This window comes from Triticum aestivum, chromosome 5A, assembly GCF_018294505.1.
Source record: "Triticum aestivum cultivar Chinese Spring chromosome 5A, IWGSC CS RefSeq v2.1, whole genome shotgun sequence".
In the NCBI taxonomy this organism is placed as follows: Eukaryota; Viridiplantae; Streptophyta; class Magnoliopsida; order Poales; family Poaceae; genus Triticum; species Triticum aestivum.
The window spans coordinates 626,526,566-626,669,673 of record NC_057806.1 but is presented as its reverse complement, the minus strand read 5'-3'; the positions used below and the strand labels follow the sequence as shown (position 1 = coordinate 626,669,673).

At 45.8% G+C, this 143,108-nt stretch overlaps 8 protein-coding genes across 17 annotated transcripts; all 8 read left to right on the top strand.

Moving 5' to 3' along the window:
* The first annotated feature begins 29,415 nt into the window (after positions 1-29,415).
* LOC123105450 (protein RTE1-HOMOLOG) lies at positions 29,416-31,908 on the top strand. Of its 2 annotated transcripts, none has more exons than XM_044527525.1 (3): positions 29,416-29,598; positions 30,932-31,209; positions 31,306-31,908. In XM_044527525.1, the coding sequence occupies exons 2-3, from the start codon at positions 30,976-30,978 to the stop codon at positions 31,684-31,686; spliced, it is 615 nt and encodes a 204-aa protein (XP_044383460.1). In that variant the 5' UTR covers positions 29,416-29,598; positions 30,932-30,975; the 3' UTR covers positions 31,687-31,908. The 2 variants fall into 2 exon arrangements, with proteins under 2 accessions (XP_044383460.1, XP_044383461.1); XM_044527526.1 differs by having other exon boundaries at positions 29,434-29,598; positions 30,875-31,209.
* A 2,223-nt stretch (positions 31,909-34,131) lies between these two features.
* Positions 34,132-38,346, top strand: LOC123105449 (chromatin remodeling protein EBS). 5 transcript variants are annotated; one of them, XR_006450843.1, is made up of 6 exons: positions 34,132-34,372; positions 35,111-35,459; positions 36,175-36,243; positions 36,965-37,112; positions 37,673-37,761; positions 38,129-38,346. XR_006450843.1 is itself a non-coding variant. In XM_044527522.1 (5 exons), the coding sequence occupies exons 1-5, from the start codon at positions 34,285-34,287 to the stop codon at positions 38,064-38,066; spliced, it is 681 nt and encodes a 226-aa protein (XP_044383457.1). In that variant the 5' UTR covers positions 34,132-34,284; the 3' UTR covers positions 38,067-38,346. The 5 variants fall into 5 exon arrangements, 3 of the variants coding, with proteins under 3 accessions (XP_044383457.1, XP_044383456.1, XP_044383458.1); XR_006450842.1 differs by having other exon boundaries at positions 37,670-37,761; XM_044527522.1 differs by lacking the exon at positions 37,673-37,761 and having other exon boundaries at positions 38,040-38,346.
* Positions 38,347-38,647: 301 nt separating this feature from the next.
* Positions 38,648-44,103, top strand: LOC123105445 (probable GTP-binding protein OBGC2). Its single transcript, XM_044527515.1, has 9 exons — positions 38,648-39,302; positions 39,407-39,498; positions 40,355-40,438; positions 41,644-41,721; positions 41,969-42,169; positions 42,279-42,386; positions 42,843-42,917; positions 43,033-43,217; positions 43,616-44,103. The coding sequence occupies exons 1-9, from the start codon at positions 38,684-38,686 to the stop codon at positions 43,698-43,700; spliced, it is 1,527 nt and encodes a 508-aa protein (XP_044383450.1). The 5' UTR covers positions 38,648-38,683; the 3' UTR covers positions 43,701-44,103.
* Positions 44,104-44,296: 193 nt separating this feature from the next.
* LOC123105446 (mannose/glucose-specific lectin-like) lies at positions 44,297-86,085 on the top strand. Of its 2 annotated transcripts, none has more exons than XM_044527517.1 (11): positions 44,297-44,481; positions 70,299-70,389; positions 71,611-71,780; positions 71,930-72,193; positions 72,324-72,533; positions 73,396-73,644; positions 76,193-76,255; positions 76,766-76,975; positions 85,064-85,330; positions 85,423-85,632; positions 85,702-85,928. In XM_044527517.1, the coding sequence occupies exons 4-11, from the start codon at positions 72,092-72,094 to the stop codon at positions 85,711-85,713; spliced, it is 1,323 nt and encodes a 440-aa protein (XP_044383452.1). In that variant the 5' UTR covers positions 44,297-44,481; positions 70,299-70,389; positions 71,611-71,780; positions 71,930-72,091; the 3' UTR covers positions 85,714-85,928. The 2 variants fall into 2 exon arrangements, with proteins under 2 accessions (XP_044383452.1, XP_044383451.1); XM_044527516.1 differs by having other exon boundaries at positions 44,300-44,481; positions 85,836-86,085.
* LOC123105447 (cysteine-rich receptor-like protein kinase 29) lies at positions 85,837-90,781 on the top strand. Of its 3 annotated transcripts, none has more exons than XM_044527519.1 (8): positions 85,837-86,095; positions 86,222-86,286; positions 86,719-86,875; positions 86,978-87,248; positions 87,340-87,562; positions 87,666-87,789; positions 90,018-90,230; positions 90,314-90,781. In XM_044527519.1, the coding sequence occupies exons 2-8, from the start codon at positions 86,252-86,254 to the stop codon at positions 90,719-90,721; spliced, it is 1,431 nt and encodes a 476-aa protein (XP_044383454.1). In that variant the 5' UTR covers positions 85,837-86,095; positions 86,222-86,251; the 3' UTR covers positions 90,722-90,781. The 3 variants fall into 3 exon arrangements, with proteins under 3 accessions (XP_044383454.1, XP_044383455.1, XP_044383453.1); XM_044527520.1 differs by having other exon boundaries at positions 85,955-86,126; XM_044527518.1 differs by lacking the exon at positions 85,837-86,095 and adding an exon at positions 86,136-86,154.
* Positions 90,782-102,977: 12,196 nt separating this feature from the next.
* Positions 102,978-108,002, top strand: LOC123105444 (wall-associated receptor kinase 5). Its single transcript, XM_044527514.1, has 5 exons — positions 102,978-103,625; positions 103,720-105,155; positions 105,247-105,711; positions 106,385-106,534; positions 106,609-108,002. Exons 2-5 carry the CDS (start codon positions 104,252-104,254, stop codon positions 107,844-107,846), a joined length of 2,757 nt encoding a protein of 918 aa, XP_044383449.1. The 5' UTR covers positions 102,978-103,625; positions 103,720-104,251; the 3' UTR covers positions 107,847-108,002.
* A 7,127-nt stretch (positions 108,003-115,129) lies between these two features.
* On the top strand, positions 115,130-119,578 carry LOC123105442 (wall-associated receptor kinase 3). Of its 2 annotated transcripts, XM_044527511.1 has the most exons (5): positions 115,130-115,439; positions 115,570-116,964; positions 117,059-117,541; positions 117,866-118,015; positions 118,088-119,578. In XM_044527511.1, exons 2-5 carry the CDS (start codon positions 116,076-116,078, stop codon positions 119,347-119,349), a joined length of 2,784 nt encoding a protein of 927 aa, XP_044383446.1. In that variant the 5' UTR covers positions 115,130-115,439; positions 115,570-116,075; the 3' UTR covers positions 119,350-119,578. The 2 variants fall into 2 exon arrangements, with proteins under 2 accessions (XP_044383446.1, XP_044383445.1); XM_044527510.1 differs by having other exon boundaries at positions 115,130-116,964.
* Positions 119,579-121,630: 2,052 nt separating this feature from the next.
* Positions 121,631-123,267, top strand: LOC123105443 (UDP-glycosyltransferase 73E1-like). The gene has a single exon (XM_044527513.1). The coding sequence runs from the start codon at positions 121,751-121,753 to the stop codon at positions 123,224-123,226; it is 1,476 nt and encodes a 491-aa protein (XP_044383448.1). The 5' UTR covers positions 121,631-121,750; the 3' UTR covers positions 123,227-123,267.
* The last annotated feature ends 19,841 nt before the right edge of the window (positions 123,268-143,108 follow it).

Genomic DNA, 143,108 nt, shown 5'->3' with positions numbered 1-143,108 from the left:
GTTTCTTGCAAGTTCTGATAGACGGAGGCAGCAACATCAACATCCTGTACAAGGACACCATGGAGAAATTAGGAATCAAGCAAAGACAGCTTCAGAACAGCCGGACTGTGTTCCACGGCATTGTTCCTGGGCTTTCCTGCTCACCAATCGGCAAGATTGTGATGGACGTCCTCTTTGGAGACAAAGATCACTTCCGCCGAGAGTCAGTTTGGTTCGAGGTGGTGGACCTCGAGAGCCCATACCATGCACTACTTGGCCGACCCGCCCTGGCCAAGTTCATGGCGGTCCCCCACTACGCCTACCTCAAAATGAAGATGCCCAGTTCTAGGGGGATTCTGACCGTAGCCGACGACTACCGGAAGTCGTCTGCCTATGCGGCTGAGAGTAGTCGGCTGGCCGAGTCCATGGTGATCGCGGCCGAGAAGCGGCTCCTTGACCGGGTTGTGGCGATGGCCGGCAAGCAGCTAGAGGTGTCGCCTAACCGAAAGGAGTCGGAGGCTGAGGGTTCGTTCAAGCTGGCCAAGGAGACAAAGAAGATACCCTTGGATCCGGAGCACCCAGAGAGGTACGCTGTCGTAGGCGCAAACCTCGACAGCAAATAGGAAGGCGAGCTCGTCGATTTCCTCCGTGAGAATCGGGACATCTTCGCATGGTCCCCCAAAGACATGCCGGGTGTACCGACGGAATTCGCTGAGCACAAGTTACATGTCCGATATGATGCAAAGCCGGTCAGGCAGCCCTTGCGCCGCCTGTCAGAAGAAAAGAGAAGAGTTGTCGGAGAAGAGATAGCCCAACTCCTAGCAGTCGGCTTCATTATGGAAGTATTCTTTCCAGAATGGCTAGCCAACCCGGTCCTGGTACTGAAGAAGAACAAGCAGTGGCGAATGTGTATTGACTACACAAGCCTCAACAAGGCCTGCCCCAAGGACCCGTTTGCTCTACCAAGAATTGATCAGGTGATAGACTCCACTGCCGAATGCGAGTTGTTGAGCTTTTTAGACGCATATTCAGGATATCACCAGATCAAGCTGAACCTGGCTGACAGACTGAAGACCGCCTTCATCATGCCGTTTGGAGCCTTCTGCTACCTCATCATGACGTTCGGCTTGAGGAATGCCGGCGCCACCTTTTAGCGTTGCATGCAGAAGTGCCTCCTCAAGCAACTCGGCAGAAACGCCCATGTCTACATGGACGATGTGGTGGTGAAGACGGAAAAGCGTGGAACACTGCTGGAAGACCTCAAGGAGACCTTTGAGAACCTGCGCCAATTCCAGATCAAGCTCAACCCTTTGAAGTGCGTCTTCGGAGTACCAGCCGGCCAACTCCTTGGCTTCCTGGTCTCCGAACACGACATAGAGTGCAACCCTATAAAGATCAAGGCCATTGAGAGGATGGAGATACCCAGCCGACTGCTGGACGTGCAAAAGTTCACCGGCTGCTTGGCGTCCATCAGCCGATTCATCAGTCGGCTGGGCGAGAAAGCTCTCCCCTTATACCAGCTCATGAAGAAGACCACTTTTTTCGAGTGGAACCACAAGGCGGACGAAGCTTTTCTCCAGTTGAAGAAGATGCTGACTACTCCACCCATTCTAGCGGCTCCAACTCCTACGAAACCTATGCTCCTGTACATCGCCGCCACCAACCGAGTAGTCAGCACAGTCATTGTAGTGGAACGCAAGGAGGAAGGCAAGGCACTACCTGTCCAGAGACCGGTATATTACCTGAGCGAAGTACTGTCGGCCTCCAAGAAGAACTACCCCCACTACCAGAAGATGTGCTATGGCGTTCACTTTGCCGCCAAGAAATTGAAGCCTTACTTCCAAGAGCATCCAATCACTGTGGTCTACGTGGCCCCACTTGCCAAGATCATCGGAAGCCGAGATGCTTCTGGCCGAGTGGCCAAGTAGGCCATAGAGCTAGCTCCCTACACCATCCACTACCAGCCCCGCACCACCATCAAGTCACAAGCACTGGCCGACTTTCTCGTCGACTGGGCCGAGACCCAGTACCTACCTCCAGTGCCCGACTCCACCCATTGGCAGATGCATTTCGACGGCTCCAAGATGCGCACCGGCTTGGGAGCCGGCATTGTCCTCACTTCTCCTAAAGGCGACAAGCTCAAATATGCACTGCAAATCCATTTTGCCGCCTCCAACAACGTCGCCGAGTACGAGGTGCTCATTCACGGGCTCCGGCTTGCCAAAGAACTTGGCATTCGCCGGATCCTGTGTTATGGCGACTCGGACTTAGTAGTCCAGCAGTCGTTTGGCAATTGGGACGCCAAAGATGCAAACATGGCGAGTTACCGTTTCCTCGTGCAGCAACTCAGTGGGTATTTCGAGGGGTGCGAGTTCCTCCATGTGCCAAGAAATGACAACGACCAAGCAGACGCCTTGGCATGAATCGGCTCTACCCGCCAAGCAATACCATCTGGCGTCGCCCTTCAACGCCTCCTCAAGTCGTCTGTCAAGCCTTCACCAGAATCAGACTCCATTTTTGTGCCAGCTCCTCCCGAAGAAGTCGGATCCGACTCCAGAGCCCCGGCAGATGGTACGGAGATTTTGGCAGATGGCTCCAAAGCCACCACGATCGGGGCCGGCCCAGGGACTGCAAAACCCGGCCTGGGGACTGTGGCGGCCGGCCCGAAGACTCCAGAACTCATCCCAAGAGCTGAGCCAGTTGGCTCGGGGACTTCATTAACCCAGCAAGCGGTTGTTGACTCCAACCCGCCGCCTCCCAGCCCAGCCGCCCTCGTCCAAGTCGCAGTTCTGGCAGTCGAAGAACTAGCAGCACCCTCATGGGCTCAGCCCATCCTCAAATTTCTAGTGAGCAAAGAGCTGCCGACTGATGAGACCTTAGCTCGGCAAGTACAATGCCGAGCGGCTGCCTACACCATAGTCAACAGAGAGCTGGTCAGGCGCAGCTTCACTGGTGTCTATCAGCGCTGCATAGAGCCAGAGCAAGGCCAAGCAATTCTCAAAGACATCCATCAAGGCGAGTGCGGCCACCATGCGGTTTCAAGAGCACTCGTCGCCAAAGCTTTCCGACACGGTCTCTTTTGGCCAACGGCCTTAGAAGAGGCCAAGGAATTGGTCCAAAAATGCAAAGGGTGCCAGAAGTTCCGCTCCAAGCCGCATCAGCCGGCTTCTGCACTCAAGACCATCCCCATTGCCTGGCCTTTCGCAGTTTGGGGTCTAGACATGGTGGGACCATTCAAGACGGCACGAGGCGGCTTAACTCACTTAATTGTCGCGGTGGACAAGTTCACCAAGTGGATAGAAGCGAAGCCAATGAAGAAACTGAATGGTCCGACTGCCGTGACTTTCATCTCCGACATCACAATTCGGTACGGCATACCACACAGCATCATCACCGACAACAGCACGAATTTTTCCAAAGGCGCCTTGGCCCGTTTCTGTGCGACACAGGGCATCCGACTGGACCTAGCATCCGTCGCCCATCCACAGTCAAACGGCTAGGTGGAGCGAGCAAACGGCCTCATCCTGTCCGGCATCAAGCCCTGACTGATCGAGCCTTTGGAGCGCTCGGCTGGCTGCTAGCTCGACGAGTTGCCAGCCGCCCTCTGGAGTCTACGCACGACTCCAAACAAGTCAACCGGGTTCACGCCTTTCTTCCTCGTCTACGGTGCTGAAGCCGTCATCCCAGCGGACATAGAGTTCGATTCCCCGCGAGTCACCATGTATACCGAGGAAGAAGCAGAAGAAGCACGGCAAGACAGCGTCGACCTGCTGGAAGAGGTCCGACTGTTGGCACTCAGCCGGTCCAGCATCTACCAGCAGAGCCTGCGCAGATACTACAACAGGAAGGTCAGGCCGAGATCTTTCCAGGAGGGCGACCTCGTGCTCCGATTAATCCAGCGAACAGCCGGCCAGCACAAGCTGTCGGCACCTTGGGAAGGCCCCTTCATCATCAGCAAAGTGCTGGGCAACGACTCCTACTACCTGATCGACGCTCAGAAGCCCTGAGCACGCAAGAGGGACGACTCCGGCAAAGAGACAGAGCGGCCATGGAATGCAAATCTCCTCCGAAAATTTTACAGTTAAACGCAGTATGTATCACGCTACCTTTTGTATTAAAAGTACCAAGACTTCGGGCCCCCCGAGAAGAGCTCGGGGACTGCCCTCTTTTATCTATATGATAAGAAATATGCCTTCGAGTATATTACTCTTTGTTATGCCGTTTGGCACCGGGTTCGACTAGTCGGCTCGGGGACTTGCCGACCTGCGCTATGAAATGCTTCCTGCAGCCGGACAAGTAGTGTGTGGCGTCTAAACCGTCTCCTGCCAGAAGCCGCAGCTCGCAGAGCGACTGTCTGGTGGGCAGGAGTGAGGAAGAATGGGCGTCCACATGAAAAATGCCTAAGGACTCAAAGCACAAACATAGCTTAAAGCCGGCTTCCAGCCTTTTTTCGCAAACCGACTCTTGAATAGTCGGCTTGCCGCCTTCTATCCGACTTGTTGAAACAACCCTAAAAACGGCTAAGAACTTGCCTTCCCAAAGTGACCAAGAATTTGATCCAGCAGCAGTCCGCGAAGCGGCTGTCTGACTGACAAAGACGACAACTGAGGGAAGGCGGCAAAGGAAAAAGCCAAAAGAACAATGAGCAAGAAGGATAGAAGTCGGATGAATATTTACATAACAAAGGCCCTTGGCCGAATCTTCGAGCAGAATTTCGAAATACACCCCATGGGTGGAATTGTGCAAATTAACAAGTTCTTCAAAAACTATTAGAACAGGTAAAACAAAGACAAGGTGGCAGCCTAGGGGGCGGCAGACGGGTTTGGAGGATCGAAGGAGACGGCGGTGTTGGACGTTGGGGCGGCCGGCTGGGCGGTCTCGGCTTGATCACCTCCGGCGGTAGTCGGCTCGGGCGGGCACGGCTCGTTGCTGGAGGCGCGGTCGAGCTGAGGCTGGCCGTCCGCTCCGTCTTCCGGTGCCTCCGTCTCGCTCCCGTCCTCCGCCTCGTCTTCCTCCTCGACGCTGGAGTCGATCACCTCTGCCGAGTCCTCGCCGTAGTCGGGGTTCAGCCCAAACCACTCCGGCGGCACCTCCTCGCCGTCTTCAGCCCGCTCGGGGACAAAGATGCTGGTGTCGGTGTACTCGGCGATCGCCGCCGCACGCTTGACAAGGGCATCTTCCGCGGCTGCCAGCTCCGGCTAGGCCTCTGACCGGAGTGTGGCCAGCCGGTCTAGGTCCAGCCCCGGGTACCACGCCTTGATGAATTCCAAGGCTCGGCGCGCTCAGGCCCGGGCCGAGGAACCCTTCCAGGCCTCAAGACGGCCAGCCGCGACCTCCAGCCAGTCGGCAGTCCGACTGGGGGTGCATGGAGCCTGCACGTCTGGCCACAGGGCGGCGATCGCTTGGGCGCCGACACGTTGAAGCCGGCGCAGCATCTGGTGGGCCGGCCGCAGGCGAGCCCCAATGCTCAGAATATGCTCGTCAAGAGTCCGAGGGGCATCAGCGGCGATCTCCGTGCCACCCGCCCTCCGCTCCTCGCGGTCGGCCTCGATAGCTTGAATGGCGGCCTGCGAGTGGCCGGGGAAGAAGTCTGCCAAGACGGAAAGAACGAAGAGCAAGTCAAAAAAAACCAGAAGTCGGCTCGACCTATAGTCAGCGGTTCGAAGAAGGAAAGCAAAGAAGCTCACCGTCGACAAGGTCCTCGATCTCGTGGAAGCCGGAGACCAGCATTGCCTCCTTGTCGGTCCAGGAGGAGCGCTCGCTCGCGAACTCGGCCAGGACGGCGGCTTCCGCCTCTTCCGCCTCCTTCTGCGTCTTCGTAAGCAGCTCCTTCTGCTCCGCCAATTGTGCAGCCAGCAGATCGCGCTCGGCGGCGAGTTTGCTGCACTCCTCCCCCTTGGCGCGCAACGCGGAGTTGGCTTCGCTCAGCTGCTGTTGAAGAGCGGCGTTGGCCTCTGAAGATAAATAAGAAAGAAGGCGTTAAGTCATCAACGAAGAAGGTCGCCGGGGAGATCCGGCCCGACTGCTCAGCAGTCGGCCCGAATCTCGGGGACTACAGCCCGCGGGTGCGCCAGCGCGCCCCCGCAAAGAATAAAAAGGACTCACTCCGGCTCTCCGACAAGTCGGCAGTCCGCTTCCCCAGCTCTTCAACGTTGCAGTTGAAGGCGGTTACACGGAGGTTGTGATAGTCCTGCAACAAGTATTTCAGAACAAAGGTTAGTACCCGGAACTTACCAATTGGAGTTCCGGGCCGCCTGCTCTGCAGCCGGCCCAGAACTCGGGGACTACACCCAGTGGGTGCGCTGGCACGCCCCCACGGAGAGAAACAAGAAAACAGGGACAAAGGAGAAAGCATACCCTGATGGCTGCCCGCGACGCCAGGTGCGCCTTGGTGCAGTTCTGGATGGCGTCGCTCTCGGCTCGCAGCTTCGTCTAGACATCCAGAAGCGCCTGGTTCAGCGGGCCCGTGCCGCCTCCTCGCACCCACCCAATGGGCGCGGCACTCGTCGCCTCGGCGTCTGGAATCATCGAGCTGGCGGTACCGGTCTCCAAGGGGCGTGGCGCCGAAGTCGCCTTCCCAAGACGGCTGCGCGTTGGTGAGCCGATTGGAAGGAGTAGCCTTGCCACGGCCTCGTCTTCAGTCGGCGGCAAGGGCAGATCCGCCAGCTATTTTCCTGGCGCGCTTCTAGACCGCGGTAGGGGCGGCTGTGGCGGCGCGACCATGTCCGGCACGGGGGCGTCGCCGCCGCCTCTCTCCATGATCAGGAACTCGCCACCGGCTTCCCCCGACTGCCCCCTGAACTCCGGGGGCGGCGGCGCGGAGTTCAAAGAGGTGACGAACACCGCCGACCGCCGGGGCGCGACTTCCTTAGCCGGCTGCTTTGCCGCAACGGCGGCCTCGGCTGCCTCCAGCTTCTTCAGGGCGGAGGCCTCCGCCTTCTCGGCCTCCGCTTTCTCCCGGCGGGCGGCCTCGTCCTCCTCGCGCTTCTCCCGCGCGTTCCGCTCCGTCGCCTCCCGAAGGTCGGCGGCGGGGTCAATCCGCCGAGTGGTGGCAGACGTCTCCACCGACCCCATGACGGAGGCGGCGGCAACCCTCTCAAGAGTGAGGGGATCCTTGAGGCGAGAAAAGCATATGAAAAACTCAGGCAAGATTAACAAAGAGAAAATAAAGATAAGGGACGGAGGTGTTGGGTTTCGTAGTAATTTCAAAAAAATTCCTACGCGCACGCAAGATCATGTGATGCATAGCAACGAGAAGGGGGAGTGTGATCTACATACCTAGTAGATCGACAACGGAAGCGTTTGGTTGATGTAGTCGTATGTCTTCACGGCCCGACCGATCAAGCACCGAAACTACGGCACCTCCGAGTTTTAGCACACGTTCAGCTCGATAACGATCCCCGGACTCCGATCCAGCAAAGTGTCGGGGAAGAGTTCCGTCAGCACGACGGCGTGGTGACGATCTTGATGTACTACTGCAGCAGGGCTTCGCCTAAACTCCGCTACAATATTATCGAGGACTATGGTGGCTGGGCGCGCCGCACACGGCTAAGGAAAATATCACGTGGATCAACTTGTGTGTCTCTAGGGTGCCTCTGCCTCAGTATATAAAGGACCAAAGGGGGGAGGCCGGCCGGCCACATAGGGTGCGCCAGGAGAGTCCTACTCCCTCCGGGAGTAGGATCCCCCCCCCCCAATCCTAGTTGGAATAGGACTCGCGGAGGGGGGAAAAGAGAGAGAGGGGCCGGCCCCTCTCCTTGTCCAATTCAGACCAAGGGAGGGGAGGGGCGCGCGGCGCACTATGGGCTGCCTCTTCTCTTTTCCACCAAGGCCCATAAAGGCCCATCTAGCTCCCCGGGGGGTTCCGGTAACCTCCCGGTACTCCGGTAAAATCCTGATTTCACCCGGAACACTTCCGATATCCAAACATAGGCTTCCAATATATCAATCTTTATGTCTCGACCATTTCGAGACTCCTCGTCATGTCCGTGATCACATCCGGGACTCTGAACAACCTTCGGTACATCAAAATGCATAAACTCATAATATAACTGTCATCGTAACCTTAAGCGTGCGGACCCTATGGGTTCGAGAACAATGTAGACATGACTGAAACATGTCTCCGGTCAATAACCAACAGCCGGACCTGGATGCCCATATTGGCTCCTACATATTCTACGAAGATCTTTATCGGTCAGACCGCATAACAACATACGTTGTTCCCTTTGTCATCGGTATGTTACTTGTCCGAGATTCAATCGTCGGTATTCCAAATACCTAGTTCAATCTCGTTACTGGCAAGTCTCTTTACTTGTTCTATAGTACATCATCCCGCAACTAACTCATTAGTTGCAATGCTTGCAAGGCTTAAGGGTTTGGAGGATCGAAGGAGATGGCGGTGTTGGACGTTGGGGCGGCCGGCTGGGCGGTCTCGGCTTGATCACCTCCGGTAGTAGTCGGCTCGGGCGGGCACGGCTCGTTGCTGGAGGCGCGGTCGAGCTGAGGCTGGCCGTCCGCTCCGTCTTCCGGTGCCTCCGTCTCGCTCCCGTCCTCCGCCTCGTCTTCCTCCTCGACGCTGGAGTCGATCACCTCTGCCGAGTCCTCGCCGTAGTCGGGGTTCAGCCCAAACCACTCCGGCGGCACCTCCTCGCCGTCTTCAGCCCGCTCGGGGACAAACATGCTGGTGTCGGTGTACTCGGCGATCACCGCCGCACGCTTGACAAGGGCATCTTCCGCGGCTGCCAGCTCCGGCTAGGCCTCTAACCGGAGTGTGGCCAGCCGGTCTAGGTCCAGCCCTGGGTACCATGCCTTGATGAATTCCAAGGCTCGGCGCGCTCAGGCCCGGGCCGGGGAACCGTTCCAGGCCTCAAGACGGCCAGCCGCGACCTCCAGCCAGTTGGTAGTCCGACTGGGGGTGCATGGAGCCTGCACGTCTGGCCACAGGGCGGCGATCGCTTGGGCGCCGACACGTTGAAGCCGGCGCAGCATCTGGTGGGCCGGCCGCAGGCGAGCCCCAAGGCTCAGAATATGCTCGTCAAGAGTCCGAGGGGCATCCGCGGCGATCTTCGTGCCACCCGCCCTCCGCTCCTCGCGGTCGGCCTCGATAGCTTGAATGGCGGCCTGCGAGTGGCCGGGGAAGAAGTCTGCCAAGACGGAAAGAACAAAGAGCAAGTCAAAAAAAACCAGAAGTCGGCTCAACCTATAGTCAGCGGTTCGAAGAAGGAAAGCAAAGAAGCTCACCGTCGACAAGGTCCTCGATCTCGTGGAAGCCGGAGACCAGCATTGCCTCCTTGTCGGTCCAGGAGGAGCGCTTGCTCGCGAACTCGGCCAGGAGGGTGGCTTCCGCCTCTTCCGCCTCCTTCTGCGTCTTCATAAGCAGCTCCTTCTGCTCCGCCAATTGTGCGGCCAGCAGATCGCACTCGGCGGCGAGTTTGCTGCACTCCTCCCCCTTGGCGCGCAACACGGAGTTGGCTTCGCTCAGCTGCTGTTGAAGAGTGGCGTTGGCCTCTGAAGAGAAAGAAGAAAGAAGGCGTTAAGTCATCAACGAAGAAGGTCACCGGGGAGATCCGGCCCGACTGCTCAGCAGTCGGCCCGAATCTCGGGGACTACAGCCCACGGGTGTGCCAGCGCGCCCCCGCAAAGAAGAAAAAGGACACACTCCGGCTCTCCGACAAGTCGGCAGTCCGCTTCCCCAGCTCTTCAACGTTGCGGTTGAAGGCGGTGACACGGAGGTTGTGATAGTCCTGCAACAAGTATTTCAGAACAAAGGTTAGTACCCGGAACTTACCAATTGGAGTTCCGAGCCGCCTGCTCTGCAGCCGGCCCAGAACTCGGGGACTACACCCAGTGGGTGCGCTGGCACGCCCCCACGGAGAGAAACAAGAAAACAGGGACAAAGGAGAAAGCATACCCTGATGGCTGCCCGCGACGCCAGGTGCGCCTTGGTGCAGTTCTGGATGGCGTCGCTCTTGGCTCGCAGCTTCGTCTGGACATCCAGAAGCGCCTGGTTTAGCGGGTCCGTGCCGCCTCCTCGCACCCACCCAATGGGCGCGGCACTCATCGCATCGGCGTCTGGAATCATCGAGCTGGCGGTACCGGTCTCCAAGGGGCGTGGCGCCGAAGTCGCCATCCCAAGATGGCGGCGCGTTGGCGAGCCGACTGGAAGGAGTAGCCTCGCCACGGCCTCGTCTTCAGTCGGCGGCAAGGGCGGATCCGCCAGCTGTTTGCCTGGCGCGCTTCTAGACGATGGTAGGGACGGCTGTGGCGGCGCGACCACGTCCGGCACGAGGGCGTCGCCGCCGCCTCTCTCCATGATCAGGAACTCGCCACCGGCTTCCCCCGACTGCCCCCTGAACTCCGGGGGCGGCGGCGCGGAGTTCAAAGGGGTGACGAACACCGCCGACCGCCGGGGCGCGACTTCCTTAGCCGGCTGCTTTGCCGCAACGGCGGCCTCGGCTGCCTCCAGCTTCTTCAGGGCGGAGGCCTCCGCCTTCTCGGCCTCCGCTTTCTCCCGGCGGGCGGCCTCGTCCTCCTCCCGCTTCTCCCAGGCGTTCCGCTCCGTGGCCTCCCGAAGGTCGGTGGCGGGGTCAATCCGCCGAGTGGTGGCAGACGTCTCCACCGACCCCATGACGGAGGCGGCGGCAACCCTCTCAAGAGTGAGGGGATCCCTGAGGCGAGAAAAGCATATGAAAAACTCAGACAAGATTAACAAAGAGAAAATAAAGATAAGGGACGGAGGTGTTGGGTTTCGTAGTAATTTCAAAAAATTTCCTACGCACACGCAAGATCATGTGATGCATATCAATGAGAAGGGGGAGTGTGATCTACATACCTAGTAGATCGACAACGGAAGCGTTTGGTTGATGTAGTCGTACGTCTTCACGGCCCGACCGATCAAGCACCGAAACTACGGCACCTCCGAGTTTTAGCACACGTTCAGCTCGATGACGATCCCCGGACTCCGATCCAGCAAAGTGTTGGGGAAGAGTTCTGTCAGCACGACAGCGTGGTGACGATCTTGATGTACTACTGCAGTAGGGCTTCGCGTAAACTCCGCTACAATATTATCGAGGACTATGGTGGCTGGGGGCGCCGCACACGGCTAAGGAAAAGATCACGTGGATCAACTTGTGTGTCTCTAGGGTGCCTATGCCTCAGTATATAAAGGACCAAAGGGGGGAGGCCGGCCGGCCACATAGGGTGCGCCAGGAGAGTCCTACTCCCTCTGGGAGTAGGATTCCCCCCCCCCCCAATCCTAGTTGGAATAGGACTCGCGGAGGGGGGAAAAGAGAGAGAGGGGCCGGCCCCCTCTCCTTGTCCAATTCGGACCAAGGGAGGGGAGGGGCGCGCGGCCCACTATGGGCTGCCTCTTCTCTTTTCCACCAAGGCCCATAAAGGCCCATCTAGCTCCCCGGGGGATTCCGGTAACCTCCCGGTACTCCGGTAAAATCCCGATTTCACCCGGAACACTTCCGATATCCAAACATAGGCTTCCAATATATCAATCTTTATGTCTCGACCATTTCGAGACTCCTCGTCATGTCCGTGATCACATCCGGGACTCCGAACAACCTTCGGTACATCAAAATGCATAAACTCATAATATAACTGTCATCATAACCTTAAGCGTGCGGACCCTACGGGTTCGAGAACAATGTAGACATGACCGAAACATGTCTCCGGTCAATAACCAACAACGGGACCTGGATGCCCATATTGGCTCCTACATATTCTACGAAGATCTTTACCGGTCAGACCGCATAACAACATACGTTGTTCCCTTTGTCATCGGTATGTTACTTGTCCGAGATTCGATCGTCGGTATTCCAAATACCTAGTTCAATCTCGTTACTGGCAAGTCTCTTTACTCGTTCTGTAATACATCGTCCCGCAACTAACTCATTAGTTGCAATGCTTGCAAGGCTTAAGTGATGTGCATTACCGAGAGGGCCCAGAGATACCTCTCCGACAATCGGAGTGACAAATCCTAATCTCGAAATACGCCAACCCAACATTTACCTTTGGAGACACCTGTAGAGCTCCTTTATAATCACCCAGTTACGTTGTGACGTTTGGTAGCACACAAAGTGTTCCTCCGGCAAACGGGAGTTGCATAATCTCATAGTTATAGGAACATGTATAAGTCATGAAGAAAGCAATAGCAACATACTAAACGATCGGGTGCTAAGCTAATGGAATGGGTCATGTCAATCAGATCATTCACTTAATGATGTGATCCCGTTAATCAAATAACAACCACTTGTTCATGGTTAGGAAACATAACCATCTTTGATTAACGAGCTAGTCAAGTAGAGGCATACTAGTGACACTTTGTTTGTCTATGTATTCACACATGTATTATGTTTCCGGTTAATACAATTCTAGCATGAATAATAAACATTTATCATGATTATAAGGAAATAAATAATAACTTTATTATTGCCTCTAGGGCATATTTCCTTCAGTCTCCCACTTGCACTAGAGTCAATAATCTAGATTACACAGTAATGATTCTAACACCCATGGAGCCTTGGTGCTGATCATGTTTTGCTCATGGAAGAGGCTTAGTCAATGGGTCTGCAATATTCAGATCCGTATGTATCTTGCAAATCTCTATGTCTCCCACCTGGACTAGATCCCGGATGGAATTGAAGCGTCTCTTGATGTGCTTGGTTCTCTTGTGAAATCTGGATTCCTTTGCCAAGGCAATTGCACCAGTATTGTCACAAAAGATTTTCAATGGACCCGATGCACTAGGTATGACACCTAGATCGGATATGAACTCCTTCATCCAGACTCCTTCGTTTGCTGCTTCCGAAGCAGCTATGTATTCCGCCTCACATGTAGATCCCGCCACAACGCTTTGTTTAGAACTGCACCAACTTACAGCCCCACCGTTTAATGTAAACACGTATCCGGTTTGCGATTTAGAATCGTCCGGATCAGTGTCAAAGCTTGCATCAACGTAACCTTTTACGATGAGCTCTTTGTCACCTCCATATACGAGAAACATATCCTTAGTCCTTTTCAGGTATTTCAGGATGTTCTTGACCGCTGTTCAGTGATCCACTCCTGGATTACTTTGGTACCTCCCTGCTAGACTTATAGCAAGGCACATATCAGGTCTGGTACACAGCATTGCATACATGATAGATCCTATGGCTAATGCATAGGGAACATCTTTCATATTCTCTCTATCTTCTGCAGTGGTCGGGCATTGAGTCTTACTCAACTTCACACCATGTAACACAGGCAAGAACCCTTTCTTTGCTTGATCCATTTTGAACTTCTTCAAAACTTTGTCAAGGTATGTGGTTTGTGAAAGTCCAATTAAGCGTCTTGATCTATCTCTATAGATCTTAATGCCTAATATGTAAGCAGCTTCACCGAGGTCTTTCATTGAAAAACTCTTATTCAAGTATCCCTTTATGCTATCCAGAAATTCTACATCATTTCCAATTAGTAATATGTCATCCACATATAATATCAGAAATGCTACAGAGCTCCCACTCACTTTCTTGTAAATACAGGCTTCTCCAAAAGTCTGTATAAAACCAAATGCTTTGATCACACTATCAAAAGGTTTATTCCAACTCCGAGAGGCTTGCACCAGTCCATAAATGGATCGCTGGAGCTTGCACACTTTGTTAGCTCCCTTTGGATCGACAAAACCTTCTGGTTGCATCATATACAACTCTTCTTCCAGAAATCCATTCAGGAATGCAGTTTTGACATCCATCTGCCAAATTTCATAATCATAAAATGCGGCAATTGCTAACATGATTCGGACAGACTTAAGCATCGCTACGGGTGAGAAGGTCTCATCGTAGTCAATCCCTTGAACTTGCCGAAAACCTTTTGCGACAAGTCGAGCTTTGTAGACAGTAATATTACCGTCGGCGTCAGTCTTCTTCTTGAAGATCCATTTATTCTGAATTGCTTTCCGATCATCAGGCAAGTCAACCAAAGTCCAGACTTTGTTCTCATACATGGATCCCATCTCAGATTTCATGGCTTCAAGCCATTTTGTGGAATCTTGGCTCACCATCGCTTCTTCATAGTTCGTAGGTTCATCATGATCTAGTAGCATGACTTCCAGAACAGGATTACCGTACCACTCTGGTGTGGATCTTACTCTGGTTGATCTACGAGGTTCAGTAGTATCTTGTTCTGAAGTTTCATGATCATTATCATTAGCTTCCTCACTAATCGGTGTAGATGTCGCAGAAATAGGTTTCTGTGATGTACTACTTTCCAATAAGGGAGCAGGTACAGTTACCTCGTCAAGTTCTACTTTCCTCCCACTCACTTCTTTTGAGAGAAACTCCTTCTCTAGAAAGGATCCATTCTTAGTAATGAATGTCTTGCCTTCAGATCTGTGATAGAAGGTGTACCCAACAGTCTCCTTTGGGTATACTATGAAGACACATTTCTCCGATTTGGGTTCGAGCTTATTAGGTTGAAGTTTTTTCACATAAGCATCGCAGCCCCAAACTTTAAGAAACGACAACTTTGGTTTCTTGCCAAACCATAGTTCATAAGGCGTCGTCTCAATGGATTTTGATGGTGCCCTATTTAACGTGAATGCGGCCGTCTCTAAAGCATAACCCCAAAACGATAGCGGTAAATAATAAGAGACATCATAGATCGCACCATATCCAGTAAAGATACGATTACGACGTTCGGACACACCATTACACTGTGGTGTTCCGGGTGGTGTGAGTTTTGAAACTATTCCGCATTGTTTCAAATGTACACCAAACTCGTAACTCAAATATTCTCCTCCACGATCAGATCGTAGAAACTTTATTTTCTTGTTACGATGATTTTCAACTTCACTCTGAAATTCTTTGAACTTTTCAAATGTTTCAGACTTGTGTTTCATTAAGTAGATATACCCATATCTGCTTAAGTCATCCGTGAAGGTGAGAAAATAACGATATCCGCCACGAGCCTCAATATTCATCGGACCACATACATCTGTATGTATGATTTCCAACAAATCTGTTGCTCTCTCCATAGTACCGGAGAACGGTGTTTTAGTCATCTTGCCCAAGAGGCACGGTTCGCAAGTACCAAGTGATTCATAATCAAGTAGTTCCAAAAGTCCATCAGTATGGAGTTTCTTCATGCGCTTTATACCGATGTGACCTAAACGGCAGTGCCACAAATAAGTTGCACTATCATTATCAACTCTGCATCTTTTGGCTTCAACATTATGAATATGTGTGTTACTACTATCGGGATTCATCAAAAATAGACCACTCTTCAAAGGTGCATGACCATAAAAGATATTACTCATATAAATAGAACAACCATTATTCTCTGATTTAAATGAATAACCATCTCGCATCAAACAAGATCCAGATATAATGTTCATGCTCAACGCTGGCACCAAATAACAATTATTTAGGTCTAATACTAATCCCGAAGTTAGATGTAGAGGTAGCGTGCCGACCGCGATCACATCGACTTTGGAACCATTTCCCACGCACATCGTCATCTCGTCCTTTGCTAGTGTTCACTTAATCTGTAGTCCCTGTTTCGAGTTGCAAATATTACCAACAGAACCAGTATCAAATACCCAGGTGCTACTGCAAGCTCTAGTAAGGTATACATCAATAACATGTATATCACATATACCTTTGTTCACCTTGCCATCCTTCTTATCCGCCAAATACTTGGGGCAGTTCCGCTTCCAGTGACCAGTCTGCTTGCAGTAGAAGCACTCAGTTTCAGGCTTAGGTCCAGACTTGGGTTTCTTCTCTTGAGTAGCAACTTGCTTGCCGTTCTTTTTGAAGTTCCCCTTCTTCTTCCCTTTGCCCTTTTTCTTGAAACTAGTGGTCTTGTTGACCATCAACACTTGATGCTCCTTCTTGATTTCTACCTCCGCGGCTTTCAGCATTGCGAAGAGCTCGGGAATAGTCTTATTCATCCCTTGCATATTATAGTTCATCACGAAGCTCTTATAGCTTGGTGGAAGTGATTGGAGAATTCTGTCAATGACGCAATCATCTAGAAGATTAACTCCCAATTGAATCAAGTGATTATTATACCCAGACATTTTGAGTATATGCTCACTGACAGAACTGTTCTCCTCCATCTTGCAGCTATAGAACTTATTGGAGACTTCATATCTCTCAATCCGGGCATTTGCTTGAAATATTAACTTCAACTCCTGGAACATCTCATATGCTCCATGACGTTCAAAACGTCGTTGAAGTCCCGATTCTAAGCCGTAAAGCATGGCACACTGAACTATCGAGTAGTCATCAGCTTTGCTCTGCCAGACGTTCATAACATCCGGTGTTGCTCCAGCAGCAGGCCTGGCACCCAGCGGTGCTTCTAGGACGTAATTCTTCTGTGCAGCAATGAGGATAATCCTCAAGTTACGGACCCAGTCCATGTAATTGCTACCATCATCTTTCAACTTTGCTTTCTCAAGGAACGCATTAAAATTCAACGGAACAACAGCACGGGCCATCTATCTACAATCAAACATACATAAGCAAGATACTATCAGGTACTAAGTTTCTGATAAATTTAAGTTCAATTAGTCAAATTACTTAAAGAACTCCCACTTAGACAGACATCCCTCTAATCCTCTAAGTGATCACGTGATCCAAATCAACTAAACCATAACCGATCATCACGTGATATGGAGTAGTTTTCAATGGTGAACATCGTTATGTTGATCATATCTACTATATGATTGACGCTCGACCTTTCGGTCTCCGTGTTCCGAGGCCATATCTGCATATGCTAGGCTCGTCAAGTATAACCCGAGTATTCTGCGTGTGCAAAACTGGCTTGCACCCGTTGTAGATGGACGTAGAGCTTATCACACCCGATCATCACGTGGTGTCTGGGCACGACGAACTTTGGCAACGGTGCATACTCAGGGAGAACACTTCTTGATAATTTAGTGAGAGATCATCTTATAATGCTACCGTCAATCAAAGCAAGATAAGATGCATAAAAAGATAAACATCACATGCAATCAATATAAGTGATATGATATGGCCATCATCATCTTGTGCTTGTGATCTCCATCTCCGAAGCATCGTCGTGATCACCATCGTCACCGGCGTGACACCTTGATCTCCATCGTAGCATCATTATCATCTCGCCAAGCTTGTGCCTCCACGACTATCGCTACCGTTTAGTGATAAAGTAAAGCATTACATCGCGATTGCATTGCATACAATAAAGCGACAACCATATGGCTCCTGCCAGTTGCCGATAACTCGGTTACAAAACATGATCATCTCATACAATAAAAATCAGCATCATGTCTTGACCATATCACATCACAACATGCCCTGCAAAAACAAGTTAGACGTCCTCTACTTTGTTGTTACAAGTTTTACGTGGCTGCTACGGGCTTAAGCAAGAACCAATCTTACCTACGCATCAAAACCACAACGATAGTTTGTCAAGTTGGTGCTGTTTTAACCTTCGCAAGGACCGGGCATAGCCACACTCAGTTCAACTAAAGTTGGAGAAACTGTCACCCACAAGCCACCTCTATGCAAAGCACGTCGGGAGAACCGGTCTCGCGTAAGCGTACACGTAATGTCGATCTGGGCCGCTTCATCCAACAATACCGCCGAACCAAAGTATGACATGCTGGTAAGCGGTATGACTTATATCGCCCACAACTCACTTGTGTTCTACTCGTGCATATAACATCAACATATAAAACCTAGGCTCGGATGCCACTGTTGGGTTTTGTAGTAATTTCAAAAAAATTCCTACGCACACGCAAGATCATGTGATGCATAGAAACGAGAAGGGGGAGTGTGATCTACATACCTAGTAGATCGACAACGGAAGCGTTTGGTTGATGTAGTCGTATGTCTTCACGGCCCGACCGATCAAGCACCGAAACTATGGCACCTCCGAGTTTTAGCACACGTTCAGCTCGATGACGATCCCCGGACTCTGATCCAGCAAAGTGTCGGGGAAGAGTTCCGTCAGCACGACGGCGTGGTGACGATCTTGATGTACTACTGCAGTAGGGCTTCGCCTAAACTCCGCTACAATATTATCGAGGACTATGGTGGCTGGGGGCGCCGCACACGGCTAAGGAAAAGATCACGTGGATCAACTTGTGTGTCTCTAGGGTGCCTCTGCCTCAGTATATAAAGGACCAAAGGGGGGAGGCCGGCCGGCCACATAGGGCGCGCCAGGAGAGTCCTACTCCCTCTGGGAGTAGGATTCCCCCCCCCCCCAATCCTAGTTGGAATAGGACTCGCGGAGGGGGGAAAAGAGAGAGAGGGGCCGGCCCCCTCTCCTTGTCCAATTCGGACCAAGGGAGGGGAGGGGCGTGCGGCCCACTATGGGCTGCCTCTTCTCTTTTCCACCAAGGCCCATAAAGGCGCATCTAGCTCCCCGGGGGGTTCCGGTAACCTCTCAGTACTCCGGTAAAATCCCGATTTCACCCGGAACACTTCCGATATCCAAACATAGGCTTCCAATATATCAATCTTTATGTCTCGACCATTTCGAGACTCCTCGTCATGTCCGTGATCACATCCGGGACTCCGAACAACCTTCGGTACATCAAAATGCATAAACTCATAATATAACTATCATCATAACCTTAAGCGTGCGGACCCTACGGGTTCGAGAACAATGTAGACATGACCGAAACATGTCTCCGGTCAATAACCAACAGCGGGACCTGGATGCCCATATTGGCTCCTACATATTCTACGAAGATCTTTACCGGTCAGACCGCATAACAACATACGTTGTTCCCTTTGTCATCGGTATGTTACTTGTCCGAGATTCGATCGTCGGTATTCCAAATACCTAGTTCAATCTCGTTACTGGCAAGTCTCTTTACTCGTTCTGTAATACATCGTCCCGCAACTAACTCATTAGTTGCAATGCTTGCAAGGCTTAAGTGATGTGCATTACCGAGAGGGCCCAGAGATACCTCTCCGACAATCGGAGTGACAAATCCTAATCTCGAAATACGCCAACCCAACATTTACCTTTGGAGACACCTGTAGAGCTCCTTTATAATCACCCAGTTACGTTGTGACGTTTGGTAGCACACAAAGTGTTCCTCCGGCAAACGGGAGTTGCATAATCTCATAGTTATAGGAACATGTATAAGTCATGAAGAAAGCAATAGCAACATACTAAACGATCGGGTGCTAAGCTAATGGAATGGGTCATGTCAATCAGATCATTCACTTAATGATGTGATCCCGTTAATCAAATAACAACCACTTGTTCATGGTTAGGAAACATAACCATCTTTGATTAACGAGCTAGTCAAGTAGAGGCATACTAGTGACACTTTGTTTGTCTATGTATTCACACATGTATTATGTCTCCGGTTAATACAATTCTAGCATGAATAATAAACATTTATCATGATTATAAGGAAATAAATAATAACTTTATTATTGCCTCTAGGGCATATTTCCTTCAGGAGGCGCTTACGCAAAGACCAGCGGCGGCTTCTTCACCTCCTTGCGGAAGCAGTTGGCTTTCGCGGCCACCTCTTCCCGCTTGGTCGCGGCGGGCACTCCCTTGAACTTCTTCGACCGGCCACCAAGCGTACTCGGCCCGGCCCGGCGCTTCTTCGCACCGCCTTGAGTGTCCAAGCCAGCGGAGGAACTCGCGCTTGGCTGGCCGGCTTTTGGCTGGCGACGCGGGGCGACTTCTCCCTCGGCCTCGTCGTCAGGCCACTCGGCGAAAGTGGCCGAAGGCCTGGAGCCGCCTGCCTCTCCTCCTCCTCCCTCGGCGTCGGCTTCCATGGCTGCCGCCCCCAAGTCGGGATCATTGACATCGCTCTCCGCCCGATCGGGGACAAACTGATGAGCCGGCCCCGCGGTGCCGGCCGAGGGAGGGACGAGAGGATTCTGATTCAAAACAAAAACGATCAGACTTGACAAGTCGAACTCGGCAGCAAAAGAAACAGAAGAAGAAGGAAGACGACTTACAAGAGGCGGGGGGTTGGCGCGCGAATACGGCTCCTTGCCGAACCGCCAGTCCACCGAGAGACCGCAGTTCGCAATGTAGTTCACCGTGTTCGCCACCTCCGCGTGAGGCATGTCCTTGGAGCACATCTGACTCGGGTCCCGATGACCGCTCATCTGACAGATCAGGTGAGGTCGGCCTTGGAGTGGGAGGACTCGGTGCGCCACGAAGGTGGCCAGCAAGTCGGCCCCGGTCAGGCCCTCCGACTGTGTCAGCACTCGAAGTCGCGCGACGGCGGCGGCACCAGCGGGAGACAGCGTCCTGGCTCGGTGTGACCAGCTGGGGAGCCTTCCAGCCAGCGCTCCGGCTTCGTAAGCCGGTAGGTTGACCCAGTCGCCTTCTGGGGCGACGTTCTTCACATAAAAATATGACCGCTGCCACATCTTCATCGACTTAATCAGTGCGATGGTGGGAAATGGATTGTCGGCCACTGATCTCCGCATCGCGATGAATGCACCGCACTGGACCGGCACACCGGCAACGTGTGTGCCAAGCTTGGATTGGAAGAACTCCCCCCAGAGCTCGATGGTGGGAAGAATGCCGAGGAAGCCTTCGCACAGGGTGGCAAAGGCAGCCAGCAGCACCACCATGTTCGGAGTAAGGTGGTGCGGCTGGAGCCCGTGGAACTCCAAGAAGGAGCGGAAGAAGCTGCTCGCCGGCAGTCCCAGGCCGCGCATGAGGTGCGAGCGGAATATGACCTGCTCGCCCTCCTCCGGCGTCGGCGATATCTCTTCCTCCGGCGCGAGGCGGACCCGCACTAAGTCCCTGCCAGGCAGCCGCCGTGTCTGGCGGAGGATCTCAATGTCGTTGTCGTCAACCTTGGAGCCGTCCCACACTCCAGAGCGAACAGAAGGAGGCGCGATGGCGGAGGAGGAGCTCATCGTTGCGGGCTCGGCGTGGTTCGGAGCAGCAGCGGCAAGAAAAGAAGCAAGAAGGAGCGAAAGGAAGTGGGGAGAATGGGCGCGCGCGCTTCGCCGCCCCCCTCCCCCCGCCTACTTGTAGGCTCGCGGGCTGAGAAGTCGAAGGGGCGGACGTGGGATTAACTGCGCCCGGGAGCCACAACCCCCACGATTTACCACACAAAGTTACCATGCGCAATAACCGCGTGGGAACCCCAACCGTCCGCGCGGCCGCAATGGATCCGTTCGCATGCCGAGGCACTGTAGTGGTGGGCCCCGCCTATAGGCCTGTCATGTCGCGTGCATGGGCGATCAGACTAGCTCCGCCATGTGGCGCCTCGCGACAGGTCAACCGCGGGTGGCGGCCCGGAAGCTTGTCAGGCACGCCACCTGAACTCCGTCACAGCGTTCAAACTTTTTTAGGGGCGGGTCGGCCTTGAGCAAGTCCGACTCCGACTAGTCGGCTTGACAGAAGACGGCTAGCGAAGCCCAGATCCGACCGCCGGAAAGAAGAAACTGTTGAGGCTCCATGACATGTCGCCCTCGGAGCCTCACCAGCTTCGGGGACTACTGTCGGAGTAATGGGCCACGGGTAGGAAACCTAGGCCCAGAACCTTTCAAGACATCGGGGCAGACTGCGCCCCTCGAGGCCCCAGGACGAAGAGCCGCCTTCTGAGAGTCGGCGGCGAGGCGGCCGGCTGCTCACTCGCGGCCGAGTCCTAGGGACGACTTCAGGATAAGCCAACTCCTGACCGGCGACTTCCAGAGAAGCCAGTCTTGGGGAGTCGGCCCGCGACGCCAACAACCCCCATGCCCTCATAAAGAGGGATGGGACGGGGAGTGGCCACAGTGAGGACTACTCCCACCCCTTTTTCCAAGGGCAGGCGTGGCTACAGTACGTCGTACCCACGAAGATTTCCGCGCGGCGCGACACTGTTGCCATGTCGGCCCTGACATCAGCCCCAAGGGGTGGAGCCCTGTGCCCACGACGGCCTGCTGGTACGACCCAAGGATGATGGGTCCCACCAGTCGGCGGGCATACGAAAGACGGCGAAAGCACCACCAGTCGGCGCGGATGTTAGTCGGCCACCAGAAGTCGGCCGGCCCCTCCCACGGGCCCCACGCGCCATTAATCAGACACGACAAGTAGTGGCCACAGTGATTGCCCGCCAGACGGCGGGGCTGTCGCCACGACCTCATGCCCGAGCCTGCGTCATCAGAGGCACGGCTACAGTAATCTGCAGCCGGCAAAGACCCGCCCGCAGCAGACGCGGCCTGTCGGCCCCACACCAAGCCAGTCGGCGGGCCCCAGGAGTCGGCGGATAAGACGGCGGCCAGAGGGACTGACGGCTAGGCCCGCGCCTAGCCGGATTACCATTGTACCCCTGGGGGTAGGCCTATATAAACCCCCCAGGGCATCCATGCAAAGGGTTGGAATCCATTAGCACTAGACCAGATCATATAGGAAGGAGAGAGCTAGCCTTGCCTTCTCCTACCTCCAGGAAATAGCTCAAGGAGCAACTGTGTAAACACTTTACCATAGTGATCATGCGGAGACCCTGTAGAGCAACAGTAGGGGTATTATCTCCCAGGAGAGCCCTGAAGCTGGGTAAGATTCGCCGGCGTGCATGTCTTCGCCTTATCCCGTTTCCAGGCACCGGCAACGTTCTACTCGCCCCCACCGTGATAAGCCATCCTTTGGCATATGTCGCACCCAACCCCCGACAAAAGATCATGTTCTTTTCGTGCTTATCCATTTAAACGGAGTGTCATGCCCTCTTTTCAAGTTCTTCCCATTCTGTCAAGTTTTGGCTCCTTTCTCAACTGGAGTGCCATCTGAAATCGTTCTTACCCTTTGTGCCATTCTTTCAATAGTTCCGGAGGCAGTGTGTTGTTGATTTCATCAAGTATCCTCTCATCTTGTCAAGTTCTTGTTAATTCTTTCCATTTGCAGTCGGAGTGTTGTCCAAATTATATCATTCTTTTCCCTTCTCTATCTTGTTTCAACCGGAGCGTTATGTCTATCATTCCTCTTCTAACAGGACTCTCATCCAAGTGCTTTCATTTTGCCAAGTTCATATTCTTTGCCTTCCATTTCCAACCAGAGTGTTGTCGTAATTGATCTTTATCGTTCCTTGTACATCTCGTTTCAACCGGAGTGCTTGCATGTACTTATTTTCCATTGCAATCCTTGTCTTTTGTCTTTCAACCTCCAAGGTTCTCGTAATGTGCCTTGTTCCTCTTTTACAACGGAGTGTTTTCAACTTTGTTCATCTCCGTTGTATTCTTTTCTTGAAGTTGTTCAACCTCTCAAGGTTCTTTGGTTTCACTCGTTTGTCAAAGAAGCAACTTAGTTTTACCTCTCCTCTTCCTCTTCTGTTTTCCCTCCGGTGCCATTCTAGATCTCGGGACGAGATCCTCTCGTAGTGGTGGAGTGTTGTAACGCCCCAAGACTGTTGCGCCAAGTGTCTTCCAGTTATTCGCCGTCGTTGCCATGTCATTTGTCTGCGTGTTGCATTTCATCATGTCATCATGTGCATTGGATCATCTTGTTTTCAAAACTTGCATCTGTCCGGGTCTCCCAGTTCCTTCCGTTATCCGTTCTGAGCCCAGACACACTTGCACGCGCTAGCGGCATATCCGAAATAGTATTTTATCAGTGGCCAGAAAATGTTCTCGGAATGGGATGAAAGTTGGCGTGCGGTGTTGTTTTATTGTTAGTAAGCCGCCTGCCAAGTTTCATCACATTCGGAGTTCGTTTGATGCCCCAACGGATAACATAGCAACAATATAGTCGGTCTATCGTCGGACGTTTTCGGTCTCCGGAAACAGTCATCGGGCCTCTCTCTTTTCTCTTCTCTCAGCCTGAGGCCTTCTGCACAGCCCACTACCACTCACCGTCAGGCCCTACCTAAACTCTCTTGTCAGCCCGTGACCCTCCTCGCGCATGTCCGAAAGCTGTCCCGGACCCGACCCGGGTAGTTGTCACTGTTGGATCCGGATCATCCCCAAACGTCTACAAAACATCTCTGTTTTATTTTTTTGATCTCCCTAGCCTATTTATCTGGGACCGTGCGGTTAAGATCGGATGGACCTTTTACCCCTAAACCTAATCGGCTTGCTATATATACAGGGAAAACCCTAAAATCTAGGGACATTGTCCCATCCACCAAATCCCTCCTCATTCCGCCGCCGCCACCCACTCAAAATCTATCGGGATCCATCCCCCAATCCCATTGTCCCACCGATCCACCAGTCAACGCGCCTCTCCTGTCTCTCGCTCTCCATCACCGCAGGCCACCCAGTGCCCGAGCGCCACCTGCTCTGCTCCCGCACCCGAGTCCCCGACCTCGCTCGTCGGTGGCCAGCCCGACCAGCATCCGGCCACCTGTAGGCCGACCCTGTCGCCCCTCTCCTTCCCTTCCTTGCCTCATTTCTCCCTCACCCTGCTGCCATGGCTACTCCGTCAGATCCCAGCCATGGCCATCGGCTTGCCTCCGCCCGGAGCAGTCCGTCCCCGCGACACTCCTTCTCGCCAAGTCCCTCTGCCGGAGCCCCGCGCATCGCCCTGCTTCCATCTCCTCGACGTCGGCTGCATCGAGCAGCAGCAGCTACCAGCGCTACCGGGCCTCTGCCTCCCCTACCGCCTGGACAAGTCCGGCCTCCCGCAGCCCCTTTCTTCCCTGACCGTGGCCACGCTGCCGATCGCCAGCAAACCCAGCAGGGAGCCGCCGCCGTGGAGGTTCACTGGCGCTCGAGGATGCAAGCCGCCGCCGTTTGCCTTGTCGCCGGCCTGCCCCTTGTTCGGATCTGGTTGACCTCTCTATGCCTTGTTGCCTCCTCTGCATCGGTCGCTGCTTCTCCTGCTTCTAGGTGCGAGCCCGCGTGGACGAGGACGACCAGCGACCAGCGCCCGTGTTGACTTCCCGGTCGCTAGCCGCCAGCCCGCTAGCGCCTCCCCAAGGCCTAGTGCCAGGCCTCCTCTATATTTTTTTGAACGGGCCAAGCCCATGGTAAGCCAGATCCAGCGCCCCGCCTTGCACTAATGGGCCAACCAGTTTTGGCCCAGATCATTTTTTTCCTGCCTGTGATTTTAGCCTTTATTCCAGAGACGACTGTTTTATAGAAACCCCCCTGTTGTTCATGCATATTTTATCTCTCAAACGGTGCATCATATTAAAACAAGTTATATATGAAAAATGCTTAGAATTATGTGTAGATTAATAATATGCCACTTTCATCTATGTTTAAAATGCTTAAAATGTTGATTGTTTAAATTTTTCCCTTGCCATGCTAAAATGCTTTTCATAACTAAATAACCGTAACTCGGAATTTAATAAACTTTATATGTAAATGGGGTAGAAAAATGCCTAGTTTAACATGGTGGCTTTACTTTGCATGTTTAATAACTCTAAAATATGGTTTAGGGCAGAACAGTACCAAATCCATAAGTATGCTTATGAGGATTTTCCGGACTTGTTGCTTGTTGTTCCGGCCTCATTTAAACTTGCCTAGATAGGTAGTTTTACTTTGCTTCACCTCTTGCCATGCTAACCAACATTTAATATTGTTGAGTACATAAACGAGAGAGAACTAAATAAGTCACGTGGTGTTTCATCACTATGCAACGGAGTTGCATATTGAGCTCCACTTAATTTGTAGGATTGTTTGTGCACTTTGCCATGCCATGCTTCATTAAACCGGACATGCATCATACTTGGATGTGCATCATGCCATGTTTATGTGGTGGTTGTTTACTATGTTGTTTGCTTCTTTCCGGTGTTGCCTCTTCGGGTTAGTTCCGATAACGTCGCGTTTGTGAGGATCCGTTCGACTTCATCCGTTTGTCTTCTTCATGGACTCGTTCTTCTTTCTTGCGGGATTTCAAGCAAGATGACCATACCCTCGAAATCACTTCTATCTTTGCTTGCTAGTTGCTCGCTCTTTTGTTATGCCTATGCTGCGATACCTACCACATGCTTTATCATGCCTCCCATATTGCCATGTCAAACCTCTAACCCACCTTGTCCTAGCAAACCATTGTTTGGCTATGTTACTGCTTTGCTCAGCCCCTCTTATAGTGTGGTTAGTTGCAGGTGAAGATGGAGTTTGTTCCATGTGGGAACATGATTATTGTTGGGATATCACAATATCTCTTATTTAATTAATGCATCTATATACTTGGTAAAGGGTGGAAGGCTCGGCCTTATGCCTGGTGTTTTGTTCCACTCTTGCCGCCCTAGTTTCCGTCATACCGGTGTTATGTTCCTTGCGTTCCTTACGCGGTTGGGTTATAATGGGAACCCCTTGACAGTTCGCCTTGAATAAAACTCCTCCAGTAAGGCCCAACCTTGGTTTTACATTTGCACTAACAACCTAGCCTTTTTCCCTTGGGTTTCCGGAGCCCGAGGATCATCTTTATTTTACCCCCCCCCCCCCCCCGGGGCCAGTGCTCCTCTAAGTGTTGGTCCAAACTAGAGTCCTTTGCAGCGCCCCCTCGGGGAAACTCGAGGTTTGGTTTTAGCTATACGGAGCGCTCATCCGGTGTGCCCTGAGAACGAGATATGTGCAGCTCCTATCGGGATTTGTCGGCCCATCCGGGTGGCTTTGCTGGTCTTATTTTACCATTGTCGAAATGTCTTGTAACCGGGATTCTGAGCCTGATTGGGTCTTCCTAGGAGAAGGAATATCCTTCATTAACCGTGAGAGCTTGTGATGGGCTAAGTTGGGACACCCCTGCAGGGATTTGAACTTTCGAAAGTCGTGCCCGCGGTTATGGGCAGATGGGAATTTGTTAATGTCCGGTTGTAGAGAACTTGACACTTAACTTAATTAAAATGCATCAACCGCGTGTGTAGCCGTGATGGTCTCTTCTCGGCGGAGTCCGGGAGGTGAACACGGTGTTGGAGTTATGCTTGAATGTAAGTAGTTTCAGGATCACTTCTTGATCACTTCTAGTTCACGACCATGCTTTGCTTCTCTTCTCGCTCTCTTTTGCGTATGTTAGCCACCATATATGCTAGTGCTTGCTGCAGCTCCACCTCACTACCTTTTCCCTTCCCATAAGCTTAAATAGTCTTGATCTCGCAGGTGTGAGATTGTTGAGTCCCTGTGACTCACAGATTACTTCAAAAACCAGTTTGCAGGTGCCGATGATATCGTGCAGATGGCGCAACCGAGCTCAAGGAGGAGCTCGATGAAGATCGCATTCTTTGTGTTGTTTCGTTTCCAGTTGATCAGTAGTGGAGCCCAGTCGGGACGATCGGGGATCTGTTACATTAGGGGTTGTCTTTCTTTTTGGTTCCGTAGTCGGACCTTGGTTGTATTCTGGTTGTTGTAATGCTATTTATGTATTGTGTGAAGTGGCGATTGTAAGCCAACTCTGTACCTCTTTCTTATTCAGTACATGGGATGTGTAAAGATTACCCCTCTTGCGACATTGCCTACAATGTGGTTATGCCTCTAAGTCGTGCTCCGACACGTGAGAGATATAGCCGCATCGTGGGTGTTACAATGTGCCCGAGGGACATGATTGAACATCCACACAATCCACTGCCAAATATACAAAGCATACCTTATAACTTTTGGTAAATTGCCAGTTTGCAACTTTGCATTATGACATGTCAGTCTCGCATCTCTTTTTGCGTGCGGAGGGGGGTGGGCATTTCTCACTGGCATAGATGAATTTTACAAAGCTACATAACTAGAAAGAAACCATTCAATTGCAAAGAAAACTTGTCAGCTTTCAAGAAAAGTGAGTAGCGTAAAGAAATGATTACTTCTACTTGTAATTGTCGAGCAGCTGGTATGTGTCAAACCTTACCTCCCTATTTAAAACCCCCTCCGTTCTGAAATGGATATTTTGGAATGAAAGGTATTTCAGAATGAAAGGGAGTAACAAATATAATTACTACCTGCATGTGGTAATTAACCCATACATCATTATCTAACATGTGGTAATTAATCCATACATCATTATCCAATAATATACAATCACCTTTTGCTACCTCAAATGTCTTCCATTGGAGCTGTAAGGAACAGAAAGAAACTAACAAAGCTCCAGGCAATATTAACCTACATCATAAACAAATGTTTGCATCTGGATTGTCTATCATACATGTATGAGCAACATTGTATTGTGCACTCTTAGATGTTAGTGGGTAAATCCTCGTAGCGAGGCGGCCGGCTGCGAGTAGCGCTGGCGACTCGTTCGATTGTGGGTGATCGAACGCTCCTCTCTTTGCCCACGTTTCATGAAACCGCTCCGGCATGTGTCACACGGTTGGTGGGTCCCAGCGACCACTTTTTGTTGATTCCTCCTCTCCTTTATCTCTATTCTTGGTCTTACATTTTCATCTCTTCCCTTTCTTTCATCTCTCATTTATCTGAGAACGCCATGAACGCCCTTCCGTCTGAACGCGTACCTTTTACTCCCCATCCGCCCTCTTACCCCTCTCTCCATATCTGCGACCATGGCCGCAGTGAGTTGTAACGACGGTGCGATGAGCTGGAAAAGGAAAACATACCATAGGATGCTGCAACGGCGACCACAGCTTGCTGGACCAAACCCCGGCGAGTAGCGATGGTTGCCGCGGCGAGCTGAAACTACAGTCACAGTTTACAAGTTCTTTTAGATTGAAATAGAAAGTGAGTTGATCCTATGGTTCCCACACATCGGACGCACCACGTTGTCTAGGAGCACGGTAGCATGCCATGGGTGGTATCACACGATAGAGCGACTTTAGTAGACCCCGCAAAAACTTGACCTGTAAAACGCGTTTGCAGTTTCACGAAGATCGCGTTAGCGGGTCGAAAGCTAGCGTGGCCGAATAGATACTGTAAAACAAACTGTAAAACTGAAATAAAGAGCTCCTTCTTACAGTCCGGTCGTTGCCGCTCCTTCCTCCAGCCGGCCGCGCCCAACCCCGTCGGCCGCGCCCCACCGCCCGCAGGCCATGCCCCACCGCCCGTCGGCCGCGCCCCATCGCTCATCGGTCGCGCCCCATCCCTGCTGGTCGCGCCCCATCACCGCGCCGGTCGCGCCCAGCCTCGCCGGCCATGCCCCGTCGCCTCCGTCGTCTGCGCCCAGCCTTGCCGGCCACGCCCCGTCGCCTTCGTCGTCCGCGCCTTGCTCTATTGCCATGTGAGCCATGCCCCTTTGCCTACCGCGTCGGGAGGATTCCGGCGGCCAGGCTGAGATCATGGGAGGCCACGACGATGTCGAGCTCGTCCAATTCGAACCGACGGCGATCAATTGCGGCGTCTAGCGGCCTTTTTTGATGTGCGGTGATGAATTCCGACGAGTTTAGGGCGGATTCCGGCAAACTCCGCGACGGCGTGTTTGCTCCGACGAGGCTTGACCGGTATACGGGGCCCCTAAATTCGGCCTTCGAACCTCCAAAGATAAGGGTTTTGGATGTGCATTTGTGGTGGCCCTTAAAAATTTTACGGATTGGACCACTTTTACTGTTTTTGTTCTGAATATTTTATTTGCCTAAAACTGTAAAACGCAAAATTTTTACGGGTTTGACTTATGCATGGTTACTAGAGATGCTCTTATTTTCCCCACCGCACCCATCTCCAAGCACGAGCTCTCCCCAACCCCGACCGCTGCATCTCCTAGCACTAGCAGGCCCCATCGCCGTCGCCGCCGCCGCCGCCGCCGCTGGTCCTCGCCGAGGAGAAGGCGTCAGGTCGATCTCCGCGAGGACTCCCTCTCTCGGTAAGTCCAATCTGCAGAAGATAGCGGAACCGGAATCATACCTACCTTTTCTGCTCGTGTGCTTTTCCTGCCTGAACCGGACGGGCGAACCCTATCTATGACCCCCGCGTTAGGTTTCGTAAAATAATTTCCTCCAGCTTTCTTGAATCCCAGTAAGCGCCGTACGGGGAATGTTGTTGGTTGTCTCGAATGGACTGGTTCAGTTAGGGGATTTGGGATTTCCTCGGTGCTCTTGGATCGGTGAAACAGCCAATGGTCCAGGTCCTTTGTTGGTCTTGGATTTGGCGAATAGGCATTATCCTGTGTCCCGTCTCCTGTGGGACTGGATGTGCGGGAGCAGAATTGGCATTTAAATCAGATAGAAATTGTGTTGAGGTATGCTGGTTTTTTCTAGAATGTGCCTCCCAAACATGTTAAATCTCCTTAACCGCAGTGGATTTCCGGCTTCGTTGATTCCAAATATGAGAGTAGATTAGATATGTGGAAGAACGCTTCCTGAGGGATCACCCAGGTGGATCCGTGTGCAAAATGACATGATTTAAGGCTTAATATCATTTCTTGAGTGATTGACTGTTATAGTAATCTTGACAAAAACAAGTGTGTAAAAATAATAGTCTAATTAGAGAATTACACAGAATATCTGACCATATTACTGTGATAAAATTTGGTTCAATCATACAGAGGATTGTAGAAATCACTTTGGGATGACAATGCAGGGAGAAACATTATGACTGAACTCGCGCTTTCTCAGAGAACACGAGCATCCTTTTGACTTACACTGCATAGCGATAGGAAATAGTATGGTAATTTCCTTATGTGATTTAGTTGCATTTTTGGCACCAGCCTGTCAATAGCAGCAATCAAGTTAGTCCGCAACTTTTTTGCTTGGCAGTTCTCCTCAACTTAATAGATATCGAGAGTAGAATAGATTTACTGCGACTGTGCTGTATTCATGCTGTTTGTGTTATTATTTCAGCATCTTAAGTATTCCCTTCTATTTTATATTGGTACATCACACTTGCAGTAACCATTTGGTCTAAAGGTGCTATTATTCTTATGGTTCATTTGAGACAACATTTGACCATTAAAATACAAAGGTAGATTTATTTCTCAAAATAAGAACATCTGCCTGCCTAAATGCTGCTTGTGGATTTAAGTTCTTGCACTTGTTTTATGCTCCTTGTTGAATAGAACTTCTTCAATTCTGCATTGCATGCCATTATAAATGTCAAGTACTTGGCATCCATTTCATGTGTTTTTCTTGTTTTCCTGACAGCACGAATGTGCATTCTTCTTCTGATGCTATTTTTTCTGCAACATTCCTCTGGAGCAGTTCTCCCTTGAATCTGGATCAGCAGCTTGAACTAGAGTGAGCTCATGGAAGCTGAAAGAAGCCAGCTTAGTCCAATCGACCCAAGAAGAGCTCGGTTTCCTTGTTGCATAGTGTGGACTCCCATACCCTTCATCACATGGCTGATGCCATTTATCGGTCACATTGGCATTTGCAGAGAAGATGGTGTAATCTTGGACTTTGCCGGTCCAAATTTCGTGTCAGTTGACAACTTTGCCTTTGGAGCTGTTACACGCTATATCCAATTAAATGGTGATGAGGTCTGTACTTTGTGGTTTATATACTAATATTTACGCAGCATTCAAATCTCAAATCATACTATTACTCACAAGCCGTTAATCTCTTGTCACACGCAGTGCTATAAACTTCTCGACACCGGCGCAGAGACGACATGGGATGGTGCTCTGAGGAAAGGCGTGCAGGAGTTTCAGAACAGGAACTACAACCTGTTCACCTGCAACTGTCACTCCTTCGTCGCCAACAACCTGAACCGGCTCTTCTACGCCGGCCACGACAAGTGGAACGTGGTGAGCCTGGCCGCGGTGATGTTCCTACGGGGCCGCTGGGTGAGCGCGGGGGCCGCGGTGAAGACCCTGGCGCCATTCGTTGTGGTGCTTGCCCTTGGGGTTCTCCTCGGCGGCACGACGTTCTTGCTCGGCCTCCTCGCCTTCGCCGCCATCATGACCGGGTGGTTCCTCGTGGGCACCTACTGCATCAAGGGCCTTGTGGAGCTGTAGCTGCAGCACACCGGGCTTGAGTTTGGATTGGGGACTTGGGGGGTCTCCTTGTGATTCCTTGTGCCTTCTTGTAACCTTGTCTTTAACTTGTGCATCTTCTCATATAACCTTGTACATCTAACAGTAATCGTGCTGCAATTAATGTTGATTCCAAGATTAATTGCAATTAATGTAATTGATGTTGTTTCCAAATCAGGATTAATGTAATTAATGTTGTTTCCAGATTGTCGGTGGTGTGAGGAACATATCAGGTGCGGTGTGTGCTTTTTTATAAGCAAGTACTCCCTCCGTCCCACAATGAGCGGGAATGGTCTTTTTGTCTCCTACTGTTCTTCAAGTCTGTAAAACGTCGTATGTTTATGCTCCCTCCGTTTTTATTTACTTCACATATTAGCTTTGATTGAAGTCAAACTTTACAAAGTTTGACCAAGTTTGTAGAAAACAATAGGAACATTTATAGTAACAAATTTATATGATGTGAAAGTAGTTACAATGATGAATTCAATGATATATATTTGGTGGTGTACATGTTAATATATTTTTCTAAAAACTTGTTAAAAGTATATAAAGTTTGACTTTAGACAAACTTAATATACGGAGTAAATAAAAACGAAGAAAGTACTAGATAGACGAGCGATAATGGTCTTTTTGTCTGTCTTAAAAACTACTCTCTCCGTCCCATAATATAAGAGACGGAGGGAGTAGTTACCAAATCTAGACGGCCTCAGCGCGTTAATTGGGACCTGATCATATCCAAATTTATTTTAGTTATATATATTTTCTAGGTCATCATATATAGATAAATAGTTTTTTTGCTAATAGAATATAGATAAATAGTTGATCCTTACTATCTCTGACAACGTTGCGAGTTGCATGCAAAAGGCTCCTTCATATGTTTTGGTGGTTCTCGTTCCGGTCAGTTTGCCTTCAGCACCCCACATGCAATCCATGCTTTATGGATTTTGGTGGTTCTCACTCCAGTCAGTTTGCCTTTTGCGGACAAATGTCAATCCATGGACGATGGTTTGACATAGAGGAAATGATTGTGCTGCGACGATGGTGGGATTTCTAGCCCAGCGCATGTAATTACTGGGATCATGAAAAAGTGACGGCGACAATACATGTTGACTTCAATGTGGTGCTTCTCGAGTACCCTATCTTGAGCTCCGGGGTGAAAACCCTAGGTAAGTCCTGAGTTGATTCTACATGGCAATGATGAGGTTTGTGCGTCATTACCTTGTTGAAGGCATTGTTCAGATATGCTCGGACTTGTTTTTCAGGGCGAAAATCTAGAATTTGGCCCGTGATGATTGAATCCAATAATGATGGGTTGTTTACTTTCTGAAGGTGTTACTGATGAAGAACCGGCGTTGATGTTGAGGAACCTTTGTGGTTGGTGCAGATATGATCTTTGTAGTAGTTTGGTGATTGTTGTTTTGATCGCTTTATTTTTCTTCTTCTCTCGTTTAGGCATAGTTTTGGTTTTGTATGACTTTGGTTCTTGCCGACGTATTTTATCTGTGTGCATCCTAAGTAAGCAGAGGTCGGGTGTGTGCTCATTATGTTTGTATTCACTTGATGCTCATTTTGAGTAAATAAAATCCACCTTTTATCGAAAAATCTCGATTCTCTCTACATGCACACAAGTCACCTCATCAATCACACTAAATATCTCTTTCTTAACATGCATGAAAAACACAAACTCATGAAAACATCATTAAAACAAATATTCCAACCAATCCCACGGCAATGCGCTAGTTAGATTAATAGTAAACGGTCTTTCTTTATTTTTCTTCTAGCTTTCGTCCTCAAACCGCCGCCCCCCTCCCCCCCCCCCCCCCCCCACCCCCACACACATAATCAACTTAGCCAAATTGCAAATTCAGCCAACTTGCATATATTATCTCCAGCCCAAATTATCTGTCTTAGATTTTTGTAGACACGAATGTAGTATCTAACACTAAAACATGTCTAGATAGAGATGTTTCACAGCTGACTCTTCATACGCCCCTACTAAAAATGCGCCATATCCATCGCTAAAGGCCCTGTTCGGAACGCATGCAGCTTGTCCAAACCAGAGAAAACCGAATTCACGATGAAGTATATCCGTTCAAAAGTTGGATGTTTCGTTTTGTTCAAATGAAATAGACCGTTTAGTGATTTAAACGATCTTATATTAGTTTACAACGGGAGTATTTGATTTCAAACCTTTATGTATTCTCGGCACATGAAGAAACGACCCGTTTCTTGGTGTGCGATGTCTGCATTCCCAGCAGGCCACCATCGGTCACTGACCACCGTCCGATGGCGATAACGGTGGGCCCCACCCCCCGGATCGGACGGCGGAGGGGCCGCCCGCGCGGCGCCGGTGGGCGGGCGCGACGCGTGGTGGAGCCCTGTTGGAGTCCAGGGAGACCGAAAGAGGACGAGAGCGAGAGACACACACGCGCACAGTCACACCGAGCGAGAGAGAAAATAAAGGGGGCTCGTCGGGCTCGCGCAGGGCCGAGAGAGAAAAAAAACAGAGAGAGCTCGCTCATTCCCATTCCCATCCCCATCCCCTCCCCTCCCCTCGTCGGAGCCGCGCCGCCGCCGCCCATGTCAAAGACGCCGGGGAAGACGCCGCGGACGCCCAGGCGGATCCTGGAGTCCTACACCATCAAGGGATCCGACGGCGTCATCCGCCGTGAGCCCTCCCCTCCCCCCTCTCGCCCCCCGATTCCTCCGTTCGTGATTCCAGTCCAGTCCGGTCTAGTTTGTTTCCGATATTATTTCGGCGGATTTTCGGGTGCCCGGGCGGGATTGCTCCGATTTCGACGGGTTTGGGGGGCCGCGGTCATGCCAGATGTAGAATCTGCACTCGCGCCCCCTAAAGAAAAATCTGGTGTTAGCAAGTCGTGCATCCTGAAATGGTCCTAGCATGCTGTAAATCCTGGAGCGTTCTTTAATTTTACTGCTTTGGTTTCTTAATCTACTTACCTTTGAACATTCGGGGGAGACACTGTCAGTCAAGAACTGGGGTTAAGCTGGATTTGGGCTTTAGCAGGGTTAGTTAGTGTCTTCTTTATATCACTCGGATTAACACTTACTCCCCAGTATGCACATGGAGCTGAGGACTTGAGAGTAGCTCTGTCGGCCGAAACCCTAAAAGCTTATCTTTGGGTACAATGTAAGTCTTTTTGCTAACCCAGCCAAAAGGATTATGATGGGAGGTTATGTGGAGGCTTATCCTAGGCTGCACAACTTGCATTTCTTGTGCTGAAATTTCCTCAGTTCAGGATGTTGGCGGCAATAGTTCGTCGTAAAGTGTGATAACCTTCTGCCATATCAGTCCTGGGGCAATTAAACATCGCTATCCTAGTCTTGTTACTACTACTATCCAGTTTTAGCTTACCATTTAAGTCCATGGTCTGTTTTGTTTCAGCTGGGGACTCTGTGCTGATGAAGGCGCCCGACACATCAAAGCCTCCGTATGTGGCCAAGATTGAGGAAATCGAGGCAGCAGGACCTCGGGGCGCAAATGTCAAGGTTAAAGTGCGCTGGTACTACCGACCGGAGGAGTCCATTGGTGGGCGCAGGCCATTCCATGGCGAGAAGGAGGTGTTCCTCTCTGACCACCAAGATGTGCAGAGTGCTGATACCATAGAGTGCAAGTGCAACGTCTACAGCTTCCGGGACTACACCAAGCTTTCTGCTGTCAATCCTGAGGACTATTTTTGCCGCTTCGAGTACAAATCAATCACAGGCAGCTTTGTGCCTGACCGCATAGCTGTGTAAGAATTTAAACGAGCCTCTGTTTTTCTACGGCACATCTTACTACTCCCTCTGTAAACAAATATAAGACGTTTTAGGTCACTACGTTAGTGATCTAAAACATCTTACATTTGTTTACAGAGGGAGTACTTCATAATTTCATTATTTTGCTAGCATCTTTAGACAACTAGTTTGATGCTGAAGGCAGTTGAGCAAAGTGTGCATTTCATTTGATGGTGTTGAGTGAGTCATTGTTTCTTACTTTCTTACAGTTTCCTCCGTGGCTCTAACCTATGATTTTTTTCCCTCTAAAACCTCTGGCTTTGTGCCCCCATGGTTGATAATTGATAACTTGTTCTCTCGTTACCATGAGAGATGGGTTTATAAGAGATACTCTCTACTGTAACCCTATTACTACTCTCTACTGTAACCCTATTACTCCTTTTGGGACATAATTCACTTTGTTTTGGCTATGTTCTGTTGTGCCAGATTGAACTAGGTACATGGTTTACCGGTAATGTTACTGCAAAGTCTGAGTCAGGGGAGCCTTTATAAGACCTATCTTGCAGATTTTGGCGAAACTATATCTTTGCTCTCTTGTAGCGCTCTTTGATTAACATGCATATTACCTATTAGGATACATCGTATCTCTCTTTTATGAAAGACAAGACATGTTTAGTTTTTTATTTGTACTAATTAACTGCCTTTCCATCTCTTATTCTAACAACACAACAGGTTTTGTAAGTGTGAGATGCCATACAACCCTGACGATCTTATGATCCAGTGTGAGGAATGCTCTGATTGGTAAGTTTCAGTTGATGCATTCGTTTAGTTTCTCTATACCAGAATGGTTGTAACGTGGAGACTATCTTGCATTTGTGTCATTCAATGAAGTCAAGATGTTCAGCATCCTATTACCTTTGTAAAAGCATTTTTTCTCACTAGCAGCAAAGCAACTAAATTTCACAGGTGCAAACTACACAACCGATTAAGGGGCTCTAGCAGGCTAAAAAGTTAATCTACCACTGGTTACTGCAATTTGGTAGTCTGATACTGAACATCAGAGAAGATTAATTAGTAATAGTAGTTCATTTTGGGCCGAGTGTTGCATAGTCAAATTCCTGGCTTCATGCGTGATTGTTTGAGCTCATGCATGTTTATAAAAGTGTGGAGACAAGGTGATTTGGGCAAAAAGTACTTGGAATAGATAGCGATTCCGTTATGTGATATCCACCTTTGAGAGTTGCGCTTTCAAGTTCTTGACCTTTTCAAAGATTGTATGGTCTTTACATGCATTTAGTTTCTGCAATTAAAAATTGCATTACTCCTTTCAACAGAATATTTATAAATTCAAATAAGATAGCTAGTTGAGAACATTATAGTCTTTCTTCACATACATCATCCATTTTCATGTATCAGCCGCTCTGTAGCACTTTCAGCTTTTCTGACCATTTTGGCAAAACTAGTATATCTTTGAATAGTAGTTCCAGAATATCTTGTTGATGTCCTGAAACATTGTCCCCAGGTTTCACCCTGCTTGTATTGGAAAGACCATCAAAGAAGCAAAGAAACTTGAGAATTTTACATGTGAAGGTTGTGTTGCTGAAAATGGAAATGGAAATGGAGTCAAGAACGAAAATTCCCATGAATCTACAGGCGAATCAGATGAGAAGGTAAGTAATTTGATGCTTTAATTGATTAAATTGTTGCTGCATTGATTCTTAATTTGTATCACTAGCAAAACCAACGATGCATAGGATCTTCTAATTTAGTGGAAGTAGGCATAGATGATCTTGTATTTTCTTTCCTTTTGATATAGCTGTCATGTATTGTTGGAGGCGCAGTGGTGAAGCACTCCCCCACTTGTGCCAAGAGGTCCTGGGTTCGACGTGGCCTCTCTGCATTACATTGTGCAGGGGTAAGGCTTGCCTCGTATAATCCTTCCCCAGACCCCACCTGGTCCGTCCTTTTTTAGATAGCTGCCATGTTTTATTGTAGGTACAAATAATTGCTTAAAACCAGGGGCCCATCGGCCATTGGGACGCAAATGAATGGAAATGCATGAATGAATAGAAGAAACACCAAATGGAAATGCATGAATAGAAGAAACACATGAAGAACAGCAACGAAACCTAGCATAATTTATAACGAAACTTGACATAATAATTTTATAACGACTGGTGGCATGCTTTTATGAGTTGCGACTAATTCATCTCTGCCCTACATTCAGCAGGTGCAGTCGAAGCGGCGACGGCGGTGAAGGCGAAGGCGATCTGGACGGGAGTCCTCCATCTCTTCACGCATGTGATGCGGTGGATGTACATTGGTCCGTCCTTTTTTAGATAGCTGCCATGTTTTATTGTAGGTACAAATAATTGCTTAAAACCAGGGGCCCATCGGCCATTGGGACGCAAATGAATGGAAATGCATGAATGAATAGAAGAAACACCAAATGGAAATGCATGAATAGAAGAAACACATGAAGAACAGCAACGAAACCTAGCATAATTTATAACGAAACTTGACATAATAATTTTATAACGACTGGTGGCATGCTTTTATGAGTTGCGACTAATTCATCTCTGCCCTACATTCAGCAGGTGCAGTCGAAGCGGCGACGGCGGTGAAGGCGAAGGCGATCTGGACGGGAGTCCTCCATCTCTTCACGCATGTGATGCGGTGGATGTACATTGCTGTTTCCAGTTTGATGTAGAACGAACCTGTATTGAGAGTCTCTTCTAGAGTCTGGCAATCGGCCAGTTTGCAACTTTGCATATCCATGTGGACCTACCTGTTAGATGGAGTCATTTTTCTCTCTTCTTTTTTCCATCCCCCTTGTGTTGACATGGACAATGGTGTGCTTGAACGTCCTTTCTTCATTGACTAGAAAAGAGGATTTCAACTTTTTTTCTTCTTCTTTTTTGATTTGAGGGGCGAAAACAGGTATATCAACGACGCTGCGGGTAGGAAAAAGTTTTTACTTTTTTGAGGGAACAAAAAGCTCAAACTATGTTTTGTAGACAAAAAAAGTTCAAACTATCTCTCGCTTGAGTGAGGAAAAGGCACAAACTAAAGCCCCGGACGTCGAGCTTGAGGCGTGGCAAATTGGCCCAGTACGAGCGCACCATTATGGTCCGAGCCCACGGGCCGCGCCTCATCAACGGCCCATAACTAAACCCCGCGGCGGCTTATCCCCAACCCCGGCGCTGCACTGACTGACACCACCACCAGTGGCAGCACCCCAATGGCGACGCTCCTCCTCCCCTCCCACACGGCCAGCCACCACCGCGCCGTCTTCTCCGGGGGCGCGCACCACCACCTGCTTCTCCAGCGGGAACTTCTCAGGGACGCCCTGCTCGCGCCGAGGCGCAGGCCGATCGCGGTCGCGTGCCGGGCGGCGTCAGCGGCGGCCAGGGCCAAGGCTCCCCCGAGCGCATCCCCGCCGCCGCAGGCGCTAGCCAAGGAGGCGCACAAGTACTTCGACCACGCGGTCGTCAGCGTGCGCGCGGGGGACGGCGGCCACGGCGCCGTTCTCAACATGCCGCCGGGCTCCTCCGCGGACGCGGCCACCTCGAAGCCCCGCGGCGGCGGCAGGGCCGCGGACAAGGGAAAGGCCAAGAAGGGCAGCGGGAAGAAGGTGTCGTTCAAGCGGAACTACGACGGGTCCGTGTCGCTGCCCGTGGGCGGGCACGGCGGCGACGTGGTGCTGTACGCCGACGAGGCGGAGGAGTCGCTGCTGGGGTTCCACGCCAAGGCCCGGCACTGCGCCAAGAGGGGCGGCAACGTCGGGGCCACCGGCACCCTCAGCTCCCGGATGCACAACGGCTCCGCCGGGGAGACGCTCAGGATACCCGTGCCTGTAGGTTTGTAGGCCTGCTGCTGTGAACGCGGAGCAATTTTTGCTCTGTGGCTCTGTGAGGTTAGGCGTCTGACTCTGATGATGCCTCGCCTGCTCACTGAATTGCAGGTACCGTTGTGAGGCGCAAGAAAGGGTCTGTTCTTGCCGATTTGGCTCATCCTGGTGATGAGGTGCTCGTCGCTAGGGGTGGACAGGGCGGGGTGAGTTGGTAGATGTTAATCTGTATCGTCGTGTTAGAATGTTAAAACAGAGTGACTGAATTTCTGTCTGCAAATGCGTACGACACTTGGCAAACATTTCCACAACTATGCTAGGAGCCATGGGTTTTGCTTCAGCAATAGCAGACCCAAGTTATTCCTTATGGACAGCACAAATTCTATAGAGCTTAGTAACCATTTCACGATGATGCTCTGGTTTATGGCACTTGCAGGAAAACTGTGTAAACTGCTTGCGAAGTATCGGAGTTAACCAATTTTAACATGTCAAGACGCATTTGTGTACTTTCAACACACTTAAGTTGAATCGTTCTACCCCTGAAAACCTGTATCTGATAATATACCCAAAGTGCATTCTGAGGGCTGTATCAGTGTCTATAACTAGATTGTTACCGGGTACGATTGCGTTACCAACGGATGGCATTTAGAACAGTAAAATTGAGCCTAATCCCAGCCCTCGCACGCCTCCTTCATTTTTGGCCATCCGTTTTAGTGACTGAGGCGTTTCTGACCGTCGGATCTGCTGTTTCTTACGACCTCCACTGCACGTTAAAATTCCTGGCCCAGTTGTCCTAAAGGGCTGCTGCTCCGGGAGAAAATCTGAGTTTGTCTATAACCAGGTGGGTATGGAGACAATTGCAAATCTCACTGTGACTAGTTGAGATGGCGATAACCATGCCTATTCCTCTGAATACAGATTCCAGTGTAGCTGAGTATGTGAGTACCTCATGTAAAACAGTGTAGTGGACACTTTTCATTGTTTTCTGATATTCTTTTTCATGTATGATACATATGCTTGCTATCATTATTATGGTTTTACATATTTACTTCACTTTTGCAGATCAGCTTGATCGATGCGCCCGATTACAAAAGAGGGAAAGCCATGGCTTTATCTCCTAATGTCATGCGTGATGTTACTGATAAGGTAAGTTGTTACCTATGAAATAATCCTGGATTTGATGGTATATATTCGATGCCATTTTTACCAATAGGTTGTCTTATTAGGGTCATTAAATCAGGGAAGGATTGATCAGAACAAAATGCTCTGTGTTTCTTATAATGCACTGCTTGTTTAGTACTCCCTCCGTAAACTAATATAAGAGCATTTAGATCACTACTTTAGTAATCTAAACGCTCTTACATTAGTTTACGGAGGGAGTATTTATTTTTATTTTTGAAGAAAACGCAAAAGCTCTGCATCTCATTATATTGAAAAGGCAGGAACAAAGTTAATTACATGCCCAAGCAGGGCAGGTAGGAAACATTAAACACAACAAAGGCAAAGGCGCTGCCAGGATGAATCAGTGGACATCCCAGCCTTCAGGTTGACAGGCTGCCAACCCAGCTGCTCCCACGCGCAACCCTCATCAGCGATGTCCCTAAGAAGGACGTTGGAGTCCAGGCGCATGTTGTCAAAGGTGCACTTGTTCCTGTGCTTCCAGAGCATCCAGGACGTGGGGAGTATGGTGCTTGCAAGTTGCAAGGGCTTTGCGCCGTTCCTTCAGAGTCCTCTGCTTTGCAACGTCCCACCAGTCGATGAGGGCTTCGGGCCACAGGAGGGGGCATGGATCCAGGAGAGGTCTTTGTGCCAGACGATCCTGTAGAACAGTCAGTCCACAAGGAGGTGGTGCATTGTCTCCAGAGTTTGGCCGCAGAACATGCATGATGGGCTGTGCGGCATGTTCTGGTGAGCGAGGCGCTGAGCGGTCCTGCAGAGAGGTTCATGGTGCTGCATTGTTTAGTGTTTATGGTTACTCTAGTTCTACATAGATAATAATACCACTGGTCCATCAGAGAGCATAGTACAATCTAGTTCTCTGCCTCCACTCGAAGTTCTCGCACGTCTAGCAATACTGTTTACATGTCTCCAACTGATGCGATGCCCATCGCAAATTGGTAATGAGTGATAAACAAACAGATGCTCCGCCGCTAATGCCAATGAGTACATAAGAATTCTTTAACAGTACTGTACACCAAATGCGTGGTATTCGGTGTTATCTGATCCTATCAGTATAGTTTAGGATTATCCAAATATTTCAAATAACAACATCTTTATTTGCTGACTAGTTTTCTCCATTTTCACCTCTACTTTTTTTGGGTGTGATTTTGTCTCATCTCCTTTTTCTGTAGGTATTAACGCATGGCCAGCCTGGTGAGGAAATAAGCTTGGAGTTAATCTTAAGGGTGGTTGCAGATGTTGGCCTTGTGGTAAGAGTGTTGCACTGCTACATAATGGATTTTCTCTCTTTTTTATTAGGAAAAAGGTGTTCAGATCATTTTCTATATACAAGAGTCAAGAGATGACTCTGGGTTAGAAGGGTTGCAGTTGCTAAGAGTCCCTTCTGTTTCACTTTTAGGGTTCAGTGTTGGATTATCAGGTCTTCAAGGCTTGCTTCAGATCTATTTCTTTGGCATATCGCAATGTTGGCCTAATCGTCTTCATTTGCATTTTCAGGGACTTCCAAATGCTGGAAAATCAACACTTCTATCAGCTATAACGCTTGCACGACCAGACATTGCTGATTATCCATTCACTACATTAATGCCAAATCTTGGCCGGCTTGGTGGAGATCCCACTTTAGGGGCGTTGCAGTTTTCCTCTGGAGCAACATTGGCAGATTTGCCGGGTCTTATTGAGGGCGCTCATCTGGGCAAGGTGCCGTTTACCTTTGTGTTATTTGCACAATGTTTGTTTGAAGGTGTCGTCTTGTTGCTTCCCGTGGTTAGCCTCTGTGGATTTATCATGTGCTTTAATTGCACCGCAGGGTCTTGGTCGCAATTTCTTGAGACATTTGAGGAGAACGAGGGTAATCGTCCACGTCGTTGATGCTGCTGATGATGACCCTGTGAACAATTATAAGATTGTCAGAGAAGTAACTAATTGCTTTCATCATTCCCAAGTCCTATTTTGTTTTGAGAATTGCAATGACATTCACTATATAATTTGTCCATAGCTATAACCCTGAACCTGGAAGCTACACTAGCATCAGTAGTGGGACAGTTTGTTATTTTTTTTTTCATTTGTTGTTAGCATAATCTTATTGCCCTTTGTATATAGGAAGTCTAATCAATAGAACTAAAGGGAAGGGACTGATCAGAGTAGCGGCACTTGCACCAACAATTCTGTTATCTGTTAAGTATTAACTATTAAGATCTAGTTAGTTGGAACTTGGTAGTAGGATCTTTAGGATAATAGTTGCTTTGCTAAGGGATTGCAAAATCTTATTTCAAATGTAAGCCTTGTGAGAAAACTGAATCATATGTCTATGTTTAGTTTCTCAAGTATAGTCTCAATGTTGAATGATCATCTGACAATCATCTCTGTACAGGAATTAAGGATGTATAACCCCAAATACCTGGAGCGGCCTTATGTTGTGGTCCTGAACAAGATTGATCTTCCTAAGGTGCAATTTCCTACTTAATTTGGATCAAACTATGGTTTCCCTGGTTTTTAGCATTTAGTTTTCTAGATCTTTCTTGGCATGATTGGTGCCCTAACAATGTTTTTCTCCGTTGTAGGCCCAAGATAGGTTATCTTCATTGGCACTTGAAATATCTTCAGTAGGCTGTGGAGAATGCCATGACAAAAATGCCAGCGAAGGAAAACTAGATGAAAACTTCAACAGACACCATACCTCAGAAGATGATGATAAGGAACTTGGAGACTACCCAAGGCCTCAAGCTGTAATTGGCGCAAGCGTACTGTAAGTCTTCTCACCAGACCAACTTAACACATTCTTTTACCATGTTCACTTAAACAGCTCGTAAATCTGTTGGTCTGCTGGTCAATACAAAACCGCGCTTTGCTTTTCCACCTCATCTCTTCTGGGGTCTGGGGTGCTTGATATATTGTATGATCCGATCCCTAGTGCATGGGGAGACTAATATCTGCTGTTTTCATTTGATATTTGATTAATTTGTAAGCCTCCTCATGTGACACTTGCATTATTATCACACCATGAGTTTTCTCGTACACTGCTTCAAATGTCCTCAAGTTGTACAAATTCAACACATTTTCCCCTTTAATTCACTCGGTGTCGCAAGAAACTGTTCTCTTCTTCTGTTATAAAATGTCATTTCCGTTGTTTTCCTGCCCTTGCAGGAGGCACATCGGGATCGACGAGATGCTGAAGGAGATAAGGACAGCCCTGGAAAAATGCTCTGATCACATGTTACCAGGACCATGAATCTAAAAGCCTGCACGCTTGGAGCCCTTAGCATCAGTCCAAAACCCAGAAACTATCGAGCTTTTGATCGAGTTGTTCTTCAACAGCAGCGGTTTGCGACACTGTTGGCAGTTCCTGGAGTACAAGACCACCACCAATCTGATTGTCCGAGTTGTTGACGCGGAGAGCTTGAGCGTCCGAGCACGAGCAGCTGCAACCATCCACGCTGGCTGTGCCTATTTGGCTCGTCACACTGCCATATAAATAAAGGGAGAGAAAGAAACTAGCTGTATGAAATTCTGAAGAACTGATGGGGACTCGTACTACCTACTGCTAGTAGCTACTAGTGGAACTCATCATTTGTAATTATTTCCGTCTGCTTTATTATTAGTATTAGTATAATATGACAAAGCTTTGGCCATTCTGTTCCAGTTTTGATTCACAATCACATAATGCCACTTTTGACACACGGCGAAACCTGACACAAGGACCGGTTCCCACCAACCCCGCACGTTTAAAAGGCGTATATAAATGTATGTATGTGTCACTAAAGGAAGGGAAGGAGAATCTTTAAAGTGGTAAAGATGAAGATTTTGGGGTGGCGACCGGTATGACATGCCCATCAATCAATATTTCTGAGTCGTGTTTCATACTACTACTACTACTACTATACCACACTTGACACTTGGTGGGTAACCTAGGTCATATCCGGATTCATCTCTAGTCGGGTGCTCAGCTCAGCTATGCGGAGGTCGAGGGTTTCTCAGCAAGATTGGACTCCGTCCTCCTCCGCCCTCCCCAGGTCAGTTCCTTCTTGTAGATCTGCTCTGCTCCCTGGGTTTGCGCTCCGCTGTGTATGAATCTGCTTGAGTGCATCCACTGCGCTGTGAGGACAGCTTCTTGTTTGCCGCCATGATCATAGGGGCACTCATGATTATTTTGTGACCCTCCGTGTTGAAATCCATCTAAGCTTGCGACGAGGGTCGCGCGCTGCCGGTTGGGTTTCGGTCTTTCGGAGCTGCTCCGCCGACCGAGTAGCCCCCGCACCACACTACGTGCCGCCGTTCGCTCGTTTGTTGATTGCTCGTCCATATGAAGCCGGGTACGTAGCAGGATAGATCCAGTGTGCACTAGATTAACTAGGAAGACGCCCAGATGTTCCGAGGATCCAGAAATCTGTTGTTAAGGGAAGAAAAGGCTCGTACGTATTTCTTCTTTTACGGAGCAATTTTAACATGGTCACCCTTACCGAACGGACATATTCCAACGGACTTTACGGAAAGCATGAATTACTCTCCCTCTTACCCCCTCTTTTCACATGGAAGGTAAGAAGGTAAGATTAATCAAACCCACTATTTAATGAAATCAACAGTTCAGACCTATTATATATTCTTACCTCTTATGTGAAAAGAAGATGTAAGAGCGACCATGTTAAAAGACCCTCTTTTTCATGAGTTTTTTTTAATACTTTTTAAAATGATTTATCACCTAAACTGATCGTCCAAATTACAAACTGTTTTCATCGCGTCAAAATCCTTAAAATTAGATTCCATATTAATAAGTTTCGAGAACTTCTTTTCTAGCGCAACTTGTATTCCACATACGAACTAACTAGGACTTGTACCCACTGTTGTAACATACTTGTACCCCCCACCCCCCCCCCCCCTCTCAAAAGAAGGCCTAAATCATTGTTCAAACCTTGTCAGAAAACCTTAGCACGAAATGACCTCCCTTGATTTTTAGTACGATTTTACCCTTTTTAGCAACGCCAAGACTTGTGGCATTACTGCCCCAAATAGAAACGCTAACCCCCGGCATTTTTGGCTTGGCCCACGTAGATCCATCCAATTTAATGAAATCATTATATCTTCCACAACCTCCTCATAACCAAGACTTGTAATCCTAAAAAACGTAGGACTTGTAAAAAAATGTCAACACTTCCTCACCGTTGTGAACAATCTCACCATTCACAAATATCGTCTTGTCAGCATAATGAACATTCATGATCCTCTCCATCTAAAAAACAATGGCATCGTAAGTACTTACAAGTATCAATGACAAATCTACCACATGACATACAAAACAAGTTAGAACAATTTCTAATACTAACCCTAACCCTAAATTCTAACATTAACCCTAACCCAAAACCCTAAGCTTTGTTCATTCTCATTACTAGCACTAACCCTAAACCACTATTGGACCAACCATACTCATTACTAAACATCACAAACATCATACTAGTCACAGTATCAACAATTCAAGGATTATTTTTGGGAGAAATCTTCACAACTAGGGTTAGGAGTCACATGAACAAACCATCCAAATATAACACTCCATCCAATCAGAACTTGGGAGGTGAAGGAGGTTACCTCTAGGAATGGAAAAGACACACAATCCATGGACAAATGCCACCGATTTAGAAGGATTTAAAGGAGGACCGAGTGGAGGAGAGATAGGGGAGATGGTTGCAACTTGGGTGGGGAATGAGGAGGAAGATTGTGGGGGTGAGTGGTGGGTGAGAGCCCCACCCGCGGCCCTGGGACCACTTACCTATTCAGATAAAAAACACCAGGGGATCAAGCCTTTCTAGCAACACAGTATGGTCTAGCGTTTCTTTCTGCCACGTTGGCGGCCAACACCATTTCGGCAAGGCCAGCAACTGTTGGGAAACGTTGCATGGAAAACAAAAAAATTTCTACGCACACGCAATGATCTATCCATGGGGATGCATAGCAACGAGGGAGAGAGTATGTCTACGTACCCTCGTAGACCGTAAGTGGAAGCGTTTAACAACGCAATTGATGTAGTCGAACTTCTTCGCGCTCCAACCGATTAAGTATCGAACGTACGACACCTCCGCGTTCTGCACACATTCAGCTCGGTGACGTCCTCTACCTTCTTGATCCAGCAAAACGGCGAGGTAGTAGATGAGTTCCGGCAGCACGATGGTGTCGTGACGATGATGGTGAAGTGATCTCCGTAGGGCTTCGCCTAAGCACTACAAAAATATGACCGGGGGTGTAAACAGTGGAGGGGGGGGGGGTACCGCACATGGCTAGGCAATTGTCTGTTGTGTGGTAGGCGCCCCCTCCCGCATATATATAGGTGGGAGGGAGGGATGAGCAGCCAAAGGAGACACCCAAGTAGGAGGAATCCTACTTGGGGTCCCTCCCAAGCCGCGCCTCCCTTTTCATTATTTGGAGTGCGGGGAAAGGCAGAGGAGGGTGGCGCCCCCCTTTCCTTTCTCCAATGAGAGGGAAAGGCATGAGGGGCTAGCTCTCCCCCATTTCCTTCCCTAGGGCTGGCCAAACAAGGGAGGGGGCACACCAGCCCCCTTGTGGGCTGGTCTGTCCCCTCCTTTGGCCCACAAGGCCCATAACTTGCCGAAGGGTGCCTGGAACCCCTTCTGGTGACCCGATTCCTTCCCGGTACATCCCGAAACACTTCCGGTGTCCAAATACCATCATCCTATATATCAATATTTACCTCTCGACCATTTTGAGACTCCTCTTCATTTCTGTGATCTCATCCGGGACTCCGAACAACATTCGGTCACCAAAACATATAACTCATATAACACTATATCGTCAACGAACGTTAATCGTGCGGACCCCTACGGGTTCGAGAACTATGTAGACATGACCGAGACACCTCTCCGGTCAATAACCAATAGCGGAACCTGGATGTCCATATTGGCTCCTACATATTCTATGAAGATCTTTATTGGTCGAACCATTATGACAACATACGCAATTCCCTTTGTCAATCGGTATGTTACTTGCCCGAGATTCGATCGTCGGTATCTTATACCTAGTTCAATCTCGTTCCTGGCAAGTCTCTTTACTTGTTCTGTAATACATCACCTCGTGATTAACTCCTTAGTCATTTGCTTGCTAGCTTATGATGTGTATGACCAAGAGGGCCCAGAGATACCTCTCCGATACTCGGAGTGATAAATCCTAATCTTGATCTATGCCAACTCAACAAACACCTCCGGAGATACCTGTAGAGCATATTTATGATCACCCAGTTACATTGTGATGTTTAATAGAACACAAGGTATTCCTCCGGTATCCGGGAGTTGCATAATCTCATAGTCGAAGGAATATGTATTTGATATGAAGAAAGCAATAGCAATAAAAATGAACGATCATTATGCTAAGCTAACGGATGGGTCTTGTCCATCACATCATTCTCCTAATGATGTGATACCATTATTGAATGACAACACATGTCCATGGTTAGGAAATCTTAACCATCTTTGATCAACGAGCTACTCTAGTAGAGGCATACTAGGGACACAATATTTGTTTATGTATTCACACATGTATTTAAGTTTCCGATCAATATGATTCTAGCATGAATAATAAACCTTTAGCATGAATAAGGAAATATAAAATAACAACTTTATTATTGCCTCTAGGGCATATTTCCTTCAGCTACACCTCCTGGTTCGACATTTCTATGTGGGGCTGTAATGCCACGAGTCTTGTCATTTCAAAAAGGGTCAAATCATGCTAATTTTTTGGGAGAGGTCATTTTCTGCTAAAGTTCTCTGACAAGGTCAGAATAGTGATTTCGGCCACAAAAAACAAAAAACATACATGTACTTCACTCTCTCATTAAAAACATCACGTACATCACTGGGTGAATTAACTATATTCCCCACGGGAGGTGTACTCCCATGTAGTGTAACTTGTATTCCACATACAGTGTAATCTGTATTTGCGCCAAGCAACATGTTCTCCTCCCCCAATGCAACTTGGACTCCTGGCATGACTTATACTCCACATACTGTGCAGCTTATACTCCCTCAAGCAGCATGTACTCGCTGTATAATGCTTCTCTTATAACGCAACATGTACTCTCCTACAGCTGTCCTCCCCGTATAGTGCAACACGTACTACTCTGCCGCAACATGTCCTCCTCATTCAATGCAACTTGCACTCCCTGACACAACTTGTACTCCCCGTACAGTGCAACATGTACAACTCATGCGCAACATGTTCTCCTCGTTCAATGCAACTTGCACTCCCTAGCGTGACTTGTACTCCATGTATAGTGCAAACGTACTACTCCAACACAACATGCTCTCCCCGTTCAGTGTAACTTGTACTCCTTGGCGTGACTTGTACTCCATGTACAGTGCAACATGTACTACTCCGACAACATGTACTCCTCATTTAATGCAACTTGTACTCCCTCCGTAAAGAAGTATAAGAGTAGTGATCTAAACGCTCTTATATTTCTTTACAGAGGGAGTACTCCCTAACGTAGCCTATACTCACCGTATAATGCAACCTGTACTCCCATACAATGGAACTCACACTCTCCATATATGCAGTGCAACTTGGACTTCACGATGCAATATGTGCTCCATTTACACTGTAAACAACGCTTCCTGCACGATGTAACCTGTACTCCCCGCTCTGTGTAATCTACACCAATGATTAGTCTGTACGCCCAAACCATTGTACGTTAGAAAACAAGACAAAACTATAGATAAAAGTCAAGAAAAAAGTAGAAGAAAAAACCAAAGGAAAACACCAGAAATAAGAAAATCACACATAAACTCGTCCAAACAACCATGTGTTGTGTGTTGGGGAACGTAGTAATTTCAAAAATTTCCTACGCACACGCAAGATCATGGTGATGCATAGCAACGAGAGGGGAGAGTGTTGTCTACGTACCCTCGTAGACCGACAGCGGAAGCGTTATGATAACGCGGTTGATGTAGTCGTACGTCTTCACGGCCCGACCGATCAAGCACCGAAACTACGGCACCTCCGAGTTCTAGCACACGTTCAGCTCGATGATGATCCCCGGACTCCGATCCAGCAAAGTGTCGGGGAAGAGTTTCGTCAGCACGACGGCGTGGTGACGATCTTGATGTTCTACCGTGGCAGGGCTTCGCCTAAGCACCGCTACAATATTATCAAGGAGTATGGTGGAGGGGGGCACCGCACACGGCTAAGAGAACGATCACGAAGATCAACTTGTGTGTCTAGGGGTGCCCCCTGCCCCCGTATATAAAGGAGCAAGGGGGAGGAGGCCGGCCCTAGGAGGGGCGCGCCAGGGAGTAGGATTCCTACTCCTAGTTGGAGTAGGTTTCCTTCTTTCCTAGTCCAACTAGGAGAAGGGGGGAAAGGGGGGAAGAGGGGAAGGAAGGGAGAGAGGGGCCGCGCCCCAAACCCCTTGTCCAATTCGGACTGGGCTTGGGAGGGGCGCGCGCCACCTCCTAGTCCTTTCCACTAAGGCCCATTAAGTCCCATTGCTTCTTCCTCGTATTCCCGTAACTCCCCGGTACCTCCAAAAATACCCGAATCACTCGGAACCTTTCCGATGTCCGAATATAGTCGTCCAATATTGAAGGAAATATGCCCTAGAGGCAATAATAAAGTTATTATTTATTTCCTTATATCATGATAAATGTTTATTATTCATGCTAGAATTGTATTAACCGGAAACATAATACATGTGTGAATACATAGACAAACAAAGTGTCACTAGTATGCCTCTACTTGACTAGCTCGTTAATCAAAGATGGTTATGTTTCCTAACCATGAACAAGTAGTTGTTATTTGATTAACGGAATCACATCATTAAGTGAATGATCTGATTGACATGACCCATTCCACTAGCTTAGCACCCGATCGTTTAGTATGTTGCTATTGCCTTCTTCATGACTTATACATGTTCCTATGACTATGAGATTATGCAACTCCCGTTTACCAGAGGAACACTTTGTGTGCTACCAAACGTCACAACGTAACTGGGTGGTTATAAAGGAGCTCTACAGGTGTCTCCAAAGGTACATGTTGGGTTGGCGTATTTCGAGATTAGGATTTGTCACTCCGATTGTTGGAGAGGTATCTCTGGGCCCTCTCGGTAATGCACATCACTTAAGCCTTGCAAGCATTGCAACTAATGAGTTAGTTGCGGGATGATGTATTACAGAACGAGTAAAGAGACTTGCCGGTAACGAGATTGAACTAGGTATTTGGAATACCGACGATCGAATCTCGGGCAAGTAACATACCGATGACAAAGGGAACAACGTATGTTGTTATGCGGTCTGACTGATAAAGATCTTCGTAGAATATGTAGGAGCCAATATGAGCATCCAGGTTCCGCTATTGGTTATTGACCGGAGACATGTCTCGGTCATGTCTACATTGTTCTCGAACTCGTAGGGTCCGCACGCTTAAGGTTATGATGACAGTTATATTATGAGTTTATGCATTTTGATGCGCCGAAGTTTGTTCTGAGTCCCGGATGTGATCACGGACATGACGAGGAGTCTCGAAATGGTCGAGACATAAAGATTGATATATTGGAAGCCTACATTTGGATATCGGAAGTGTTCCGGGTGAAATCGGGATTTTACCGGAGTACCGGGAGGTTACCGGAACCCCCCGGGAGGTACATGGGCCTTAATGGGCCTTAGTGGAAGAAGAGGAGAGGCAGCCAGGGCTGGGCCGCGCGCCCCTCCCCCTAGTCCGAATAGGACAAGGAGAGAGGGGGCCGGCGCCCTCTTCCCTCTCTCTCTCTCTCTTTTCCCACCTCGCGAGTCCTATTCCAACTAGGATTGGGGGAGAAGTCCTACTCCCGGAGGGAGTAGGACTCCTCCTGGCGCGCCATATGTGGCCGGCCGGCCTCCCCCTCTTGGTCCTTTATATACAGAGGCAGGGGCACCCCAGAGAGACACAAGTTGATCCACGTGATCTTATTCTTAGCCGTGTGCGGCGCCCCCCAGCCACCATAGTCCTCGATAATATTGTAGCAGTGCTTAGGCGAAGCCCTGCAGCAGTAGTACATCAAGATCGTCACCATGCCGTCGTGCTGACGGAACTCTTCCCCGACACTTTGCTGGATCGGAGTCCGGGGATCGTCATCGAGCTGAACGTGTACTAAAACTCGGAGGTGCCGTAGTTTCGGTGCTTGATCGGTCGGGCCGTGAAGACATACGACTACATCAACCAAACGCTTCCGTTGTCAATCTACAAGGTATGTAGATCACACTCTCCCCTTGTTGCTATGCATCACCATGATCTTGCGTATGCGTAGGAAATTTGTTGAAATTACTACGTTTCCCAACAAATATATCGATCTTTACGTCTCGACCATTTCGAGACTCCTCGTCATGTCCCTGATCTCATCCGGGACTCCGAACTCCTTCGGTACATCAAAACATATAAACTCATAATGAAACTGTCATCGAAACCTTAAGCGTGCGGACCCTACGGGTTCGAGAACAATGTAGACATGACCGAGACACGTCTCCGGTCAATAACCAATAGCGGAACCTGGATGCTCATATTGGCTCCCACATATTCTACGAAGATCTTTATCGGTCAGACCGCATAACAACATACATTGTTCCCTTTGTCATCGGTATGTTACTTGCCCGAGATTCGGTCATCGGTATCTCAATACCTAGTTCAATCTCGTTACTGGTAAGTCTCTTTACTCGTTCCGTAATACATCATCTCGCAACTAACTCATTAGTTGCAATGCTTGCAAGGCTTATGTGATGTGCATTACCGAGAGGGCCCAGAGATACCTCTCCGACAATCGGAGTGACAAATCCTAATCTTGAAATACGCCAACCCAACATGTACCTTTGGAGACACCTGTAGAGCTCCTTTATAATCACCAAGTTACGTTGTGACGTTTGGTAGCACACAGAGTGTTCCTCCGGTAAACGGGAGTTGCATAATCTCATAGTCATAGGAACATGTATAAGTCATGAAGAAAGCAATAGCAACATACTAAACGATCGGGTGCTAAGCTAATGGAATGGGTCATGTCAATCACATCATTCTTCTAATGATGTGATCCCGTTAATCAAATAACAACTCTTTTGTTCATGGTTAGTGAACATAACCATCTTCGATTAACGAGCTAGTCAAGTAGAGGCATACTAGTGACACTCTGTTTGTCTATGTATTCAAACATGTATTATGTTTCCGGTTAATACAATTCTAGCATGAATAATAAACATTTATCATGATATAAGGAAATAAATAATAACTTTATTATTGCCTCTAGGGCATATTTCCTTCAGTCTCCCACTTGCACTAGAGTCAATAATCTAGTTCACATCGCCATGTGATTCAACACTAAGAGTTCACATCACCATGTGATTAACACCCATAGTTCACATCGTCATGTGACCTATACCCAAAGGGTTTACTAGAGTCATTAATCTAGTTCACATCGTTTATGTGATTAACACCCAAAGAGTACTAAGGTGTGATCATGTTTTGCTTGTGAGATAATTTTAGTCAACGGGTCTGTCACATACAGATCCGTAAGTATTTTGCGAATTCTGTGTCTACAATGCTCTGCACGGAGCTACTCTAGCTAATTGCTCCCACTTTCAGTATGTATCTAGATCGAGACTTAGAGTCATCCAGATCTGTGTCAAAACTTGCATCAACGTAACTTTTTATGACGAACCTTTTTTCACCTCCATAATTGAGAAACACATCGTTATTCTAGTAAGGATAATTTCGACCACTGTCCATTGATCTACTCCTAGATCACTATTGTACTCCCTTGCCAAAATCAGTGGTAGGGTATACAATAGATCTGGTACGCAGCATGGCATACTTTATAGAACCTATGGTTGAGGCATAGGGAATGACTTTCATTCTCTTTCTATTTTCTGCTGTGGTCGGGTTTTGAGTCTTACTCAATTTCACACCTTGTAACACAGGCAAGAACTTTTCCTTTGACCGTTCCATTTTGAACTACTTCAAAATCTTGTCAAGGTATGTACTCATTGAAAAAAAACTTATTAAGCGTCTTGATCTATCTCTATAGATCTTGATGCTCAATATGTAAGCAGCTTCACCGAGGTCTTTCTTTGAAAAAATCCTTTCAAACACTCCTTTATGCTTTGTAGAATAATTCTACATTATTTCTGATCAACAATATGTCATTCACATATACTTTTCAGAAATGTTGTAGTGCTCCCACTCACTTTCTTGTAAATACAGGCTTCACCACAAGTCTGTATAAAATTATATACTTTGATCAACTTATCAAAGCGTATATTCCAACTCCGAGATGCTTGCACCAGTCCACAGATGGATCGCTGGAGCTTGCATATTTTGCTAACACTTTCAGGATTGACAAAACCTTCTGGTTGCATCATATACAACTCTTTTTTAAGAAATCCATTAAGGAATGCAGCTTTGTTTATCCATTTGACAGACTTAAGCATAGATACGAGTGAGAAACTCTCATCGTAGTCAACATCTTGAACTTTGTCGAAAACCTTTTTGCGACAATTCTAGCTTTGTAGATAGTAATACTACTATCAGCATCCGTCTTCCTCTTGAAGATCCATTTATTTTCAATTTCTTGCCGATCATCGGGCAACTCAACCAAAGTTCATACTTTGTTTTTCATACATGGATCCCATCTCAGATTTCATGGCTTCAAGCCATTTTGCGGAATCTGGGCTCACCATCGCTTCTTCATAGTTCGTAGGTTCATCATGATCTAGTAGCATGATTTCCAGAACAGGATTACCATACCACTCTGGTGCGGATCTTACTCTGGTTGATCTATGAGGTTCAGTAATAACTTGATCTGAAGTTTCATGATCATCATCATTAACTTCCTCACTAATTGGTGTAGGTGTCACAGAAACCATTTTCTGTGATGAATTACTTTCCAATAAGGGAGCAAGTACAGTTACCTCATCAAGTTCTACTTTCCTCCCACTCACTTCTTTCGAGAGAAACTCCTTCTCTAGAAAGGATCCATTCAAAGCAACGAATATCTTGCCTTCGGATCTGTGATAGAAGGTGTACCCAACATTTTCTTTTGGGTATCCTATGAAGACGCACTTCTTCGATTTGGGTTTGAGCTTATCAGGTTGAAACTTTTTCACATAAGCATTGCAACCTCAAACTTTAAGAAATGACAGCTTAGGTTTCTTGCCAAACCATAGTTCATACGGTGTCGTCTCAACGGATTTAGATGGTGGCCTATTTAGCGTGAATGCAGCTGTCTCTAATGCATAACCCCAAAACGTTAGTGGTAGATCGGTCAGAGACATCATAGATCGCACCATATCTAATAAAGTACGGTTATGACGTTCGGACACACCATTACATTGTGGTGTTCTAGGTGGCGTGAGTAGTGAAACTATTTCACATTGTTTTTAACTGAAGGCCAAACTCGTAACTCAAATACTCTTCTCTACGATCATATCGTAGAAACTTTATTTTCTTGTTACGATGATTTTTCACTTCACTCTGAAATTCTTTGAACTTTTCAAATGTTTCAGACTTATGTTTCATCAAGTAGATATACTCATATCTGCTCAAATCATCTGTGAAGATCAGAAAATAATGATACCTGTCGCGAGCCTCAATATTCATCGGACCACATACATCAGTATGTATGATTTCCAACAACTCTGTTGCTCGCTCCATTGTTCCGAAGAACGGAGTCTTAGTCATCTTGCCCATGAGGCATGGTTCGCAAGCATCAACTGATTCATAATCAAGTGATTCCAAAAGCCCATCAACATGGAGTTTCTTCATGCGCTTTACACCAATATGACCTAAACGGCAGTGCCACAAATAAGTTGCACTATCATTATTAACTTTGCATCTTTTGGTTTCAATATTATGATTATGTGTATCACTATGATCGAGATCCAATGAACCATTTTCATTGGGTGTGCAACCATATAAGGTTTTATTCATGTAAACAGAACAACAATTTATTCTCTTACTTTAATGAATAACCGTATTACAATAAACATGATCAAATCATATTCATGCTCAACGCAAACACCAAATAACACTTATTTAGGTTCAACACTAATCCCGAAAGTATAGGGAGTGTGCGATGATGATCATATCAATCTTGGAACCACTTCCAACACACATCATCACTTCACCCTTAACTAGTCTCTGTTTATTCTGCAACTCCCGTTTCGAGTTACTAATCTTAGCAACTGAACTAGTATCTAATACTGAGGGGTTGCTTTGAACACTAGTAAAGTACACATCAATAACATGTATATCAAATATACTTATGTTCACTTTGCCATCCTTCTTATCCGCCAATCACTTGGGGTAGTTCCGCTTCCAGTGACCAGTCCCTTTGCAGTAGAAGCACTTAGTCTCAGGCTTAGGATCAGACTTGGGCTTCTTCACTTGAGCAGCAACTTGCTTGCTGTTTTTCTTGAAGTTCCCCTTTTTCCCTTTGCCCTTTTCTTGAAACTAGTGATCTTGTCAACCATCAACACTTGATGCTCTTTCTTGATTTCTACCTTCATCGATTTCATCATCATGAAAAGCTCGGGAGTCGTTTTCGTCATCCCTTGCATACTATAGTTCATCACGAAGTTCTACTAACTTGGTGATGGTGACTAGAGAATTCTGTCAATTACTATCTTATCTAGAAGATTAACTCCCATTTTATTCAAGCGATTGTAGTATCCAGACAATCTGAGCACATGCTCACTAGTTGAGCGATTCTCCTCCATCTTTTTAGCTATAGAGCTTGTTGGAAACTTCATATCTCTCAACTCGGGTATTTGCTTGAAATATTAACTTCAACTCCTGGAACATCTCATATGGTCCATGACGTTCAAAACGTCTTTGAAGTCTCGATTCTAAGCCGGTTAAGCATGGTGCACTAAACTATCAAGTAGTCATCATATTGAGCTAGCCAAACGTTCATAACGTCTGCATCTGCTCCTGCAATAGGTCTATCACCTAGCGGTGCATCAAGGACATAATTCTTCTGTGCAGCAATGAGGATAAACCTTAGATCACGGATCCAATCCGCATCATTGCTACTAACATCTTTCAACACAATTTTCTCTAGGAACATATCAAAATAAACACAGGGAAGCAACAACGCGAGCTATTGATCTACAACATAATTTGCAAAATACTACTAGGACTAAGTTCATGATAAATTTAAGTTCAATTAATCATATTACTTAAGAACTCCCACTTAGATAGACATCCCTCTAATCCTCTAAGTGATCACGTGATCCAAATCAACTAAACCATGTCCGATCATCACGTGAGATGGATTAGTTTCATTGGTGAACATCACTATGTTGATCATATCTACTATATGATTCACGCTCGACCTTTCGGTCTCCGTGTTCCGAGGCCATATCTGTATATGCTTGGCTCGTCAAGTATAACCTGAGTATTCCGCGTGTGCAACTGTTTTGGACCCGTTGTATTTGAACGTAGAGCCTATCACACCCGATCATCACGTGGTGTCTCAACACGAAGAACTTTCGCAACGGTGCATACTCAGGGAGAACACTTCTTGATAGTTAGTGAGAGATCATCTTAAAATGCTACCGACAATCAAAGCAAGATAAGATGCATAAAAGATAAACATCACAGGCAATCAATATAAGTGATATGATATGGCCATCATCATCTTGTGCTTGTGATCTCCATCTTCGAAGCACCGTTGTGATCACCATCGTCACCGGCGCGACACCTTGATCACCATCGTAGCATCGTTGTCGTCTCGCCAATCTTATGCTTCCACGACTATCGCTACCGCTTAGTGATAAAGTAAAGCATTACAGCGCAATTGCATTGCATACAATAAAGCGACAACCATATGGCTCCTGGCAGTTGCCGATAACTTGGTTACAAAACATGATCATCTCATACAGTAAAATTTAGCATCATGTCTTAACCATATCACATCACAACATGCCCTGCAAAAACAAGTTAGACGTCCTCTACTTTGTTGTTGCAAGTTTTACGTGGCTACTACGGGCTTAAGCAAGAACCAATCTTACCTACGCATCAAAACCACAATGATAGTTTGTCAAGTTGGTGCTATTTTAACCTTCACAAGGACCGGGCGTAGCCACACTCGGTTCAACTAAAGTTGGAGAAACTGTCACCCGCTAGCCACCTTTGTGCAAAGCACGTCGGGAGAACCGGTCTCGCGTAAGCGTACGCGTAATGTCGGTCCGGGCCGCTTCGTCCAACAATACCGCCAAACCAAAGTATGACATGCTGGTAAGCAGTATGACTTATATCGCCCACAACTCACTTGTGTTTTACTCGTGCATATAACATCAACACATAAAACCTAGGCTCGGATGCCACTGTTGGGGAACGTAGTAATTTCAAAAATTTCCTACGCACACGCAAGATCATGGTGATGCATAGCAACGAGAGGGGAGAGTGTTGTCTTCTACCCTCGTAGACCGACAGCGGAAGCGTTATGACAACGCGGTTGATGTAGTCGTACGTCTTCACGGCCCGACCGATCAAGCACCGAAACTACGGCACCTCCGAGTTCTAGCACACGTTCAGCTCGATGACGATCCCCGGACTCCGATCCAGCAAAGTGTCGGGGAAGAGTTTCGTCAGCACGACGGCGTGGTGACGATCTTGATGTTCTACCGTCGCAGGGCTTCGCCTAAGCACCGCTACAATATTATCGAGGAGTATGGTGGAGGGGGGCACCGCACACGGCTAAGAGAACGATCACGAAGATCAACTTGTGTGTCTAGGGGTGCCCCCTGCCCCCGTATATAAAGGAGCAAGGGGGAGGAGGCCGGCCCTAGGAGGGGCACGCCAGGGAGTAGGATTCCTACTCCTAGTTGGAGTAGGTTTCCTCCTTTCCTAGTCCAACTAGGAGAAGGGGGGAAAGGGGGGAAGAGGGGAAGGAAGGGAGAGAGGGGCCGTGCCCCAAACCCCTTGTCCAATTCGGACTGGGCTTGGGAGGGGCGTGCGCCACCTCCTGGTCCTTTCCACTAAGGCCCATTAAGGCCCATTGCTTCTTCCTCGTATTCCCGTAAATCCCCGGTACCTCCGAAAATACCCGAATCACTCGGAACCTTTCCGATGTCCGAATATAGTCGTCCAATATATCGATCTCTACATCTCGACCATTTCGAGACTCCTCGTCATGTCCCTGATCTCATCTGGGACTCCGAACTCCTTCGGTACATCAAAACATATAAACTCATAATGAAACTGTCATCGAAACCTTAAGCGTGCGGACCCTACGGGTTCGAGAACAATGTAGACATGACTGAGACACGTCTCCGGTCAATAACCAATAGCAGAACCTGGATGCTCATATTGGCTCCCACATATTCTACGAAGATCTTTATTGGTCAGACCGCATAACAACATACGCTGTTCCCTTTGTCATCGGTATGTTACTTGCCCGAGATTCGATCGTCGGTATCTCAATACCTAGTTCAATCTCGTTACCGGCAAGTCTCTTTACTCATTCCGTAATACATCATGTCGCAACTAACTCATTAGTTGCAATGCTTGCAAGGCTTATGTGATGTGCATTACCGAGAGGGCCCAGAGATACCTCTCCGACAATCGGAATGACAAATCCTAATCTCAAAATACGCCAACCCAACATGTACCTTTGGAGACACCTGTAGATCTCCTTTATAATCACCCAGTTACGTTGTGACGTTTGGTAGCACACAAAGTGTTCCTCCGGTAAACGGGAGTTGCATAATCTCATAGTCATAGGAACATGTATAAGTCATGAAGAAAGCAATAGCAACATACTAAACGATCGGGTGCTAAGCTAATGGAATGGGTCATGTCAATCACATCATTCTTCTAATGATGTGATCCCGTTAATCAAATAACAACTCTTTTGTTCATGGTTAGTAAACATAACCATCTTCCATTAACGAGCTAGTCAAGTAGAGGCATACTAGTGACACTCTGTTTGTCTATGTATTCACACATGTATTATGTTTCCGGTTAATACAATTCTAGCATGAATAATAAACATTTATCATGATATAAGGAAATAAATAATAACTTTATTATTGCCTCTAGGGCATATTTCCTTCATCGTGTTCAACGTCCATCTCTTATACTGCCACATGACAGTATCACGCTTGCCTAGGAGTGCCCCCCGCGGGGGTTACCCCTCAGTTAGGTGCTCCAAGGAAGAAGCACACCCCGTACCACTCACATGTGTTTATTCAGATCAAAAGGCCAAGAGCATCTCAAATAGGTCGCCAATAAAACTCACCCAATAATCACTTATTGGGGTTTCCCAATAACACTTTTTTGGTTATTGGGTATGAAAGCTTTCACAGATTCTCAATAACCAATGTGACATACATGACCCACTTATCAATCAACCGGCGATGGCACGATGGTGGTTTGGTGTGCGGCTGGAGTCCAATAGGGGCGCTATGGAGCTTATTTTTTTGGTCAAATCCCCCAATTTAGTAAAATAATGGGGAAAGGGGAGCCGTTGGAGATACTCTCACGATGGTTCCATTTTTCATTGAAAAAGCAAGCTTTAAAGCCCATTACAATGGCAGTCCAGACACTGCAGCAGCCTGACATGAAAAGAAGTGCATAATCCCAAAACAAAGAGACCATATTAATCACAACATTTTTCTTGTCACTAACCCATAAGCAGGCAACATATTCAATTTTTTCCGAGGTGCTATGTGTTACCAAATATCTCTCTCTCCAAACATGTTTAAGCACACGACAAAAGAACAATTGTTCAATGTTCTTAGGTTCATAATATAATAAACATGTTTTATCAGCTATATCATGTATTTTCTCCAAATTATCTCTTGTTAGCAGTTTATTATGTGACATCTACCATAAGAATACATGTTCTCAAGGTGGTATTAATAAACTCCATAAGGAAGATGTAAACCAGGTTTCACACCCCTAAAGTCAAGGCAACATATAAGGACCAGGGAAGTATACAACCCAAAATTATGTAACCGCCACACTAGGTTATCCCCTTCTTCAATTGGGTTCATAGAAGAACAAATTTGTTCAATCTGGTGCCATCAGTCCATTAGTGTGTTTTTAAAGCCTTTGCCAAAGGAAAGTCTCATTTGATGACCATCCCACACTTCTTGTATGGTGGCACATTTTTCATTGCAAATTTAATAGACATCCCAAATATTAATGTAAAATGTCATCCGTTGATATTCCCCAAACCTAAATATCTCACTATTACCCACTAACCTTGGTAATCAAACTTGGCAGCATTAGCTGCCCACATCACACTGTTCCAAAAAGGGGAAACATAAGAGGTTTGGCAGTTAAAGATATGTCATATGTCAATAGGGCATTTAAGTCAATGTTCAATTTCCACAACTTATGATAATCCAGTTGCTATCTTCTAGTCCAAGAGGCCAATAAACTAAAGTTGAAGTCCCTTATATTAGGAATTTCCATACCAACATACTTGTGTTCATGGTCAATAAATCTCAATTGGCTAAGTGGTATTTTCTGTATCCTTGGCAATTGTCTCAGAGGCAATAGGGCATATAACAATTGATATCTTTAATGGAATAGGAAGGGAATTTAGTAGATGATAATAGGTAAAGGGGAATGCTGGCTCGTCAGGATCTAATGGACGTTATATAGCTGCATCGGAGAGTAGCATCACCCTCTAGCCAACAACTATCTTAATGGGCATATCAACATGTTGTATTAATTCTTCCTTCCTGAGCTTACTGTGATGTAGGGGCACCCATTTCAGTGGAATGGAGCTAATTTTAGAGCCAACACGTGGGCTAACATATTACTTCGATCTTCAAGAACTTTGATGGAGCAAGGTCACATTTGTTAAAATTAATTCCCATGTCAAAGAGTTGTTCAAAAACATAAAAGATCCATTTTAAATTCATAGATGTTTGTGTATCATTCTTTGGAGAAAGAAGTGTCTCATCCACACATTGCCCACGGATAACCCCACCAGGTCTAAAGTTACGAAGAAAACAAGAAATTAATGTTGGCTCACAATTCTAACGAGCATTCTGGAAAACGCATTAGCTACCAGACTGAAGAGCCGAGGGGAGAGTGGGCCCCCTTTCTCTCAGGCCTTTTACCACTTTCATTTTTACTATTATCGTTGATTTGGATCCCCACCAACCTCTTATGCAACATCACTCTCATCTTATCCATCCATTTTGGCTAAAGCCTCTTTGGAGTATCATTTCCTCTAAAAAATTCAAATCCGTCCTATCATAAGCTTTTTCATAGCCAAGCTTCAATTTCTATGATGGACATCATGGATAATTTTATGGATTGTAACCATGCTCTCCAAGATGTACCTGCCCATAATGAAGGTAGTTTGATTTCTAGCAAGAAGCATATCAACAAATTTCCCAAGCTTGTTAGTACAAGTTTTAGAGAAGATCTTGAAACTATAATTAGTCACAACAATGGTTCAGAATCTCTTCAAATTCTTGGCATTAGCTTCTTTAGGTATTAGAGATACAAGGCTTAAAATTTAGTATGAAAAGGAAGCATAATTTTTTTCTAAGTCTCTCAATAGGTTGTTCAAGTCTCCTTTAATGGTGGCCTAGAATCTTTTGGTAGAAGAGGAATGGGATACCATCATGGCCAGGTGCTCCTTCAACATAGAATATTATCTCTAATACCTTCTTCATTAAAGGAGAGTATAAAACAAAATTTTCTTCAGGTTTAGCCAAATTGTCAACATTCCAGAAGAAATCCATTAAAGAGATATCAATTCAGTTCTCCTAGCAAAAACCTTTTGTAACACTCTACAACTAACTACATCATATGAGTTGTCTTAGTGAAAACAACATGATCACTTCCTAAAATGGCAATCTTTTTGTTCCTTCTTCTCTGGTTAGTCACTTCATCAAAGTATGTAGTATTTCTATTGCTCACTACATATCTCTCTCCCTAGCCCTCGCGTTGGCTTAATCACTTCATTCCTCCAAATGATGTTTAGTTCCTGATAATCCTGAAGTGCAAAGAGTTCTTTTAGCACTTTTCAAAGTGGAGGTTGAAATATACATATGAGTGTCGATACCCCATAGGACTAAAATTTTCCTATTCTCTCAAGTTATGTATGTCACTTACACAACTAGCTTTTAGTGTTTACTTAACCTAGACTCTTTATAACTAAGATAGGTTGCAAGTGTAGAAACTAAGGTACTTACCAAGATAAGTTGCAATGAGGTAACTAAAGTATATAGCAAGATAACAAATAAAAGTTAGGCGCTGATAGTAAAACATTGCAGTAAATAAAAGAGAGCTTGAGTGTGTGGCGGTTGTGATGGATGTAGTATCCAATGGGCGCGAGATTTCCGAGAAATTGACTATTTGTAACAACTGGTTGTTTTTCTTATCTTGGGAACAAGTTCAATGGCAACATAAAAGATGTGTATCAATGATCTAAGTAGGTGATTCCCTCAATTGTCACTTAAAGGGTATATCACCACGTGGACAGACATGGTAATACATTGTAAGATGAACTTTGTGCTTCCTTAATAAGTGGAGTTTTAGGAGACATGCTACAAAACCATGCACTTATAATAGAATCCATATAAATTAAGCATACACAACTACTAAGAATAATTAAGTTAAAAGTCAACTATAGATTTATCCTTTAGGGTCCCCTAACCCCCGTATATATGTTATAATTCACTAGCAAAAGAGCCCATGCATTGCAATAGAAAAAAACACAAGTTCGTAAAAATTTGGAAAATAATTTATGCCGGACACAATAGGGACTTCCAAATTTTGATTTTGATGCCGATCGAGTCCTCCTCGTGCGTTGGTGACGGGCTACGACTGGTCGAGCAAGGCGGGCATTTGCGAGGCGACACCTAGGATTGGAGCATGTTAGTGAAGGGTGCCGACTGCTCGACATGATTGTTATTGAAGATGTAAGGCCACGCCGAGCTCCCCCCCCCCCCCCCACTACTTCACACACGTCCTCCATGGGACGACGACCCAATAATAAATGGGCAGACGTTACCGCACGAATCGAAGCATTATTTGATTGAATACCCCACACGTCGTCACTGCTCACGTTCTCTTCTGTAAAGGTCAACTTTGCCCAGCCTATTCCTGGAATATTTTTTACCCACAATCCTGCTTAAGTTAGCGCCAATCAGCCATGCATGTTCTCTTCTTTAAATATTTTGGCCGCAACTTATACCACCCCACCAATATTTCTCCCCACGGCCCCATTAAATTAGAGCCAATCAACCATATATGTTTCACACCTCACTATGTTTATCATAATTCTATTCTTTCCTTCATAGGGACTCGTTGATTATCTACCAGCAGACGTATATAAATTGGTGAGATCCGATGTAAAAGAGCGAGGTTGGACTATTGATTAATAAGTGATTCATTTCTTCTATCACAATCAAAAGAGTGATGTTAAACTGGTTGAACCCTCGTGAATTGGAGGGAGGCCGTAAGAGTTCGATCCTCCACAGTAGCATTTTTTTGTTTTGGTCAAGCATGGCCCAGTTTGATGATGCCCAAAAGGCACAACAGAGTTGCTGTGTAGTGTAGGCAAAGGCCGAGGAGTACGTTTGGCCCAGCATGGCCCAGTTTGATAAGACCCAAAAAGGCCTAGCGGTGTTGTTGCGCAGCGTAGGCAAACACTGAGGAGTGCGTGTGCAACACGGATGGGAGCGCCATCGTCAGCGATGGACTTACATCATCGATCTGTGGCTTCTATATTTTTTGACAAAACTCGCTTAACCTATAAAAGGGCACCTTCCTTTATTTCTCTAGCAATGTTGGCTAGTTGACTTGGTTCATGCATGCGGGCTCTTTCAATGCAACCATGGTTCAAGTTCTTGTTCCAAAAAATTGGAGAAACACACCGCCTTTAATATTAGATATAGATAGACCTCCAAAATGGTATTGTCACTGCTGCCTCCTTTCATATATTTATGATAACACATCATTGCACCTTAAGTGACCCCTAAGTGCGTGTGCTACCATAAATAAGACACAAAAATTCTCATGGAAACCAACATATAAAACTTCAATCAATCTTAATACTGCTTCACCAATGTCATAGAACAAATTACTACTCAAACATCAACAAAAAAGTTAAATAATGGGGAAATAATTCATAGCACAAGAAATCAATATTTTCCAATGAATTACCATATTTATGGATGGAGAAGCCTCTACTCACATGAATAAGATGGTGGTGGAGGTCGTGAAGTTGTTGGAGGTGATGGCGGTAATGATGGCTCTCCCAGCGATGTTCCAGCATCGTTGGCATAGAGGAGCAGAGAGAGCCTCCTCCATATCATTCTTACTCCCACCTAGGTGGGAAAAGGGTTTTCCTACAGACTATTGGTGGCCAGGTTGTGGAGGACGAGAGCATCCCCCATGATTGGATTAGACTTTCAGGGGAGCTATTTGTGGACACCGGAACCTGAGTCATGTCACGGTTTATTAATTCCCAGTGATCCGTATCTCCAAAAAATGTGATTTTTTTAGGGTTGTTCATAAACTCCGGGGACACGATTTTGACAACAGAAGAGGTCCAGAAGCCTCATGGAACGCACAGACGCACTACCAGGGTGCCCTGAGACATTGGGCCCGTATAGTGGGTGTCTAGGGCCCTTGTGGGCCCTCTTAGCCCAAGTGTTGGTCATGTGTCGTCTCCTTGATGCATATATCATCCTCATGACACCAATATGATACCTGTAATTTTGCCACTCGGTCAATAAAGCTTATCAGGTTTCCCTAAAAAAATCATCCTCATATTTCTCTGGATTTTCCATAAATCCCAAATACATGTTTTTCTTGAGGAGATAAACACTAAAAAGACATAAACTGATACTGGACACTGAATTAATAGGTTAGTTCTAAATAAACTTCAAAAAATTGTATAAATGATGAAAATATGGCGTGGATAATACAAAAATTATAGATACATTGAGATGTATCAATTCTTTAGATATTGTTTCAATCTCTCCTTTCCCCCAAGGAAAAATTTCTTGGTTTCAGACGTAATATCAAGACAATCATTGTTAGCTACAAGCGGTTTATGTTTCTATGAGAAGCTTCAAGTTAATACTCGAGCCTATCAATCCTTCCCTAAGCCATCTAACCTTGTCTATCAGATACTTGTTTAATATGTGGTAATACACACAACAATCCATGATTCCTAGACCGCTCGGGCACATCCTCCATCTTCGAGCCACTACTTTTCAAAGAGAATTTTTTGTGGTGGGATATGGGTGTTCCAAACTCCAAAAGGAGAAGTATATGATCACTTCTCACTCTAGCTAAGGTTTGAGCAGAAGCAATACGAAAGTGAGCACCGCAACAGGGAGAAACAAATACACAATGGCAGCCATGAGAGTGAATCCCGATTGTTGGCCTAGGTGTATCCTATTAGACGTCTTGATTTTCATCATGCATGTTTACCAACCTGATTGTTGAATTTGTCAGCCCAACCTTGGTGTATGTTATCATTGTTCTTGTCAGAAATAACTCTAATGAGATTAAAGTCACTGACTATAAAGAGGGCGAACTACTACTTGTGCATATCAGATCTAGTTCAACAATAGTAAGTGTCCATTCACTTAATTTCCACTTGTGCTAGTTGAACGGATGTATATCCACTGATAGTAGTTATGCACCTACGACCGTATGGTCCAAATAATCATGCATGCACTCAAGTTTAGCATTGCAGGTTCTTTCCACACATCACAACATCTTTGTGGTAAGAGTGTGTGTTTGTGGGGGGGGGGGGCTAGTTTATATAATGGGTAAGGGCTTGTTTGGTTGTCTACATTGATTTCAGACCTCCTGGTCTATGGCCCGACTCAGCCCAGCTCGGAAGAAACAAGCTTTGGGTCATGTTGTATGCCTCGTTTGGTAGTCTGCATCACTATGGTTGTTTTTGTGCATGTTGTTTGGATGCCTGCATTTGTGGTTTTAGGGTGATCAGATGCAAAGCATGTCTGTTTGCCTGTGTGCGATGGAGTATTCTGCTCACCCCTTTAATAAGTGGTGACTTTACCACTATGCACCACACTTATGAAATACATCACAACATATTACACACAACACATTAACACCAAACATGCACACAATTAACACATACATTTAATAGTACTAACATTAACATGGTGGAGTTCTAGGACAGCAAGGGCATCCACAACATCATCAAGGCCCATGCCCCTGCACAACATCATAAGGGTGATGTTCTGAGATCAAAATATGCATATATAGTTTACAATAAAAGGCAATATTAATACTACTACTAAGTCCTTTTATGCACTTGCGATTTACAACCTAGCCGTGCTTAGAGCAATGGTAGTGAAAGATAATGGAGGTGCTCCTATCAAATATGTTCACTTTGATGCAAAAAGTGCCAAGTTTTAGAACGACTATGTTGTTGGGAAGCACGAGGTGCTTGCGACATAAGGTACTCCAGCCTCACCCCAACACGGACTTTCCGCCAGACTCCTGGACCCATACCCGGTAGTTTCACCACTTTTTGGCGGCAAGCGGCACAACACAAGGAAGGCATATGTAGAACCACCTCCTCAGCACCTGTTGGAAATCCTTCGGGACAACCGGGAAGGCAAGTGTTGTCTTCATTCTTGATCTACATGTAGAAACGACGTGTCATCGGTTCCATTGGCTTGTGCCCAAGCTTTGGCATGCAGCTAGGGAGAGGCATTTCTATCTCCTCCCTCGTCCCTAGTACGCTAATCCTATGTAGCCACCAATTTTCAGGGATAACATCCTCCAGGTCTTCCGATGGAGGGACATGATGATCCACAAGTATAGGGGATCACAACGGTTTTCGAGGGTAGTATCTCACCCAAATTTATTGACTCGACACAATGGGAGCCAAAGAATATTTATAAGCCTTAGCAGTTGAGTTGTCAACTCAACCACACCTAAGTTGTTTCTTTGCATCACAATATTAGTAGCACAGTAATATTATGATAGTTTTGATAGTAGTGGTAACAATAGCAATAATAACAGTAAGAGTAACAGTAGAGTTTTATAGCAATTAGATCAACATCAGCAGTAATGATTCAAGTAATGCAATATTATGAGAAAGCGTAGGCATGAAGTAGCAGTGGATATTTGGATGCCATTCATCATGTAACAATCACAACCTAGAGTGATGCACAATAGTTCAAATTCATCAATCATATGTAGCCATGCATTCCATATATAATCATACATGCTTATAATAAGAACTTGCATAACATTTTTTGTCCTACCCTCCCATGGCAGCGGGGTCCTAATGGAAATCTAAGGGTAATTAATGCACTACTTTTAATAGAAAAATGAAACAAAGCATTAACACATAGTGAATAATGAACTCCTCAAATTACAGTCATCCCGGAGAGTATCCCAATTATTGTCACGTTGGGGTCTACGGTTCAGAACAATAACATGTGCATATAACTTGCAGATAGGATCAATAACTCAAATATATTCATGAAAATGTAATAGGTTAAAATATGAAATCATGGCACTCAGGCCCTAGTGACAAGCATTAAGCATAGCAAAGTCATAGCAACATCAATCTCAGAACATAGTGGATACTAGGGATCAAGCCCTAATAAATTGACTCGATTACATGACAAATCTCATCTACCTCCATCTACCTCCAGTATGCCTACGATGAAATTACTCATTCCTGGTAGTGAGCATCATGAGGTTGTTGATGACGGCAGCAACGAATTCCCCTCTCCGGAGCCCAGAACAGACTCCAGATTAGGCCTCCCGATGAAGAACAGGAGGTGGTAGTGGCTCCATATCATAAAACACGATGAAAATTTATCTATTTTTTTCTTAGGAAGACAGTACTTATGGACTTGGAGGTACATAGCAATCCTAGCAATCAATCTACATATGCACACTGATAGCAATCAATCTACCAGGGTCGGTGCGAAGTGTAGCAAATCTACACGAATCAATCTAGTCATGCACACATACTATGGTCTAGACATGAAATGGCACCAATGCGCATCAGTTTAGACATGAACATTGCCACGAATGCATAATTGATGTTAATCTAGGCATTCACTGCAATCATCGTGACATGAACATTGCTACCAATGCACAGTCGGTGGTACTCTAGGAAATCCTAGCAATTATCGTGACATGAACATTTCTACCAATGCACAATCGATGCTAATCTGATCGAACCGAAGCAACAACCACTCTAAAAAACCCTAACAGCTAAAAAACAGATATGCACAATCAAATGTACTTACAACATTCGCCGGAGGTGGAGCGGGAGCAAATCCTGGTGGGAAGAGCGACAACATCCTCGTCGTTCCTGCGGCCGATGGCCTGGCAGGCACTACCGAAGTCCCCACCCCTATCATGGTCAATGTGTCGGCATCCGCAACCCCCATCCCTGCCACATCAGCAGACAAAGTAGCTACCGCTGCAGGCGTGGTGAGGAACACCGACGGGCTGTTGATTGTCGTGGACCGCAGCTTGCTGCAGATGGGGGAAGGTCCCACAATATCCTCCATACCTATGTTGGGTCATAGGACCCCTCGCTCATGTGTCAGCGGTGAGCTAGTTCTCATGGCAGCGTCGGCGGGTCAAGGATTGAGACGGCGTGGTGGTGGGGCGGCCATCAGTGAGACCGAAGCGACAGTGTGTGTGAGAGAGAAGGTGTGAATGGGGTTTGGTCGATGAAGGGAGAGAGGGGTGTGAGTTACGATGGATTCGAGACGTCATGTCCGTCTCCCGCACTTACTAAAGCATGCGGGGAAGAGGCATGCATAACTCGCCTTAGCCTGGCTCCAGAAAATGACCGATTTAGGGATTCCTTCTCAGGAAGGCCAAGGGTTGCTTTGAGGCATGCATAACTCATTATGTCCGTCTCCCGCACTTACTAAAGCATGCAGGGAAGGCAAAGGCATAGCTCGATGCCACCCCTAGGCCTCCGCTTCGATGGGGCAAACTTTTTGAAACCCAGAAGCTTGTAGAAGTACCATCCGCGAAGTCGTCAATGCATACCAGGTGACACTAGTGGCCGTGATCTATGAAGAAAATCACTGTCCTAGAGAAAATATGCAATAAGGACATGTAGAAACTCTGAAGACCATGAAAGCCGACCGAATCCATATGGATTCACCAAAAACCTAAACGGATTGGATCCCGGAAGATCTGCTGGAGACACAGCTCCACACAACATTTGCTGATGAAAAGAAACAAGGATAGGGCTGGGAGAACATAATTCCTACCATGGGTAAACATCGCCGCTTCGCCACTCCAAACCAAACACAAAGACTATTTAAAGAAAATCTGATCTTTTACCCATTTTATGACATGTCCGGGTCTGATGTCGTGCTTGCCGCCATCCAGAACCATGCACTGACACCCTCTTCTCCGATGATCCAGCCAGGACGGACCAGCTATGCAGAATACCATGCTGGATCCCTTCAATCGTCACGGTTTCATCAATGCCGCCATCGCTCACCACTCAATGAAGACTGTTGCTCGAGAACACTCTCCTTCCCCGTCCCACAAAACCCTCGAACACTTCCACATGAGCCCCCGCCCCCCAAATCTTACCTCCACGCTACCGCGGCGCCGCACGGGCTTTGCCCGGCGATGCTTCCTGGCAGCGGCGAGATGGGTAGATGACAATGACGGCAAGAGTTACTTGGACGCCCACCTCGTCACCTCTGCAACGAGCCCTCCTTGAGGGATGTGTATATTTTTAGCTTTACTTTAGCTTACACCCCACAAAAATCCGTCTACAGTCACTTTTTTTTTGTGTGTGTGTGCATAAATTCATTATGATATCGTTGTTCATGGTTTGCTTTTGTAGAACGATGGTTGAGGCTGCACTTGTTGACCAAAAGATTGAAGGTGATATCATTGACCAAAAGATCGAAGGTGATACCAGGGGCATAAACTTGGTAAGAATTAATTAAAGTCATTAGTAATATCAGGGCCAAACATCCTCTACCATTACAATTGTTTAGCGAATTAGTATGATGTATTTGTTTTTGTTACTTAACTTTTCAAAACTAGTTTATCACTAAAACTTGTATTTCTTTTGCGGGTGAATCACTAAAACTTGTATGCACACTAGTTACACGTTTTGATCATCCAGGAAAATGCTTGATCTTCAGAAGCCTCCCATCGCTCCCATGCCAGGGGCATGTAAACCGTAACCCAAACCTTAATTTTCCTTGCTTTCGCTTCTCTGCCACCACCACCAGGCAATGTGACTTTTATTTTCTCTGCACACCCATGTTGGTTAACTATTAGCTGCAAAGGCAAAAGAATGTAGTAACAACATAATGGAGAAGAAACATTGAGACGACGCTAGAAATTCTCACAAAAGCAGAACATCCGGTCATTTCGCCTAGCAGATCAATTTAGCACAACCATTAGACCTTCATAACTCCATCTAGATTTTTTGTGGAATCATATTTTTAAAACTGGTGGGGCATTCCTCCTTTTAATGTAGTTAGATGTTCATGGACCGGCCTTGGGTTGTTTTATTATCCGGGAGAACAGATACTCAAAAACTTATAAACTATTTTGGACACAATGAAATATCATTTTAATATTAAGAGGCTGCTTAGTCTGGTGTAAAAAAATATATGCAGGCAATCCAAAACAATTGGCCACCGATTGGTCAGCAGCCAACTTATCTTTCGAACCTCTCAAAATTGCCACAATGAGTTGCCAAATGTTGGTATGCCAGAACATTGAAAAGCCAATATTTGGCATGCAACCAAGCACACTCGAAAAGCGTGCCAATTTTTGTGCAAAATATGACTATATGCTTGCTTCGACAAAAATACAAATTTGTACAACCCGAGTCCTGTATGTTATACTATTCAAATGTAATTCTGGTGCAAAATATGACCATATACTTTTTTTGTACAAAGTCTTTGCGACTATATGTTTGCATTTTTTTAAATGTACATACTATACCACGATTAATGTCCATCAAATGTTTCATAAATACACATATTTCAAGGGGGCAATGGAGAAAATATAAGTTCTGCACACAACCATTTCACTGGTGATATATTCACTCGCTGAACTAAGCATATTTATCTATCATGTTTTTTCCAATTAATAAAAACCAACTATGCTTCACAGTTTTTTGAAACACCATGCAGGCAGTAACAGGGATATCGAGGTGGAGCCCATATGTCTTAACAGCATAACAATTCGAGGTGGACGGTACATATATTCGCTTGAATTTTCGTACAATGACGAACACGGATTGGAACACCATGCAGGCCCATGGGGAGTTTGCGATTACTTAACTGATGGCATCCTTAGTACGGTGAGTATCAATATCTCTTTCAAGCTATATATTTTAACCATGCAAGAGAGCTGCATGTTATTCATTGAGAAAGAAGAGGATACACCACCAAATTTCAAACTATATATGCTTTCAATACAAAATTAAGGGCATACATTTTTTTCTTTTAGATTGATCTTGGAGAAGCAGAGTTTCTGACGGGGATTTCCGGAACAATTAATTCTTCTAACCAATATGCAAGCAAAATTATAAATTCACTTACGCTTATCACCAATGTCCGTAATTATGGACCTTTTGGAGGAGTAGGAGGAACTCATTTTTGTAGTCCGCTCATGGGCAACGCTAGTATTGTTGGCTTCTTTGGCCGTTCTGGACATGTTGTTGATGCAATCGGCCTCTATGTGAACCTTGCGAGAGGACCAATGGAGAAACAGGTACCAATTTACTTGCAATGAGTCCTATTTGATTTAACCACTTTAAAAAAATACATAGGCTGGGTGTATACCCTTATTCCAAAAAATAATAATATTTTCTCGGTTTTCTCATCCATTGGTTCGCAATCAGGATTTGATTACCAAGGTTGGTCTATGGGGAGGTAATTCAGGGCAGGCGCATGACTTGGACGTGGTACCACGACGTTTGATAAGCGTGGTAGTTCGTAGTGGCGAGGTAATTGATTCACTCAAGTTTACGTACAGCGACTGCGATGGACATCAGCACACTGCTGGTCCGTGGGGAGGATCGGATGCATCTCAGAGTATGAACAATCATATGGTCAGTGTCAGTGGTCCTAACATTACTTTGTCGCCATAAGGAAGCGAAAATTTATTTGTCTATAGCTTATGTTAATCAATGTATAACATCATCTATATTCATAAGTATGCATTCCCAAGCTTTATATACCCCATGTGTGTATGCATTATACCTTTTTAAAATTTCAAACGTGTGAATATACCTATAATTTTTGATGATTTTTGTACATGGGTACATAGAAAAGATAATATATCGACCTGAAATAGCAAATATTAGATGCACTATTACAAATCCAGCAAAATATTCACCACATAGCATATGTGGCATATCTAAAAAATCCACAAAAAAATATTGTTCTGATGTATCTCACACGATTAAAGTACTATTTATTACTGAAATAATAGAAATATGTAGAATACGTCAATATGTACATGTAATTATTTCCATATTTTTTAGAGTTTTAAAATATAACTTTCAAAAAAATCCAAGCTCACTGGAGCATGAACTCCAGATGTGGGCGCTCATGGTGGTAGTACATACTCACACGAGTATACAAAATGTACTCCCTCCGTTTTTATTTACTTCGCATATTAAAGTTGACCGAAGTCAAACTTCGTAAAGTTTGACCAAGTTTATAGAAAATAATATAAATATTTACCATAACAAATTTATACTATGTGAAAGTGCATTCAATAATAAATCTAATGATGTTGATTTGTTATCGTATATGTTAATATTTTTGTTTATAAAATTGGTCAAAATTTACAAAGCTTGACTTTGACCAAAGCTAATACGTGAACTAAATAAAAACGGAGGGAGTATATTGTATGCATTCACACCTTACATTTGCTTTGTTTACAACTGTTTTTTTCGTCTTCTGTAGATTCTGCTTGGCCGTTCAGAGGTAGTGAAGGAAGTTTCTGGAACAATTGGTCCGAATTCCTCTGTTCCAGATTTTGTATCGTCACTTTTGCTCGCCACCAATACTTCGAGCCATGGACCTTTTGGAGAAGGGAGGGGGATTCCTTTCCGCATTCCGGTGCAGGATAATGATAGCATCGTTGGCTTTTTTGCCCAGGCTGAGAAGCATATTAACGCAATTGGTTTCTATCTCGAATCAATGGAAATCAAGGTACTCCTCCTATTCATATTACTGGCCGCAGCTATGATGCTTTTAGTTCATTTCTTTATGTTTGATTTCTTTTGTAGAAACTTTTTTTTATTTGAGCCTTCGTTGGTCCATGTGCACTTAAGCTTCTTTTGGATGTCTGTCGCTAGGCTTTGGTTACAAAAATTATTACTTCCTCTGTTCCATAATTCTTATTATGGTTGGTCGGAAACCAACTACGACAAGATTTATGGAACAATCAACTCTGACAAAATGTATGGAACAGAGGGAGTAGTATGCAGTGGAAGCAAATAGGTTGGAGTGTCACTCTCCGTACTAACACCTCTCCTAATCATATTACAAATTAGACTATAACAGCGTGCATCACCAGTGCCACACTCGTCTATTTTGACAATAGAATGGTATACATTTCTGTAAATATACTGTCACCACTGCCTAAAACCATTTGATCATAACTTTATATTCGCAATCTCATAAATTAAACAATTTATCTTTAAATAGGCCTGAACCAGTCCATAATTGTAAACAAAACTTCGGGACATGGACCCGGCTAGCAGTTTGAGATCTATCACTCTATAAGCCAAGAGCCCAGGAGTACTGAAACAAACTCCAAACTTGTCTAGCAATATACCCTTATTCCTTTAGCAAATAAAGTGCAAAATCAGTTCCATGGGAAAAAAGAGATTAAAACACAACACTGGTAAAGACCAAAGAACAATCCCCGAAAAAAAAAACCCCAAAGAACAAGGTGTTGTACTGCATCCCGTGCGTTGTTTTGCTGGCTGGTGGCCACACCTTCTCGGCAGGTCGTGTAATCCACCTGGGTTATACATCATGAATCAACGTAGCAGTTTATGCTAGCTCCACCATATCAGCTGATTTATGACACCGTCAAGCCATTGTGATTGAGCATTAGTTAGTATGAAGATCCTGGCGAAATAAATTTATAATCTATATCTACTAATAAAAGAAATAGGTATTCCTAGTCCGTCATGCTGTTTTGTAGAAACCCCCCTGATTATTTTTTCTAATAAAAGAAATAGGTATTCTTAGTCCGTCATGCTATTTTATAGAAAACCCCCTGATATTTTTGACATTAAACCTGCAGTACATATCAACTGTTTTTTTAATACTCATATCTTGTAAACCGTAACTTTAAATCTAACATGTTATATATGGAATTTGATTAGAAAAATATGTAGAATCTAAATATGATGTTATTTTACCTGTTAAAAATTAAAAAAAACTAACTAGGCTGCAATGTTAATAAACAATGCATTATTCATCTTTTTTCATACCAGTACTGATTTAGATTCGGGATGAACACCTCAGCAAAATCAGGATTGGACATGAAATAGAAGATAAATTTGCTAGAGACACCCAATAAATAAGGATATGCATGACAAGAAATAAAAGAAGGACCCAATAAAAATGTGATGCCCACTATAAAAAAATAAAAGAGACAATGCAGAGAAGATCTGATAAAGATGAGATGTTGCGCTATTCTCCTATATATAAGAAAAAAAAAGGACATGCATGAAAAAGGTAAAAAGGAGACATGCATATCCTGTTGCAACGCACGGGCCTTTTTGCTAGTCTATTAAATATATTGTTAAGCATAAAAAAATGCATCAAAATACCTATATAAACATTAAGGACCCCCTTAGCTGGCGAACATTCGCCAGGAGGAGTGCATTTGTGAATGTTTTGATGGCATTTTTAGTTATGTGTGGGGTGACAGTTTCTCTAGAACAACATGACATTTTCCGGAATGAAGGTTGAAAACTGCCATCCTCCCAAGAAAATGTCATGTCGCTCTGAAAAAATGCCACCCCCGACACAACTAAAATTACCAGAAAAAATGTTTGAAATGTCACCATGTCCCAACGAACGTCAGTTAGATAAGATTCCCGAACATTAATTGTTACATCCATGGTCTTGACCGATGTGGATTTTGTGTCGTCCTATTGGGCTACAACAGTGATCAACACCAATGTGTACTTCAGCTTATGGGCCTTCATATCATGATCCACTCTTGTAGTATTGCACGGTTTGGTTTTTAACTTTTTTCGAATATATTGAGTCTTGACCATACCCCCCCCCCCCCCCCCCCTAGATGAAACTTTTTGAATTGGTTCAAACTGTATTATAGTTAAAGGGTCATGGCCTATTAGACAACATGTATGGTAGTGCATCGGTACAGCCAACCCGGTATTCTTGAGGTTGTGTAGTCTGGCTGCCTAAATGGTAAGGTGGTTAAACAAAAAATGGTCATATATGAAGATTTGAACCCTAGACTCCACATCAAAGCAGTGACCGCTCGAACCATTCGATGAGGTACCACATGTATGGTTCTAAACATTCTTCTTAGCCAAAGGCGATTCAAATAAAAAGTCTTTGGAAATTTCATCTTCTAAATGGACGGTATTTTCCGGTAACTATGGTATTAGAAAATTACGATCCGCCCCCTTACTCCTAACCACCCTAAGTTTTTGGATGACAACCAAACCCTTAAATGTGATACATTGACACTGGTGAATGAACTTTGTAGGACAATGATGGACCTCCATGTGCCAACACAAAGTTAGAAGGTGATATAAAGGAGCCATATATGGTGAGATACCTCATATTGGGGATGCAAATCAACCACTGGTCTCTCATCCAAATTGTTTTTTAGCCCTCGTGGTCCATTTTCACTAAGATTTAATGAACTGATATTTACATATTTGTTGAACATGATTTTCAATCAGATATCAAACCAAACAAATTTAATAGTGGAATATACTTAGTACTAGATAATTGCCCGCACATTGCAACGGGTGTAAATATTCTATAGTATGTTAGCCAATTATTACCTTCCATATTAGTGTGATTGTCTAAATAATTGTTTATCAAATCATCCCATGATTTACCTATCTAAGTAAATTTTAGGATTTTTTTATTTGGTAATCACTTATTGTCTTGCCAAAAAACATTATTTTATTTGGTAAATAAATAGAAGACGAGAGGGAAGGGGGGATGTTGGACGAAGGGCGAGGTGGGCGACAGAACCTTACGTATTTTTAAGTAGGAGAGATTCATAATTAGTCATGTTTAATTTTATGCTTCATTGATTTTCCCTTAGACATGTATTACGAAGATTGGGCCGTGGGGAGCTAATAATCACAACTATAAGGACATCGAGGTGGCACCTCTATGTTTGAACAGCATCACAATCCGTAGTGGAGACGTTGTATTTTCACTTGCCTTTTCGTACAGTGACAACAACGGCAAGCAGCACCATGCAGGTCCATGGGGAGCTTCGGCAGGCTTTTCTTATGGGAGCTTTGATACAGTAAGTGTGTAAATATACTCATCAAGTTTAAATATGCAACTACACACTTATGCAAATATTGTGCCGAGGTTTATTCCAATAGGTTCGAGAAGCATTGTGTCCTCTATTCCCTTTTGCTACCACTAGCTAGCAATTTCCTCGTCCGGATTAATTCAAGAAAGATGAATAGTGCTGGACCAAAAACGAGGTAAGGAGATAAGAGAGGGGCCTAGTTGTAGAGACTACCGAAAAAGGCTTTCGCCCCGCTTTATATATAAAGCAAATGCCCAAGCCAACATCCAACAAGGTTCCAGAACACACACGCACACACACGAAAGTACCAGACAACAAGAAACGAAAGGGTTAGTGCTGAGGGCACAGCTCAACAAGCCCTAAAAGAAAAACAAAAAAGGCACACACGCCGGGAGAGACAAAGAGTCTAGTCTGGCTCCGGAGGTGGCGGGGGGAGCGGGGGCGCCAGGCGGAAGGCCATCGAACGCAGGTCGGCGAGGAGGGTGCTGATGACGTCCCGGTCCTGTGGGCGGCTAAGCGGCCGCCAGAGCTGCAGGTAACCACACAATTTAAAGGTGGAGTCAGTAGCACGCCGAAGAGGCACCTTCTGGATGACTAGCTTATTGCGGACAGTCCATAGCGTCCAGGCAATGATCCCCACGCAAAGCCATCTAATATGCCTGTAGCGAGGGGGGGGGGATGCCTGAATTTCCGCGAGCAGGTCAGGAACGTTGGTATTGCGCCACTGGCCCCCAACCGTTTCGCGGAAACAGGACCAAAGGAACTGTGCCATGTAACACGAGAAGAAGATGTGGTTGGTATCCTTTACCGTGCCGCACATGGGGCACATTCCATCCCCAGGTCCGTGGCGTTTAAGGACCTCCACACCGAATGGGAGGCGGCCGCGGATCCATTGCCACAGGAAAATCCTGATTTTCAGGGGCAGGCGGATGTCCCAAATCAAACTGAAGGGCTCGGGGGCCGTCGATGGAGCGATAGCCGCGTATAGGGATCTTGTGGAGAAGCGGCCGGAGGGTTCCAGTCGCCAGGATATGGCATCCGGAGAGTCGGTAACGTCTATCGGCAGGAGGGCGATGTCCTGGAGTAGGGCATCCCAAGCCGCAATCTCAAGGGGGCCGAAGGGGCGGCAGAAAGCGAGGCGCCCTAAGTCAATAAGGGCCGTCTCGACAGAGACCCGAGGGTCTACCACAATGTCGAAGAGGACTGGAAATCGGGCAGCTAGTGGGGTGTCTCCCAGCCATCTATCAAGCCAGAACAGGGTCGAGGACCCAGTACCCACCGAGATGGAAGTGCCAATGCGCAAAACAGGCAGCAGCTGGACGACGGCTTGCCAAAACTGGGAGCCGCCGGAGCGCTGACAAAATGCGAGAGGTTGTCCACGCAGGTACTTGTTCTGGATTATCGTAAGCCAGAGACCTCCATCTCCATTGGCAATGCGCCAGAGCCAACGTGTCAGGAGGGCAATGTTCATGCGCCGGGCGGACAAAATCCCAAGACCGCCCTGGTCCTTGGGTTTGCATATATCTGGCCAGCTGACCATGTGGTACTTCTGCTTATCCCCATCGCCGGCCCAGTAGAATCTGGATTGGTATTTGGCAATCTCCTGGTGCAGGGTTTCATGGAGGCTATAGAAGCTCATGAGGAACCAAAGGAGGCTAGTAAGCGAAGAGTTGCTAAGTATCACACGTGCCGCCTTAGATAGCCAGCGCCCTTTCCAAGGCTCAACGCGGTGTTGCGGACGGGTCACCGTGGGACGAAGATCAGCCATGGTGAGGCGCGAATCACTAATGGGGATCCCCAGATAGGTCGTGGGGAAAGAACCCAGCCGACAGTTTAGTCGGTTAGCGATGTGCTGTGCTTCCTCCACGGGGAGCCCGAGGACCATCACTTCGCTCTTGTCGAAGTTAATGGTTAGGCCTGACATTTGTTGGAAGCACAGGAGGAGGAACTTCAGGTTAGTAATATCTAGTGCGGATCCCTCAACCATTATAATGGTATCATCCGCATATTGTAGGAGGGAGACCCCTCCCCCTCCTACTAGGTGGGGGACTAAGCCGTGAATATGGCCAGCAGCCTTAGCCCTATCCAAGATGGATGCCAGGGCATCGACCACCATGTTGAACAAGAACGGTGAGAAGGGGTCACCTTGACGTACCCCACAGAGGGTGGGAAAGTAGGGTCCAATGTCCCCGTTGATGTTAACCGTGGTCCGGCCATAAGAGACAAGCTGCATGACGCGGGTCACCCAACGATCGTCGAAGCCCTTGCGAAGCAGTACATCCCGCAGGAATGGCCAGTGGACCGTGTCATAGGCCTTATGAAAGTCTAGCTTTAGAAAGACCACGCGATGGCGTTTTACTCAGACCTCGTGTAGGACCTCGTGGAAGACTAACACGCCATCGAGAATGAATCGGCCTTGTATGAAGGCGGATTGATTTGGATGGGTGATCGTGTCAGCTAGAAGGGTCACCCTATTGGCGTACCCTTTGGCCAGGATCCGAAAGATCACGTTGATCACAGTGATTGGGCGGAACTGGCGAATATCCGAGGCGCCCGGGACCTTGGGGATGAGGGTCACGATCCCATAGTTGAGACGTCCAAGGTCCATAGAGCCCGTATAGAATTCTTCAAACAGAGCCATGACCTCCGGCTTGATGGTATCCCAGAACGTTTTAAAGAACGGCACGGGCAAACCATCCGGACCCGGGGCCGAGGAGGGGTTCATCCCCTTAATGGCGGCGAGGACCTCGGCCTCATCGAAGGGGGCCACTAATGCCGCGTTGGCCTCAGCCGAGACCAATTGTGCACCCGACCAAATGTCGAGGGCCAGACTAGCCCCACCCCGCGGGGTGGGGGTAAATAAGGCTTTATAGAAGCCGTCTACATGGGTACGAATGGCCGAGGGGAGAACGATAGGGGTGTCGCCATCCCATAGGCAGTGGATGGAGTTATGACGATGCCGGCCGTTCGCCACCGCCTGAAAGTAGGCGGTGTTGGCATCGCCCCGAAGGACCCACCGCTGGGTGCCCCGAAGGCGCCAGTAGGCTTCCTCGTCGGTGTAAATGATGGATAGCTGGTCCTCTAGGTCGTAACGCGGCATCCACTCATCCGGGGAGATCCCTATCGAATCGGCGCGGGCATCCAAGGCTTGGATAGCCAACAGGAGGGCCTTTTGCGCTCTCTAAGATCCCGGCCAAGGTTTGCCCCCCAGCCCTTCATGAATTGGCGGGCAAGCTTGGCGCAGAAATGCCACGAATCAATGGCGGACATGGATCGGTGAGGAGCAGAGCGGGAAAAAATCCAGCGGGCGATAACAGCCTCCCGGAAGCCGGTCTGATTGAGCCAGAAGGGTTCGAACCGGAAACGCGGCGCGGTGGGGGGCCGCTCGTCAGCGGTGGAGAGGAGGAGGGGGACATGGTCGGACCCGATCCGAGTGACCACCCGGAGCGAAGCAAGGGGGCAGCGTAATTCCCATTCCGGGGAAACTAGGACACGATCCAGCACGGATTGTGTCGGGACAATCTGACGGTTCGTCCAGGTGAACCTGGCACCCGTCCGATCAAGTTCGCGGAGCCCCAGCTCCGCGATCCAATCGTTGAATAGTTGCATCTGAGGGAGGTTGATTCGGGCATTATTATTCTCATCCGGGGATCGGATGAGATTAAAGTCTCTGCCCACTAGGACTGGGAGGAGGGAGTTATAGATCTTCAGCCGCAGCTCTGTTAGGAAGGCCGGGGAGCGGCGATGGTCTGCCGGACCATAGACAATAATGACCTCCCATTTGAAATTTAGGGCTCGCTCGTAGATCTCCATACTAACGAAGAATTCGCCCCGGTCCATGCCACCCACCTCAAAGGTGGCATCCTTTACCCCTAAGAGGATGCCGCCAGAGTGGCCTGAGGTCCCGCTAGAAGGGAGCCAGTGCCAAGCGAAGAGGTGGGAGCTAAGGCGCTGAAGCTCCGGAAGGGCGAACTCAGTGCGCCAGGTTTCCTGTATGGCGATGATGTCAATGCATTCGTCACGGATGTACTCTATGAGTTGGCGGCGACGACCATCATGGCCGAAGCCGCGGATGTTCCAGAACAAGGCCCGCATCTAAGCCCCCATCGGGGGGCTGCTTGACCCCAGAACACGGGAAGCGCTTTGCGCGCGGAGGGCTGCAGTGCGCGAACGGGTGCGACCATGGACTATTCCGTCGGCCACCGGAGGGGCCAGGCCCGCGTGGGGGATGGGCGTCCCTTCGGGGGGCCGAAGCAGGCGGGCGTGGGTCTCGGCAAGCTTGCCGTCCAGGATCTCCCTGGCCCTAATGGCCGCGATCTGTTCTAAGGGGGGACCAACTTCCCCCCTGAAAACTATGGCCGAGTCATTGGCCACCTTAGCGAGGTGGCCAAGTGGAGCGGCCTCAAGAGCGGAAAATGAGCAACTGGAGGAACTGGGGAGGTCTGAGTCCGCACCTGACTCGAGGTTCCGGACCGCCGCGCGGAGCGCCGCGCGATCGGCGATGGACGGCGCCGGAGAGTCGGCCAGCCTTGCCGCCTCGAGGCGAGCGCTGCGGCGGGAGGACGTCACCGGCGTTGAGGTGGAGCGGGTCCGCCTGGTGTACGCCACCGTCGAAGGGGGGTGCGCGGAGGCCGGCGAGGAGACGTCCACACCTGCCGAGGCGGACGGGGAGGTCGGCGAGGGGAGGAGGCCGACGGAGGCCGCCGGCGGAGCGGGCGGGTCGGCGAGCTCCCGGTTGGCACCGGCCGCGACCACCGCGGGAGGTGGGGGCAAGGTAGGTGCCATGGGGACCTCGCATCCGCCTCCACCAGAGGGGGCCGGGGAGGTCGGGCCGGCGGGGGAAGGAGGGTCCGGCCCCGGTGGCGAGGAGCGACGAGCGGAGACGATGCAGGGGGAGCGAGGCAACGATGGAGGGGCAACGAGGAGCCCCACACTGAAGATGTCACTGGCCGACTCCGATGGAGACAGAGAGGGCCGGACCATTGGGGTGGCCAAGCGGAGGGCCACCGCGAGGTCCGCGGCCGACACTCGAGTGCGCCCCACCCCGGAGCCACCCCGCCCTGCTGGTGGGTTGGATGGCTTGCGGGAGGGGGAGCGGGAGTGCTCCGAGCCGTCCTCATCATCTCCGGGGTCGTCGAGGCGTGAGTGGCGTGAGCGTCGGCGGTGGGAGTCGTCGGCATCAGCAGGGCCACCCCCCAGGTGGCTATCATCCGAGAAGCAGGGGCGGCCGACGTGGTTCGGGGGCTCGGGGCAGATCTTGAGGTCGTAGCCGTCGTCGTTGAAGAAGACTCGGATCGTGACGTGGAGCTTGGAGGAGTCCAGGCATTTCACCTTGACCCGGACCTCCTCCTCCTTGCGTAAGGAGAGCTCGTCGACCACCACCACCTTGCCAAGGATCTTCGACATGCTGCGGATGACTCGCTCAGACCGGGCCACATCTGGCAGGCCGGAGATGAGGAGCCACGCAGTGTCCAGGACAGCGACGGCCTTGGGATCCCAACGCGGCTCAGAGATGTTCACCACAATGTCGTTGAGGGCCAGGGTGATGTTGTTGCTGCCGGTACAGAATCCCATACTCATGGCGTCGGGGAAGATCACAGAGAAGGCGTTGGAGACGGTGGGGGTCACCTGCCAGTCCCACGTGCATCTGCACAAGTGGTTGAGCTCGGCCTCCAGCAGCTCCAGGGTGGCGATGGCCTTGCCCACGACCATCACAATCGCCATCGGCAAGGGGGAGGGAGGGGGAATCTCAGGCACCTCGATGTGGAAGAAGGCCATGTCTTCGATGCCGTGGCCATACATCATGATCTCCTCCGTCACCGGGCGATCCGGACAAAGAATCGCTGGATGTCCGGAATCCTTGCACAGGTAGCACATCGGGGGATTGGGGCAAGCCACCTGAAAGTGACCAGTCAGGCCACAGTTGAAGCACGGCGGGCCGTCGGTGGGGGCATTGGAGCCCGGAGGGGGAGCTGCGGCGGCGGTGGATGCGGCAGCCTGAGGGCGCGGGGGGCCCTTCTTCTTCTTCTTCTTCTTCTTCTTCTTCTTGGGCCCCTGGCGTCCCCGGTTGCCATTACTGCCATTAGACGGCGGGAACGCAGCCTGGGTGTGGGGCGGTTGGTAGCGCCGTGTGGTCTGCGAGTTGTTGGATTTGGCGACGGGCATGGAACGGGGCGGGGAGCGGGACCGGTCCCGGCGATGGGTCGGCGACGGGGACCGCCGACGCGAGGACGGCCGCGTCTCCCCGGCCGGCGACTGCCCACGATCCCGGGACTCCGCCCTAGGGGAGGAGCGGCGGGTCGGGGACCGCGAGCGACGGTCGTCGCGGACCGGCGAGCGGCGCGAGGGGTGGGGGGAGGGGCGGTGAGAGTCGCGCGTCGGGGAGTGCCGAGCCGGCCGAGAGGCGAGCTGCTGCCTCAGATCGTCTTCGCGGCGTTGGCCATCGGGGGAGGGACAGGGAGGGTCGCGGCGGTCGTCCGTCCGGCGCTTGGGGCGCCCCGCGCCATCCCCCCACTCCCGGGTCATGGGTGTTGAGGGGGGGGGGGAAGCGGGCGGGAGGAGGGCGGCGGCGCCGGCGAGAAGGGGTCGGGGCGGGGCGGTAGAGACCGGGGCGAGGCAGGGGGCTGGCGGCGCGGGAGGGGGGAGGAGAGGGGGGCGTGGGAACCCTACGGGCGGCCAGATGGAACGCCTAACCGGGCCCTCGGACGCTAGGGGGCGAGATTGGGCCAGGCGGGGCAGATCCGGCCTGCCTAGCCGGCCCACCCCAGCCGCCGAGGCCGGTTTCCCATGGGCCGCACCCGCTCCCACCAGCCTGAGGGAGGGGCCTGCAACCATGTCCGTGGGCCGGCCCAGGATCACAGCGGCCCGGTACGACCGTCCCGGGGTGACCAAGCGGGGCGCTAGGGTTTCCCCGAGCACCGCCGCGGTGGCCGCCGGCGGGGGCAAACGGGGGCGGCGAGGGGAAGGCGGGGCGGTGGAGGGGCCATGAGGATGTGGTCCGGCGGACCTACGGGAGGGGAAGAAGGGCCGGAAGGGGGTCCGACGGGAGAGGACCGGCGCGAGCTCGGGCGGGATCGCCGGAGTCGGACCGGCCGTCGCAGAGGAGGACAGAGCAGAGGAGGGGGCGGCCGTGGTCGCGGGTTTCCAGGAGGCGAGAGCCGGGCCCCGATCAGCGCGGCCGGCAACACCCCAGCTGCCAGCGCGACGCCGCCGGGGGGGGGGGGGGGCAGCCCCGACCCAAAGCCGGCGCCTTGCATCCCCTGTGCCGGGGAGGCGGTAGGAGGAAGACTACGGCGCCGTCCCGACCCACGGGCGGCCGAACTCCCACCCCTGGGAGTAAGGCCACCGGCAGGGTCAGGTGGCGGCCGCGGCGGGACCTTGGGGGAAACACGATCCCGGCACACGACGGGGCGGCCAGCGGCAACGTCGTCGGCCTCGGCGATGTCGGCCCACAGCAGCCGCGGAGAGCCGGAGGAAGGGACCGGCGAGGGGGCGAGGGAGGCGGACGCCGGCGGGGGGGCGGGGCTCGAGGGCCGGGACGGGGAGGGCGGCGGCCGGGCTCCCGCAGCGCCCGCATCGCTAGGGGCTTCGCCAGTCGCCATCCCCACACTTAGGTCCTTGACCAATATGCCTAGACACCTTTTAAGTTGTAGAGACGACATGTCGCCGGGCTAGTTCCTCCGTGTCATGTGTGCCATGTGTGACTCCTTTGCCAACATGGCAGTCCATGTGGTCACGCCGAGCCCTGCCAGATACAATTTGGACCAAATCTATCCGCATGACAAGTTTGTGGACTAGTTCATTACGTTTGGCAACTTAGTGAACCAAAGCAAACCTTTAGGATAAATTGGTGTACCACCAGTGCAGTTATCTCTAAAATATACTGTAGTAACAACTCCCTCCATTCCATAATGTAAGACTTTTTTTTGACACTACACATTAGTGTGAAAAAACGTCTTACATTGGTATGTAGCCAAGCTTCCTTTCCATTTCAGGACTTGCATGCTTCCATTTCAAGGCGTGCGTTCAACTTACCCCCTTGTACCTTGGCTTATTACCATTTTTCTCCACTTGTAGATTCTGTTAGGACCCTCTGAGTTTCTGGCCGAAGTTTCTGGAACAACTGGTTCCTCTACGCAATATTCTTCTGACGTTGTAACATCCGTTATGTTTATTACCAATGCTCGTCGGTATGGACCTTTTGGAGGAGGAGGAGGAATTCCTTTTCACAGTCCAGTGCTAAGCAATGGCAGCATCGTTAGCTTCTTCGCTAATACTGGGAGGGTGGTCGACGCAATTGGTGTATATGTGAAGCCAAATGACAGGGGATCAACGAAAGAACAGGTGACAATAGACTTGCAATTAAATTGTTTTGTTCATTTATTTTCAGACTATTTAATATTTTCTGAAGTTTCGTGAACCGGATTTGCACTCAGGACCCGGTTACAAAAATTGGGCCATGGGGTGGTGGTTCAGGGAGGCCTAGTGACGTGGATGTGTTGCCACGACGTCTGATAAGCGTGGTCATTCATAGCGGTAGGGTAATCAATTCACTTATGTTTACATATAGTGATTGCGATGGTCAACAACACTCCGGTGGTCCATGGGGAGGGACGGCTAATCCTCTAGAAGGGAGCTCTCACACGGTGAGTACAAGTCTTATTAATAATAACTTCTATCAACCGTGCGTTGCTGATGGTTTAATATGCATATAGGGAGTAGTATAATTTTAATGGCGATCACTAGTTCACTACCAACAGATAAGAAACATTATTGCATCCTTATAATCTCAAATAATTATACCTCTCTACATATGGCCGTGATGATAATTAATATGCTTCACTTGTAGATTCTCCTTGGCCAGTCAGATTTCTTGATGGAAGTTTCTGGAACAGTAGGCTGGAACTCGGAAAACTCAGATGTTGTAACATCACTTTACTTTGTCACCAATACCGGTAGCTACGGACCATATGGAAATGGAGGCGGGACTCGTTTTCGAAGTCCGCTAAGAGCAATGGTAGTATTGTCGGCTTCTTTGCCAATGCTGGAGACGTGATTGACGCAATCGGTATCTATTTTAGCCCAGAGAGGGATACAATCAAACAGAAGGTACCAATTAACTTCCTGGGACTGTCCAGCGGTAGGAAGTTAAAGATAAGATTGATATGGTAGGCTATTGCATGCTACGTTGATTTAAGCAAGAAACAATTACCGAACATATTATTTTCTGTGAAGGTCGAAGGAGGTTCTGGGATTTTACATGGTATGGCCAACATAATGTTTGATGCTTCGAGAGAAAGGTAGGATGAGCTCCCACCAGTGCTCAACTGCATGTACTACGTGATAACTATGGTTGATGCAAGTGCACTCTAATACCAAGACAATTGATAGGGTACATGTCACATTGCTTCTGGGATTTCTTCAGTGATCTCCTGACTGTCCAGTCTTGAATCATGATTCGACAATGCATTTTGTTTGAAACATTATGCAAGTGCCATGCATTTGTTGCGCAATTTTTTTTCGGAATCTCAGTGAGCATCACCATGAGAGCTTCCTTGAGCTTCATCTTAGGATTCTATAACGCCGTCATTGTTGCATATATACTTGTCATGCTAAGTTGAATAAAATAATCTCAACTAAGAATACTTACCCTGCATCAATGAACATCACAGTGCTCAGGAAGCAAATTAATTTCTTTGTGGTCTGATAATGGAAGTGCATGCTGTAATCAGGGTGGACATAAAATCTGAATCTAATGTCCTGGAGCATACACTACTTGATGAAAGCGTGGAGCTAACGAATCTGCCGCTAGGACTTTTACAACACATCACTGAGGATTTTGCTGATGCGCGACAAATTGGTCGTGGTGGATTCGGAATCGTTTACAAGGTAATCTTAGGTTCTAAAATCCTCAATCGTAAAAGTTTTATCACAGCAGAGCAGAACTTGGTTTAAATGCTCTTGGTTGTGCTAACAAGACAAGTTAAATAGGGTGATCTTCAAAACGGGAGCGTTGCTGTTAAAAGACTTCTGAACAGCCATACAATCGAAGAGGAGTCATTTTATCGCGAGGCTACTTTCCTGATCAGTGTTAAACACAAAAATATAGTACGGTTACTAGGTTACTGTGCCAATACAGAGAGTAAAGCGATGATAAATCCAGAACCAGGGGAAACACCAAAGTTTATTTTTGCAGAGATAAGAGAAAGATTACTTTGCTTCGAGTATATCAACAAAGGAAGCCTCGACAAATATCTTGCCGGTAGGAAAATGCATGTGACATGTTACGAAGTTTATTGTAATTTCCTTATTATTCTTATTTTCCTGGCTTTTACTCTGTTTTGCTTATATAGATGAATTAAGGGGACTTAAATGGCATACCCGTTACCAAATTATTAAAGGAATTTGCAGCGGCTTGGAGTATCTTCATAAGGAAAAGGGTATTATTCACAGGGATCTTAAACCTGCCAATATACTGCTTGATGATCTTATGGTACCAAAAATAACAGATTTTGGTATATCAAAACTACTCGATGGAGTAACACACATTGTCACTAGTAACTCCGCAATTTCACTGTAAGCTTGCACATATAGAGCCCACTTTTCTGTCTCACCTTTTACAAAGTTTTCTTCATGCAGTTTCATAGATAATATAACTATAGATCATACTTTCATGCAGTGGGTATTGCGCTCCGGAATTCATAAAGCATGGTCAGGTGTCAATCAAGTCAGATATATTCAGTTTGGGAGTTATAATTACAGAACTCGTAACTGGATGTAAGGGCAACCTTGACATTCAAAATGTAAGGATTATTCGACTCATAGTTCAAGCTTGTCTACCTTACTCTTTTTCAAGTACTTCAGGTAGAATTACAATGGAAGCCACATCTTGCTCTATTCCTGCATATACTGGATCAAATTTCAAACTATATTATACGTCTATACCGAAATCAAGTATTAGTAGCTCTGAAACAAGACATGTTGTCAATAAATCAGGCTATGTCCAACAGTTGGAATGAATATTACATGATGTATATTTTCATGAAGTTTGAATAAAATTATACTTCTACGCTTTTCTGCAAGATAACGGTAATTCAAAGAATATGGCTAAAATACTATTCCACCCTCTTATCAATTTAGAGGAATAATAGCTACATTAGCATTAAGCCCGGCAAAGAAATCAATCAATCTATATTATATTATTGTAGAGTATTTTCTATTGTTGCAAGTCTAAATTATCACAATATAGTACGCCATATTCATCCACAAAGCTAAATACTTCTTTTCTATCGTGACAGGTCAAGATTATGAAAATGTATCTCACAAAAAAAGATTATGAAGATGTAGACGAATGTGATTATTTATACAAAAAAAACGTAAACAAATGTGTTTATTTGAAGAAATCAGTAGTGCATATAACCTGTAATAGGTGGCTAAATAGTACGGCGCTGTTTTTTAGTAAATAGTACGACTCTGATGAGTTGGAGAAACAATGCAACTCTACTTTACATACTAACTTTAACGATTTGTTTTAACAATAATTTGGTTTTAATACAAATTATACATGAAGTCCTAATTGAGCTAAAATTCAAAATAACTATGTGAGATAAATTACTTTTTGAATATATAAATGATAATAACCCAAACCTGAATGTGCATGCAAAATTATAGTTTCTTATAGATATATAACATCAATGTAGTTTCAGACAATCAACTTCAACATAAAACGACTCAGATGTATTAACATACAAGAGGTCGACATGAGTAGAACATAGACGAGCGGAGGCATGCATCAGCCATCGGTCACCTAGTGGAGTTAGCGGCGCTAGAACAGAGAAGCGAATGATTCCCCCGAATCAGCTAGGTGCATAGCGGGCTGATGCAAATGTGCTATGTTTGCAGCCAATTATATTTCACAAGGAAGCAAAACGATGTCTGCTAGAGGCAACAAATCATGCTGGGTATAATATGTCGTTTCTCTGTTGTGCAGAATAATATGTGGACGATAAAATATAACAAATTATGACGTGAGTGAGTCAAACAGAATGTTGTACCCCCTCTGATTTGTGCTAAAGCTACGTCTATTAATTTGGATGGAGGGAGCAGTATTTTTTATGAATACACAGTGGCATGTACACCGCCTTAGTTGTGCCAGTCGACAGGGTTAATCAGAACAAGATGCATGCATGTGAGCATCTCGAGGCATGTGATTGCGCAAAACTACGAAAACAAATGCAGTATGGCCAATGGTGAGGCAGGCAGGGAACGAAGCACATGGTTTATGTATAATTTATGAATGATTATATTTATTTTTTCATGTGACATTTGTTGAAAGAATTTGATGAAAAATTAGACACAAATACATGCACGAGAAGTGGAGAAGTGAAAACTAAAACTAGTATTGGACTATAGTTTTGCATGCCGAGCCACAGATTGCAATGCCTAAAGTCTTGTTTTATAACTAACACAATACCTACCAACAACATAATGTACTTATGAAAAGATTTTCACCAAGTATGGTAATGTTTTCTCAAGATGCGCGTATTGGTTGTAATAATTCCTAGTATTCTGAATGGTATATGCTAATGAAACGTGAGATAAATCAAGTTTGTTGGGAGGCAAATAACTATAGCCAAGAAAAAAACAATGCCAAATAAATGTGTGCATGATGGTGTGTTTTTACTACAAGTTCTTATATAATCTTGAATGTGCACATTCATAATGGTGTATCACCATCTCTAAGTTAAAGTAACAAAAATGCACAACTACAGATTGATGTAACAACAAGTCACAAATCTAGCTAATGGCGCAAATATTTGGATCACATTGCTAATTATTTGGTTGATAAGAACAATCCAAGCATGAACCCATGGTGCAAACAATAAGCTAAGGCAGGGTGAAAAAGGTAGCAATTTACTCGAGGACAGTCTCGATATCTGAGATCCTGTTGATGTTATTTGGTGGTTTTGTGTAAGTCATCATTATAAATCATTTTTATGGGTCATTATAAATAACCTTTTTGAAATGATAGGTACTTAGAAGGTGGAGGTACAGGTGGAATAAATCAGTGAATTATCCACTATTTGGATACCAGCAGGTAACTAAATGCATTGAAATAGCGCTAAAGTGCTTGTTAGACTCTCCAAAGAAGAGGCCTAAAATATCAGATATAGTCAGTATGCTTAATGCATTGGAAAATACGAATGAGCACATCAACAATGTTGGTGACTCGCTAGTTGGCCCGGTAAGCTCGTAGGCTCCAAAATTTTGATTACTCCACTGTTAGCTTAAAACGTACTTATGAAAGTGCCAATTTTTTCCATGCAGATAAGCCCTTACCCGTGGGAGCTGCTTGAGTTTGATAGGCTTGAGCTGAATTTTCCCTTCGAGATAAACAAGCCGATACCGTGTTCACTTCAGCTAACCAACATAACCAATGATTATGTTGCCTTTGATGTCGAAATGACAGGCTCACTGCAATACTGCATAGAGCTGGAGAAATGTGTTGTGCCGCCACGATCCAAGTGCAATATCATGGTAACACTGCAAGCGCAAAAGAGGGCGCCACATGCGACGGTGTGCAAGGACGAGTTCTTCATTATGCGGTGCGTCTCCGTGAATGAGGGCCTCGGTGCTGAGGATATCAACATAGACATGTTCAATGAGGAGTCGGGTAAAGAGGTCGATGAGGTGACCTTGAAGGTTGTTGTTATTACAGAATTATTGGTGAACTAAATTGTGATTGACAATTACAATCTCCATGCCAAAACAGACTCCATCCAAATGTGACATAAATCCTCTTTTACATGTGTGTGTAACAGTTTATCCAATTAATAAAAGATCCTTTTATGGGTTTTTTTTATTAAAGAAGATTGCCTAGCTAAATATCCGTGTGTTGCTACAGAGTAACTACGAGAAATTACAATAAAGTGATGTATGTGGGCTATAAGAGTGCCAAATCAGATGTGTATCTAGTTGGAGGAGAGAGAAGAGGAGATATATTAGAAGCAGGCTACACACTTACAGCCGGCTGTAGCACGAACTCTAACACCCTTTGTGGGAGAAAGTGGTGGACCATATATTAATGGTATAGTATACTAGTATGACTAACTATTATATGAATGGATATTAGGTTGGCTATAAATGACTGTGACAACTCCATATAGCCAAGTATTGGCTATACAGCCCCGCAAAAAAAAAAGTATTGGATATACTATTAATCATGCTCTAACGTCACATGTCTGGAGCAGTTTCAAGCTGTATTGCGATAAATATTGGCGCCTTTGTTCTACTTTATTTCTGGCTTTCTGCACATAAATAGTTTCAGAAGTTCATGTTCGGACAAACCCTGGACCAGCCCACTCTCCCTCTCTCTCTCGCTTGCTCATGAACAGAGGTAGAAGATGAAGAGGAGGACACTGGATTTTTTTCCGACGACGGACGCCACACCGCACGAACGACGCTTCTTTCATAGAGCTCAAACTCTGGCACGAATCAACGACCAACGAGCAGCACAGAAGGGCTTTATACTCAGGTGCGTACACACACCAGCACACGCACGCACCCACACATGATCCGGCCACTAACCCATGCATGCACACATCACACCCAACCACTAATAATTCAGAGGGTGTTTGAATCCAAGGAACTTATTTTAGTCTGACTGAAAATAGTCATTTTAAAAGGCTAAAGTTTCAAGCACCCCTGAATAAAGAAAGGCTAAAACTAGTCTTAAGACTAATTTTTTTAGTTAGAGGTACCTCTACTAAAATGTGGATTAGTCCTCTTTCTCCTCATTTAACTTCTCTCATTTAACACAGGCGAGTTCTGAATTGGAGGGTTTGGAGGATAATAAATGCTCATTAGCTTGATTTTAATCTCTTTAGTATTTGAAATCAAGCATGGGTAAGGCTAGCAAGTTTTAATCTCACTACATTTAGTCATGAGACTAAAATGTATCCAAACACTCTCTCAACTAAACCAAGCTGCGGCCAGTTTTGTAGTTAACGGGACGTAGCTCCCCACGCGATCAGCCTCCGCTGCGCGCGCACGCACGCCTGGCGACTCGCTTGCCCAGGCCGCACACACAACGCGCTCGTCACGGCGAGGCCGCAACAGAACCGCCACGACCGCCCGCTACCTACGCGAATTCATACGCACGCGACGACAAGAATGCCAGCAAAGAAAAGCTAAATGTAAACTTCAGCAGACACCATATGTCAGAAGACGATGATAAGGAACTTGGGGACTATCCAAGACCTCAAGCTGCAATCGGTGCAAGCGTACTGTAAGACTAGCCACAATGGATAGTAACATACATTAGTAACATACGCATATCTCTAGACTATGTTATTATCTTCATAGTGGGTAGTAACTTAAGGGTGATAACAAGCAAAGATTCATTTATTAAGTTACAGACTCATATTGCATTGGGACATGTGATGTTACAGTAACTAGCTAAGTTACTACAAGTACCTCTCTCCTCGTTAACTCATTGCCACATAAGCAAATTTGCTGAGTTGGATTCGAAGTTACTGCTAAAGTTACTCCCATTATGGCTAGTCTAAGTCTCCTCACCTGACCAACTAAACACATGTTTTACTGTGTTCTTAAACAGCTCATAATATTGGATATTTGCTTAACCTGTGCACAGTGACACAAGCGTACTGCGCCATGCATTCAGCACGCTGCCCGTTCTCCCCACCCATATGGTGTAAATTAGCCAGGAGAGAGAGTGCAAGTACAAACCAGGATAGAGAGCCCGCGGAACATGCAGAGACAGTACTGATCTACTTGCATGTGATGTGACATTGTGGTTGGGGCAATGCGTTTTGATAAAGGAAAAAAGCTGATCTGCATGCATGACGACATTTCCTTGAAGAAGAAAAACAACCACATGTCGACAATCCTCGGAGCTTTACGTGCATCCGCAAGAACCGAAGCAGTGTACTTAATCTGTTGTTCCTGTTTGATATCTGCTTAAGTTTGTGCTTGCATTGCTGTTCATACCACGAGTTTTCTCGGGCAGTGCTTCAACTGTCCTCATGTTGTAGAAATTGAACATTTTTCACTTTAATTTCCTCGGTGTTGCAAGAAGCTGTTCTTTTCTGCCGTTGCAAGATCTCATTTCCCTTGTTTTCCCACCCTTTGCAGGAGGCACATCGGGATCGACGAGATGCTGAAGGAAATCAGGACAGCCTTGGGAAAATGCTCCGGTCACATGTTACCAGGACCATGAATCTGAAAGCCTGCACGCTGGAGCCCTTAACATCAGTCCAACACCTGGAAAGGATCGAGTCGGATCAACTGGCTCTTCAACAACACTGTCAGTCGAGTCTGTCCTTGGCTCACGACGCCGTTGGCAATTCCTGGATTGTCCAAAATCCTGATGCCGCTTCAGCTTGAGCACGAGCAGTTGCAGATATCCAGGCTACACCTCCATCTGTATTCAGTGCTAGAGATAGAAATAAATCAGTTGTGTGAAATATTGAAAAACTAATGGGGACTCGTATATATTCGTCTGCAAGTATTAGTGAAGATTTGAGAATCATATCTTCTGTACTAAATGACTAGTAGAAATTGACTATATGGACTCATTAACTGTTCTCTCTGCTTTACTTATATAACTGAGTAACTGACAAAGCTTTGGCCTTATAAATAGTTTACTTAATGCTCATATTTGTTGATTATCATTTACACATTGTCCATATCCATATGTATGTTGTGCTATATATTGAAAACTAGTGTCAACAAAAATGTGCACATTTGTGAAGATTTGATTGATATCCACATTTCTTTTAATGAATTGCTAATAGAAAATGATCAACATAAACAACTCGTCCCTTGTAAATATCCGCTCTTGGCTAATTTAGTAAAAATATCACAATTTTTTAAAAAAATTAATGCTCATATTTATTATCTTTCATTTGCATCTTGTCATATGTATTCAGTGCTAGAGATACAGTGAGATATTGAAAAAACTAGTGCGTACACATATACATTTATGTGTACATATTTGTGAAGATTTGTGTTGCACATCTTCCATGGAACCAGAACGTAAACGTGTTCTGCAGATATACATGCATGGAGATTTTCAAAATTGTACTAAGACAGCAACAGTTAATTTGGATGGGAGAGGATACGTTCTTTTATATCTTCCGAAATGAATGGCTTGCAGAAGACCAGACTCGTCTTTTTCATTTACATTAGACCGGACTTGTCCTTTGTTGTTATTTGATCTCCGGTTAATATAACAAGACAAAGTTTTTGCCTTCCTAAATATTTTGTTTTAATGCTCGCATTTATTAACTTTCATTTACATCCCGTCCATATGTATTCAATAATAGAGATGTGAAGATATAAGTTGTACCACTTTATTTGCGAGATTTGGAACTCACTCTTCCCTAATAAAACTGGAAATTCATCTATATAAAGGACTCATCCCATGTAATTATCTTGCATCTCATCATGTCTAAACTTAATCTAGGATTACATATTCTTGTCATATATGTTGTTTTCATTGCTCACCAAATCCATGGAGGTGGATTGCATCCAACCAACCGAAAGGTAAACGTGTTGTTCCTACAAATTTGAGTAATTAGTAGTTCGAACCAAGGGGTGATATAGTAGTTTTTTTTTCCGAAACGGATGGGGTGATATAGTAGTGAAAATAGAAAGGATTGTTCATTCTATAGAAAAAAAATTAATCCGTACCAAAAGAAGGTGAAAATAGAGAAATGCAACTATGTGATGAACTACAACCATTTCTCTCATAGCGAAGGTGTAGGAGTTTGGAGTATAGGAGTTGCTGGGGTTATTCGAACTGGATTTTCTTTTAGTTTCCTAATTTTCATCTTTGTACTATGTATGAGTGGTTTTTTTATATGAATGGCAAATCTGCACGGATTGATTGCCACAAAGGCATGGGCATAGGGCTGGTGCCTCTCAGATTCGATGCATGGTACATGATTGGCTGATTTTACACATTATAGTTTATTTTCTAGTCTTTAAAATGTATATTTTGTACTCTACATGTTTCATTTTAAGCTATGCGTATTTAGTTTTACCTTTAAAATGTATATTTTGTGCACGGAAGGTTTTTCAGTCACCCGCTATAACTATTTAAGCTATGCATATTTAGTTTTCCCTTAAAATGTATATTTTGTTCTCCACATGTTTTATTTTTTTTAAGCAACAAAAGCCGAACAAGCAATATCTGGATTGCATACTCACTCTGAAGCCTTACAGGCATGGTATGCACATGCTTCTCCATCAAAAAATTCCAATGACATCGTTTATGTGAGTCACTCTATCCTGGAACTTTTAACAAGCCAATGTTTTCTTACCGTCACTTTCAAAGTTTTTAACTTTCTGCCTTCTACAGTTTGCGACACATAGGACACGTCCCAGTAGCTATTATGGACTTGCTGCTACAATGGATGTGTACGGACACAATATCAGTGCTGGTCATATCATAACATCTATTTGGATTGCTAACATGGAGGGTGATCCAAAGACAGATCACAATGCAATTTGGGTCGGGTGGCAAGTAAGTCGTAATTTACATATATTATGATTTTTACAGATTGTAGCCATCTTACCATCATTAATTTGGACGTACTCGATGCCATTTATAATGCTCTTAATGACTCTTCAGTTTCTTCCCAGGTTGACCCAAAAAAATATGGGGACTCACATACTCACTTCTTCACGAGTTGGACGGTATGTTTCTGCCTTTTCACTCAAAAACTATGTTCCTCAACTGTAGCACACAAAGCTAGAATATCTAGTGACCATATAACTTTGTGTGAAACAGAGAGACACATATCATACAGGGTGCTATGACATGGACTGCCCTGGTTTCCAACTTGTTAAGGGGTCAAAAATCGCTCCAGGTGGCACAATACAACCAGTCTCTCATGTTCATGGTGTATGTCAAAAGATTACAATTAAAGTGTTTAGGGTAATTAACTATATCTTGCTTGTATACTTTCCAATTGTAAGCATATTGATCATAATGATCTAATCACATGTTGCTGAATTTGTGGCATACATTACTCAAATTGCTTCTATTTCATGGCAGGAAAAATCCACGGGAAATTGGTGAATAAACTACAGCTTCAACAAGGCCCCAACACCAGTGGGCTATTACCCAGCAAAATTGTTTGACAAGTTATGGAAGAAAGCGACCCAAATTTCAATTGGTAGCGTTGTTGGGGGGAGTCCGTCTATCCCATCCCCTCCAATGGGTAGTGGATTCTTGCCGTCTGATAAAGCTGCATTAATCACAGATATTTCACTCATTAGGGAAGATGGCAGGATGACACCTTTTACTGTGAATACAGACAGGTTACAGAGTAAGAGTAGTTGTTACTCTATCTCACCTATCCAAGGTGCAAAATGTTCCTATGGAGGTCCAGGAGGTTGCTCCCGCTAGCTTAAGTAGATTTTACTCATATAAGTACATTGAATTTGGCCACGTCGTGCGCCCATCTTCCTAATCTCCTTTAATTCTCTTTTATTAGGAATGAATCCATTTAATTTATCCACATCGTGAGTCAATCTTCCTATTTTTTCAAATATGGATGAATCCGCTTAATTCAAGGACGCCATGCGCCGGAGGCCCGGAGCCTTGCCTTCCTAACTCCTTTAATAACGTCCATGTGCTAGAACCTTCATCGTCCTCCTTTAATTCCGTTTAGTTTACCCTTCCCTCATTATCTCACATGGCCGTGTACATTAGTACATTGGAGATCGCTAGTACGATTCTGGAGAGCATTTTTTTCCTTCTATTTTTCTGGACTGCAGTCAGCCCGTCGGGGTGTGTGTTTTAAACGGGCTACAACTAAGATATAAGATGGGCCACAACGACACAATACGGGTTGTGCTCGACGGACGTGCGTGCGTGTGTCATATGTCCCCAAATTAGTACCACCTCGCATATATATCTTAAATAGAAAATAAAATCACCGTGGGACGAAACCAAAAATATCACCTTGCTTTGTTAGTAGGTATAGATATAGATATAGATATAGATATAGATATAGACTAGCACACAAGCCCGTGCGTTGCAACGAAAAAAATTGATGTTTTGTGCAAGCATAATGTTCCATAGCACCAGATTCACTATGAAGAACATGTTGCAACGCAGCATCCTTCTACAAAATGAACATAAAAAAATACGATGCATTTTACCCTTTACATATTTTCTCTGTCGAGCATAATCTCGCACTAATTTCATTTAAGTATCATGCTTCCTTTAATTACCATGACGTCCTCACCCCTTTTAGTCGGGAATCAAATCTTTCTTTTTCTAATTTAGTAGCCCAACACATTGAAACCGACATATCCTTCTTTCTAATTATCACCTTTTTATCTCAAACCCTTCCTTTAATCAGCCTCATCTATTTGAATGTTCTATTTATTATGACCACAATCTTTCTTCAATTATTTCACCGGTTTACCCATAATCCTTTCTTTAATTAGCCACATCTATTTAAATATTTTATTTAAGCCCACAATCCTTTCGTTAATTAGCTCATTCGCTTAATTAGCTTGCCCTAAACATGAGGGCCACCACTCGTATATTTAGAGCGAGTTGGGATTTGTAAATGTAAATAGCGCATAGGTAGTTGGTTGTTACATTAAAGATCCTAACAGCTGTGTTCAATTCCCATAATGTTTATTTATTTTGACCCAATTTTTTTCACAATCTCTCTGAAAGCCCATAAAAGGCTCATCCACATACAAGTACCTGGCCCAGATCGCTTAGCCTGTGTACGACCTGACAGTACCAAACTTTAGCGTGCACTCAAACCAAATGAAAAGGACTAAACTAAACCAAGAATACATATTCCCTTTAATAGTAGGTATAGATATAGATTTTATATTCTTTTTGGGAGTGTCTACTTTTTCCCTTTCCTTTTTTCTTTCCTATTTTCTTTTCTACCACATTCTTGTGACAGGCTCGACGCATGATGGTAAGATCCCCCCTTATCTAATTTATTTTAGTTATAATGTTCTCTTCTTTCTTTATTGCATGCTTTTTTTATTTTCTTATTTTTTTCGTTTTTATCTACTTGTTTTGCTTGTTTGGTTTCCTTATTTTTGTATTTATTTTTTATTACCTTTATACTTTTTTGTTAGATACGCAAATATGTTTTGTAAATCATGAATATTTGTTTTTTCATACCCGGGAACGTTTGATAGCCATGGGCAATTTTCTAGATATATGAACATTTTTTACATTTAGGAATAGTGTTCAATAATTTGCTACACGCTTCAATCATAAATGTTCATACTTAAAGTAGAAATATGCTCATGCTTTCACATGGTAAATTTCATGAATGTATAACCTAAAAATAGAAATACTATCCACATAACAAAACACCTACTGGTAAAAATACACCTCATAAATGTTTTAAAATACATGCTGCAATAAAAAATTAAGTAAAAATATTTTTTGGAATAAATAAACAAACCAAAAATAAAAGGCAAAAATTAAAAAACAATATTGCTTTTTTAGGCAAAACCACGCACTTTATTACTCAATAACAAGGTTTACAGGTATTTTGTTGGGATCAAAAGGTTGACCCAACCAAGTATGTCTTCCAATACCTAGAGTAGCAGCATGTTTTGCGAGGCAATGAGCCTCAAAATTGAAATTTCTATGCTCATGAACTAAAATACATTTGTCAAGCATATTCTTCCGATCTATGAATTCTTTGATGATTGCACCATATGGACCAGCTGCTTCTTGTTCTATGTCTTTGATCACCTCTTGACTATCCGCAACTAAAACAACATTTCTCAGTGTTAGGTCTTCAGCTAGTGCTATACCCTCTCGGCAAGCTAGAGCTTCCATTATATATAGCTGGGTTTGATATATTCTCCACCACAATCGCTGAGGCTCCAATGTATGTTCCTTGCTCCGTCCTGCAGATCGCAGCAGCAGCTGCTGCCCTTCTTTCGAATCTACTGAAAGCTTCATCCACGTTTATTTTTGAACATCCCCCAGAAGGCGGATCCATCTCTGAGTCCTGTCATGAGGCGGTACTGGGCCTGGGAGCCTTGGAGTCTTGATTGACTCAAGCTCTGTTATAAAGGATAACACAAACTGTTGGATGGAGCGTGGGCTCCGAAAAATGCTTTCGTGGATAGCTTTCCGTCTCCCATATCAGATTGCCCAAAGTGTAACTATCATCCTTATGAACTCTTCATGCGGTAGTAGATCATTCATCGCAAAAAGCCAGTTTTTTGCTGAAGGTTCGGTGCATGTCGCCATGCTCTCTGTGATGCTCTCATCGCACAGTGCCCAAATGCATCTTGATGTAGTACAATCCAGTAAAGAGTGCCGCCAAGAGTCCTCGCATCCACAAAGAGCACAGCAGCTTGAATTTGATATGTGCCGGTGTTGAAGGAGATCTGCGGATGGCAAAGACTGTTGTGCCAGCCTCCAAACAAAAATTTTGAGTTTCGATGGTATTAATAGGTTTCAAAGCTTTGTCCATGACCGAGCAATTTCATGATTATCAGAAGATCCCTGGATCCCATCTAACCAGTTCTCTCTTCTGGTTTTTGTGTCAACGAGCATCCGATATTATTTTTTTTAGACAAAAAAATATTCGAGAAAAAGGCTTTCACCCCGCTATATTGATATGGCAACCACCCGATATAACAAAGAGAAAAAGGGCACAGGGAACAGGGCACACCAAGAAGGGAAGGAGAAAGACTAATTTAAAGGGATATGATCTTTACACAGCCGAGAACATTTTGATTTGGATTGGTTTGGGATTTTTGGGTTGATGGTGGCTGGTATTATTGGTGCCGCCCGAAGGAGTTGTGGATCTTCTATATCTATACTACTATTAAACAAGCAAACATTATCTTTTCTAAGTGCACTCCGGTTAACGTACACGCAACTAACCAAAACAATTAGAGCCTCACGATCGTCTCAATTCATTTGGATCTAACCGTTAAGATAACAACCAAATCTTAGCAAAAGTACGTTTGGCAATTTTGAGGAGCGGACGAAAACTCTGCCTGCCATCCAAGGAACGAAAGATTCATTTGGCAACCACGTGATTCTATCCCCAATTAGCGCTAACCTCTCACCTAATCTCATCATGAAATTAGCGCTAACCAAAATATAACCACGCGTCCCAGTTTTCGCCTTCCCTGTCTGCTGCTGCAGGCCGATCTGCTTGGCCCTGATGCGACCCACGCGCCCGGCCGCCGCCAGCGCCCCGTCGCCCCCGTTCCTCCGCCACTGTCAGCCGCCGGCTCGGCTCCTCCGCTAACGGCCCATGTCCTCACGGATCCTTGCATTGCCGCCACCCACGCTGGCACGCAAGCAATGGTCCGAGCGCCGCAGCGCCAACCGGGGCCTCGCCTGCCTGCTCCCCGCTGCGCCATGGGCACACGTGCCAGTCCGAGCGCCGCTGCACTACACGGATGCAGACCTCCCCGCTCCACCTCCTCTTCGGTTGATTCTTGGGGTCAATCACGACGGACAACTGATATGCATGTTGCTGAATTTATTACGTGTTGCTGTGTTGAGAACTCTGCAGGATGGCATCACCTGCGGGGTCACTTGCATCCACTTCTTGCCGATCACCGTCCCGAGGATGTGAGAGTGACTGGCAAAGCCACTCGCCGTTCCCTAAATCTGGACACGTGATGCTTCCCGTGATTGTCCTACTTGGCTCAAGGTATGTATGTAATTAACTTATTGTTTCTATTGAGGTGGAAGCTGTAAATGATTGTCACAACTCAGTCCTGAATTATTCATCGCTCGAGCAGTTGCACGGCCATCTTCCTCCGTGGGACTTCAATGCTTCCTTGCGTTCATCTCTATGAACATGTGCAACTTGTCCAATAAATTGCCCCAACTGGTTGTATTTAAAACTCCAGCACACTGTTGTAAATTAGACATTACCATTTCTTTGAAAGAGATTTTTGTAAATTCTTATATAGGACTATGCTCATTGATTCAGAGATATATATTTCCGAGAGTTTCTTTTGCAGAGATGGAAATAAGTATTTGTGATATTGTTAGGTTCCATTTTTGGGAATCCTTAACACACATGTGGATTTTTTGCAATTAGAAACATTGTACACTGTATTATAAAGATAGGTTCTATGACAACAATCCAGAAGCTGAAATGATTTAATATATAGACCAAGTCCAGGACATAGTTCAGTGGATGCGATAAAGCACTACAAAGTTACATATAGAAATGATTATTTCCAAGATTTCTATCAGCATGAACTTGAGTTAATATGGAAAGTGCTCGGCTATGTTACTATGCTCTTTTCCTCATCTCCTTTTTTAACATGTTACAATAGTAAATTTGAAAGGAAATTTATCTTTTTAAGTCTTGTTTAAAAACAGGTGGCTTGAATGACGCAGCCACTTACATGAAACTGGATATGGTAAAACTTGCATGCTTATCCCGATTTATTTTGAATTTGGGCAATCTCTATATGGTTTTCTGACTGATAATAGAAGGCAAGGTGCACACGTATTTAAAGTTTGCTTCTTGCCTCCTTTTGATTTAAGTGGAAAAAAAATCACGGGCCAATTTGTAATACATGTATTTCACAGAACTCATATGTGTATATCCTACCAGTTTTACGTTGCTCTGTCACTTCCTTTCATAGTCAATTACTCTGAAACCATAGAGCATCCAACAATGTTATAAAATTAGACTTTCCAATTAAATAAATGTAGAATTTGAAGTTCAGGGGATCTGTTTTGAACAAGCACACAATGATTGTACAAGAAATTCAGAGATACAGAGATAATGACTAGCTATTGGAAATACTCATTTTCTGTTTTTTTAGCTGAATAACAGAATAATGGATAGTGGTGCTTCCTCTCAAACAAGGTCGACTGAAACATTATCTAGCTAATAAATTTATGTCTCATTAAAATTTAGTTCACATTTAGGACTATGCCTTTTATTACTCCCTGCCAAAGGATGAAAAACAGTGTATACATTTATGATGTAAAGAACTGAATTACAAACTACAAACTTCATACTTGTAACATATATATTTGCTAATTTTTTTTTTATAAAAGCATGCTCATTTTAGTTTACTTTCAGGTTTTCAGTTAAGGCTGCACTTATAAAAAGACGTGCGAAGACTTGGACTTGTGATTCTGTTTCTTTTTCATTTTTTATGCCCTGTTGGTAATGAAATACTATATGAATCACATTTCTTATATGTTCCTTTTTAGTTTTGTGCTTTCATTTGTAAGATCATATGGCCGTTTGAGGCAACTACATGTATATATTGTCGATGTTACACGTGAAAATCCCTATGCTTCATTTTTCTATGTAATATCATGTTACAGAATATCTAAAGTGTGTGCTAGAAACCCTTTCATGCATATGACCATGGACAAGAAATAATATGCAAGCAACAATATCTAATATATTTGCTGTTGCTTCTAGATTGCAAGTAGTTACATTCTTTCCTGAAATTGTCATGTAAGTTCTTAGTGGCTGAGCCTTATGTAATCCCAAGAGTGGCAGAGGCACTTATTGGGTCACATAATTATTATTTATTAGCACCTAGGACATGTCAATAAGCTAACATGGCAGATTTATTACTCTAATATGTCTTGGCCATGTATAATTCCGTGCACGATGATGGTCATGATGCTTGCTTACTCCTTTGATGAAAACTATGTTAGTATGTATAGTGCCAAATACAGGGCATGAATGTTGATTCTCATAACACAATTTTTGGTGCACTTCCATGACTACATCAAGAATGAAGCTGAAGACAACATCCATGAGAACCATATAAGCTTATCAGGAATACTGAGATAATTACTTGTGTTGTTGCTCGATGCATATAATTGTAAGTTATTGCGTTTCTTAAAGCTCATTTATATTATATGTTGATTTGTAGTATTCTTACTGCTATCAAATTGTTTTTCTATGCACGTGATTCTCATGTCTGATTGTAATATCCATCAAGACGTGTGTTGCACGTGCAAGCTTACTAGTCTTGAGGAAATCCTCCGACCGCTTGCTCAGCTCCGCCGTGCCGACGGACGGCTCGCGGGCAGGCTTTCACCCCGCTATATTGATATAGCAACCATTCGATATGCAGAGTATTACTGTAATAGCACACTCCACACCACGGGAGGAAAGGCTTGGTCATCGCTCGGCCCAAGGATAGACGAAATTACGAGGGCCCAACGCAATGTGGAGGACCCGTCTTCCTCCAGCACCTTCCCCAGTTCTCCTCCCCTACCGCCGTTCTGCTCCCCCACCGTCCGCGCCATCTCCACCGCGCGCCGTCCTACCCCATCTCCAGCGCCCCCTTCCTCCAGTTTGTGCGCTTGGTTTCTCCTCCTTCCGCTAAGCTCCCTCCATTTCGTACCTTGGTACCTGCACCGCACCGTGCACACCAGCTCGCCGCCCCCGGCGACTTCGCCGAAGTGGACACGCCGCCGCCGCTGCAGCTGCAGCTGCTCCATGGAGGTCGCCCACGCGGCCGCTTCTCGCCCTCTCCATCATCATCTGTATTCATATATAAGCATCCTGAGATTGAGGCATTGGGTTCTTTCAGTTCTTCCGATGGATCCACTTCCCCACCGAAAACCCAAGCAATCCGTGTACAGGTGCTCATTTCCTATTTTTTTTAAACTTGATTCCGTGTCTGTAATTTATCTCCAGCGGTCAGAATTTCTTACTTTGTGATACCCCCGTTTGCAGCTTAGGCGAACAGCAGCTGAAATTGGGGATGGAGTTCAGTTACTGTTACTTATCTCAGTTAGCTTATCTTCCACTAAGTGGGAGGACAATGAAGGTTGCCATCCGGGTATGGTGGATGATGAGCAGGATGGCACCCGCAAAATGATTATGGTGGGCTTGAATTATTTGCAGACAGAAGGTATTGGCCGACTTGCTGAGGTCTTTGTGTACGAGGTCAAGGTCATGGTCATCTCCTTAACATCGCATCAAATACACCAGTGCTCCATTCAAGTCCAAATCCACAGGACCATTTACTAGGTCATGGACTCATGGTCATGCATGCCCGTCTCCTTTCACATGGCCATCTCCTAGGAAGTTCCACACGAATCCTCTTCCAGTCTTCCTTGGGTCAACTCTAAGTTTTTGTAACCATATCCTAGATATATTTGCAGTAGGAAGGCAGTCATGAAAGTGGTACTAGCTATAAGAGAGGCGCTGCTGCCTGACCTGAATTTCTCTAGTGCAAGGTGTAGTGTAGAACTGTCGATCCACCATGGGCATCTTGCCGATGATGTTCTCTCTGCTGGTACTCGGGTCACTAGGAAAGCTAACAGCTCTGGCATCCGGAGTTGTGACAAACCAGCAGAGCCCCGAAGGGACCTGGGCACGACCATCCCGTGCCGGTTTCACGCTCGATGACTGCCCGACGAGCTGCGGCAGTGTGAGCTTCAGCTATCCCTTCGGCATCGGATCCAGGTGCTCCCGTGGGCCTGACTTCAACCTCAGTTGCAACGATGCCACTCACCCCCCCATACTTTTCTTGTGTGACGGCATCACCGAAGTGGTCAACTTTGGCGGTGATTCTCATTATGATTTAAACTCGATCTGGGCCTCCTTCTCGCATACCATCCCCTTGAAATCTGGTGTTAGTGCTTACAACTTGTCTTTCAAACCACCTGGGAGGTCCTTCCATCTTTATCCCTTTGTTCTAAACATCATTGGCTGCGACCTGGCAGTGTACTCTGTCAAAGAGAATGCCATCCAGCCGATCTGCGCAACTGTGTGCCCAGATCCAGAAATTTCAGAGACGGTGGCTATGCACAACTGTAATGGCTTTGGCTGTTGTCGTGTAGACGTGCACAACTATTGTGACATTTATCAGTTCAAATTTGTCTATGACCATGACACAATAAACACCAGAGCACACTCTAACCAGACCTCTAAGTTGTGGGATAAAATCAGCATAACCGCTGATGGTGGTTTAATGCTCTCATGGGATATAGGGAATCAACCCACCGACTGTGTTGCCTGTGTCAGCGACCATTCTGAGTGCCGCGGTTACAACTACGATACAACTGGCATGACATCAAGAAATGGCTACAGCTGGAACTGCATGTGCAACGAGGGCTATACAGGCAACCCCTACATTCCACATGGCTGCTCCAGTAACAGCAAAGGTAACTTTTTTTCTAGCTAATCAAGTGACGTACAGCTTCTGCGAGCCATTTTTGGCATTTGTACATGCTAACATTATACTGATCAATTTAGGGTATAATCCAATTCCGAGCAGGGCTGACTGTACCCGTTGGTGTGGTAACATTAGTGTGCAATTCCCATTCGGCTTCGAAGAGGGTTGCTTTGCTAGGGAAGAGTTTCACCTCAACTGCACAGATCTGACGTCATCAGATGCCCTGGTCATGTTGGAGGAGAAACAAGTCATCGACATGAATGTTGATGAAGGGACCTTTAATATCACTTTTGCTGACCAACAACGTTGGGACCCCATATCAGAACGTCACAGTCTCGTATATGAATATGGGTTATTTCTCTCTGTCAAATGGGTTGCTGCTCATCTAAGTTGCGCAGAGGCCCAACAGAATAGATCTGCATATGCTTGTGTGAGTACCAACAGCAAGTGTGTGGAAGTAACTGCTGAAAGAATCTATGCTGGTTACTGCTGCAAATGCTCAGATGGCTTCCAAGGAAATCCATATATCCAAAGTGGCTGTCGAGGTACTCCCTCCCTCCCTCTAGTGTTACAAATGATACAGCCCCTACCGCTTGAAAAAATGTACTATTAGCTACTCCCTCCGTTCCAAATTACTCGTTGTGGTTTTAGTTCAAATTTGAACTAAAACCACGACGAGTAATTTGGAATTGAACTAAAACCACGACGAGTAATTTGGAACGGAGGGAGTATTTCTTAACTCTCTATAATAAAGTTGTAGGAGTACATTTGTATTTAAATGCACGTGTTACTACAATAACTGCATGTTACTTTTAGCCAGTAATTTTTCTACTATTTCTAGTTTTTTTCCATGTAGATCTCATTTAGTTGGCTGATGTACTGTTTCATGCTAATTCAATGCTGTGCTGTGTTCCATGTTACACCCTCTGATTCATAATATAATCAGCTTTAGAATTCTTGCCATTTAAACATTTTAGATTTCACCATCAGTATAGAAAAAACTACCAACATGGGAAGTGTCAATTGATATGACTAGATTAGCCGTGAAATAGTTTCTTATAATATATAGTTATTTTTGTTTGAAGCAATATTATTTTTCTAAAATGTGTTTGTCCAAAGTTGCTATGAAGATAGCGCCCATGTCCTGAACTACTTATGGTGAATCAGAGGGAGTATATATTTTGTCAACACATCTTATCAAGATTTTGTTAATTTCAGATATTAATGAATGCCTTCAAGCGAACAGTTGTAAAGGGATCTGCCATAATACCAATGGAAGCTTCCGTTGTACTGAATGTCCTCTCGAGACTGAATATGATCCATTAAAAATGCAGTGCACTAAGATAAAACAACAGCCTCTACTCTTAGGTAAGACTATATTTGTTGTTACATTTATGATAGACAAGATAGAACAGAAACTTAAAAGAGATAAATGCCTGCAGGTATGATTATTGGGCTGTCCTGTGGTTTGGGCATTCTTCTTCTGAGCTTCAGTGTAGTGTGTTTCACTCGCAGATGGAAAATAAATGTTCAAAAGCAACTACGGAAGAACTATTTCCGGAAGAACCAAGGTCTTCTCTTAGAAACGTTGATATCATCTGATGAAACTGCAAATGAGAATACGAAGATTTTCTCATTAGAAGAGCTAGAGAAGGCAACAGACAACTTTGATCCTACACGTATCATCGGCCGTGGGGGCCATGGCATGGTCTACAAAGGCATGTTATCTGATCAGCGAGTTGTTGCAATAAAAATGTCTAAGGTCATTGAGGAGTGTGAGATCAGTCAATTCATCAATGAGGTCGCAGTTCTCTCTCAGATAAATCATAGAAATATTATAAAGCTCTTCGGATGTTGTCTCGAAACTGAGGTTCCGCTGCTGGTGTACGACTATGTATCCAATGGCTCACTGTCTCAAGTTCTTCATGCTGATTCAAGTGATGGTTTTTCTCTGTCTTGGATTGATTACGTAAGGATTGCCCTGGAAACAGCAGGAGCTCTATCTTATCTCCACTCTTCAGCTTCAATATCAATCTTCCATCGTGATGTAAAGTCCTCGAATATACTCTTGGATGTGAACTACACAGCTAAAGTTTCAGATTTTGGCGCGTCTAGATTGGTTCCAACTGATCAAACACACATTGTCACGAATGTACAGGGTACATTTGGGTACTTAGATCCAGAGTATTTCCATACCAGACAGTTAAATGAGAAGAGTGATGTGTACAGTTTCGGTGTGGTACTAGTGGAGTTGCTTCTCAGAATGAAGCCTGTTTTTACAAGTGAATCAGGCACGGTCAAGAGCTTGTCAAACTATTTTCTCCAGGAATTCAAAGATGGAAATATCACAAGTATTGTTGACTCTCAGGTTCTTGAGGAGGCAACCAAAGAAGAGATCAACAGTGTGGCCTCTCTTGCAGAGGTGTGCTTAAGGCTACACGGTGAAGAAAGACCCACAATGAAACAAGTAGAGACGGAACTGCAGACTTTGCGAACAAAACGGGTGAACCCAAGTCAAGCAGATCCGAGAAATGAAGAACGAATGCTACCAGAGTCACAAACTCAAAGAAGAGTAACAGCTTCTCGCCAATCGTCCACGACGGAACTGGGCAAGAGAGAAAGCCGACGATGCTATAGCTTAGAGTGTGAGTTCATGGCGTCTGCTAGTCTACCACGCTAGATGCGTCTGTTAAGTTCATAATAATGGATGCTGATTATGCTCGTTTTGTAAACTGATACATGGGTTTATGTTTTAGACAGACAAAACTATAGAGATCGTACGAGTTTTTGGATTGGAACTATTCTTGTTTATGTAAACTGATTATTATTACCTTGAGATGTAGAGTGAACTAGCTATACCCGCGCGGCGCCACGCCGCGCCCGGTTGATACTTAGTGTTTGTAGGTGGCATCTTTGTTGTACACATTGAGTTTTAAATTAAAATAACGAAATTATGAGAATAATGTTGTATTCTCAACAAATAAGTAATATATAGAAGCAAACTGAAAAGGATAAATTTATTGTCACCATTCGTGATGCATTCTAGATCGATAACAGACGCTATGTAAAGTTTGCATGGTCAAACAATATAAATTGATGAAACTGTACTCTCTCTCTCTCTCTCTCTACTCACAAAAACACATGTTTTACATACTGGGTCTCTAATTCATCAACACTAAATATACAAGTGCACAGATAAGTGCTCTACAGGTTTGTACAAACTGAAGAAATTCATTGCCACTGAACAGAAGTACTACAAAACATACAAAGTCCTTGGCACCGAACATCTAATTCCCTGTTGTACTACTTCCTTGTTCACCAAGGGCTGATTAATCTGCATCACATGATTGATAGAATGACAGCCTATAATTATATTCATTTTTTATAAAGAATGTGCTATTTTTTTGTTAAAATTGTGCTAGTGTCATGGTGAAACAGATTGCATAGATGGTTGGTTTTTCATTGTGAAAAATATTGTGTAAAAACATTTCACTATATTTGTCCATTATTTTCCTCAAACATGGATCACTATGTTTTTATTTGGTTAGATTGACGGTTTGGCAAAAAAATATTAAAATAGAAGATGATAACTCGGCCAGCTTACGCCAAGTCGGACACTGAAGCGGTTTTCGATTCCACCACAAACCTAGGAACTAACCATTACTCTCTCCAAATCTGTGGAGCATCTCATCCTTTATAGCGATCTGGTATCAACACATGGGACTGGCATCATATAAGAAAGCCAACATGATAAGATCACACCCGTCAGGAAAAACGCAGAGATTTTTTTGTTACTCTTCCTGCTTCTTTTCAACTTCCTCGTTTACCAGATCAAAGTAAGGCGATCTGCAGTTACCAAAAGGATAGGTAAAGATCATGATTGTTTAGTTAATCAAGCAATGGTGGTGCAATACTAAACAAAGATAACAAACGGCAACCACGGTGATCATTCTATGAAATAGTATATGATAACATCATACATTTTCGCAGTACAATCAAAAATAAAATGATTACTTATAGGAAAATGCATTATTTTCTGTTTTTTAGTACTTCGGGGAAGACAAATAGTGTAACGTGACACCAGATCAGCAACTTCCTTGAATCTGACATGCTTATATCATTTCATAATATGGCCTTGCACTTGAGATTCCAAATAGAAGAATGGTTGGCCGTTTCTTCTAGTTAATTATAATATAGACAGATAGTATACAATATAGGCTTGCACACAAGACTCAAATGGGAACATGGTAAGCCGTTTCTTCTAGCTAGTTGTTCCATTGACAAAAATATAATGGAAAATATCATCATGATCTATACCAAGTGCAAGGTACATGTGCAGAACAAACTATAGAAGGGATACCATAGAACAGTAGAGAAAAATCAGTTCTACACCTCACCAAAGTCTTTCTTAGCCTGTTCTGTCTTCCCTTCCTCCTGAAGTCTCGTATGTATTTCCTTCTAAAGCCTCATACAGTGCGCTTGAGATATATTCTTTTCAAGCTCCTCACTCAAAGAGCAAAAGAAATGTAATAAAAAAATCACGAAAAATAACAGTACTGCATCGGTAATGTATTCATATGGGGCCTTGCAAATAGGTGTAAATTTCAAAAAGAAAAGTTCTGTTTATCTTTTCATCGTCTTTTCTGGCAAGAACTTGGTGGATTATAAATTATCTATATAATGTGATCATTATGAAAAAAATAAACACGATATATTTGACATAAAAGCACGACAAAGGGGGAAATTTCCTTCTCCAACAAGGCATATAGAACTGTTATTAAAAAAGAATGGCAATTGCCCAGCAAACCTATGGAGTAGTCGATAATCCTATTGTCAGCTCATTTCACACACGAATTTCACATACAGTAGTAGGATATAGAGTTCTCTTTGTTAATAAATTAGGCCATGTTTGCAGGCATTAAACATCTTATAGTCCAGTCTAATGCCAATTCAAAATTGACACGGCTGCGCAATACTGCAGAGGAGGAGACCCGCATGATATGCACGTCTACCATCTTGTACATCTGAAAATGCTTGTACAGTGTGCTGCCTAAATACAATCTGATCTAGGTACAAAGCTGAAGCAACTTAGACTATCAGGGAGTTAAATCACAAAATCTATTGACCCATATATCTAACAAAAGTATAAGAATTATCAACATCGATCCAATCTGGAGTAAGTTTATAAACTGGACTATCATCAGATCTTCTCAAAAATGAAAATGATGCTTTGCTAACTGGATGAAAAAAAGATACGGCAGCTCACTGTTACATATCACTAACCATAACTGCCATAGAGCAGGAATCTTGTTCATATAAATTGAATTTATATCTGCTAATTTATGGCCACTATAAGAGATGACTACACACCAAAGGAAAACTCCAATGAGATCGACCGCTGACATATTGTCACTAAAAATATGTAACCGCTGAAAGGAACATGATATAGAGTATTTGAGGAGATGGACAAAGGAACATAGTTGAAGGCAGCATCTAGTTTTTTGAGCCTTGTCATTTTGATTCTCATCGTAACTCCAAACCTGTTACAACATAAGATTTGTCTATGCTCTCAGCTGTAACAATTATCTTTTTTGTCACAAACTCTTCAGCAAAACAACAACAATCAATTGTGAGTAAAAACTAACTGGCAATCTGATTCATTCATATAAAATGAAGTAGGTGTTCATGGAACCAAATATCTAGTATGATGTAGCACACTGTGAGTCAAGTCAATTTCTTTATGCAACTACATAATCAGCAAGATCTATTCTGTGACCTTCACCAGCAAATTTTCTGATCTGCTACCTTATCTTCATCTACAGCTCCAAAACAACATAAAAGGGGAAAGAGAAAACAAATTATGTGAAGCCAAGAAGGAACTTGAGGCTTGAGATATTTCTGACCTGTAGATTTTTAATGAGCAGGCTACTGTACAGGGGAGATGCTACGGTAAATGTAAAAGAGGAACCATCAGAAAAGGGAGAGGCAGAGAGAGATGCCCTATGAGAAGGTTGGAGAGAGGCGCCCGTGGGAGGATGTGGGCAGCAGACATAGGAGGGGCAGGGGGGAGCTGCACGGGAGAGGCAGAGAAGCGCTATTGAAGGTAGAGAAGAAGCATGATGGAAGAGGTGGGGAGCAACCATGGGAGCGGCCGTGGGAGAGGAAGGAGGAACAACGGGAGAAGGGGAATGAAGAAGAAAACTTGAGGGGCCGAGAAAAATCACCTGATTCGGCATAGGCGATTGCTTGGCGCGCGGGGCTGCACATCCTCATCTTGTGCTTTAAAGCATTAAGCGAGCAGACGCCGCGCCTGAGCTACTTTGAAACATGGACAGAGGGAGGAGGCGCGGCTGATCAAAACATGAAATCGGGGCAAGCAGGAAGAAATCGCACGAACGCTCAACACCGACTGGATTTGTTCGCCGCTCGACATGGATCAGAATTAATAAATTACTACTACAGTCGTGTGTGCTTGCAGGTGAACTACAGCTCGCTGGGCTGGATCTAGACGATGCCCTGTCCCATGGCCATCAGATGCCCGCGATGCTCCAATCCAAGGCTAATTCACTCTGGAAGTTCCCTCTCAGGCTCCAGCCGCCGCCGGTGGAAGAACTTGATCGAGATCTCAGGGCCGCCATGGGAAGAGTTGCCGTAGACGTGCCAATCTTCCTCGATGATCGGGGCGTGGAAGAGGACGCCGGCGGACGGGACAACGCTGTCGCCGCCGCTCCAGCACTCGATGGTGCTTCTGTGAGCTCGAGGTAACCATCCCCACCGCGTCGGTTGCGCTTCCTGTACGCCATCTCCGATGGCTCCCCTGCCACCAGCTCGGCCATGGGGAGAGGAGATGCGGAGAGGGGCTGCGCCGAGAGGGGAGACAGGAGCTCGGCGGTGAGGTGAGGAGGGCCGGGAGGAGGCAAGATAGGGACCGTCAGCTAGGAGAAGAGTCACTTTTTATAGTCATCTACGGCGGTGCGACGGTCGCGCTGGATTGGACGGGATCCTTCTAGCGAGCTCGCTAATCCTGACAGATCTCGAGAAGAGCTGGGACAGCGACAGCACAAACGGACCGACAACGGCCAAACAGTAGAAAGCGACGCAACAAATGGACCAACAGCGGCTAGCGCAAACAGCGGACCCGACAGCGACACAGAAGAAATCCAACGGCCAATAGAAACGAAAGGAACAACCACGCCAGCCTACCCCACATGCAATAAAAAATGCTAAACCCACCAAAGAAATCGTCACACCAGTTCAAAAAATTTGAAACAAAAAACCGAAGCCACAACGCGTTTCTACACCGCCGTGTACCAAAATAATAGCATGTGGCACATCCACAAATCACCATGGGTCTTTTTCACCCAAGTGGCTCAATCTTGGAGCGAAAACCTTGCCTGGAATAGAGGCTTGGGTATGACTGGTATATGCATTGTATTGAATAGGTGTTGATAAGGCATATAATGGATTATATTAGCAATGATTTTGAGCACTCCATTACTATGGTATCATTCATGTGAGCACACTCACCAGCCCCACCTACAGTGGGTTCCTTGATTTTGTAATAGTGTAACTTAAAGTTTATTACATAGCTTGTTTTCTTTTGTCATTTTATTAAGATTTATCTTAATGATATGTAGATTACCGTGCTTTCACTTGTACGGTACCGTGATCTCTTGGTGCTCCTTTCTATACCCATGGTAAAAACGTGAGTTACTTTTCGACCGTTTCAATCTTGGACGTCCGAACATGACCTTCTAAGGATCATCTCGCCATCATGTTGGTATTTGATATTTTTTGAAGTATTTTTTTACAAAATTTCGAAATTATAAAGTTGATTTAGTAAATTTTAAATCTATGCCACCGTCGTCCTTTGCTGGGCTGAAGAGTGACTCTTCGTCTTTGCGTGGGCCGAAGAGACCCTTTTCATCCTTGTTTGGGTTGAGTGGGTCTTCCTCCTTCCTATGAAGGCTGAAGAGTGAGTCTTTGTTCTGTTTAACGCAAAAAAGAGTGGATATCCACCCCGTCCTATACACCACAACTTCTCCCAGTCAAACCTTCACGTCACCAGGAGCACATTGAAAAATCCATGATGATGAAGAACAACTTGAACCGTGCATTGTGGAGGACGAATTTCACCTTTCAATCTACACTAACCACCACATAAGCATGAATTATAAAAATATAATAATATTAAAAAAACTCAATTTTCCTCGCATTAGCGTGAATTTAAAAAGAAGGCAGATATGTCTTCCCTTTGGCCCTTATCCCCCCGATTGACGCCACCCGCACGATAGTTCTCCTCACATTATCCGATTATTAAAGCACAAAAAGAATAAGAAAGGAGCGAGACAAATCACAAACCATGATACCACTGTCACACCAAGGGATTACACACAACTACCACTAGGGTTTATAAAGTCATCATAGGCCAATCTCCCCATCCATGTGCGCCTGTTGTGATCATGGAGAGATTTCGGGGATTCACACTTCTAGGAATCCCGCCCCAGTAATGCATGTATTCTCGGCTTGGGACTTCACCTTTTCCTTGTTTGGTGTCAGATTTGATCTTACAATCTTGGTTTATACATTTTAGTTAAGTTCACAGCAACACATTAGAACAAATTGTGGGACCTCCTATCCCGCGCGTAACACATGGACTAGGCGGGAAAACACGCACCTGGGCACTTTTGCGGCGTTGTTGGGCTTCATTCGTCGGCCACTGTTATGCACTGTTTCCACAAGCTACTTCTACTATTGTATTTCTTTCATTGTCCGTCTATTTCTATCCAGAACTTTTCCGTTTACATGGTATTTCAACAAATTTTGTTTCTTGTAACTGCAGATGGAACAACACATTCCAATGTATTGAACGATTGAGAAATAAGAAGCCAGACAAACTTTTGAAAAAATTGTGTGGGAAATCAGTAGGTTAAAAATCTGAGGTCAAGCTGAGTACTGTAGAATTGGAAAAATGTACGCAAATTAAAAAAATGCTCATGAACTAGAAAAATGTTTGTCACTGTGAATTGTTCACACATTTTAAAAGTGTTTGCCGATTAGAAATATTCAGCAATTCAAAAAAGTTCATGAATTTTGAAAAATGTCACAAATTTGAAAAAATGTTCGTGGATTTGAAAAATGTTATGAATTCAATAAATGTTTCCAAATTTCAAGACAATGCTCATGAATTTGAAAAAGAACTCATGAACTGGAAAGATGTTTGCGAATTTATAAAAATCACGAATTGGAAAAAATGACCATGAATCAGAAAAATGATTGAGAATTCAACAAATGTTCACGAATTCGAAAAATATCCATGAATTGAAAAAAATCCTAATAGAAAAATGTTTGCAAATTTATAAAATGTTCACAAATTAAAAAACGCATGTGATTTTCAAAAAGCTCATGAATTCAAAAAAGTAATCCCAAATTCTACAAAAAATTCGCGAATTTGAAAATGTTCTTGAATTACAAAAGATGTTCACCATTTTGTTTGGACAATTTTTATTTGAGAATTCTCGCAAGCTTTATTGATTCAAAGTGATACCCATGGGTACACGAATTTTGTCATAAGGAAGACCCAACCAGACATGTTCACAATTTTTTTTTAACAAAAATGGACTGATTGTATGGGATTTGTTCATCTCTCAGCCCAAAGATGGGCTATGTGATGAGGGCCCAGCCCAAATGCGGGTTTATGGGCACGACGGCGAGCGATGGCCTCCCCCCACGCCTTTGCTCGCCACCTCCACCGCCGTCCAGCCCCACCCAGCATAGAGTTCCCTCGCCGCCCGATACCGCCGGGCCCCGCGCGGCGACGCCGTCGAAGAGGACGGGCGCGCCATGGCGGATTCGGCCACGCCGCTGCTCTCCTCTCTCTCCACACCCCCCCCCCCCCCCCCCCCCCCCCCCCCCCCCCCCTCCGATTCATGTCCTTGGAGCTCGCATCGGAAAGATTGAGCGGTGGCCGAGTAATCTCAGGCATTGGGTTCTTTTCACTTTCTTTCCTTCTGAAGAATCCACTTGTTCCGTAGAAAAAACAAACCTAAGCTATTCATGTGCTCATTTCCTGTTATTGTGTTACTTGATTCTTCTCTGTATTTTATCTACAGTGTTCAGAAATTTTACTCTGTACTCTTGGTTGCAGCTTAAGCGAGCAGCAGATAATGTTGCTGATGGCTCAGTTAGGCTGTCTCCACCAGGTGGTGACTGAAGATTGCTAGCCGGCTTCAGCCGTCGATGAGCAGGATGGTATTTCCCAGCCGATTGTACGGTATGGTTCCGCATTCTTGTGTGGTTCGCCATTTTCATGATGTAATTTTGCGTGCTCATTTGTTTCATCCATATGTTTGGTGTATCAACTTAGGTTTGCTCTCTATGTTGTTAATGTCTTTCTTGTGTAGAGGCAAACCCTTGGGAACCCAGAATTTCTTAGGCGAAATGTGTAGTAACATGGTTTATTAGGAACAGGGCATATGATGGGCTTGAAGTATCTGCAAACGGAGGTATTGGCCGACTTGCTGAGGTCTTTGTCTACAAGGTCATGGTCATGGTCTTCTCCTTCCACATCACATCAAATACGCCATTGTCAAAGTCATGGTCATCTCCTTAACATCGCATCAAATACACCACTGCCGCACCCAGGTCCACATCCACAGGAACATTTACTAGGTCATGGTCGTCTCATTTAACACGGCATCAAGTGCACAGCAAATCCACAGCCACACCCACAACCACACGAATCCTCTTCCGGTCTTCCTTGGGTCAACTGTAAGTTTTTGCAACCATGGATATATATGCAGTAGGAAGGCAGTCATGAAAGTGGCACCTACAACACTACAAGAGAAGGTACTGCTGCCTGACCTGAATTTCTCTAGTGCAAGGTATAGTGTAGAACTGCAGATTGATCATGGGCTTCTTGCCAATGATCTTCCCTCTGCTGGTACTCGGTTCAGTAGGAAAGCTAACAGCTCTAGCATCCGGAGTTGCAACAAGCCAACTGAGCCCCGAGGGGAACTGGGTACAACCATCGCGTGCCATGGCCACGCTCGATGGCTGCCCAACGAGCTGCGGCAGCGTGAGGTTCGGCTATCCCTTTGGCATCGGATCCAGGTGCTCCCGTGGGCCTGACTTCAACCTCATCTGCAACGACACCACTCAGCCCCCCAAGCTCTTCTTGCATGACGGAATCACAGAGGTGATCGACTTCGATCATTTTTGGAATTCAAACCTGATCTCGGCCTCCTTCTCACATACCATCCCCATGAAATCTGGGGCCAGTCTCTACAATTTGTCTTTCAAACCACTTGGGAGGCACTTCCATGTATCCACTGATTACGTTGCTCTAAACATCACCGGCTGTGACCTGGAGGTGTACTCTGTCAAAGAGAATGCCACCCAGCCGATATGTGCAACTGTGTGCCCAGATCCAGGGATCACTGAGATGGTGGCTATGCACAACTGTAATGGCTTTGGATGTTGTCATGTAGACGTGGAAAACGATGCCGACACTTATCAGTTCAAATTTGTCTACGGCCACAACCCGAAAAACACCAAAGCACACTCTAACCAGACCTCTCAGTTGTGGGATAAAATCAGCATAACCACTGATCGCTTTCGGCTCTCATGGGATATTGGGAATCAATCCGCCTGTGTTGCCTGTAAGAGTGAGCATGCTGGGTGTGGCTACAACTACAATACGGGATTCATATCATCACCAAGTGGCTACCGGTGCTTCTGCCACGACGGCTATACAGGCAACCCCTACATTTCACATGGCTGCTCCAGCAATAACAAAGGTAACATGTTTTCCTAATTAAGCGGCCAAACGCACAGCTGCTGTCAGGCATTTTGGACCTTTGATACATTCTAACCTTTTACCGATCAATTTAGGATACAATCCAACCCCAAGCAGGGCTGATTGCACCCGTCAGTGTGGTAGCATTGATGTGGAATTCCCATTCGGACTCGAAGAGGGTTGCTTTGCCAGGGAAGAGTTTCACTTCAATTGCACAAATACAACGTCATCGCCTATTTTGCTGCTGAGGGATTTGGAGGTAATTGCCTTGGAGGTAATTGGCGTGAATGTTGATGAAGGGACTATTAATGCCACCATTCCTGACCAACAATTGGCGAACCCTACGTCTGATTCAGGACAAAACAGTCTTTTTTCTGCATATGGGTTATTTCTCTCTATCAAATGGGTTGCTGCTAAGCTAAGTTGCGCAGAGGCCCAACATAATAGGTCTGGATATGCTTGTGTGAGTATGAACAGCAAGTGTGTGGAAGTAAGTGCTGAAAGGGTCTATGCTGGTTATCGCTGCAAGTGCTCAGATGGCTTCCAAGGAAATCCATACATCCAAAGTGGTTGTCGAGGTACTCCTTTGTTCTCTCTAGGATTACAGATGATACAGTCCCTAAAACTGGAAAAATGTACTAGTACTGGATATTTTTCAACTCTGTAAAAGAAAGTTGCACATATTAAAATATATTTTCTTAACATATAAATTGGTATTAAGAGATTAGTGATGAAATATATTTTCTTAACATATAAAATTTCTCGTTGAAACAACATATTTTCCTTGAAATATAGTCAAAATGTTACTATTAAGACCATGACGATGTTCTAAACTACTTACTGTATATCAGAGGGAGTATGTATTTTGTCAAAGCATCTTATCAAGATTTTGTTAATTTCAGATATTAATGAATGCCTTCAACCCAACAAATGTAAAGAGATCTGCCATAATACCGAAGGAAGCTTCAATTGTATCGAATGTCCTCGCAAGACAGAGTATGATCCATTAAATATGCAGTGTACTAGGATAAAACAACAGACTCTACTTGTAGGTATGACTACATTTTTGTTACATTTATTTATGATAGACAAGATGTAGAATGAAAAGAGTTTAATAACCGCAGGTATAATTATTGGGCTGTCCTGTGGTTTCGGCATTCTACTTCTGAGCTTCAGTGTAGTACTTCTCACACGTAAATGGAAAAGAAATGTCCAAAGGCAACTAAGAAAGTACTATTTCCAAAAGAACCAAGGTCGTCTCCTAGAAACTTTGATATCATCTGATGAAAGTGCAAATGACAAAACAAAGATTTTCTTGTTGGAAGAATTAGAGAAGGCAACAAATAATTTTGATCCTGCACGTATCATTGGCCGTGGGGGTCATGGCATGGTTTACAAAGGCATACTATCTGATCAGCGTGTTGTTGCAATAAAAAAGTCTAAGGTCATTGAGGAGTGTGAGATCAGTCAATTCATCAATGAGGTTGCAGTCCTCTCTCAGATAAGGCACAGAAATATTGTAAAGCTCTTTGGATGTTGTCTCGAAACCGAGGTTCCACTGCTAGTGTATGACTATGTATCCAATGGCTCACTGTCTCAAGTTCTTCATGCTGATCCAAGTGATGGTTGTTCTTTGTCTTGGAGTGATTACTTAAGGATTGCCCTGGAAACAGCAGGAGCTCTATCTTATCTCCACTCTTCAGCTTCAATATTAATCTTCCATCGTGACGTGAAGTCCTCGAATATACTCTTGGATGTGAACTACACAGCTAAAGTTTCAGATTTCGGCGCGTCTAGATTGGTTCCGATTGATCAAACACACATTGTCACGAATGTGCAGGGTACATTCGGGTACTTAGACCCAGAGTATTTCCACACCAGACAGCTGAACGAGAAGAGCGACGTGTACAGTTTTGGCGTGGTGCTCGTGGAGCTGCTGCTCAGACTGAAGCCTGTTTTTACAAGTGAGTCGGGCACGGTCAACAGCTTGTCAAGCTATTTTCTCCAGGAGTTCAAGGAGGGAAGAATCACAGGCATTGTCAATCCCCAGGTCCTCGAGGAGGCGACCGAGGAAGAGATCAACGGTGTCGCCTCTCTTGCAGAACTGTGCTTAAGGCTACGTGGCGCCGAAAGACCCACCATGAAACAAGTGGAGACCGAACTGCGGACTCTGCGAGCAAAGCGCATGAACTCATCCCAAGCAGATCTAGGGAGTGATGAGAAGATGCCACCAAGGCCATTAGCTCGAGGGACTCGATCTTCTCGCCGATCGTCTGCGACGGAATCAGGCAAGAGAGTCGTCAGGTCAGGACGCAGCGAACGGTCCTATCGGTTGGAGGGAGACTGGGAGAGTTCATGTCATCTGCTAGCCGACCACCACACTTAGATTAGTCTGTTTAATTGGTAATAATGGTTAATTTGTTTCCCTCTTCTGTGAACTGATGCTATGGCTTGTATTACAGGTTGGTTAAATTGGCACTGTGAGTCGATTTATGTGCAGATCATTTCAGGCGCCATGATTATGTCGTTTTTTCGGTCAGAATCGTGCTTGTTATATGTAAACTGATCTTATTGATGTGGAGTGAATCACTGGCATATGCATTGTGTTGCGAATGGAACACAAGCGTTAAGTTTCACCGGCCCAAATTAATACCATCCTGTCTCAAGTCTTGAGAATGATAGAGCGTCCCAGAGGACACAATTATCAAGCGTCAGAACAGCAAGGTGCACTTACAGTTATAATTATGGAGTTTCTTTTTAAGCTTCTTCCTTGGCATTTGAGAGGCACCCTTCCTGGAAAAAAAAATCACCCCACTACATGGGCTAGGGCCAAAGAAAAGAGAAAATTCCTTATTTGATACTATCTTAAAATCTGCTTCCTTATTTGACACTGCAAAAGTTTTTCTTCCCTATTTGACGCAAGTTCTAAATTTTATTCCCTATATGACATTTCCATCCATTTTGAGTCTAAATGACACCTGAAAAGACTCTTTTACCCCTCATGTGGTATGTGTGTGAGGGGCAATAGCGCACACACGCAGCATCAGTGCGAGGGCAGGAGCACACACGCAGCAACACATACACATGCACCAACACACACGCATGCGCACACACACGCAACAACACGCACGCGCGCGTGCACACACACACAGCAACACACATGCACGCGCGCACACACGCAGCAACACACACGCAGGCAGCACATAGACACGCAACAGCACGCGCGCACGCACACACACACGCAGCAGCACGCAGGCAGCACATAGGCACGCAACAGCACGCACACACACACGCGCGCATGTACACACGCAGTAGCAAACACACACGCAGCAGCACACATGCACACACACATGCAGCAGCAGCACACATGCACACACACATGCAGCAGCAGCACACATGTGCGCGTGACACACGCAACAGCACACACGTGCGCGCACACACATACCGCATGAGGGGTAAAATCGTCTTTTCAGATGTCATTTAGGCTCAAAATGGGCGAAAGTGTCGTATAGGGAATAAAATTTAGGACTAGTATCAAATAGGGAAGAAATTTTTTTTCCAGTGTCAATAAGGAACCAGATTTTAAGACAGTGAGAAAAACAACCCCCCCCCCGCGCACACACACACACACACACCAAAAAAAAGCAGAGTAGTTGCCGCTCAAAAAAGGGGTATGTCGGTGGACGGTGCAGTGCATGGCGGAGCAGCGGAAGTTGGGGCGGCGGCCTCGATAGTTTGGCAACATCGATTGTGTTGACCTCGCGTCACGTGGCGGCGAGGTTGCTCTCGACGTTGGTCGGCGGAGTATCATGAGTTGCATTTGGTATCTTCACCTTGCGGGAGAGCCTCGAGTCTGCTCCTTTCATAGCAGTCTCTGACTTCTTATCTCCAGCAGCGGTGGGAGGCCGACTTGCTTGGTAGAGCGGGTCACCGTTTTCCTGTGTACATGTGGTTAGTGTCCTTCTGGGTTGTTTGCCGCGTTGGTGGTGAGAGTAGATGTTGTCATGTGGTGTTTGAGTTGGTTTGGCCATGTGATGAGTGTGGTGGGCTTGGTCCTTTTGTATTGGTTTTCGCCCAAGTTTTCATAATTAACTTGGAAACAATCTAGTTTCAAAAAAAAAAAACTTGGAAACAATCTTCTTACTAATTAATGAAAATTGTAAAGCTTTTTCCTCGTGTTTATAAAAATAATAATGTAGTATTTGTTTCAAAGTTGTCACTGTGTGAACACCAAAGTTGTCGCTCGATTTTGACTGTGAAGGTCGAACGATGATGGGTGGTAGGCATAAGCACTGGACGAGTGAGGAGCACTGAGCAGCGAGTGGTGCCGGCCATCTTGCGTCCTGCACGTTCACCATCCACGGTCGTGGCTTATCAGATCGCTACCGCTACACCCCGGCCTGCGTTACCACTCACCAGAGAAGAAGGCTAGCTTCTGGCATCCATCGAAGCCGTACGCGGACAACTGGTACATGTTGTTGCACTAGCCGTCCGCCGTCTGTGAACCAATTCTCTTGCTGTGGCCGAGGTAGCAGGACCAGCAGTGTCCACTGTCCACCAGTGCTGTGCTTTTCGGCGTCCAGGGAAGCCGTACGTGCCAAACTTGTGCTGCGCGACGGCGTTTTCTTGTCTCGATCGATCGTACTCCTACGCCTTCTCGAACGCTATGGCTGTGGCCGTCTTCCAGATGCTTCATAGCTTCTCCTTCCACGCTTCCAGCGTACAGCAAGTAAGCCTGCCTGATCTACTCGCAGTGTCTTGTTGTACGTACGGGCACGGGCACGGCCATGGCACGCCCGCTACACTTCGTCCTGGTGCCGCTCCTGGCGCAGGGCCACGTGATCCCCGTGCTCGACCTGGCGCGCCTCATCGCCGGCCGCGCCGGCGCGCGCGCCACCGTCGTCCTCACGCCTGTCACCGCCGCGCGCAGCAGGGCCGTCCTGGACCACGCGCTCCGCGAGGGGCTCGCGGTCGACCACGTCGAGCTCCCGTTCCCGGGGCCGCCGCTGGGGCTGCCCGAGGGGTGCGAGAGCCACGACATGGTCAGGGAGATGTCCCATTTCACGCTTTTCTACGACGCCGTCTGGCTGCTCGCCGCCCCGCTGGAGGCGTACCTCCGGGCGCTGCCGCGCCGGCCGGACTGCCTCGTCGCCGACACCTGCAACCCCTGGACGGCCGACGTCGCGCGCCGGCTTGACATCCCACGGTTCGTCTTCCACGGCCCGTCCGCGTTCTTCCTCCTGGCGCAGCGTAGCCTTGCCACGCACGGCGTCCACGACGACAGCGCCGCCGGCGACTTCGAGCCGTTCGAGGTGCCGGAGTTTCCCGTGCGCGTCGTCACCAACAAGGCGACGTCGCTTGGGTTCTTCCATTTTCCGGGGCTGGAGAAGCAAAGGCGTGAGACACTGGACGCCGAGGCCACCGCCGACGGCTTCGTCTTCAACACGTGCGCGGCCTTCGAGAGCGCCTACATCAAGGGATACGGAGAGGCGCTCGGCCGGAAGGCGTGGGCGGTCGGGCCGCTCTGCCTTCTGGACCTCGACGCGGAGACGACGGCCGGAAGAGGCAACCGCGCGGCCGTCGACGCCGGCTTGGTCGTCTCCTGGCTTGACGGCCGGGCGCACCAGTCCGTGCTCTACGTCAGCTTCGGCAGCATGGCCCGCCTCTTCCCGTCGCAGGTCGTCGAGCTCGCCGCCGGCCTGGAATCGTCGAATCGGCCGTTCATCTGGGTGACCAAGGAGACCGACGACCTCGACGCCGGGTTCGAAGAGCGCGTGGAGGGCCGCGGCCTGGTCATCCGCGGGTGGGCGCCGCAGATGACCATCCTGTCGCACCCGGCGGTGGGCGGCTTCCTGACGCACTGCGGGTGGAACTCCACGCTGGAGTCCATCTCCCACGGCGTGCCGATCCTGACATGGCCGCACTTCGCCGACCAGTTCCTGAACGAGACGCTGGTCGTGGACGTGCTCGGCGCCGGCGTCCGTGTGGGCGTTAAGGTGCCGGCCATGCACGTGTTCCTGAACCCCGAGGCGCATGCGAAACAGGTCGGGAGAGACGACGTCAAGAGGGCACTGACGGAGCTAATGGATGAGGGGTCGGGAATACGGGCGAGGGCAAAGGAGCTCGCGACGATGGCAAGGGAGGCCATGGCGGAGGGCGGGTCGGCGGACCGCGATCTGGCGGGTATGGCTCGCCACGTCGGGGAGCTCGCGCAGAGGAAGGAGCAGGGGCGTGCCCGAGCTTGGAAGCGAGAAGCAAATTAACGGATGGCCAAGGCAAACTTCCCGTGGGAGTATATAGCATCTTAAATGGCGTGATGATCTTTATACACTAATCGGCATCCGACCTTCGCATATTTAATGAATTATTAGTAAATCATCGTATAGATTCATCGTTGTAAGACACGTTAAATCAAACCTGGCAGAAAACCAAACAAAAGCCTGAGGAACATGTTTGAGTTTTCTTTTCTTCTTTTTTAACGAAAATGACCTGAAGTTGTATGAGAAATTCTACGGTAGTACAGAACACCCCATAAGTAATTAAAATTACAACAAGATCCTTAGATCACACGATGACCACAACTCTCGCCGGAGCAAGTTGAAGGTGCATCGCGGCTCCGTAGTCGGAGCCAGTATCCTTGTCAAGATGACCATGGCAACCGATAAGTCTTCGAAATTCGGTCGCAAAAGACCAACACCCGAGAAAACCGTTGTCGTTGAGGAATCTTCGTCGAAAACCAGAGATCCATCACTCTGAAACACAAGCCCAGCGCTGCCGATTGAGGACTCGTCGACGCAATGATGAAGGGGGAGGGGACGATGACACTCACATCGGCTGGTCAGAGACACCACTTCGCCTACCAGCCAAAGGATCCAACAACTCGCACGATCCAGATATTCACGAGGAGCAAAATCTCCACAAGACAGACGATGCCACCAACGGAGGAGGGAGCCGATTGACCGTCTGATCCATAGATCGGCGGGAGAAGAACATCGTCCTCAAGCCGGCAACAACAACACCGGCGAGGGGAAGAAAAGTTCATCGACACCTATTAGCATGGGATCTAGTTTTCAAAGATCACTATGCGAGAAATCCAGCGGTGAACCATTTTGAATAAACGAATCTACAGGAAAAAAAAATCGGGTTACGAGAAGTGGCGCACATGCAATGCGCCTCTTGTTAGCGCCAGAGAAGGTGGAGAGTGAACTTTGCAAGGAATAACTAGTGATTTCACCAGAACCGGAAGCCAGATTTGGGAGTTGAGGATTTCGTAGACGAGGAGAACATCCTAACAGGATGTCAAACATACTCCCTCCGTTCTTTGTTTAAAGCCAAACTTCCTAAAGTTTGATCAATTTCATAGGAAAAAATATTAACATTCACAATCCAAATTTATATCATTAGATGCATCATAAAATTATTTTTCATGCTATATAACTCTAGTATTATAGATGTTGACATTTTCTAATATGAACTTGGTTAAATAATGTATGTCTTGACTTCAAACAAACCTCATATACAGAGCGAAAATAAAGGGACAGAGTATATAGTAGATCATAATTCTAGTTCCAAAGGTGGACCGCTAATATTAACCAGATTCAATTACAAACCAAGCAGCTTCAATATGGTCCATCACATGAATCAAACGTTACTAGGTACTCCAGGAAACAGAGTATTGCGATCGGTAAGAACAATCTCACAGCTCTCAAGACCAGCAACTAAGTTCCAGCACAACTATCAGCCCAAGTCAAGTTAGCCATCCTCTTCCACTTCTCCTTTTCTAGTTTGGCCTGCTGCTAGCATGCGATCACATCACAAGAAAGAAATACATTAACAACAATGCATATGGCATTAATAAAGTTTGGGAGAAATACTATCTTCTGGCCATATGTGAAAGTCTACCGACCAGTGACGCTCAGTTCAAGGATGTCAAAGTTACTATAAGCACTCGAACAAATGTCGATATGATTAGGAGCATGCTTAAGCTTCAAAAGCAAATAGCATTTCACAAGTTGTCCTTCCTCTATTTCCATTCAAACAAGGGAATGATGTTAATGCATCCAATAAGACCTTTTCGACTCCCGACAAGATTCTTTTTTTTTTTGAGGAATCACCAGGGGGAGAGGATCCCCACCTGAATTATATTGCTCAAAAGTCAAAACCCCAGCCAAAGCCGAGGTGAATGTTTTACAGGGTTACGGCAAGCCGTGAGGAGAGGTACGCCAGCCAAGACCTAGCTGACCCCTTATCTACCGGTACATGGAACCGGTGAGTCCAAAGTTCAAAGTCAGTACAAATGTTTGTGATGGTAAGAAGAGCAGAGTGATCTTCATTCCTGAAAACCGCCGCGTTCCTAGAGTCCCAAATTTTCCACAATATTGCAAGGAGCACTTCCAGCCAAATGGAGGAGTCAAGGCCAGGGGGAAGCATAGCAAGCCAAATGTCCTGCAGTCTGTCAGTCGGAGCGATTCCTAACTACAACCAGACGAGGTTTGCTTTCGGGCATCGGAGGAAGAGATGGTTTGTATCTTCAGAGCTAGCAGGGCACCTGGGGCACTTTGCATCTGGTCCAATGTGCTTATGAAACAGGTTTGCTTTGGTGTTTAGACGGCCATTAAAAAGCAGCCATGCAAAGAGCTTCAGCTTTTGGTGAGCCTTGGAGCACCAAATTAAAGGAGCATGAGCGATCTCCTGATCCTCCTGAGTGAGTAGCTTGTAGGCAGCTTTGGAGGAGAAGGCCGTGCCGTGGATGAGGTGCCTCTCGTCGGGGCTCGTGGATAAAGAGAAATCCTGCAACAACAACAGTACCTGTTCCAGCTCGCGCGAGGCGGCCGAGGTTAGCCGGTCCGTTAGGTTTGTAAGTAGCCCATACTGCATGGCATGAAAGACGAGGATGTGCTTATCTGAGGAGTGAGAGTAAAGACTAGGAAAAAGCGAAGCTAGCGGTGCATGAGCAAGTCAAGTGTCGTGCCAGAAAAAGGTTCTCAGCCCGTTGTTAGTGAGGACGAAGGTGATAGAGGATAGGGTAGCTAGTTGGGCTTGCACCGCTTTGGTTAGGTAGGAGGGATTTTTGCAGGAGGCTATGTGGGGGATGCTGTGTAGGTGGACTCTGTTTAACCAGGCTATCCAAGGTAACTCTTGGTGGGAGGTGGCGGATAGGAATTTATAGGCAAACTTCATAAGCAAGCAGTCATTTTGTAAAGCTAAATTTTTGATGTCTAGACCACCGAACTCTTTTGGTTTACAGATGTTAGACCAAGCAATAAGACACTGAGCACCCGAACAGGACTCATCAGCAGCCCAAAAAAACGCACGTCTAATAGCGTCGAGCTTTTTGATTATTTCTTTTGGCAGTTTGAACATGGACATGAAGTAGGTGGCCAGCGAGTCAAGCACAGAGGAGATGAGGACCAGGCGGCCTGGGCGAGAGAGTAGCTTAGCACACCAGCCAGGAAGGTAACTAACACAGTTCGTGATGATTGGCTGGAAGGCTGCGGTAGTAAGTTTAACGGGGGAGAGAGGTAGACCCAAGTAGGTTTGAGGAAAGCAGGAAACTGTTGGAAATATGCCCTAGAGGCAATAATAAATTGGTTATTATTATATTTCCTTGTTCATGATAATCGTTTATTATCCATGCTAGAATTGTATTGATAGGAAACTCAGATACATGTGTGGATACATAGACAACACCATGTCCCTAGTAAGCCTCTAGTTGACTAGCTCGTTGATCAATAGATGGTTACGCTTTCCTGACCATGGACATTGGATGTCGTTGATAACGGGATCACATCATTAGGAGAATGATGTGATGGACAAGACCCAATCCTAAGCCTAGCACAAGATCATGTAGTTCGTATGCTAAAGCTTTTCTAAATGTCAAGTATCATTTCCTTAGACCATGAGATTGTGCAACTCCAGGATACCGTAGGAGTGCTTTGGGTGTGCCAAACGTCACAACGTAACTGGGTGGCTATAAAGCTACACTACAGGTATCTCCGAAAGTGTCTGTTGGGTTGGCACGAATCGAGACTGGGATTTGTCACTCCGTGTAAACGGAGAGGTATCTCTGGGCCCACTCGGTAGGACATCATCATAATGTGCACAATGTGATCAAGGAGTTGATCACGGGATGATGTGTTACGGAACGAGTAAAGAGACTTGCCGGTAACGAGATTGAACAAGGTATCGGGATACCGACAATCGAATCTCGGGCAAGTATCATACCGCTAGACAATGGGAATTGTATACGGGATTGATTAAGTCCTTGACATCGTGGTTCATCCGATGAGATCATCGTGGAATATGTGGGAGCCAACATGGGTATCCAGATCCCACTGTTGGTTATTAACCGGAGAGTTGTCTCGGCCATGTCTGCATGACTCCCGAACCCGTAGGGTCTACACACTTAAGGTTCGATGACGCTAGGGTTATAGGGAAAGTATGTACGCGGTTACCGAATGTTGTTTAGAGTCCCGGATGAGATCCCGGACGTCACAAGGAGTTCCGGAATGGTCCGGAGGTAAAGATTGATATATAGGAAGTATGGTTTTGGCCACCGGAAGTGTTCCGGGCATCACCGGTAGTGTACCGGGACCACCGGAGGGGTCCGTGGGTCCACCAGGTGGGGCCACCAGCCCCGGAGGCCTACATGGGCCAGTAGTGGGAAGGTACCATCCCCTAGGTGGGCTGGGGCGCCTCCCACCAAGGCCCAAGGCGCCTCCAAGAGGGGAAGGGGGCAAACCCTAGGGCAGATGGGCCCTAAGGCCCACCCCAGGTGCGCCTCCCCCTCTCCCCCTTGTGGCCGCCACCCAGATGGGATTTGGGGGCTGCCACCACCCCTAGGGAGGGAACCCTAGGTGGGGGCGCAGCCCCTCCCCTTCCCCTATATATACTTGAGGTATTGGAGGCTGCAAGACACACGAGATCCTCTCCCTCTTGGCGCAGCCCTACCTTTCTTCCTCCTCGTCTCTCGTAGTGCTTGGCGAAGCCCTGCTAGAGTCCCGTGCTCCTCCACCACCACCACACCATCGTGCTGCTGCTGGATGGAGTCTTCCCCAACCTCTCCTTCTCCCCTTGCTGGATCAAGGCGTAGGAGACATCACCGTGTTGTACGTGTGTTAAACACGGAGGTGCCGTCCGTTCGGCACTAGGATCATCGGTGATTTGGATCACGACGAGTACGACTCCATCAACCCCGTTCACTTGAACGCTTCCGCTTAGCGATCTACAAGGGTATGTGGATGCACTCTCCTTCCCTTCGTTGCTAGATTACTCCATAGATTGATCTTGGTGATGCGTAGAAAATTTTGAATTTCTGCTACGTTCCCCAATAGTGGCATCATGAGCTAGGTCTATGCGTAGTTACTATGCACGAGTAGAACACAAAGTAGTTGTGGGCGTCGATATTGTCAATTATCTTGCCGTTACTAGTCTTATCTTGATTCGGCGGCATCGTGGGATGAAGCGGCCCGGACCAACCTTACACATACGCTTACGTGAGACCGGTTCCACCGACTGACATGCACTAGTTGCATAAGGTGGCTGGCGGGTGTCTGTCTCTCCCACTTTAGTCGGATCGGATTCGATGAACAGGGTCCTTATGAAGGGTAAATAGAAATTGGCAATTCACGTTGTGGTTTTGGCGTAGGTAAGAAACGTTCTTGCTTGAAACCTATAGCAGCCACGTAAAAACTTGCAACAACAATTAGAGGACGTCTAACTTGTTTTTGCAGCAAGTGTTTTGTGATGTGATATGGCCAAAAGATATGATGAATGATATATATGTGATGTATGAGATCATGTTCTTGTAATAGGAATCACGACTTGCATGTCGATGAGTATGACAACTGGCAGGAGCCATAGGAATTGTCTTTATTTTTTGTATGACCTGCGTGTCATTGAGAAACGCCATGTAAATTACTTTACTTTATTGCTAAATGTGTTAGCCATAGTAGTAGAAGTAATAGTTGGCGAGCAACTTCATGGAGACACGATGATGGAGATCATGATGATGGAGATCATGGTGTCATGCCAGTGACAAGATGATCATGGAGCCCCAAGATGGAGATCAAAGGGGCTATATGATATTGGCCATATCATGTCACTATTATTTGATTGCATGTGATGTTTGTCATGTTTTTGCATCTTGTTTACTTAGAACGACGGTAGTAAATAAGATGATCCCTCATAATAATTTCAAGAAAGTGTTCCCCCTAACTGTGCACCGTTGCGACAGTTCGTTGTTTCGAAGCACCACGTGATGATCGGGTGTGATAGATTCCAACGTTTACATACAACGGGTGTAAGACAGATTCACACATGCAAACACTTAGGTTGACTTGACGAGCCTAGCATGTACAGACATGGCCTCGGAACACAGAAGACCGAAAGGTCGAACATGAGTCGTATAGAAGATACGATCAACATGAAGATGTTCACCGATGTTGACTAGTCCGTCTCACGTGATGATCGGACACGGCCTAGTTGACTCGGATCATGTAATCACTTAGATGACTAGAGGGATGTCTATCTGAGTGGGAGTTCATAAGATGAACTTAATTATCCTGAACATAGTCAAAAGGTCTTCGCAAATTATGTCGTGGCTCGTGCTTCAGTTCTACTATTTAGATATGTTCCTGGAGAAAATTTAGTTGAAAGTTGATAGTAGCAATTATGCGAACTAGGTCCGTAAACTGAGGATTGTCCTCATTGCTTCATAGAAGGCTTGTGTCCTTAATGCACCGCTCAGTGTGCTGAACCTCGAACGTCGTCTGTGGATGGTTCGAACATCTGACATACACATTTTGATAACTACGTGATAGTTCAGTTAAACGGTTTAGAGTTGAGGCACCGAAGACGTTTTGAAACGTCGCGAAACATATGAGATGTTTCGAGGGCTGAAATTGGGATTTCAGGCTCGTGCCCACGTCAAGAGGTATAAGACCTCCGACGATTTTCTTAGCCTGCAAACTAAGGGAGAAAAGCTCAATTGTTGAGCTTGTGCTCAGATTGTCTGAGTACAACAATCATTTGAATCGAGTGGGAGTTGATCTTCTAGATGAGATAGTGATGTTTCTCCGAACTTATTACCACCAAGCTGCTAGAGCTTCGTGATGAACTATAATATATCAGGGACATATATGATGATCCTTGAGATATTCGCGATGTTTGACACCACAAAAGTAGAAATCAAGAAGGAGCATCAATTGTTGATGGTTGGTGAAACCACTAGTTTCAAGAAGGGCAAGGGCAAGAAGGGATACTTCATGAAACGGCAAATCAGCTGCTACTCTAGTGAAGAAACCCAAGGTTGAACCCAAACCCGAGACTAAGTGCTTCTGTAATAAGGGAAACAGCCACTGGAGCAGAATTACCCTAGATACTTGGTAGATGAGAAGGCTGGCAAGGTCAATAGAAGTATATTGGATATACATTGTGTTAATGTGTACTTTACTAGTACTCCTAGTAGCACCATGGTATTAGATACCGGTTCGGTTGCTAAGTGTTAGTAAACTCGAAATAAAAGGCTGCAGAGTAAACGGAGACTAGCTAAAGGTGAGCTGGCGATATGTGTTGGAAGTTTTTCTCAAGCTTGATGTGATCAAGCATCGCACGCTCCCTCTACCATCGAGATTGGTGTTTGCATTGACCATAGACATGATTGAATTATGTCTATCGCATTACGGTTATTCATTTAAGGAGAATAATGGTTACTCTGTTTATTTGAATAATACCTTCAATGGTCTTGCACCTAAAATGAATGGTTTATTGAATCTCGATCGTAGTGATACACATGTTCATGCCAAAAGATATAAGATAGTAATGATAGTACCACCTACTTGTGGCACTGCCACGTAAGTCATATCGATATAAAACGCATGAAGAAGCTTGATGGATCTTTGGGATCACTCGTTTTTGAAAAGTTTGAGACATGTGAACCATGTCTATTGGTGTATATGCATGAAGAAACTCCATGCAAATGGACCGTTTGGACTCACTTGATTTTGAATCACTTGAGACATGCAAATCATACCACATAGGCAAGATGACTGAAAGCCTCGTTTTCGGTAAAATGGAACTAGAAAGCAACTTGTTGGAAGTAATACATTTTGATGTGTGCAGTCCAATGAGTGCTGAGGCGTGTAGTGGATATCGTTATGTTCTTACTTCACAGATGATTTGAGTAGATGTTGAGTATATTTACTTGATGAATCACGAGTCTGAATTATTGAAAGGTTCAAGTAATTTCAGGGTGAAGGTGAGAGATTGTCGTGACAAGAGGATAAAAATATCTATGATATGATCATAGAGATGAATATCTGAATTACGAGTTTGGCACAGAATTAAGACATTGTGGAAATTGTTTCAGAACTAATACAGCCTGAAACACCATAGTATGATGGTGTGTCCGAACATCATAACTGCACCCTATTGGATGTGATGCATACCATGATGTCTCTTATCGATTTACCACGATAGTTTATGGGTTAGGCATTAGAGACAACCACATTCACTTTAAATAGGGCACCATGTAATTCCGATGAGATGACACCGTATGAACTATGGTTTAGAGAAACCTAAGCTGTCATTTCTTAAAAGTTTGGGGCTGCAACGCTTATGTGAAAAAGTTTTGCACCCGTTTTGCACCCGTTGTGCAACTGTTTTGATCCGCGTGTGCAACTGTTTTGCACCCGTTGTATTTGAACGTAGAGCCTATCATACCCAATCATCACGTGGTGTCTCAGCACGAAGAACTTTCGCAACGGTGCATACTCAGGGAGAACACTTCTTGATAATTAGTGAGAGATCATCTTATAGTGCTACCGTCAATCAAAGCAAGATAAGATGCATAAAAGATAAACATCACATGCAATCAATATAAGTGATATGATATGGCCATCATCATCTTGTGCTTGTGATCTCCATCTCCGAAGCACCGTCGTGATCACCATCGTCACCGGCACGACACCTTGATCTCCATCGTAGCATCGTTGTCGTCTCGCCAATCTCATGCTTCCACGACTATCGCTACCGCTTAGTGATAAAGTAAAGCATTACAGCGCGATTGCATTGCATACAATAAAGCGGCAACCATATGGCTCATGCCAGTTGCCGATAACTCGGTTACAAAACATGATCATCTCATACAATAAAATTTAGCATCATGTCTTGACCATATCACATCACAACATGCCCTGCAAAAACAAGTTAGACGTCCTCTACTTTGTTGTTGCAAGTTTTACGTGACTGCTACGGGCTTAAGCAAGAACCAATCTTACCTACGCATCAAAACCACAACGATAGTTTGTCAAGTTGGTGTTGTTTTAACATTCGCAAGGACCGGGCGTAGCCACACTCGGTTCAACTAAAGTTGGAGAAACTATCACCCGCTAGCCACCTTTGTGCAAAGCACGTCGGGAGAACCGGTCTTGCGTAAGCGTACGCGTAATGTCGGTTCGGGCCGCTTCGTCCAACAATACCGCCGAACCAAAGTATGACATGCTGGTAAGCAGTATGACTTATATCGCCCACAACTCACTTGTGTTCTACTCGTGCATATAACATCAACACATAAAACCTAGGCTCGGATGCCACTGTTGGGGAACCTAGTAATTTCAAAAAAATTCCTACGCACACGCAAGATCATGGTGATGCATAGCAACGAGAGGGGGAGAGTGTGATCTACGTACCCTTGTAGATCGACAACGGAAGCGTTAACTTGGTTGATGTAGTCGTACGTCTCCACGGCCCGACCGATCAAGCACCGAAACTACGGCACCTCCGAGTTCTAGCACACGTTCAGCTCGATGACAATCCCCGGACTCCGATCCAGCAAAGTGTCGGGGAAGAGTACCATCAGCACGACGGCGTGGTGACGATCTTGATGTACTACCGTCGCCAGGGCTTCGCCTAAGCACCGCTACAATATTATCGAGGACTATGGTGGAAGGGGGCACCGCACACGGCTAAGAATATGATCACGTGGATCTACTTGTGTGTCTAGGGGTGCCCCCTGCCCCCGTATATAAAGGAGCAAGGGGAGGAGGCCGGCCGGCCCTATAGGCGCACCAAGGAGGAGTCCTCCTCCTAGTAGGAGTAGGACTCCTACTAGGAGGGGAAGGAAGTGGGGAGGGAGAGGGAAAGGGGGGCGCCGGCCCCCCCCCCCTCCTCTCCTAGTCCAATTCGGACCAGGGGGGAGGAGGCGCGCCGCCCACCTTTGGCTGCCCCTCTCTCTCCACTAAGGCCCATATGGCCCATTACTTCTCCCGGGGGTTCCGGTAACCCTCCGGCTCTCCGGTTTTCTCCGAAATCACCCGGAACACTTCCGATGTCCGAATATAGCCGTCCAATATATCAATCTTTATGTCTCGACCATTTCGAGACTCCTCGTCATGTCCGTGATCACATCCGGGACTCCGAACTAACTTCGGTACATCAAAACTCATAAACTCGTAATATAACTGTCATCGAAACCTTAAGCGTGCGGACCCTACGGGTTCGAGAACAATGTAGACATGACCGAGACACGTCTCCAGTCAATAACCAATAGTGGAACTTGGATGCTCATATTGGCTCCCACATATTCTACGAAGATCTTTATCGGTCAGACCGCATAACAACATACGTTGTTCCCTTTGTCATCAGTATGTTACTTGCCCGAGATTCGATCGTCGGTATCTTAATACCTAGTTCAATATCGTTACCGGCAAGTCTCTTTACTCGTTCCGTAATACATCATCTCACAACTAACTCATTAGTTGCAATGCAAGAAAGGCTTATGTGATGTGCATTACCGAGAGGGCCCAGAGATACCTCTCCGATAATCGGAGTGACAAATCCTAATCTCGAAATACGCCAACCCAACATGTACCTTTGGAGACACCTGTAGAGCTCCTTTATAATCACCCAGTTACGTTGTGACGTTTGGTAGCACACAAAGTGTTCCTCCGGCAAACGGGAGTTGCATAATCTCATAGTCATAGGAACATGTATAAGTCATGAAGAAAGCAATAGCAACATACTAAACGATCGGGTGCTAAGCTAATGGAATGGGTCATGTTAATCACATCATTCTCCTAATGATGTGATCCCGTTAATCAAATAACAACTCTTTTGTGTATGGTTAGGAAACATAACCATCTTCGATTAGCGAGCTAGTCAAGTAGAGGCATACTAGTGACACTCTGTTTGTCTATGTATTCACACATGAATTATGTTTCCGGTTAATACAATTCTAGCATGAATAATAAACATTTATCATCATATAAGGAAATAAATAATAACTTTATTATTGCCTCTAGGGCATATTTCCTTCAGTCTCCCACTTGCATTAGAGTCAATAATCTAGTTCACATCGCCATGTGATTTAACAGCAATAGTTCACATCACCATGTGATTAACACCCATAGTTCACATCGATATGTGATCAACACCCAAAGGGTTTACTAGAGTCAGTAATCTAGTTCACATCGCTATGTGATTAACACCCAAAGAGTACTAAGGTGTGATCATGTTTTGCTTGTGAGATAATTTTAGTCAACGGGTCTGTCACATTCAGATCCGTAAGTATTTTGCGAATTTCTATGTCAACAATGCTCTGCACGGAGCTACTCTAGCTTATTGCTCCCACTTTCAATATGTATCTAGATCGAGACTTAGAGTCATCCAGATCTGTGTCAAAACTTGCATCGATGTAACTTTTTACGACGAACCTTTTTGTCACCTCCATAATTGAGAAATATTTCCTTATTCTACTAAGGATAATTTTGACCGCTGTCCAGTGATCTACTCTTAGATCACTATTGTACTCCCTTGCTTAACACAGTGTAGGGTATACAATAGATCTGGTACACAGCATGGCATACTTTATAGAACCTATGGCTGAGGCATAGGGAATGACTTTCATTCTATTTCTATCTTCTGCCGTGGTCGGGCTTTGAGTCTTACTCAATTTCACACCTTGCAACACAGGCAAGAACTCTTTCTTTGACTGTTCCATTTTGAACTACTTCAAAATCTTGTCAAGGTATGTACTCATTGAAAAAACTTATCAAGCGTATTGATCTATCTCTATAGATCTCGATGCTCAATATGTAAGCAGCTTTACCGAGGTCTTTCTTTGAAAAAATCCTTTCAAATATTCCTTTATGCTTTCCAGAAAATTATACATTATTTCCGATCAACAATATGTTGTTCACATATACTTATCAGAAATGTTGTAGTGCTCCCACTCACTTTCTTGTAAATACAGGCTTCACCGTAAGTCTGTATAAACTATATGCTTTGATCAACTTATCAAAGCGTATATTCCAACTCCGAGATGCTTGCACCAGTCCATAGATGGATCGTTGGAGCTTGCATATTTTGTTAACACCTTTAGGATTGACAAAACCTTCTGGTTGCATCATATACAACTCTACTTTAAGAAATCCATTAAGGAATGCAGTTTTGTTTATCCATTTGCCAGATTTCATAAAATGCGGCAATTGCTAACATGATTTGGACAGACTTAAGCATATATACAAGTGAGAAAATCTCATTGTAGTCAACACCTTGAACTTGTCGAAAACCTTTTGCGACAATTCTAGCTTTGTAGATAGTAACACTACTATCAGCGTCCGTCTTCCTCTTGAAGATCCATTTATTTTCTATGGCTTGCCGATCATCGGGCAAATCCATCAAAGTCCATACTTTGTTCTCATACATGGATCATATCTCAGATTTTATGTCCTCAAACCATTTCGCGGAATCTGGGCTCATCATCGCTTCCTCATAGTTTGCAAGTTCGTCATGGTCTAGTAACATGACTTCCAGAACAGGATTACTGTACCACTCTGGTGCGGATCTCACTCTGGTTTACCTACGAGATTCGGTAGTAACTTGATCTGAAGTTACATGATCATCATCATTAGCTTCCTCACTAATTGGTGTAGTCGTCACAGGAACAGATTTCTGTGATGAACTACTTTCCAATAAGGGAGCAGGTATAGTTACCTCATCAAGTTCTACTTTCCTCCCACTCACTTCTTTCGAGAGAAACTCCTTCTCTAGAAAAACTCCGAATTTAGCAACAAAAGTCTTGCCTTCGGATTTGTGATAGAAGGTGTACCCAACAGTCTCCTTTGGGTATCCTATGAAGACATATTTCTCCGATTTGGGTTTGAGCTTATCAGGATGAAACTTTTTCATATAAGCATCACAATCCCAAACTTTAAGAAACGACAACTTTGGTTTCTTGCCAAACCACAGTTCAGATTGTGTCGTCTCAACGGACTTAGATGGTGCCCTTTTAAACGTGAATGCAGCTGTCTTTAATGCATAACCCCAAAACGATAGTGGTAGATCGATAAGAGACATCATAGATCGCACCATATCTAATAAAGTACGGTTATAATGTTCGGACACACCATTATGTTGTGGTGTTCCAGGTGGCGTGAGTAGTAAAACTATTTCACATTGTTTTAACTGAAGGCCAAACTCGTAACTCAAATATTTTACCTCTGCGATCATATCGTAGAAACTTTTATTTTCTTGTTACGATGATTCTCCACTTCACTCTGAAATTCTTTGAACTTTTCAAATATTTCAGACTTGTGTTTCATTAAGTAGATATACCCATATCTGCTCAAATCATCTGTGAAGGTCAGAAAATAATGATACCCGCCGCGAGCCTTAACACTCATCGGATCTCATACATTAGTATGTATTATTTCCAATAAGTCAGTTGCTCGCTCCATAGTTCCGGAGAACGGCGTTTTAGTCATCTTGCCCATGAGGCATGGTTCACAAGCATCAACTGATTCATAATCAAGTGATTTCAAAAACCCATTAGCATGGAGTTTCTTCATGCGCTTTACACCAATATGACCTAAACGGCAGTGCCACAAATAAGTTGCACTATCATTATTAACTTTGCATCTTTTGGTTTCAATATTATGATTACGTGTATCACTACGATCGAGATCCAACGAACTATTTTCATTGGGTGCGTAACCATATAAGGTTTTATTCATGTAAACAGAACAACAATTTATTCTCTTACTTAAATGAATAACCGTATTACAATAAACATGATCAAATCATATTCATGCTCAACGCAAACACCAAATAACACTTATTCAGGTTCAACACTAATCCCGAAAGTATAGGGAGTGTGCGATGATGATCATATCAATCTTGGAACCACTTCCAACACACATCGTCACTTCACCCTTAACTAGTCTCTGTTTATTCTGCAATTCCCGTTTCGAGTTACTAATCTTAGCAACTGAACTAGTATCAAATACTGAGGGGTTGCTATAAACACTAGTAAAGTACACATCAATAACATGTATATCAAATATACTTATGTTCACTTTGCCATCCTTCTTATCTGCCAATCACTTGGGGTAGTTCCGCTTCCAGTGACCAGTCCCTTTGCAGTAGAAACACTTAGTCTCAGGCTTAGGACCAGACTTGGGCTTCTTCACTTGAGCAGCAACTTGCTTGCTGTTCTTCTTGAAGTTCCCCTTCTTCCCTCTGCCCTTTTCTTGAAACTAGTGGTCTTGTCTACCATCAACACTTGATGTTTTTCTCGATTTCTACCTTCGTCAATTTCCGCATTACGAAGAGCTTGGGAATCGTTTCCGTTATCCCTTGCATATCATAGTTTATCACGAAGTTCTACTAACTTGGTGATGGTGACTAGAGAATTCTGTCAATCACTATCTTATCTGGAAGATTAACTCCCACTTGATTCAAGCGATTGTAGTACTCAGACAATCTGAGCACATGCTCACTAGTTGAGCGATTCTCCTCCATCTTTTAGCTATAGAACTTGTTGGAGACTTCATATCTCTCAACTCGGGTATTTGCTTGAAATATTAACTTCAACTCCTGGAACATCTCATATGCTCCATGACGTTCAAAACGTCTTTGAAGTCCCGATTCTAAGCCATTAAGCATGGTGCACTAAACTATCAAGTAGTCATCATATTGAGCTAGCCAAATGTTCATAACATCTGCATCTGCTCCTACAATAGGTCCGTCACCTAGCGGTGCATCAAGGACATAATTCTTCTGTGCAGCAATGAGGATAAACCTCAGATCACGGATCCAATCCGCATCATTGCTACTAACATCTTTCAACACAATTTTCTCTAGGAACATATCAAAATAAACACAGGGAAGCAACAACGCGAGCTATTGATCTACAACATAATTTGCAAAATACTACCAGGACTAAGTTCATGATAAATTTAAGTTCAATTAATCATATTACTTAAGAACTCCCACTTAGATAGACATCCCTCTAATCCTCTAAGTGATTACGTGATCCAAATCAACTAAACCATGTCCGATCATCACGTGAGATGGAGTAGTTTCATTGGTGAACATCACTATGTTGATCATATCTACTATATGATTCACGCTCGACCTTTCGGTCTCCGTGTTCCGAGGCCATATCTGTATATGCTTGGCTCGTCAAGTATAACCTGAGTATTCCGCGTGTGCAACTGTTTTGCACCCGTTGTATTTGAACGTAGAGCCTATCACACCCGATCATCACGTGGTGTCTCAGCACGAAGAACTTTCGCAACGGTGCATACTCAGGGAGAACACTTCTTGATAATTAGTGAGAGATCATCTTATAATGCTACCGTCAATCAAAGCAAGATAAGATGCATAAAAGATAAACATCACATGCAATCAATATAAGTGATATGATATGGCCATCATCATCTTGTGCTTGTGATCTCCATCTCCGAAGCACCGTCTTGATCACCATCGTCACCGGCGCGACACCTTGATCTCCATCGTAGCATCGTTGTCGTCTCGCCAATCTTATGCTTCCACGACTATCGCTACCGCTTAGTGATAAAGTAAAGCATTACAGCGCGATTGCATTGCATACAATAAAGCGACAACCATATGGCTCCTGCCAGTTGCCGATAACTCGGTTACAAAACATGATCATCTCATACAATAAAATTTAGCATCATGTCTTGACCATATCACATCACAACATGCCCTGCAAAAACAAGTTAGACGTCCTCTACTTTGTTGTTGCAAGTTTTACGTGGCTGCTACGGGCTTAAGCAAGAACCAATCTTACCTACGCATCAAAACCACAACGATAGTTTGTCAAGTTGGTGTTGTTTTAACCTTCGCAAGGACCGGGCGTAGCCACACTCGGTTCAACTAAAGTTGGAGAAACTGTCACCCGCTAGCCACCTTTGTGCAAAGCACGTCGGGAGAACCGGTCTCGCGTAAGCGTACGCGTAATGTCGGTCCGGGCCGCTTCGTCCAACAATACCGCCGAACCAAAGTATGACATGCTGGTAAGCAGTATGACTTATATCGCCCACAACTCACTTGTGTTCTACTCGTGCATATAACATCAACACATAAAACCTAGGCTCGGATGCCACTGTTGGGGAACGTAGTAATTTCAAAAAAATTCCTACGCACACGCAAGATCATGGTGATGCATAGCAACGAGAGGGGAGAGTGTGATCTACGTACCCTTGTAGATCGACAACGGAAGCGTTAACTTGGTTGATGTAGTCGTACGTCTCCACGGCCCGACCAATCAAGCACCGAAACTACGGCACCTCCGAGTTCTAGCACACGTTCAGCTCGATGACAATCCCCGGACTCCGATCCAGCAAAGTGTCGGGGAAGAGTACCATCAGCACGACGGCGTGGTGACGATCTTGATGTACTACCGTCGCCAGGGCTTCGCCTAAGCACCGCTACAATATTATCGAGGACTATGGTGGAAGGGGGCACCGCACACGGCTAAGAATATGATCACGTGGATCTACTTGTGTGTCTAGGGGTGCCCCCTGCCCCCGTATATAAAGGAGCAAGGGAGGAGGCCGGCCGGCCCTATAGGCGCACCAAGGAGGAGTCCTCCTCCTAGTAGGAGTAGGACTCCTACTAGGAGGGGAAGGAAGTGGGGAGGGAGAGGGAAAGGGGGGCGCTGCCCCCCCCCCCTCTCCTAGTACAATTCGGACCAGGGGGAGGAGGCGCGCCGCCCACCTTTGGCTGCCCCTCTCTCTCTCCACTAAGGCCCATATGGCCCATTACTTCTCCCGGGGGGGGGGGGGTCCGGTAACCCTCCGGCTCTCCGGTTTTCTCCGAAATCACCCAGAACACTTCCGGTGTCCGAATATAGCCGTCCAATATATCAATCTTTATGTCTCGACCATTTCGAGACTCCTCGTCATGTCCGTGATCACATCCGGGACTCCGAACTAACTTCGGTACATCAAAACTCATAAACTCATAATATAACTGTCATCGAAGCCTTAAGCGTGCGGACCCTATGGGTTCGAGAACAATGTAGACATGACCGAGACACGTCTCTAGTCAATAACCAATAGCGAAACCTGGATGCTCATATTGGCTCCCACATATTCTACGAAGATCTTTATCGGTCAGACCGCATAACAACATACGTTGTTCCCTTTGTCATCAGTATGTTACTTGCCCGAGATTCGATCGTCGGTATCTTAATACCTAGTTCAATCTCGTTACCGGCAAGTCTCTTTACTCGTTCCGTAATACATCATCTCACAACTAACTCATTAGTTGCAATGCTTGAAAGGCTTATGTGATGTGCATTACCGAGAGGGCCCAGAGATACCTCTCCGACAATCGGAGTGACAAATCCTAATCTCGAAATACGCCAACCCAACATGTACCTTTGGAGACACCTGTAGAGCTCCTTTATAATCACCCAGTTACGTTGTGACGTTTGGTAGCACACAAAGTGTTCCTCCGGCAAACGGGAGTTGCATAATCTCATAGTCATAGGAACATGTATAAGTCATGAAGAAAGCAATAGCAACATACTAAACGATCGGGTGCTAAGCTAATGGAATGGGTCATGTCAATCACATCATTCTCCTAATGATGTGATCCTGTTAATCAAATAACAACTCTTTTGTTTATGGTTAGGAAACATAACCATCTTTGATTAACGAGCTAGTCAAGTAGAGGCATACTAGTGACACTCTGTTTGTCTATGTATTCACACATGTATTATGTTTCCGGTTAATACAATTCTAGCATGAATAATAAACATTTATCATGATATAAGGAAATAAATAATAACTTTATTATTGCCTCTAGGGCATATTTCCTTCATCATGCTGATAAGCTCGAACCCAAAGCGGATAAATGCATCTTCATAGGACACCCAAAACAATTGGGTATACCTCCTGTCTCAGATCCGAAAGCAATAAGGGATTGTTTCTAGAATCGGGTCCTTTCTCGAGAAAAAGTTTCTCTTGAAAGAATTGAGTGGGAGGATGGTTGTTCCTGCGGCACCTACATCAATTGAAGTGGAAGCTTATGATAGTGATCATGAAACTTTAGATCAAGTCACTACCAAACCTCGTGGGATGACAAGGATGCGTACTACTTCAGAATGGTACGTAATCCTGTCTTGGAAGTCATGTTGCTGGACAACAATGAACCTACGAGCTATGGAGAAGCGACGGTGGGCCTGGATTCCAAAATGGCTCGAGGCCATATAATCTGAGAGAGGATCCATATATGAAAACAAAGTGTAGACTTTGGAAGAACTACTTGATGGTCGTAAGGCTGTTAGGTACATATGGATTTTAAAAGGAAGACGGACAATGATGGTAAGTATCACCATTAAGAAAGCTCGACTTGTCGTTAAGATGTTTTCCAACAAGTTCAAGGAGTTGACTATGATGAGACTTTCTCACTCGTAGCGATGCTAAGAGTCTGTTGGAATTATATTAGCGATTACTGCATTATTTATGAAATCTTGCAGATAGGATGTCAAAACATTGTTTCCTCGACGATTTTCTTGAGGAAAGGTTGTATGTGATACAACCGGAAGGTTTTGTCAATCCTGAAAGATGCTAACAAGTATGCAAAGCTCCAGCAATCCTTCTAAGGACTGGGGTAAGCATCTCGGAGTTGGAATGTATGCTTTGATGAGATGATCAAAGTTTTTGGGTGTATACAAAGTTTATGAGAAACTTGTATTTCCAAAGAAGTGAGTGGGAGCACTATAGAATTTCTGATGAGTATATGTTGTTGACATATTGTTGATCAGAAATGACGTAGAATTTCTGGAAAGCATATAGGGTTATTTGGAAAGTGTTTTCAATGAAAAGCCTGGATTAAGCTACTTGAACATTGAGCATCAAGATCTATAAGGATAGATCAAAACGCTTAATGGTACTTTCAAATGAGCACATACCTTGACATGATCTTGAAGGTGTTCAAGATGGATCAGTCAAAGAAGGAGTTCTTGCCTGAGTTGTAAGGTATGAAGTTAAGACTTAAAGCTCGACCGCGGCAGAAAAAAGAGGAAGGACGAAGGTCGTCCCCTATGCTTTTGTCATAGGCTCCATACGGTATGCCATGCTGAGTACCACACCTGATGTGTGCCTTGCCACATATTTGGCAAGAGGGTACAAAGGTGATCTAGGAGTAGATCACCAGATAGCAGTCTAAATTATCCTTAGAGGAATAAGGATATGTTTCTCGGTTATGGAGGTGATAAAGAGTTCGACGTAAAGAGTTACGTCGATGCAAGCTTAACACCTATCCGGATAGCTCTGAGTAGAGATACCGGATACGTATAATGGAGCAACAATTTAGAATAGCTCCAAGTAGAACAGTTATTTGAAATGGCTCCAAATGTAGCGTAGTAATTGCATCTACAAGATGACATAGAAATTTGCAAAGTACATACGGATCTGAATGCTGCAGACCCGTTGACTGAACCCTCTCTCACAAGCATAACATGATCAAACCCAGAACTCTTGGGTGTTAGTCACATGGGGATGTGACCTTGAATGTTAATCACATATCGATGTGAACTGGATTATTGACTCTAGTGCAAGTGGGAGACTATTGGAAATATGCCCTAGAGGCAATAATAAATTGGTTATTATTATATTTCCTTGTCCATGATAATCGTTTATTATCCATGCTAGAATTGTATTGATAGGAAACTCAGATACATGTGTGGATACATAGACAACACCATGTCCCTAGTAAGCCTCTAGTTGACTAGCTCGTTGATCAATAGATGGTTATGGTTTCCTGACCATGGACATTGGATGTCGTTGATAACGGGATCACATCATTAGGAGAATGATGTGATGGACAAGG

What these genes read in the sequence shown, in the direction of transcription:
- LOC123105443 (XM_044527513.1), top strand. Translation starts at nt 121,751, where the DNA reads ATGGCACGCCCGCTACACTTCGTCCTGGTGCCGCTCCTGGCGCAGGGC.
- LOC123105450 (XM_044527525.1), top strand. Translation starts at nt 30,976, where the DNA reads ATGGAAGCTGAAAGAAGCCAGCTTAGTCCAATCGACCCAAGAAGAGCT. An exon ending in TCCAATTAAATGGTGATGAG is followed by an intron (nt 31,210 to 31,305) that starts GTCTGTACTTTG and finishes TGTCACACGCAG; the next exon opens with TGCTATAAACTTCTCGACAC.
- LOC123105446 (XM_044527516.1), top strand. Translation starts at nt 72,092, where the DNA reads ATGGGCAACGCTAGTATTGTTGGCTTCTTTGGCCGTTCTGGACATGTT. An exon ending in CTTATGGGAGCTTTGATACA is followed by an intron (nt 76,976 to 85,063) that starts GTAAGTGTGTAA and finishes CTCCACTTGTAG; the next exon opens with ATTCTGTTAGGACCCTCTGA. An exon ending in GGGGATCAACGAAAGAACAG is followed by an intron (nt 85,331 to 85,422) that starts GTGACAATAGAC and finishes ATTTGCACTCAG; the next exon opens with GACCCGGTTACAAAAATTGG.
- LOC123105449 (XM_044527521.1), top strand. Translation starts at nt 34,285, where the DNA reads ATGTCAAAGACGCCGGGGAAGACGCCGCGGACGCCCAGGCGGATCCTG. An exon ending in GTGCCTGACCGCATAGCTGT is followed by an intron (nt 35,460 to 36,174) that starts GTAAGAATTTAA and finishes ACAACACAACAG; the next exon opens with GTTTTGTAAGTGTGAGATGC. An exon ending in CAGGCGAATCAGATGAGAAG is followed by an intron (nt 37,113 to 38,036) that starts GTAAGTAATTTG and finishes CCCTACATTCAG; the next exon opens with CAGGTGCAGTCGAAGCGGCG.
- LOC123105442 (XM_044527511.1), top strand. Translation starts at nt 116,076, where the DNA reads ATGGGCTTCTTGCCAATGATCTTCCCTCTGCTGGTACTCGGTTCAGTA. An exon ending in CTGCTCCAGCAATAACAAAG is followed by an intron (nt 116,965 to 117,058) that starts GTAACATGTTTT and finishes CGATCAATTTAG; the next exon opens with GATACAATCCAACCCCAAGC. An exon ending in CATCCAAAGTGGTTGTCGAG is followed by an intron (nt 117,542 to 117,865) that starts GTACTCCTTTGT and finishes TGTTAATTTCAG; the next exon opens with ATATTAATGAATGCCTTCAA.
- LOC123105447 (XM_044527518.1), top strand. An exon ending in CCTCGACAAATATCTTGCCG is followed by an intron (nt 87,249 to 87,339) that starts GTAGGAAAATGC and finishes TTGCTTATATAG; the next exon opens with ATGAATTAAGGGGACTTAAA. An exon ending in AGTAACTCCGCAATTTCACT is followed by an intron (nt 87,563 to 87,665) that starts GTAAGCTTGCAC and finishes ACTTTCATGCAG; the next exon opens with TGGGTATTGCGCTCCGGAAT.
- LOC123105444 (XM_044527514.1), top strand. Translation starts at nt 104,252, where the DNA reads ATGGGCATCTTGCCGATGATGTTCTCTCTGCTGGTACTCGGGTCACTA. An exon ending in CTGCTCCAGTAACAGCAAAG is followed by an intron (nt 105,156 to 105,246) that starts GTAACTTTTTTT and finishes TGATCAATTTAG; the next exon opens with GGTATAATCCAATTCCGAGC. An exon ending in ACAACAGCCTCTACTCTTAG is followed by an intron (nt 106,535 to 106,608) that starts GTAAGACTATAT and finishes AAATGCCTGCAG; the next exon opens with GTATGATTATTGGGCTGTCC.
- LOC123105445 (XM_044527515.1), top strand. Translation starts at nt 38,684, where the DNA reads ATGGCGACGCTCCTCCTCCCCTCCCACACGGCCAGCCACCACCGCGCC. An exon ending in AGGGCGCTCATCTGGGCAAG is followed by an intron (nt 42,170 to 42,278) that starts GTGCCGTTTACC and finishes ATTGCACCGCAG; the next exon opens with GGTCTTGGTCGCAATTTCTT. An exon ending in ACAAGATTGATCTTCCTAAG is followed by an intron (nt 42,918 to 43,032) that starts GTGCAATTTCCT and finishes TCTCCGTTGTAG; the next exon opens with GCCCAAGATAGGTTATCTTC.